This window comes from Capricornis sumatraensis, chromosome 22 (assembly GCF_032405125.1).
Source record: "Capricornis sumatraensis isolate serow.1 chromosome 22, serow.2, whole genome shotgun sequence".
Lineage (NCBI taxonomy): Eukaryota > Metazoa > Chordata > Mammalia > Artiodactyla > Bovidae > Capricornis > Capricornis sumatraensis.
In genome coordinates, this window is record NC_091090.1 from 47,950,960 (window position 1) to 48,095,138 (window position 144,179).

General features: G+C 44.1%; 1 protein-coding gene across 1 annotated transcript; it reads left to right on the forward strand.

The window, feature by feature from the left end:
- Positions 1–22,483: 22,483 nt before the first annotated feature.
- ADTRP (androgen dependent TFPI regulating protein) lies at positions 22,484–99,274 on the forward strand. The gene is made up of 6 exons (XM_068960756.1): positions 22,484–22,743; positions 36,692–36,826; positions 38,382–38,483; positions 73,524–73,639; positions 86,174–86,325; positions 98,494–99,274. The coding sequence occupies exons 1-6, from the start codon at positions 22,591–22,593 to the stop codon at positions 98,526–98,528; spliced, it is 693 nt and encodes a 230-aa protein (XP_068816857.1). The 5' UTR covers positions 22,484–22,590; the 3' UTR covers positions 98,529–99,274.
- The last annotated feature ends 44,905 nt before the right edge of the window (positions 99,275–144,179 follow it).

Genomic DNA, 144,179 nt, shown 5'->3' on the forward strand with positions numbered 1-144,179 from the left:
CTCCAACTTAAACACTACGCAGGGCATCTTGTTTCCTTGTGTTCTTAAAATACCCGCTGACAGTGAGTATCTATTATCAAACTCCTATAGGGTAAATGTCAGCAGGGTATCATAGAGATGTGCTTTCCGAAACACTGAAAGGCCTTCCTCACCTGCACATCCTCCCCAATGATGTGCTCAACTACTCCTCCTCCTCCTCTAATTTAGTGAAAACTTTCCTAAACTTTAAACCACTAAGTCACTATTGTGTTAGCTCTCCAATACAGCACTGTTGCCGCCGGAAGGCCCCTGGCAAGTACACCTGTCACTGCGGACCCTGTGCTGCTGAGTGACCATCTCTGGAAGATCTAGACCAGAAAAACCCAATGAGGCACAGAGAAGAGCAAGCCAGAGGTGTCCTGCCCCTTGCTCCTTTGGTGTTCACACCAATGCTGCTGCTGCTGCTGCTGCTGCTGCTACGTCGCTTCAGTCGTGGCTGACTCTGTGGGACCCCAGAGACGGCAGCCCACCAGGCTCCCCCATCCCTGGGATTCTCCAGGCAAGAACACTGGAGTGGGTTGCCATTTCCTTCTCCAATGCAGGAAAGTGAAAAGTGAAAGTGAAGTCACTCAGTCATGTCCAACTCTAGCGGCCCCATGGACTGCAGCCTACCAGGCTCCTCTGTCCATGGGATTTTCCAGGCAAGAGTACTGGAGTGGGGTCACACCAATGCTAGGCCACACCAAACACACCAATGCTAGGCCACACCAAACACACCTACCCAGCCAAGCTGTAGTGGGAGGGCCTCAGGCACCCAGCGTTTGAACGCTCCATGAATCATCTCTGGAGCACTGAGTGCGTACAAGTTGAGAAACGTCCCTTTCCTTCATCATTCTTCCTTTCAAAGCCTAGGGGTCCAGCTGTAATTTATTCTCTTCTTTACAATCAGAAAAGGGCTTCCCTTGTAGCTCACTGCTTGCAGTGAGTAAAGAATCTGCCTGCAGTGCAAGAGACCCGGGTTTGATCCCTTACTCAGGAACATCCCCTGGAAAAGGAAATGGCAACCCACTCCAGTGTTCTTGCCTGGAGAATTCCATGGACAGAGGAGCCTGGCGGGCTACAGTCTATGGAGTCGCAAAGAGTCAGACACGCCTGAGCGACTGACACTTTCACTAACACAATCAGAAAAAGTTTCCCCTATACCCTGAGAAAGAATAAAGCTAAGAGGAATTTAGCACCGTCTCACCTGCCTTATTTCCCGATGTCCCAGGTACTGACATGCATCATGGTGCCTAGTGTTTTATTCTTTTATTTTTCAATCAACAAGACGAGTTACCACCAACGAGCCAGGGAAAACTTTTGGTGGCAAAGTTTCCAGCTGGGAGCAGCAGAGGGGAAGAAAAGGGCACCCCCCACACACTGACTACTGGCCCCTAAGTGCCACTCGTCAAGCCTGATGCAACCCGCGCCACCCTGTCACAGCTCTTCAGCCTCTCAGCTTAAAAGGGATGAAACTGATAAGTACTTGAGAAACACTGAAAAACATCCTTAAGGTGTGTGAGAGAGTGGGGAAGAAATCTGTTGGTGGACCCCCGTGGCCCCGGAGGGAGGGGAACAGGAAAGCTGCTAAATTCACGCACACCCTCCGTATCACAGTTTACCTTGCTGGTTAGGGTGCGTCGTGGTGCTTCTCCTGTTAGGTCTTCCTATTGAACTAAACCAGCAAATCTCAGGGATTTGATTTAGAACCATCAATGCTTTTCTCTCAGGACTGACATGCTTTCAATGAGCAGCAAATCATAGAATTCTGCTTGAGAATATGACTTCTGTGAGATCAAGCAACAAGAAACCTTCCTCTCTCACATCATGAGGCTCTCCCTAAGGCCCTCTGGCAACCCTGAGCCCTCAAAACGTAAACTTAGGCAGCATTTCAAAGTAATCACAGGGCGCAATCTTATTCAGAGGGTTAGATACTCAAAATATGGTGACTGCAAGCATTCTTGCTCAATTAATCATGGCCTGCCAAATTAATTCCTATAAGCAAAGAAAGAAGTTCATTTTCTAATGACCCACATTGACTTTTCGAGGTCATGCATGTCTCTAAACAAAGAAAAGAGAAGAAAGTGGTGAAAGTGAATATTGAATTGCAAGAAGACTTTACGAGAAGCCTAAATCTGAATTGGGGTTTTATTTCTGTTTCAACAATAACTGCTGCTAAGTCGCTTCAGTCATGTCCGACTCTGTACGACCCCATAGACGGAAGCCCACCAATCTCCCCCGTCCCTGGGATTCTCCAGGCAAGAACACTGGAGTGGGTTGCCATTTCCTTCTCCAATGCATGAAAATGAAAAGTGAAAGTGAAGTCGCTCAGTCATGTCCGACTCTTAGCGACCCCATGGACTGCAGCCTACCACGCTCCGCCGTCCATGGGATTTTCCAGGCAAGAGTACTGGAGTGGGGTGCCATTGTCTTCTCCCCAACAATAACTACCATTCTCTTAATCAGTAGGCATACATAAAATTCTATCTTCAGAACCACGCCCTGTGTTCATGCTGGTACAGACAGGTCTGGATATGCTCAGGATCTGGGGATTAGGCTCATCTATTTAGGGTCTGTACGCTTACTGGGCTTAAGAGGTTCCTAGGAAGTGAATTATTCAACTGTCTCTGTCCTCCTGATTATATAACCCATCTGTGGCAGAAAGGAAAGTGTACAGTTGTGTGTCATCAGCTGTCTGTGTTCTTTTAGTGTCTCTTGGTTCTTTTAGTGTGTTCTCTTGGTGTCCCAGCGTCTGACCTAAGTCTCACTGTGAACCACAAATCAAGATATCTGATTTAAACAATTGTTTTTGGGGGGCTTCCGGGGCTGTGTGTGGCACAGTTGTTAATGAGACATGAATTTGCAAATAATTCTTCGGAAGCTTAAGACTAAAAAGGTATAATTTCTAAAGGATTTAGCATATTGAAGATGGATACATTCAAAACAAGCTTCCTTCTTGAGAAAGAAAATCAATTCTAAGTGTTGTGTCATAGAAACGTGGTGTTGCATCTGCATACATCTACACCCACAGCCACACACTCCGCCCCTCCATTTCCCCATTTCTAGCAATTCTGTGACAGAGGTCACGTTTCTGAGCTGTTGTCACCATGTTATAAAATCAAGACTGTTTTACTTCACTTTCACTTTTCACTTTCCTGCATTGGAGAAGGAAATGGCAACCCACTCCAGTGTTCTTGCCTGGAGAATGCCAGGGATGGGGGAGACTGGTGGGAGGCCGTCTCTGGGGTCGCACAGAGTCGGACACGACTAAAGCAACTTAGCAGCAGCAGCAGCAAGGGTGCCTTGGTGATCAGCCATTCCCACTGTCTCCTCCAGTATTTCTGGAGATATGAGTACAGCCCAATTACGGACTGCTTGCATGGGAGGGGCGGGGAGGGGATCTTATTCCAAAGGCTGATTCTTCCCCAGACCCACTGAAACAGAATCTCTTGGGTTGGCATCAGAGGTTAAAAAAGATCTCTAGCTAATTCTTGTGCACAATGAAGTTTAGTGACCGCTGACAGCAAGACCACAAGTCCATAAAGGAGCCAGATCCAATGCCTTGATTTCATTCTCATATGTATCTCAGCAACTGTATCTCCAGTTCACCACCATCCTCCAATGGTCCAGTGATAAGAAAAAGAAATGTACAAGAAAGGTTTAAATGTGAAGGAGCAAAATAAGAGAAATAAAACCTAAGTAATTCATGCTAAAATGTGAAACAAGATAATTTTTAACTCTTTTTAATGACACCAAGACATCTCAGACATAATTACTTTTAAAGCCATTGCGATTCAGGTAACCAGTTGACTGAAATTACAAACACATGTTAATATGGATGCCGATTTAGAGCAAATGAACTAGAGACATGAGAACAGCAAAGCAAAGCAAAGCAAAATAAGACAAAACAGAAAGTGGGGTTTTTCTTCAAAATATTTTTAAAAAATGCTTTATTAAAACATATGGATAGACAGTAAAAGTGTTAGTTGCTTAGTCGTGTCTAACTCTTGGCAACTTTATGGATTGTAGCCCACCACGCTCCTCTGTTCATTGAATTATCCAGGCAAGAGTACTGGAGCGGGTAGCCATTCCCTTCTCCAGGAGATCTTCCAGATCCACCGACTGAACCCTGGTCTCCTGCTTTGCAGGCGGGTTCTTTACTATCTGAGCCACCAGGAAGCCCTGGATAGACAGTTCAGTTCAGTTCAGTTGCTTAGTCGTGTCCGACTCCTTGCAACCCCATGAACCACAGCACACCAGGCTTCTCTGTCCATCACCAACTCCCAGAGCTTACTCAAACTCATGTCCATCAAGTCGGTGATGCCATCTAGCCATCTCATCCTCTCTCATCCCCTTCTCCTCCCACTTTCAATCTTTCCCAGCATCAGGGTCTTTTCAAATGAGTCAGTTCTTTGCATCAGGTGGCCAAAGGACTAGAGTTTCAGCTTTAACATCAGTCCTTCCAATGAATATTTAGGACTGATTTCCTTTAGGATGGACTGGTTGGATCTCCTTGCAGTCCAACGGACCCTCAAGAGTCTTCTCCAACACCACAGTTCAAAAGCATCAATTCTTCAGTGTTCAACCTTCTTTATGGTCCAATGCTCACATCCATACATGACTACTGGAAAAAACATAGCTTAGACTAGAGGGACTTTTGTTGGCAAAGTAATGTCTCTGCTTTTTAATATGCTGTCTAGGTTGGTCATAGCTTTTCTTCCAAGGAGAAAGCATCTTTTAATTTCACAACTGCAGTCACCATCCACAGTGACTTTGGAGCCCCCAAAAATAAAGTCTCTCACTGTGTCCATCATTTCCCCATCAATTTGTCATGAAGTGATGGGACTGGATGCCATGATCTTAGTTTTCTGAATGTTGAGCTTTAAGCCAACTTTTTCACTCTCCTCTTTCATTTTCATCAGGAGGCTCTTCAGTTCCTCTTCACTTTCTGCCATAAGGGTGGTGTCGTCTGCATATCTGAGGTTATTGGTATTTCTCCCAACAATCTTGCTTCCAGCTTGTGCTTCATCCAGCCCAGCATTTCATATGATGTACTCTGCATACAAGTTAAATAACCAGGGTGACAATACACAGCCTTGATGTAGTCCTTTCCCAATTTGGAACCAGTCTGTTGTTCCATGTCCTGTTCTAACTGTTTCTTCCTGACCTGCATACAGATTTCTCAGGAGGCAGGTCAGGTGGTCTGGAATTCCCATCTTTTTAAGAATTTTCCATAGTTTGTGGTGATCCACACAATCAAAGGCTTTGGCATAGTCAATAAAGCAGAAGTAGATGTTTTTCTGGAACTCTCTTGCTTTTTCAATGATCCAGCAGATGTTGGCAATGTAATTTCTGGTTCTTCTGTCTTTTCTAAATCCAGCTTGAATATCTAGAAGTTCACAGTTCATGTACTATTGAAGCCTGGCTTGGAGAATTTAAGCATTACTTTGCTAGCGTGTGAGATGAGTGCAACTGTATGGTAGTTTGAACATTCTTTGGCCTTGCCTTTCTTTGGAATTGGAATGAAAACTGACATTTTCCAGTCCTTTTCCTGCACCCACTGCAGAGTTTTCCAAATTTGCTGGCATATTGAATGCAGCACTTTCATAGCATCATCTTTTAGAATTTGAAATAGCTCAACTGGAATTCCATCACCTCCACTAGCTTTCGGAGAAGGCAATGGCAACCCACTCCAGTACTCTTGCCTGGAAAATCCCATGGACAGAGGAGCCTGGTAGGCTGCAGTCCATGGCGTCGCTAAGAGTCAGACACGACTGAGCAACTTCACTTTCACTTTTCACTGTCATGCACTGGAGAAGGAAATGCAACCCACTCTAGTGTTCTTGCCTGGAGAATCCCAGGGACACGGGACCTGGTGGGCTGCCATCTCTGGGGTCACACAGAGTCGGACACGACTGAAGTGACTTAGCAGCCACTAGCTTTGTTCATAGGGTGCTCCCTAAGGCCCACTTGACTTCGCATTCCAGGATGTCTGGCTCTAGGTGAGTGATCATCATACCATTGTGGTTATCTGGGTCATGAAGATCTTTTTTGTACAGTTCTTTTGTGTATTCTTGGATAGACAGTAGTTACCAATAAATATACATATACTGGGGACAGAGATCAAAAGTTTTCTTGATAAGAATACATACTCAAAGGTGTTGGGAGACTACTGCTTTATTTCATTCCTTCACAATCTTGGTAGTTCAGATCAATCTAATAAATTTTTGAATTACAAAATGATACTAATATATGGTCCTCTGTGACCCTTCTTAGAAGATATCTGTATTTTAACAGAGGACAATGCTTACTCCAGAGGAAGCCACTCAAGGTGAGTTTCAGGCTTGCTGGCTGGCAGGTAGATGAGACTTTGGGGTAGAGAAGACTTTCCCTTGGCTGGGAGGAGGAAATCAAGACAGGCATGGTTTTTCAGTGAATTCACCACCAATTACCTTCTTTTTTCCCACCTAAGTGGGCTTCAGACTATGCTCAACTAGGTTACTGGTGGTGCCCTCAGATAGTCTGAGGCCAAGTGTCTTATTGGTGTTTCCTATATTCATACTTTTATTGCAGTTTTACATGGGCTATTTCAGTTTGAAGAATCAACTCCATGAGCACATCAATCCCTTCATTTGAAGAAATATTTTATTTGTGTTTTGCTTGGGAAGGAAAACTCAGTTCTTAATCTTGCCTCTGCGTTTCTCTCCCTTTCACTCTACATTATAGCCAGCACGGGTCTAATTCACGCTTGCAAAAATGCCAAACATATTTTGCAAAGGGATCTGCTTAGAGTGATGGAATATCCTGGTTTGCCTAGGGTTGTCTTGTTTTAACATTGAGTGTCCTGCATTCCCAGTCTTGCTCACCCAGAACCGCACTATGATATGATAGTAGGATAGCCACTTTGTTGTGGTTTAGTCGCTCAGTCATGTCCAACTTTTGTGATCCTATGGACTATATTCAGCCAGGCTCCTCTGTCCATGGGATTTTCCAGGCAAGAATACTGGAGTGGGTTGCCATTTCCTTCTCCAGGGGAGATTTTTGACCCAGGGATCAAACCCACACCTCCTACACTGCAGGCAGATTCTTTACCACTAAGCCTTCTGGACTTCCCCACTAGCCACATGAAGCAAATTAAGTCTCACTAAGTTAAAACAGATAAAACAGCTTCTCACTTGCACTAGCTATAGTTGAAGTGTTCAATAACTACATGTGGCTTGTAGTTACCTTATTGGCCGAGGTAGACGTAAAAATCTCCAGCGTTGCAGCAAGTTCTGTTGGGTAGCGCTGAGCTAGAGGGTTTTTCCAGCAATTACCTAGAACTAACATCTTTGAAAACAGTACCCTGGTCAGGCATCACCAGTTGGTTGAGCAAACTCATGTGATGGGGCCTGCCGTCTCAGTGAACACACAGAGTGTGCTAGCTCAGCAAAGCCTCAGTGAAAACTTTTGTTTTTCAGAGTTCACATTTCCTGATGCATCAGGCTTCTGGAACCAGGCCCCCAATCTTCCCGGCTCCTGGGGATTCATAAACAGTCGTTGGCATTTAGTGAAAATGGGGACATGGCGTATGAAACGAACATGACAGCAAGAAAAGATAACCTGCCTCCTTTTAAATTGTGTCCATGAGGGATGAGGGAGCACACCAATTGCATTCTCATTTGTGGGTTTTCCCCTGATGCACAGCACAGCAAAGAGGGGAGCTGGACCTGACCGAGTTAGAGCCAAAGGAGGACGTGCAAGAGGAAGACTGTCTTAGGAACAGGTGCTTTTAAGTCAGTTGCATCCCGACCGCAAGCCATCAGCTGGCTAGAACAAGGCTGCTGCTTCTCTTACAAAGTGGCCAAGAGTCACGGAGGACACAGCACTTTGGCAACACCCCTGCTCCCCCAGGTCTAAGGAGAATTAGAGACAGAAGCAGGAACAAACAGCCCATGGGTCAGAAGTCTTTACTGCAAGATCTAATTGTGAGCACAGGGATTTATTTGTTTCAATAATAGGTTAAGCACCTACTATGGGCCCTGCTCTTGAGTCATTCACTGTCTAGGAGGGGGGATTAATATGTTCGCTAGCTTTTAAAATATAAAGTAACCAATGGTTGTTTGTGAAGACAGTGATGATGATAATGATGGCAGTGACGACTAACATTTATTGAGAGCTTTCCACGTGGTAGGCTCTACTCTGAGCGTTTTACGTGAAGAAATAAAGGAAGAACACTTTAGGAATATAGATGCCGGAAGGACCCCCAGGTGACAATGTAACACACTTTCAAAATTTCCAGGAAATTTAGCAAATAAGCAAAGCAAAACTCTCACAAGTTGCTTGAAAAAATAGTCTAGTGAATCGATTTAGACAATGGGTTTTATTTTTCAAATAACCTTCTTTATTTTGGAATGACCTTAGATTCTCAGAGTAGTTTCAAAGAAAGCACACAGAGTCCCCATATGATAATTGGTTTCTGAGTCAGAGAGAAATGCCTTCAAGTCCCAGTTCTGCTATTTATTGTTGTGCCCTTGGATGAGTTATTTAACCACTCAGACCCTCAGATGCGGCTTCCTCAATTGTGAAATGGCACAATAGAAGCTACTTTGGAGGGCTGTGGGAAGGAAAACAACGAGAGAATTTGTGTAAAGTGCTTTGTACATGCCTGGGTCTCTGATGTGCTTACTAAACAGTGCGTTATTATTTATGTGGATCAGATCTTTGTTTAACGAATTAATGAAAATAATATGTCATAATAATTTTAAATGGCCAATATTTAATAGCTCTGGTTTCAGCTGGGAAAGATTGAGAGCAGGAGAAGGGGGCGACAGAGGATGAGATGTTTGGATATCATCACCAACTCAGCAGAGTTTAAGCAAACTCCGGGAGATAGTGAAGGACAGGGAAGCCTGGTGTGCTGCAGGCCCTGGAATTGCAAAGAGTCGGGCACAACTGAGCGACTGCCCAACAATAAGCGCATAGTTTCCGCACTTCAGAGGACATGCTCTATTTCCTCATCTTGTTCCTTTTCTCAGGCAGTTGAAGAGGCCCTCAGTCTACCCTTCAACCAGATTCAGTCCACACCAGGCCAAGTGGGTCCACTATCACGTTGTCTCACATTGTGAACATGTCTCTGCCTACCCGAAGAAATGGAGGGCCAGTGGAGTGTATGCACCCACTGTCTTAGATAGCTCAGGTGGATATAACCAAAACACCGCAGACTGGGTGACTTAAGCACAGAAACTGATGCCATGTGGTTCTGGAGCCGAAAAGTCCAAGACCAAGGTGCCTGCAGACCCAGTGTCTGGTGTGAGATCACTCCGCAGCTCGTAGACCATCATCTTCTCATTGTATCTTCACAAGGCAGAGAGCAGAGACAGGAAGCAAACTCTCCCGTGTATTCTCGTAAGAGCACTAATCCCATCTTGAGGGCTCCAGCCTTATGACCTAATTACCCCTCAAAGCGTCTCCAAACACCGGCCAATTGGGAACTAGAGTTTCAACATGTGAGTTCTGAGAGGACACAAACACTCAGTCCAGGGAATCCATGCAGGATGGGAGGCTGAAATACCTTCCTCTGGTCTGTGCAGCAAAGGCTCCCTGAGAGGGCCCACACTGCGTCTCCTTGGAAGCTCTAGGCATGGGCCCAGGGGCTCCTTCTTCTGTGGGCTTGGGGAAAGTTCCATAGCTCAGCGTCCCGCTGTCCCCCTGCTGGGCTGGGGCTGGAAGCGGCAGGGCAGAGAGATGCGAGGACCTTTTGCAACTTCTTCCCTTTTCTTCCCAGTCTACGATCTCTGTGGTCCTGAAAGCTGTTCCTCTGTTTCTCAAACTCAGAGAACTCCCAGGAGCCTTGGGCCCCTGTGTGGTCCATTAGAGCCACACACGTGTGCCCCCATCTGAGTGGAGGAACCGTCACTCCTGCTCTCTGATTCCTTCAGAAGAAAATACTAACTAGATAATATTTGGGCTATAAATTCAAAATCAGTTTTCAGAGGCTTCAGAATTTGGTCAACAGTTGAACACACATGAATTTTTCCATATGTCACACTGTTAGCAGAAGACTTCTGATTATTACTTAAAATCCTCCTTGATTAAAGCAAAGACTCCAGGTCAACACTTACCATTTACTTTTCTTCTTACCTACCCTTGCCCACATGAACTCGCCCCCGTTACACACACACACAGAAAGAAAGAGATGTGATAATCCACAAACCTTGGACTTCACGTCTATTTCAGTTGCTCTTTTCAATTCCTAAGAAACCACTCAGTGGGCACTGGGGAATTCTGAGTTACAGGCTTAATGGAAAACCCCAGGTCAAGAGTAACAGCTTTTCTTCAGTTTACAAGTTAATGTTGACCTTAAGAGAATTCTAAAATATGCTTGAAAATCGTTCCCATCAAATGTTTTCTGGAAAGAGTTCAGCCTTCTTGCAACGAAGAACCTATGACAGATTCAGCACCTCAACATGCCCTTCAGCAAAGATGCACTGCGAAAGTCGGCCCTCCCACTTTCCGTTCCTGTACCTTCTAGTGGTGAGGTACCTGTTGGTTCGACGGGCATTCTGACCAGGTGCCACCTGTGAGGACAGACAGGCTGGGGGTAATTCCCATCGTAAAACCTAACACTGACTGAGTACTTACTTAGCACTTCACATGTACTGTCTCATTCAACCTGTGATGAGTTGGGCACTCTTATTACCCCATTTTACAGTTGAAGAAAATGAGATTCAGAGTTTCATTCACTTGCTTGCTGTCACATGGGTGAGAAGAAGTGAAACTAGGGTTTGAAGAAGGACGCACTGCCTTCGGAGCCCACACTCTTGGCCATTAAGTGACGAGGCTTTGCCTCACTTCACTCTGGAGTCCATGCTTCTTTGGAAGTCAACATTTAGCTGCAGACCAGCAGGTTCACCAAACAGAAAGCAATCTGAGCGCCACCCAAATCATCCAGCATCTTGCAAACCTTTCCTCAGTCATCCCCTCTCTCTCAGTATCCCCGTAATGATGTCACTGATGGGAGAAAAACGGCAGTGCTGGGACTGAGCACTGGGTTTTCCTGTGTGGCACTTTGCCCAGTGGCTTCTAGGCCCAGTGTATCCTCTTTTAGCTCCTGAGATGGTCCTCACTTTGAAAGCTACAACTAGACTCATAGGACCAGGGATGCTCACTTTAATGCCATCAGAGAGCCAAAAACTTTGTAAAAGCTGTTCTGTGTTATTACAACAGTTGGGAGTCAATAGGCCTGCCGTGAAACAATCATTGTTTCCAAGAACATAGAAAAAGTCACCTCCTCAGCACTTCAAGTAGCTCATTGGCAAAGAGGGCTCGTGGTTTGAGGTCAACCTTGAAGACAAGTGGCTAGGCTTCATCTGCTCGTATGTAAGCCTTTTCCATGTCATTTTAACATTACTCCCTCTGAATCTCGGAAGGTGGACAGGGAAGGGGGAAAAGCAGAATATCATGGGAAAAGTTTTGATATCTTTGAAGACAAGCATACAAAGGGTTGATACTGGAGTACAGGGTCAGGAAGAGACCTTACCTCTGAGCAGCTGAGACGCAGCTGCACTTCTGTCCACAGGAGCTCACAAGCTATAAAATATTCTCATCCTGAGCAGGCCAGGTTTCAAAGAAATCTACTGCTGTTGAAGGTAGGAGAGAGATGCTGAGTTTATTCTGCATTGGCATGTGATTTATTTTTGGCACCAATAAAAACTGGAATCCCTTTGAGTAGCCCCAAAATGCCATGATTCTGGAGGAGAATGATGGAAAATGTACCTCCACCAACCAGACAATGTGAAACATTCTAGATGAATAATTGATACATAATGATTCAGACAGGGTTGGCAGACAGAAAATGCCAAAGGGGCCTACAGATTTGACCTTAAACTTCAGCCATTTTGTAAACAAGTGTTCTGGGAGGTTTCACTTCATTTTCATACAGGTCAAGTGTGGCATTTCTATTCAGGAGTCAGTTGAGTAAATTATTAACCAAAACAACTCCTTTTGACCAAATGAGTCAATTCTGCAATAAACAGTTTGGCAGTTTGTATGCATTTTTGGATCTTTTTGTTTACTTTTTTGTTAAGGGGATTTAAAAAAAAAAAAAACACAGCAACCTTTTCCTTGCTTTTATGAAACACTGCCCTATGTTTCCAGGCAGAAAAGCAAAAAGAAAAACTTTCAAAAGGTCACCTGATGTCATTTCAGCAATGCAGAAATAAGAAGAAAACCAACTAACATGAAAAAAAAAAAGATGTTTTGGATAACAATCTTTGGCAGATGTCTTAAAGCAGAATATATAAACATGCCTGCCATAGACGTAATACTAAGAGGATTTCACCTTGAAACTCAATAGCTGTAATTCCTTAATAAAGACCACTTGTTTGTCAAGGGCTAGATTAATCTCTGAGCTGGGTTCTACCGGAAATCAAACTCTGGTCCATTATAGGAGTCATTATCAATATCCTCCCTGAGTATAAATTTGAGATGGAACAAGAGGCAAATGAAGTCTTTCCTCATCCCAAGCCAGTGCATGTAAACACAGACTGAGATCCTGAGGTGCTTCTCCAAAGCTTCAGGGGAAAGCATACCCCCATCTCCCCACAGGCTCATGGCCTCTTCCGTATGGAGGACATTGAATTCTTTTGGTTTCTATAGAGTAATGGTCTTCACTTTGGGGATGATTTTCTTCCCATGGACTTTTGGTAATGTCCAGAGATAATTTTGGTTGTAATATTGGGACCCCCGGTGGCACCAAATACACAAAGTAAATAAAGGTAGCATCACAAAGGCTCAGGAAATCAGATTGTCATTATAACCATGGTCTACGAATGTCAGGCCAGGACCTGTGTGCTAACCCTAAACAGAGTGACTGATTGCTCAAATAAAATGTTTAAATAGGATTCAGAGAGTCTTAAGACAATAATCAAAATTTCTAGGATACAACTGAAAACCCTGGCCATATCAAAAACCAGAAAAAGCACAGCTTGAATTCAAAGAAACAATCAACTTCTACCAACAGAGAAATGAATAGAATATTGGAATTATCTGACAAAGAGTGTAAAGCAACTTTACATTAATTTAATATGAAGCATTAAAAAATGCTTTAATGGGCAATTGAAAACTCTCTTGAAACAGATGAAAAATAGAAAATATCCACAAAGAAGTAGAAGCTATAAAAAAGAACCCAATTAAAATTATAAAATTGACAGATACAGTAATAGAAAAAAAAAAAAACCTCACTGAATGGGCTCAGTACCAAAGTATAGATAACAGAGGATACAATCAATTAACTTTTTTTTTTAAAGGAAGCTCCATTTATTTATTTATTGAAGGAATTTTTTTTTTTTATAGAATTATGCTAGTTTCTGCCAAACATCATTTCTGGACCAATTTACTCAAGTCAAAAACCAGAGAGAAAATAGACTGGAAAAACAAAACCTAATTAGAAGGGCCTTTGGGAACTATGGGACAACAACTAAAGATCCCAAATTCATACCATTGGAGATCAGAAGGAAAATAGAAAAAGAGTTAGATGAAAGAGCACTTTTTTTAATGGCTGAAAACTCAAATTTGGTAAAAGATATAAATCTACAGACTTAAGAAACTACACAATCTCCAAATATGGGAAGTCCAGAGAAATTCAAGCCACAACACATTGTAAATACACTTCAGGAAACTAAAGATAGTTTTCAAAACAACCAGAGACAAATGAAGCATTAACCATAGCGGAACATAGATTCAAATACAAGCATATTTCTTACCTAAAACAGTGGAGGCCAGAAGGAAGTTGCACAGTATTTTCAAGTGCTGAAAGAAAAGAACTGTTAACAGTGAATTCTGTATCTTAGAAAACTATTCTTTAGGAATGAAAGGGAAATAAAAACATTCTCAGATGAGGGAAAACTTAAAAAAATTTTGTTACTATCAGACTTGCCCTTAAAACGTGGCTAAAGAAACTACAGTCAACCCTCCATATCTATAAAGACCCTGGTGGCTCAGATGACAAAGAACCTACCTGCATGCAGAAGACCTGGATTCGATCTCTGGGTCGGGAAGATCCCCTGGAGAAGGAAATAGCAACCCTTTTCAGTATTCTTGCCTAGAGAATTCCATGGACAGAGAAGCCTGGCGGGCTACAGTCCATGGGGTTGCAAAGAGTCAGACAAGACTGAACGTGTCCAAATCTATGAGTTCCACATCTACAGATTCAACCAACTGCAGGTCAAAGATATTCCCCACCTCCCAAAATTCCAGAAAGTTCCAAAAAGCAAAAGGTTAATTTGCCAGACAGAAATTATTAACATAAAATTTTTATTGTATTTGTAACTATTCATAGACATACCTCATTTTATTGCACTTTGCTTCATGGTACTTCACAGATAATTGTTGTGTTTTTTGTTTTGTTTTGTTTTTTTTACAAATTGAAGGTCTGTGGTAACCCTGCATCAGGTAAGTCTATCAGCACCAATTTTCCAACAGATCTGTCACTGTGTGTCTCTATGTCACATTTTGATAACTCTCACAATATTTCAGACCTGTTCATTATTATTATATCTGTTTGGTGTTCTGTGATCAGTGAGTTTTGATGTTTCTACAATGACTCACCAAAGGCTCAGATGGTGACTAGCATTTTTTACTAATAAAGTATTTTTAAAATTAAGATATGTACATTCTTTCAGAAATAATGCTACGGCACACTAAATAAACTATAGAAGGGTGTAAATACAACTTTCATATGCCCTGGGAAACCAAAAAATTGCAAGTGACTCACTTTATGATGTTATTTGCTTTATTGTGGTGGCCTGGAACTGAACCTGTAGTATCTCCAAGATCTGCCTGTACATAGCATTTATTCTATAGTAGGGATTCTAAGTAATCTAGAGATGTAACATGCACAGGAGGATGTACCTAGGTTATAGGCAAATGCTACACCATTTTATATAAGGGACTTGAGCACGTTTGGATTTTGGATCTGCAGGAGGTCTTAAAACGAATCACCCAAGGATCTTGAGGGATGTCTATAATTCTAACTGGAAGTCGATGACAGAAGGATGAAGCTTGAAGCATCAGAAAGGATGAAAGAACAATGTAGAGAGCAGATATGTGGTGTAAACAATAGACTAACTCTTCTCATGAGTTTTAAAAATTACTTAATGAGTAGAACAAAACTTATAACACAATCTGATTTCTAAGACTAGGATATTTAAAAGTGGGGAAGGTAAAAGGACTAAAATGGAAGTAAGTGCCAGGAGGCTGTAATAAGTCACATATGTGTATTGTCATACCCAGAGCAATCATTAAGAAAACTATACAAACAGATACACTCAAAAATACTATAATTAAACCAAGGTAGAATCTTAAAAAGTGTTTAACGAACACACAGCAGGCATGAAAGGAGGAACAGTGGTTAAAAAAAAAAACAGAGGAAACAAGGAGAAAACAAGTAACTAAATGGAAAACTTAAGTCCTAATAAACTAAAAACTCCCTTAAATGTAATTGCCTAAATATATCTATTGAAAGGCAGAGACTGGCAGAGTGGGTTAAGAAAAACCTCACAACTTGTCTATGATATTTACATGAAACTTGCTTTAATGTCAACAAAATAGATAGGCTGACAGTAAAAAGATTTAAAATATGTACCATGTAAGCATTAATTTCAAAAAGAAAGAGTAATAATATTAATATCAGATAAAGTTGGCTTTGTCTGAGCAAAGAAACTTACTAGAGACAAGGTGGTACATTACAAAATGTTAAAAGGATTAATCACCAGGAAGATAAGTGATTCTGAAGTTGAATATACCAAACAATAGAGTCTTATCCCGGGGACGGGGGAGCCTGGTGGGCTGCCGTCTATGGGGTTGCACAGAGTCGGGCACGACTGAAGCGACTTAGCAGCAGCAGCAGCAGCACACACGTAAAGGAAAGACCGAGAGACTGGAAAGTAGAGATAGCCTAATTTATGATTATTGGTAGGGCATTCAATACTGCTCTTCAACAAATGGCATAACTATTAGATAAAAAATCAGCAAATCAGAGTGCAGTTTCTATATATAAATATACATGACTCAAACATGGTACTGTACAGACTGCTAAAATTAGGTAGCCAGAGCTTAACTGCTAACCTTCTTGTGGTGAATTTCCCAGGAAAATAGGCAGTCACATGAGTTTTAAAAGGTTGAAATTGGAATTGCTGATTGGTCAGTATTGAATACATTTCTTAACTTTGCTGATTAGTTCAACATGTAAAAGTCTACCTGAAATATCTGAGTTCTTTCATGAGAAAACTCACACATTTCTGATTACACAGTTTTGCAAAACATGAAATCTGACATAGCATTAAAAAAGTCATTTGTAGGAACACAGTTTCTCTTTAATAACTTCATCAGACCTCACATAATCAACTAATACACTAATTAAAGCAAGAGAAATACACTTGAAAATTTTAGAACTTGGGTACGAAACAAAGCAATTCAAGAAATAGTGAAAACTCACTGGCCCAATTGTTAAGACACGTGTGTTCTGGTCATGGCTCCCCTCATTAATAGCTGTGTGATTTGGGGCAAGTCCCTTAACCTCTCTGAGCTTTACTTTCTCATCTGACCTCAAACGGTTCTTTCCTGCTCTAAACCTTCAAGACAATGTGAGTCAATTTCATGCTTATAAACAGGAAGAGTCCTTTGGCCTTGCAACTGAAAACACACCATCAAAATTATCGAGAGAACGCTGCTCCTTTGAGTGGGTCCAAGAAGGTTAATACAGACACTGCATTCCACTGCGAAAGCAGAGCTGGATCAGAGAGTAAGGTATATCTGGATGGGGTTTCCCGATGCAACAGCCAACATGAAGGGCCAGGAAAGTCCTCATAGATTGGAAAAGGGAAGAAAAAAGGTTCTGATGCCTTTCAGAGTTGGCTTGGTATGGTGGCTGGAAACTCACACATGGTTTCACCAAATGGACTTCAGATGGGAACCTTTAATAAATGTTCTAGCTTTTGAAAAGCAGGGCAGTAACAATGACCTCCGAGAGAAACAAGTGCTGTTAGATGGGACATAAATAACCCAAAGGGTGAAACACTTCATTCTAACTCAGTTCTCAGCCACTTGTACAACAAATGGATGAGGGGCCCTTAGGGATGCAAATTCCACTGGAGGGAAGATGCTAATCTCCCTGAAACTGGCTTCAACTGGGCATGACAAAGATTTAATTATTTCCAGAAATACCTACTTTTTATTGGGGGAAAGAGCCATTAGAAGACTGTGAGGGTGATATTGGTTCAGAGGCAGCAGGGCTTCTAGATAAATACAAACAGCTCTGGGTGATGAGAGCAGTAATGATCAGGAAATTCAAGGGTAAGAGAAACTTCCCCTGCCCCAGGCAGATATTAAGAAAACCACAATACCAGAACTGATCCATGCAAACAAAGTTTATTAGCATCTAGAATTTACCTGCTACCATAAACAGTGCTGGCTTCCCAGGTGGCTCAGTGGTAAAAAAAAAAATCCACCTACCAATGCAGGAGACGCAAGTTTGATCCCTGAGTCGGGAAGATCCCCCCGGAGAAGGAAATGGCAACCCACTCCAGTATTCTTGCCTGGGAAATCCCCTGGACAGAAGAGCCTGGCGGGCTACAGTCCACGAGGTTACAGAAGAGTCAGACACGACTTGGTGACTAAAGAGCAACAAGTACAAAGTGCTGAGGACCCAGAGGTGTATCAGACACCCCGGGAGGAGCTCAGAATCTGACTGGCTCCCCAGAATTGCAGCAGAAAGAGGTAGCCCCCACTCAGCCGGGAATTTAATAATGGGACTGTTCACTAAACGGTGGACGAAGTGAAGAGAGTGTGTAAGGGCTGTGGAGGTACAGATCAACTTTGAAAGGAATGAGCCAAATCGAAATGGCTCTATATAGTTTAACAGGGTAAGTGGAATACAGATAAGTCCCACCAACTTGTCTTGAAGCTTAAAGGGACGAAGATTTACCAGTTAGTTTGCTTAGCATCATCAGCTGGAGGGGTCCCTCCCTTGCGCCAGAACGAAACCATAATCCTTCAACCTTTTCGCCATAACCTCAAGAATTCTGAGCTCCGCAGCCCTTAATTCCCTCTCACCATTGTGCTACCTGCGGCCATCACTGTGAAGGGTCTTCCACTAACCCTTCCTCTGTGATTGGCTCTATGGCATGCCTGGGAGCGGGTGTGCATCTGTGGGGGCATGGGGCTTCCCTCCAGTCTCTTTAGAGGCTAGCCCTCTTCAACTACTCCTTTAGCCCAGCACACATCCTGGTTTTAGGAAGCGAGACAATCACCATCTCTTACTTGAGGGAACTAACACCCCAGTGGAAGCCAATGTCTGACCAGCTCAAGGTCACGCAGTAGACGCACGCCCGTGTTTGAGCCCCTGACCTTTGCACTTCGTCATTCTGTGACTGGCCTAGGAATGGGTTATCGTTTCTGTCAGACAAAACTGTTCCCTGTGTTGGTGGCCATAACAACTTTCTTCAGGGAGATTACATTCATTCTTGCTTTCTCCTGCACAACCTCCAGAATCTCCCCTGCTTTAGTCAACGCATTCATCTTTAACTCCGTCTTCTGTATATTTAGAATGACAGAATAATTTGCAGGCTAATTTAGGCTCCATTAGTACGCTATGCCTGCCTCTATTACAGTACTTATCACATCGTGCTATAATTTTTTGTTTATATATCTGTCTCTGCCACTTGACTGTGAGTTCCTACAGGGATTAGCCTATGTCTTACTCATTGCAGTATTTTACCCCCTCCCCAGAAGCCAGCAGCTGAACATTTTGAATATAGTAGGTATTTAAAGAATGAAACAGCTTTACAATAAGGGTCAATAGACAAGGGGCTTCCCTTGTGGCTCAGCTGGTAAAGAATCCACCTGCAATGCGGGAGACCTGGGTTCGATCCCTGGATTGGGACGATCCCCTGGAGAAGGGAAAGGCTACCCACTTCAGTATTTTGGCCTGCAGAATTCATTAGACAAGCGCACCTGGTATGCACATATTCATTTATTCAACGGATATTTATTAAGTTCTTATTGTGTGCTTGGAGAAGGCAATGGCACCCCACTCCAGTACTCTTGCCTGGAATATCCCATGAACAGAGGAGCCTGGAAGGCTGTAGTCCTCGGGGTTGCTGAGGGTCGGACATGACTGAGCGACTTCACTTTCACTTTCATGCTTTGGAGAAGGAAATGACAACCCACTCCAGTGTTCTTGCCTGGAGAATCCCAGGGACGGGGAAGCCTAGTGGGCTGCCGTCTCTGGGGTCGCACAGAGTCGGACACGACTAAAGCGACTTAGCAGCAGCAGCAGCATTGTGTGCTTAACACTATGCTAAGCTCTAGGAATCAAAACACACCACCTGTATGTGTTTGAGAGATAATGGAACTCAAAAAAAGATAAATTCCTAATTGTTATCGACTGTGTTTCTCCAAAATTCATGAGTTGAAATCTTACCCCCAAAGCGATGGTATAGGGAGATATCACCTTATGAAGATGATTACGTCATGAGACTGGAGCACTGGTGATGGGGCTAGGGTCACTACAAACGATGCCCCAGAGAGACGCTGGCCCCTTCCCACATGTGCAGCAATGTGACTGTCTGGGAAGCAAGCTCTCACCAGACAGAATCTACCGGCACCTTGCCTTGGACTTCCCAGCCTCCAAAACTGAGATAAATAAGTTTCTGTTGTTGATAAGCCACTCAGTCCGCGGTATCTTTGTTATAGCACTAAGACACTAACCATCATGCAATTTGCAGAGATGCACAGGGTATTAAGGAAGACTGGAAGGGGCTGTTCAACATGGCCTGGTTGAGGAGAGGTTCAGCTAAGGGTTCTAAGAGACGGAAACTGCTGAGCTGTATTAGTAAATGGTTATGGGATACCAAGGCAAAGACATGTTGGAAGGAGGCCACCAGGGAGAAGAAACAGTAAGGGAAAGGGCACAGGACGTGACATAGCTGGTGTGATTGGAAACTCTGCCAATTTGGGTTGTCGGAGGAGCATTAAGTATGGGACAAGAGTGAGGCAGGAAAGAGCATCAAAGCTAGGTGAGAGGGGCCACTTCATCAAGTTATGGGACTTGGATATTATTCTATTAATGATACCGACACAGTAAAGGGACCTGAGTTGGGGAAAGAGAAAGATGTTGAAGGTTGGCATTTTAGGTTGAATCACTCCGTGACCGTGTGAAGGACACAGTTGGGGGATGAGACTAGAATTAGGAAGACCAGTTAGAAGAGAGTTACTGCAGTACTGGAAAGAGATGAAGAAGACTGCACTAGGGTAGCTGTAGGAGAAATGGAAAGAAGAGGCCTGACTGGAGCTGGACTGGGGAGATGAACTTGGCATCTTGAGAGGGAGGAAACAAGGAGGACTCTCAGGAAGGAAATGGGTCCATACGCACAGAGAAGGGAGGGAATAGTCAGATGTGGGGTAAGGTAGTGAGTTCATCTTATACATCTTGAGTTTGGGGTGCATCTAACTAATTGAGGGAATGTCCAACATGTAGCTGAAGATATGTTTGAAGCTTGATGGGGATGGGTAGAGGGTTGGGACTAGAAGTATAAAATTTTGGTCATAAGCTAGAAAGCAGTGGTAGAGATCAAGATGGTGGCAAAATCACTGTGGTCAATACATAGTGTGAGATGGACAAAGGGCTGGACCAGCTCCCTGGGAAACGCCAGGGAGATTGAGGCCTTTATCTCCTCTCCTTTCCCAATATTTCCTCAAATCCTTACCCACCTGCAGACCTGTGTTTGAGATTTTGTATAAAGAGATAAAAGTCCCTCAATCTATGATGATGCTTACTAGGAATCCACCCTGGGGGACATAGCACAGGCATCCGCATGAGCACCGGGTTTTAAGATGTATCTGATCCTTTCCTGAGAAAATTTTCTGATGGAAGAAGTAGAGGATTAAAGCGGGCTTAACAGAAACTGGAGAAATATTGCAAAAGGCGTCTGAGGGTGTACAGAGCAAGTATGGTTCCTTTGTGGTCAGGCATGATGGCTCAGAGGTTAAAGTATCCACCTGCCATGCGGGAGACTTGGGTTCGATACCTGGATTGGGAAGATTCCCCAGAGAAGGGAACGGCTACTCATTCCAGTATTCTGGCCTGGAGAATCCCCACGGACAGAGGAGCCTGGTGGGCTACCGTCCATGGGGTCGCAGACTTGGACACAACTGAGCGACTTTCACTTCACTCTGGTTAGGGTTCAGACTGCAACTCAACCTGCCTCTTAGTTTCTGTTGAATGCATTCAGCTTGGGCTTCAATTTCCTCATCTGAAAGTGAGGGTTACAACAGAATGTACTTCATAGCAGTGTTTAGAGTGTTGCACAAAGCACTTGGAACAATACCTCCCACATGGTAAGTACTATATTAGGCAATATTATTATATTCGGTGTTAACTTAGGCTGTGGACCTGTGTGTGGGATTTTATATTTCTCATTTCCCAGACTACCCTTTCCTCTGAGAATGGTTCCAACGCAGACCCTATACTGTTGGCTCAGGCTTGCTCTTCCCTCGTGCTTAGCGCCTGATGTTTGGGATCCAGTGCCTGCTATTCTTTCCCCTAGTTCCTGTGAGCTCTGATTAAATCACCGAGCACCGCCCACTCCAGACTTACTAACTGCACCAGGGGCACTTCCCTTAGGGATCTGCTCAGAACCCTTGGAGCCAGTTGCCCGGGGGAAACGAGCTGGTGATGTCACAAGGTAGACACTTCCAGACCTCTCTGAGGTCCCCTCTGTCGGGCCTGTGGCAGGGCCCAGTTCTGAAAACTTTGCCCAGCCTGAGCCTATTCTTGTCCACTCCAAGACAATGCAGAGACCCTCATTCCCTTCCAGCGGTGTCCGAACTCAGGTTTGTTGGGGTTAGGGCCACACGTCTCTTCCTGTTCTCTGGCGACAGACCTCTTGCTGTACTTTTTCCCTCCCAAGGAATAGAAATCCCTATGCAAATAGAGTGTGTGGGACAGCTCTCAGTAACTCTTGGTTTTCTAGGATCCAGATAAAAATCTGGGGGAGGGGGGAGGGGCAGCTAAAACCCTGGGGCTGATCGATAGAGGATCAAAGGTTATTTCAGATTTCAGAGGGCCTCAGAGACCTTCAGAGCAAGATTACAACACCCTTCCCATTTCTAGTTACTCCCGTCTGTGTGCTAAACGTACCCACGATCTCTTCCAGCAGGTTTGCCAACCTCATTCTCATTCTCTCAGGATATATTACGGCAACTTTCTCACGCTTTCCTTTCCCCAAAGGAAAGGGTAGAAAAGAGAATATTTGGCCGTGAGGGTATTTCACTAGACTTGACTTACCGATGAGGTTGTTGAATCATGCCCCACCCTAGCCAAATAGTGCAAAGGGCACTTCTTGCATCACTCCCTGCCCTCTTCAAAGCCTAAATACTGACATGCACAAGCAGAGCTTCCCAGCTGTGCTGGAGTTGTCAGTCTCAGAGGGGTGTGTTTTACAGCGCTCCGTCTCCAGCCTGCCCTAGGACTTCAGCTGTTACAGGCACTTTGGAAGGAAGCTGCTCACGGCTCTCTGCTTAGACCGAGCCATGACGGGGACGTCTACGTGCGTATACCACTTGTTTGTCTTGAGCTGGTATATCTTCCTCAACTTATATATCTCACCAGAAGGAGAGGATCCGCGGATATCCCTAATCTTTCAAAATGGGGGGAAATGGAAGTACCTAACATTGCTTAATCTGGTAAGTACGCATCAGGAAGCAAGTTATTTGTCTCTAATATAAGTGCCTTAAACGTTAACATCCTTTGATTTTATCCAGTCCAAAATTCCATTATCTTTCTTCTTCATAGTTTGTGAGTTTGGGCATTCTCTTTTATTTGGCAATTTGCTCTGAGAAACCCACTTTGGGAGTTATCCATAGTTACCTCTTGTGTTGACTAATTGTGAAACACTTTTAAAAGTTATTTTTAAAAGAATCTTATCTCTTTAAAAAAAATTATTAAAAATTGTTACTTTCTTAAAAAGTTTAACTGGAAGATAATTGTTTTACAGTGTTGTGTTGGGTTCTGCCATACTACAGCTGGAATCAGATATTAGTCAGTGAGTCAGTTCAGTCACTCAGTCGTGCCCAACTCTTTGTGACCCCATGGACTGCAGCACTCCAGGACTCCCTGTCCATCACCAACTTCCACAGTTTACTCAAACTCATGTCCATTGAGTCGGTGATGCCATCCAACCATTTCATCCTCTGTTGTTCCCTTCTCCTCCCACCTTCAATCTTTCCCAGTATCAGGGTCTTTTCCTATGAGTCAGCTCTTCACATCAGGTGGCCAGAATATTGGTATTTCAGCTTCAACATCGGTCCTTCCAAAGAACATTCAGGACTGATCTCCTTCAGGATGGACTGGTTGGATCTCCTTGCAATCCAAGGGACTCTCAAGAGTCTGCTCCAACACCACAGTTCAAAAGCACCAATTCTTCGGCGCTCAGCTTTCTTTATAGTCGAACTCTCACATCCATACATGACTACTGGAAAAACCATAGCTTTGACTAGACAGACCTTTGTTGGCAAAGTAATGTCTCTGCTTTTTAACATGCTGCCTAGGTTGGTCATAACTTTTCTTCCAAGGAGTAAGCGTCTTTTTATTTCATGGCTGCAGTCACCAACTGCAGTGATTTTGGAGCCCAAAAAAATAGTCTGCCACTGTTTCCACTGTTTCCCCATCTATTTGCCATGAAGTGATTGGACCAGATGCCATGTCTCTGGAATCACATATATGTATACATATATCCCTTCCCTCTTGAACCCGCCTCCCACTCGCCCCGTATCACCCCTCTAGGCCATCACAGAGCTCCGGGCTGAGCTTCCTGTGTTACACAGCAGCTTCCCACTAGCTATCCTTTCGTCAACTGGTGACGTCCATGTTTCAATGCTACTCTCGCAATTCGTCCCGCCCGCTCCTTCCCCTGCTGTGTCCACAAGTCCTTGTCCCAATTGGATGTTTATTTCTCCTCTGCTCAAGCCCCCTCATGAATATGCAGGTTCCCTTAGCTTAAACCTTCCCCAGTTTTGCTATTTGGGGAGACACTACTTGAGGAGAGATCCCCCAGTGTTCTCCTTACTTGCCGCAGGTAATAAATCCTTCCTTCTCAGGGGCAAAAAAAAGAATCTTACCTTGAAGTGCTTCTCAGATGAGCCTAAACGAGGAACTAAAGTCATGGTTTCATGGTTTCCTGATGACATTGACAACATATGCAGAAGAGATTTTGAACTTTGCTTGGGGAAGTCTGTGAGGGAAGGCAGAGTGGCGTATGTTGCGTAGGAAGTGCAATTTCCAGTGGAGGAATAATGCCATTTTACAGCACACCCAGACTAACAGATTTATCTAAGAAAAGCAAATACATTTTGCCACGTTCAGATCCCACTTCAATTTTTTTATAGGCTCAGGCTCCATCTTAAAGGACAAATCACCCAACCAAATGGCAAATGCAAATTTTCAACCATCCACAAACCAATCACATCGCTTGCTCCTTGCTTCTCTTCCTAGCCCAGCTGACCACAATGGGATGAATGAAATGATGAAGTGTAAGTGAACGGGAGAAAAATAGATTTCCAAAAAACCATTTGGGGAATATGTAACATTATTTTTAGAGTTAAAAGCTAAGAATGCTGTATCCTTTGGGGATGCTAATTTAAGTTTTGGAATTTGTAACCTAAATGTAGGGTGCAGTATAAGTATTTGATTCCAACTCTTTGGCATCCTAATCCAGGCAGACGTAATGCATGGTAAGAAAAAAAAAAAAGACTCTCTGTAATGCTAAGGAGAGGAAATTCAGAAAACTCAGTTCACAGAGGCCTGGAATTTCAGCTTCCTCCTCACTGGCTATCTGACTTTGGGACCTGAAATTTGAGATTTGAGCTCTGAGCATGCTAAGTCGATTCAGTCATGTCCAACTCTTTGCAAACCTATGGACTGTAGCCCCCAGGCTCCTCTGTCTGTGGGATTCTCCAGGCAAGAATACTGGAGTGGGTTGCCATGCCCCCATCCAGGGGATCTTCCCGACCCAGGGATCAAACCCTTGTCTACTGCATTGCAGGCAGGTTCTTGACCACTAGTGCCACCTGGGAAGCCTGAGTACAGCTCTACCATGCTTGAAAAATATCAAGGTGATTGCCTGTTTCAATCATAGAATTTTATGAAAATAAGTAAACAGAAAACAATAACAAAAAATGATTTTGTAGAATTAGAATAATACAGCAGAAGTCTCACCTTTCTGTATCTTTTTGCTTTATATTAAGGAGGGTCAATGTAAAAGGAGCAGCGTCAGCCAGGACTGATGATCTAATCAAATCTAAATTCTAGTATGGCTGTTCTATCTCACTCTCAGTTCAGTTCAGTCACTCAGTCGTGACCGACTCTTTGCAACCCCATTGTACTGCAGCACACCAGGCCTGCCTGTCCATCACCAACACCCGGAGCTTACTCAAACTCATGTCCATTGAGTCAGTGATGCCATCCAACTACCTCATCCTCTGTCATCCCCTTTTCCTCCTGCCTTCAATCTTTCCTGGCATCAGGGGCTTTTCAAATGAGTCAGCTCTTTGCATCAGGTGGGCAAAGTATTGGAGTTTCAGCTTCAACACCAGTCCTTCCAATGAACATTCAGGACTGATTTCCTTTAGGATGGACTGGTTGTATCTCCTTGCAGTCCAAGGGACTCTCAAGAGTTTTCTCCAACACCACAGTTCAAAAGCATCAATTCTTTAGTGCTCAGCTTTCACTATAAGCGTGGCTAAGAGCGGACTCATCACCTACTCCCTCAAACCAGCTTACTGACTTCTAGCTCAGTTACATGTCCCAGAGCCATCACATTTCCAAGAAAGGAGAAAGACACTCATCTGTCGAAGACACATTCAGTTCAGTTCAGTTCAGTTCAGTTCAGTCACTCAGTCATGTCCGACTCTTTGCGACCCCATGAATTGCAGCACGCCAGGCCTCCCTGTCCATCACCAACTCCCGGAGTTCACTCAGATTCACGTCCATCGAGTCAGTGATGCCATCCAGCCATCTCATCCTCTGTCGTCCCCTTCTCCTCCTGCCCCCAATCCCTCCCAGCCTCAGAGTCTTTTCCAATGAGTCAACTCTTCACATGAAGTGGCCAAAGTACTGGAGTTTCAGCTTTAGCATCATTCCTTCCAAAGAAATCCCAGGGCTGATCTCCTTCAGAATGGACTGGTTGGATCTCCTTGCATTCCAAGGGACTCTCAAGAGTCTTCTCCAACACCACAATTCAAAAGCATCAATTCTTCGGCGCTCAGCCTTCTTCACAGTCCAACTCTCACATCCATACATGACCACAGGAAAAACCATAGCCTTGACTAGACGGACCTTAGTCGGCAAAGTAATTTCTCTGCTTTTGTTGGTCATAACTTTTCCAAGGAGTAAGTGTCTTTTAATTTCATGGCTGCAGTCACCATCTGCAGTGATTTTGGGGACCAAAAAAATAAAGTCTGACACTGTTTCCACTGTTTCCCCATCTATTTCCCATGAAGTGATGGGACTGGATGCCATGATCTTCGTACATTTCCTAGTGCTAATTCCCTGAGTAACAAAAGGAAGAGTTTTCTGCATTCCTGAGCAGTATAGACTCTTTGGACATCTTCGGGCCCTTTAAAATGGGCAGAGAGGGGCTTACCTGTGGATGTTTCCTTTTTGTTAGGTGTCATCTTGAAAGAGACTTAATGAAGCATTTTCCAATTGATAAAGATGGGTTAAAAATGTTTTTAGAGGATTCATTTAAGGTCAGATTTCAAATATGTGACTTCCTGTATGAGCCACATATGAGTAATGAGCCACCAAGTCCTGTTTTCCCTCTTGCTAGGTTCTCCCCTTCTTCCCGAGTCGTATCGCCTCTCTCATTATTAGTTGGTACCTAGATGACTAGATCATCTCTTCACTGTCCTCTCACTATCAGCGCAACCATCCATCACTCAGATTTCAGATTAATCTTTCCGACAAATGGTTTTGGTTTTATTTTGTTTCAAACATCGTGAGCCTGATTGAGAAGTTTGGTCAGCTATTCAAGAAACTAGAGTGGCTCCCTCCTACCTCACAGGACCAATCGAAAGTCCTGATCGAGGAGCTCACCTGCCTACTTCACTCTCGTTCTGGCGCTCCCCTCCCCAGTAAGTCTGGTCCCTTCTCCAGGAAGCCCTGTGTCTTCTCCAGCGTTGGTCCCCAGGCTTTCCGCGGTCACTGCTCTATCCAGTCACACCGTCCTTGAACGAAAGGCCCCCCTGCTTTTCCACCATGTTGCTGTTTTCCCAGACCACCTGAAAGAAATCTCAGATCTTCCTTAAAAATCTCTGCTGAGCCACTTTGTTTTTCCCAGATTTGTTTTTCCCTTTCCCTGAGTTTTTCCAGCATCTGTGAGTCTCTGCTTATTTATGTATTGTTTGCACGTCTCCACCCACGTGTGATTCTTAACATTTCAATCAATTTGTAAATAGCTCTAGAACAAGAGTTTAATCTCTGAAGTCTTCACCAGCCCTAATGTTCTACGAGTCTACATTGTATTTGCTATAGTGATGGGCACAGATTATCCCGTAAAAAAAACTTGGTGTCTAGGAAATGGCAATCCACTCCAGTACTATTGCCTGGAAAATCCCATGGACAGAGGAGCTTGGTAGGCTACAGTCCATGGGGTTGCAAAGAGTCGGACACGACTGAGCGACTTTACGTTCACGTTCACAATCGTATATGGACTGGACTTGACCTCAGACTTTTCTGCATTCCTGAGCAGTACAGTCTCTTCGGACAGCTTCAGGCCCTTCAAACGGGCATAGAGGGGCTTACCTGTGGCTGTTTCCTTTTTGTTAGGTGTCATCTTGAAAGAGTGACTTAATGAAGCATTTTCCAATTGTTAAAGATGGGTTGAATATGTTTTAGAGGATTAATTTAAGGTCAGACTTCAAACATATGACTTCACTTGAAATACTGGGCCTTAAAATTTGTAGCTCTTGAGGTCTTAAAGGATTGTGTTTCCTAATGATTAGTGTTAGCAAATGGCTAATTAACTAATGGTTGCATTTATAAAGTCACGGAGGTCTCATAACTTACTATAACACTCTTGGATTTATTTTACGTAAATTTACTGGTCAGTACCCCATCCTGCTTCCAGGAAATTTACACCCCTCCCCTTTAAATGGGGCTTCCCAGGTGGCTTCTTAGTGGTAAAGAACTGCCTGCCAATTCAGGAGACATGAGAGGTGCGGGTTCGATCCCTGGGTCAGAAAGATCCCCTGGAGGAAGGCATGACAACTGACTTCAGTATTCTTGCCTGGAGAATCCTATGGACAGAGGATCCTGGTGGGCTACAGTCCACGGGGTCGCAAAGGGTCAGACACGACTCAAGTGACTTAGCATGCCTGCACTTCTTTAGACAGCCTTAATTTCTAGTGAGCTGAATATCCATTATGGACCCTGAGAACAAAGTCTGACTTAATACAAGTTAGCATTCTAAGAGTGTCCCATTTCTTTCTGAGGCCACATCAAGGGATTCAAAGGATTAATGCCTGGGGTGTGAGGTGATTTGTGGGAATTTCACAAAGAACTGGTCACCCTGACTGATTCCTGCCTGGTGCCTAAGGAGAGTAGAAGAAGGAGAGGAGAGATGTGAGTCTCCGAGGGAGTAAACTGACCCAGGGAAGAGGCAGCCAATTCTCTGTGGAGAGGGAAGGCAGCGTAGCCTAGCGTTATCACCATGGGCTCTAGGAGCATGGGTTCTGTGGGTGGCTCCTCAGTTCTACCACTCCTGACCCCAGGCTGGGTATTTCTTTGTCTCTTACTTCCAAATCTGTCAGACAGAAATAAAAATAGTGCTTAACCACAGACTGTGAGGGACAAGGGAAGCGTGTAGAATGGTGTTAAGCAGAAAACAGTGGAATGAGAAGGTGGGAGAGTGCTGGTGAGTTTCTAACCATCTCAGCTAGAACAGGAGTGGGGCCGAGCGGAGGGGATTTTGTGGGACATCAGTCCCCTCCCTGAGCACCATGGGTGGTGGGTCATGGATTCAGGCAAGGATCAGCCACCTGCCCCACTGCTCACCTATCTGCCTCCATGGGCTTCGTGCTCCAGCTCCCCAGCTGGCAGAGGCCCCCAGTGAAGGCACTGCTTTATCTACATAACAGATGCCCAGTGGATGCTCAAGGGGATCAGGGGTGGGGGGCACCCTAGGGGAGAGCCTGCAGGTTCAAGTAGAGGGCAGTGAATCCCACCGAATGGGAAAGCTCCCACAAGGTGGGCGTGGAGATCAGGCGGTGCTGTCGGACACCCTCCGGATGCTCATGTTGGCTAGGCTTCCAGAGCCCAGATCTTCCGCAAACGTTACGTTCCCTCTGCTCTGTCCGCTCTACTTCCATCCAGGGGCGGTCCTGGATTCCGCAGGGAATGCAAGCTGGGGAGAGGAGATAGAGGGAATTTTCAGCTACAGTTTAAATTGTCTTGCAGAATTCATACAGTTTGCTGGATTTTCCTCTTTTGAAAAATCAACTTCCTTCTGAAATGTGGTTGGAGGTGGCGCCTCATAACTGGGATCTCCAGGGGAGATTCTGGGCGAGCCCCTTCCTGTTTCCCACACCCCACTTCACCGACAGAGGCACTGATGTTTCCCTCCACTCTTCATATAAAATTGCCCAAGTCAGGCAGCTCTGACTCGAGTATCACCAAGCTCTCTGGCTCTTTGGCTTCCCTGGCGGCTCAGATGGTAAAGAATCTGCCTGCCAATTCAGGAGACCCAGGTTTGATCCCTGGGTCAGGAAGATCCCTTGGAGGAGGAAATAGCAACCCACTCCAGGATTCTTGCCTGGAGAATCCCATGGACAGAGGAGCCTGGTGGGCTACAGTCCATGGGGTCACAAAGAGTCAGACACGACTAAGCTACTTTCACTTTCGCTTTCAAGCTCTCAGGATGCCAACAGCAACTCCAATGCATAGGTCCTTGGGGATGGCAGAGCAGGGCCAGGGGAAGAGAGATGCTTGGGGACATTTCATCGTCCAAAGTCCAAGGTAGCCCACGAACAGTGAGAAGACAGGGATTCATTTATAGTATCCAGAGCCCACTTCCATACTTGGGACCAACCCCTGATTTCCATCATCAGTCTAATATATTCACTCTCACGCTCAAACAGAGTCAGAAATACACTTAACTGTCTATTCCACAAAAACACTTGAGATCACTGTTTTACCTCTCAGAGAGTGGAAAGAATGTGGGCTGATAGGAGGAGAGAGTCCCCACCGGCACCCAAATAAAAGAACTGCAATTTATTGAGCAACCACGACAGCCTTTTGGTAGGTTCACTCTGCACAGTATAAAGACCAGGGGCTGAAGGAAGGCCTAGCTTCCTGGGTGCCCCTCACTTGCTGTGTGCTCCTGAGTGAGTTACCTACCTTCTCTGTGCCTCATGCGTAGTGGCTGTGTGGTGTGGCGAACGGACTCCCACCCTTCCCAGCCTCAAGGTACTCAATCCCCAGCTCCTGGGAGGAGGGTTGACTGCTGATGCCTCATAGGCGAGCGTCTGTCTCACAGCTATCCTCAGCAGAAGGGAGCCACCAGGACCAGGGCTTAAGGCCAGTGACCGGCGGACCTAGGCTCCAGAGGCTGGGCTCCAGGACAACTCTGAAGGCAGGGTGAGCTCCAGAGCTCCTTCCTGGAGTGTGAGAGCAGCTGATGGCACGCAGCTGAGCTGCCCTTCCGGTTCTCCTGACTCCCTCCCTCTTGAGCCCTTCTCTTTGAACACTCGGCAGGTAGCTCTCAGCATCTCAGATACTGTTTCTCGAGAAACCTGACCCACAAAATGTGAGTCAATGTACAGAAAAGGTTCCTCCGCCGCCGCCTCTTTCTTCTTCTTCCTAATAAAGACATATTAACATAGAGCTTGCCCTGGTCTGTATCATGTCTAATTTCTGGCACCTAACAGACATTCTGTGAATGTTGGCTGCACAAACAAATGATTAAAACATAACTCCCACCAGTAAGAGTGACTTTCTAGAGAAGCCCATCCCACTGGTAAGACAGTTTACCCCATGGCCATGCTGCCCCTACCCGGAAGCCAGCTGTGACCAGCTGCACAACACGGGCCAAGTACTCTGACAAATATATCTTCCTTCCAATCTGTCCCTCAATGTTCTTAATTCACCACTGGATCTCCAGGAAAGCCCCAATTCAGATCCATTTGGCAAAGCCTTCCTCTACTTGCCCCAAGCCCCACCACCCTGACCACCACAGTTATATATTAATAAAACTCCTTACAACTAGTCCCCAATTGCTGCTTTATTCTGGATTAATCTCCGCTGCAAGTGTTGCATCATTCTGAAGGCGAGACCTGAGAAAGTCCCAGCCTGTCTGAGTCAGGCACGGAGAGCTGAGCTGGGCGTTGTATTACTTGACTCATTCAATCAGAGCTGTAACGTCTTGCTCAGGAAACTTGTGGAATCTCCCTCTGTGGAATTATTTTTAAATGAAGCAATTCTCATTTCCTGGGATAGGTTAATAGGGTGCTGGCTTAAAGCAAGGAAAATAAACTTGATAGCTTAGAAAGGTTAATAAGCTTCTGTGTTCTCAAGATTTTTGTGAATCTTGTGAAGACGTACAAATGTAAAAACTGAATATCCTTTAGCTCTGGTTTCTTAAATTGCACTAGTTATAAAAAAAAAATGTAAATTAAGCTCTCCCAGGTGGTAAGTTTGTCAGCTAGGAATAAAAACGGAAGACTGCGAACAAACTTAGATCAGCAGCATTTCAGAAGAAGGCACCAAAAAACCAACGGAATTAGGGACGAAAAGATAAATCAGAGGGCAGCAACTCTGAAGTAAACCCTGACTGAGGAGATACCATCAGCTCTGCTTTTCTGAGCAGCCGAAATAGTTGAGGAATGTAAACAACAGTAGTTTTGTTGTAAGAGCCATAAAAGGTGGCCAGTTGTTCTATCTTCTTTTAATGCCACTGTATTAATTTGCCGCTCTAACAGCTCACCACAGGCTAGGGGACTTGAACAGCAGAAATTTCCTCAGAGTTCTGGAGGCCAGAGGTCCACGACCAAGGAAGCGGGGTTGCTTCTGCAAGCCTCTCTCCTTGGCTTGCAGATGGCTGAGTCTCCCTGTCTTCACGTGATCTACCCTCCGTGTGGCTCTGTGTCCTTATCTCCTCTTCTTATAAGGACTCCGGTCCTAGTGGGCTAGGGTCCACCCTACCGTCCTCATTTTAACTTCATCAGCTCTTTAAAGGCCCTGCGTCCAAACACAACCCCTTTCTGAGGTACTCAGGGTTATAACTTTAACATGTGAATTTGGGTGGGGGAGTGGGTACCATTCAGTCCGTAACAGCTGCCATGTTCCCCTTGACTATTCCTCCTGTGAGTGTCTTCTCAACATTCCAGTGTATCGTCCTTAGAGAATGAGCAGACCAGTGTCCTTTTCGTGAGCTGATTCAAACCTGGCCTTGAGGCCCTGCGTGAAGCCTCCCTCTCCTAGCTCCCAGCTCAGCTGTGAGCATCCTCTAGGCCCTGTGTGCATGCTCAGCCGCTTCAGTTCGGTCTGCCTGTGTGGCCCCATGGACTGTAGCCCACCAGCTCCTCTGTCCATGGGATTCTCCTGGCAAGAATACTGGAGAGGGTAGTGATGCCCGCCTCCAGGGGATCTTCCTGACTCAGGGATCAAACCCGCATCTCTCATGCATTAGCAGGCGGGTTCTTTACCTTTGAGGGCTTCCCTGATAGTTCAGTTGATAAAGAATCCGCCTGCATTGCAGGAGACCTGGATTCGATTCCTGGGTCGGGAAGATCCCCCAGAGAAGGGAAAGGCTACCCACTCCAGGATCTGGCCTGGAGAATTCCATGGACTATTATAGTCCATGGGGTCTCAAAGAGTCAGACACGACTGAGCACCTTTCATTTTCTTTACCTTTAGGGCTACCTGGGAAACCCTCAAGCCCTCGTTCTCCCTTATTTATTTCTCTTGGCAACCCCCTATCGCCTGCCTTCTGGGCTCCTCCAAGGGCCCGGTAGAGACTCCTTGTTGATGTAGACAGTGGCGCGGCACTGCGGGTGGAGATCAGCAGAGACAAGGCTGCCTCACGTCCACATTGGGCATCTCTCCAAGGCAGCCTCCGCCTGCGAGCTGAGGGGAGAGGGGAGATGGGGTTGGCGGGTTTGTGGCGTGGACTCAAGTTGTGTAGGAGAAGGAGAAGCCCCGGAGGCTCTAAGAGCGGGTGAGAGCCCAGTTTCCACGTTCCGCGACTGGGAAAACGCAAGAGAAAGGCAGGACGCGCCCGACGTGGGATGACACGAGGAAGGTCCCGCTGCGGAAAGCGGTCACATGGACTTCACATGCTGGGCGGAGGCCGCTCTCCCCGAGGAGGGAAAGCCTGGCAGACGCTCAGCGCCTGATGAATTGCCGTGTTGACAGAACGGTGCAGGCCTCCGCACCGGGGCCCAGGCCCCCGCCGGCCCTCCCTGACTCCAGCAGCTGCCTGCGCTGTCCTCGGGGGGGAGAGCTGAAGGCCGCTGGGGAGGAAGGAAGGCAAGGCCCCGCGGCCAGCTTGCACAGGCAGAGGCCGCCCCCCGGTTCTGCAGCTCTGAAGGGGCCGAACAGCAGGAGTGAACGACAAGTACGGGGTGGTGGCAGCCTCTTCCTGGGCTTTAAAACTGTTGCCCACGGTGGTGCTAGTGATAAAGAACTTGCTTGCGAATGCAGGAGACTTAAAGAGACATGGGTTCGATCCGTGGGTGGGGAAGATCCCCTGGAGGAGGGCATGGCAACCCACTCCAGTATTCTTGCCTGGAAAATCTCATGGACAAAGGAGCCTGGTGGGCTGGGGTCCCATAGCGTTGCAAAAAGTCCAACACGACTGAAGTGACTTCCCATGCTTTGCTGCACACCCACCCTTACTGGAAGGCCCCCTTCTGGCTTGAAGCTTGCTCCTCAGGGTCAGAGAGGGGTTCTTTCATGTTCCTGCTTTTCTACCACCTGGTCATTCTTGGCTACTTTGCGGCCCCTCCTGCCCCTTAGAGGAGAGCGTTTCCTCAGCCTTGGCTGTCCGCTTCTCTCGTCCTCCCTCTGTCGTCTCTTCAGAAACCTCATTCCACCATGGAGCTTCACTTTCTGCATCTGGGCAGCCCTGCCTCCCTGGAGACTGCCAGGTCTGCGTTTGCAAAAGCAAGTTCCTCTAGACAAGTGATTCTCAACCTTGGCTGCTCTGATTGAATCACCGGAGAGAATGTTTTAACATCCTGAACCCAGGTTGCACCCCCAGACACATCACATTAGAATCTTTGGGGGCTGAGAATCAGACTTCGGCATTTTTTGAAGTCATTTTTAATTCTCCCACCTGGAGATAGTGGTCTCTGGTCTGAGCTCCCACAGTGCTTTCATCTTTGCTCTTAGACAACCGACACATGGTTTGTGTGTTTGTTGGCTGTAAAGTCGGCTTGAAAAACAAACTGGGTTTCCTGGCCTTGATATTTATCAACCATGAGAGTTCAGGCAAGTTTGTTCAGCTTCAGTTTTCTCATCTGTAGAATGGGATGCAGAGAGGAATAATACTGCTTACCTCAGGGGGTTACTACAAGAAACTGAACGCTTAGATCAGTGCCTGGCATAAAACAGGAAATCAATAAAAGTCAACTATTACCCCCCCAAAACAGCTATCATACTTTTGAGTAGTCAGTAAGATTTGTAATGATAAATTTGTGTCTAATCCCATGGTTCTAGAACCTACTAAACCTTTACAAAGATCACCTGAAGAGATTATTAGAAAACAAATTTCTGGGCCCTATCCCCAGAGTCTCTGATTCTGCAGGCTGGGGGTGGGGTGGGGAGGGGCTGAGCAACCTCATTTCTAACAGACTGTGGGCGTGTTGCAGGTCTGAGGACCCAGGTGGGAGCGTCCCTGCCCTCTTCCCCCAGCATCCTCTCCTGCTCACCCCTGCTGCCCAAGGAGTGGCAGGAGGCCAGCTCGGCTAGAGGTCTTCTGGGGTTCCAGACACCGAGGTTGTTTTCTAGCCACCGACGTGGTTGATCATTAATTAGTCCAACTGCCCAGATACCAGAACTTGCCTGACTCAGACTCAGAGCAGAGTCCAGGCTGTTCCTTCCGTACCAATCAGAGCTCTCAAGGAACAGGATGGATTCTGAGGCAATAACTCAAAACCAACTCCTAGTCTGTCCTGTCATGACACTTCTTAGAAGCTGTGGGTGTGTGGCAAACTGTGAGAATGGACAGAGTCTGCTCTGATTGTGATCTATGTCCTCGAAAATGGCCTTACTTCTTCTTTTTTTTTTTTCTTACTTCTTTTTTAAAAAAAATATTTTTAATTGAAGGATAATTGCTTGACAGTATTGGTTTTGTTTCTGTCACACATCGGGGCAGGGGCGGGGGCTGGGGTGGGGGCTTCCCTGGTGGCTCAAACGGTAAAGAATCTGCTTTCAATGCAGGAGACTCAGGTTTGATCCCTGGGTGGGGAAGATGCCCTGAAGAAAGGAATGGCAACCCACTCCAGTATTCTTGCTGGGACGGTCCCACAGGCAGAGGACCCTGGTGGGCTACAGTCCCTCGGGTCGCAAGGAGTCAGACGGCTGAGCAACTAACACTTTCACTTTCACTGCCAGCTATCAGCAGGAATTAGCCGTAGCCATTGTACATATGGCCCCTCCCTCTTGAACCTCCCTCCCACCTCCCACCTTTCCCCTCGCAGGCGAGGAACGCAGACTTACCGAGAAGGCAGTGGGGAGGAAGGAGAGGGTGAGACGAACAGAGAGAGTAACGGAAGCATATACACCGCCGTCTGTGAGACAGATAGCCAGTGGGAATTTTCAGTATGACGCAGGGCACTCAAACTGGTGCTCTGTAACAACCTGCTTCTGTTTTACCCTGAGGGTACTCAGAGATGTACCTGAGCCTTGGTGGGCTCTATCCCCGTGGACTGAAACCACTCCCTCAGACAGAGAGTCTCTGCAAAGCCTTTGGATTGCCTCTTTTTTTTTGTTTTTAGTTTATTTATTTTAATTGGAGGCTAATTACTTAACAACATTGTAGTGGTTTTGCCATACATTCGCATGAATCAGCCCCCACTTAATGAGGTGGGGAGGGGGCACTGGCTTCTTCCCCAGACAAGCAAGATGCCGTTGTGGGGGTCTCCCCCGGGGGAGCACAGAGCTCCTTCATGGTGCTCTTGACCCTGATTCTGGCTTCTCTAATGAGATTGCAACACCAGACATTTAAAGCTATTTTCTTCCTAGGAAGGAGCCAGAATACACCCACCATTGAGTCTGGTGCTGTGCCCTTGTGCTGTTTATTTGGTTTTCCCCTCCTCTGTGCAGCCAGGGCATCTATCTCGTGACATTCTCCTGTTAAGCTGACTCTATTCTGTTTCCATTTTCACTCAAGTCCATTACGCTAACTACTGTACACATTATTATCCCCTAAACAACTTTACACAATCCGTTTTAGTGAGCAAGGTCAGGGCCCAGTGAGCTGAAAGACCAGCCTTCCAGTTGGCTCCCAACCAGAACAGCCAGCAGCCCCCTGCTTCTCAAATCAATCCTGCTCCCAGAGGGATGGTGCTTCACCTCAGTGAAGAATGTATTAATTAAAGGAAATGAGAATGTGCTCATTTGTTGTAATGAATTTAGCTCTTGCAGGCCATTTTCTTCGGGGTGGCCTGCCTGGAAGATGTGCTGAAAAGAACCAAAGGGGAAAAAGACATTAAGTTCGTAACGGCCTTCAGAGACCTGCTTTTCACCACACTGGCTTTTCCAGTATCCACAGTAAGTTACAAAGATATGCAGGTGATATAAGGCACGTGTCATACGGACCAACGCTTCTCCTAGGCAGCAAGAGCCCATTACTGTAATCCCTGGCAACTGTATTTACATAAATGGCCCGAGGACTGCATTGCACTGCCCAGTGTCTTGGGGAAATAAGACAAATCACTGCCAAGATTTATCATTAGCTTTTGTATCTTTGTGAATGTTTGATACGAGATCCTTATTATTGTCTGGCAGGGAAGTCTAAAGGACCTTTCTTAACCAATATACATCTAAGATAACCTTGGTTCCATCAGGATGATGGGAATGGAGGGTGCTAAAGAGAGAGATGAGTAACTTGCCTTTCATACATCTGGTTTCACTTGAACGATAAGCATTTGTTACTTTTGCAAGTGGAAACCATTTTTTTTTTAAAGGTATGAAACCTTTCAAAGTTGACATTTTGAGAGGAGAGAGACAGTCTGTCTGAAATACCTGGGGTAGGGCCCATAGTGGGTGGGGCCTCATGCCTTTTGTTGAGTGAGTGAACATTGGGAAAAAGCAAGACATATGCAAGGGGCAGTTGTAGCTGCTACTGTCCACATTTCTACAACATCACTTATGATTTCATTCATTAGTTAGAATGAAAACAAACTGAAGCCAGGCACACCAACGGCCCAGCAGGACCTGTAATGAAAAATTACTATCTCCTTCCACCTGTCATTGTCCTGTTTCCTACAGTATTGAAACTTTAAACTTAAATCCAGCATGAAACTCTCCAAGCACTAATGAGTTCTCAGAGAGCAGAGCCAGTACTGGCATTCCAATCTTACTTTGCAGGACACCTCCTCCACCCCCAAAAATCTTCTAAAGGCCAAGTTGCTTTAACAATGGAGTTTATTCATTTTTTTTAAGAGTTAGAAATTGAGCCTTTGGAATTTAAGAAGATAGGACGATCAGAAGATTAATGGTTTTTTTTTTTTTTTTTTTTCATCTCTGCATTGATTTTGTAGCATGGAAGGCAGAGACTTTGAAAAGAGAGCCAAGGGGTACAAGAGGATGGAGATCAATCCAGAGTTCTGAGCAAGAAAGAGATCCAACTGTCAGTTAACTAGCTTGGTGGATTATCCTGGGGGCTTGTCACTTATCCTCCCCGCTACCACCCCCCAACCCTGACCCCAGTCTTCCTGCTTCCCCTGGCCACGCCTACCTAGAGTGTGGGCAAGCCACGTGTAAGGCTTAGCCACTCCATTTGGCTGCTTTCAACCCTCCTGGGGAAGCTTAGAGGAGAGAGAAGTCATTGGTTAAAATGAAATGACTTAATGATCTGCAAATCCTGTGTCTCTACATCCTCTTTGCCACAGTGACAAGTGATTCCTAACTCTCTGAAGTCCCCAGAGACTGAGCATTGTAATTCTATGATAAATAATTTTTTCCTTCATTTAATAATTCTATATAAGAATGTATCTTTAAAGCTGGTATCTATTTTTATTTTGCTATGTCTTCTTGACTATCTTAGGAAGCACTGATTGAAAAAAAAAACCTAATGGTGTTATTTTTCCATTCTATTTTGCAGTTTGTATTTCTGGCATTCTGGATTATCTTTCTCTACGATAGAGAACTCATTTACCCTAAGGTCCTAGATACCATCTTTCCAGTGTGGTTGAATCATGCAATGGTGAGTAAAAGGAAAATTTAGTGAATCCTGAAAAGCAATAGACTCTGTTCTGAGAACTCCAAGTGCCTTATTTATGTTTCCAAGCTTCTCCTCAAGCCCCAGCATCCTGTTCACTCTTCCGGCTTTACCCTGTCACTGTTTATTTAAGAGCACACTGAGAATATGAAATGAACAAAAAGTGGTGCTGTAGTCAGAGTCACTGAGAGCAGATGGGATGTCCAGGCAAAATTCTTTGCCAAGTTGCTTATGAAGTCATTGAAAAGACATGAAACCAAAAGGACAGGCAACTTCTTGGAGGTTCCAGTCCTGAAAGAGAAGCAACTTCAGCAAATATTGATAACATGCAATGAGATTCCTAGCTAGGAAGTGAATCAAGCAAGCTTTAAGATTAATCCATCCTGAATGTTAACTAGACTTACCATGGTAAACATTTGGCAGTACATACGAACATCAGATCATTATGTTGTACTCCTGAAACTAATATGTAATTCGTGTTGATTATACTTAAACACCTCCCCGAACAAACCACCCAAATGTTCAAAGCATATGTCACAGCTCAGAAGTAATTTCTTAGTTGATACCTGATCAGGAACATTTATCACAAATGTTCTGCATAATTCTGTTTCCCATTTGATTTTTTTTATTCATGCATTTATTTTTGAGGAGCTGAAGAGTAAACAGGACCTGTTCTGAGTTATTCAGGTCATGGTATCTGGATATCAGTGACAGTGGCCTGGACAAGCAGAGCTGGAGCAGGACTGCCCAGGTCTGGGATGAAGGAGGAGGTCTGAGTCATGGGCACAAAGCAATTGTTCAGAGAGCTTGCTCCACTTCTCAATATTTACAAAATGTATTTCCACATTAGTCAGGAGTTCAGAAGGAGGTCCGAGAGTCTGTGAAGCAAATGATGTTTAAAAACCTCTGGGAAATCACAAGGGAGTAGCGTGTCAAGGCAAAAGGAGAAGGGGTCAGCAGAGGAGGAGATGGTTAGATAGCATTACTGACTCAATGGACATGAATTTGAGCAAACTCCAGAAGACAGTGGAGGACAAAGGCACCTGGCATGCTGCAGTCCTTGGGGTCACAAGCAGCCAGACTTGGCTGAGCGGCTGAACAACACAGGGTATGTCAAGGCTCCTCGGGCCCACAGGCATTCTCGCACCCTCAACTTTTCCACTGTCCGAAACTTACATGATTAGCAGTTTGGAAAAGCGGCTCAGTCCACTAACTCTGCTCTACCACGTGGCCTGCCTCTTAGGAAAAAAAAACATACTTTCACTTTAAATATGTTCTCAGTGAGATACTAATTATTAACTAAGGTATACAATTCCAATCTCATTTAGAGTTCGGGACCAAAAGCTGTGTATTAAATAAATCGCACCTCTCAGAGACCCCTCCTACAACCTTCTCTGTGTCAGATCACCTCCTCACCTTCCCAGCTTCCCATGAGCATTAATCTGAAACCCTTACATAGGGAATATTCTGAATATTTTAGAATATTTTACACTATGTTACATGGGCTTCCCAGGTGACTCAGTGGTAAAGAATCAGCCTGCCAATCTGGGAGACACAGGAAATGTGGGTTCAGCCCCTGGGTCAGGAAGATCCCCTAGAGGAGAAAATGGCAACCCGTTCCAGTACCTCGACAATCCCATGGACAGAGGAGCCTGGTGGGCTACAATCCATAGGGTCGAAAAGAGTAAGACGTGACTGAGAACACACACACACACACACAGTGTTAAGCCTTTTCCTCAAATAGGAGCCCATTTAATTCACACAACTTTCTTTCAATAACAACTACAATCCTGATTTTTTTTTCCAAATTTAAAAAATACTCAGAAAATTTAAGTGATTTACCTGGAGCCACTGAACTCATAAGCGGGACAGTATTTAAATCCAAGGCTGATTCACTCTTCATTGCCTTATGTTACAGTAAGTGCAGAACTTTCGGTTCGATCTGGTTTCGTAATTCACCAGGCAATCAAAAAGGATGCCACTTTGCTTGATTAACATAGCAAAGTGAGAATTCTCACTTAAAAAAAATCCAAAACCCCCATCTGCCTGCTAATAAGCCAAAGCACTACTTAAGAAAATGAAGCTATTTGAGACAACTGACTGAGCTAGACGTTACTGAAATAAAAAGGCAGAGTATTGAAAGTGTCTTTTATCTGGAGCCAAATACATGTATCAAATAAATACCTTTTCAAGGTTTTGTTAGCCTGGCTAGTAGTTTTCCTACATCTATTCCCAGCTTCCTACCTCTTTGGGGTACCATTTTCCCACATGGAAGTAAAGTTAGGTTTCTTCCAAATAGTTGTGATGCTGATGCCCAGCACGTGTGAGCTTGCTAAACAGCCATATGGGTTTCTGGTACTTTTGGAAGCAGACAGCTTCATAATGTACATCTTATCCATCAGTTAATTAGCAAGGCAGATACTATACAACACAGAACATAAAATAGTTGCATACCTTCACAATTAGGGGTTTCTTTTGACTCTGCTCCTTGACTTTTGGCCAACCAGGTAACCCGAATCCTTTAACGTGAAAGGGCTAGGGTCAAAAAGTGGGATGAGAGTGAAAAAGAGAGCAAAAAAGGCAACCTGCCCTGGGTTAGACACAGACTCTTCTGTGATTTTGTTAATTTAATTGGAAAATCTCTCAAGAGAGCCATTTCTAGTGAAAATGTTGGTGTCAGCAAAACCAGCGTTGGGTACTCCCAGTGGGGTCATCCCCAAACTTCCAGGCTCCTTTTTATGTCTGATCCACATCCAATGTGCTCATGACTGCCTCTCATCCCTCTTCCCCCAACCTGCGACCCTTACTCTGGACATTTTCTGTCCTCAGTATTAAAGTCTCCTGGTCTGTGGCCTCAAGGAATGCTCTCTGTTAATTTTCTAAATACTAGTACAAAAGAATACAGAAATGACTGTTGCTGGGTTAATTTGTTAACACTTCCTACATTTTAACAGTGTCCTTGCATGACAACTCAAATGAGTAAATAAAAATACCCAGAAACCACCACTGTGGCAGCCAAAGTGATGATGGGTAGTCAAAGCGGACATTGGTCTCGTTGCCTCCACGTGGGGCTGGGCCTGGCCTTAAAAGGAACCGGCATTGTTCCTTTTTGTTCTTCCCACACTGTAAGAATTACTGCTGTACAAAACCGGTGCTATGCTTTCCTGAAAGGGTCTTTCATTTCACAATAGCATTTACGTTTGCTATTCCTTAGCTCTGGAATATTCTTCCTGTTGCCATTAGCGGTGCTGCCCTGGGTTTTATGAGTAATATTTGTCAAATTAAGAAATACCACTCTCCCCTTTGACACAGTGTAGTTCTAAAACCTTTGTGTTAAAAGTCTTTGGTCTCCTTCCAGCCTAACCCCTCTAGTTCATCATAGACTTGCCACTACAGTAAGACCGTTCAAAGTTGATCATCATCTTTAATTGATGTTTTTCTATCCTTGCTGTACATGCAAACCAAACAGTAACATCAGTGAAATGTCTACATCCACCATGGTCAGGCTGCCTTATTTAAAGTAGATCGATCCAACTGTTTCATTGCCAAGCATTCTCCAGTCTTCATGAAAGAAGGGAAAGAAACAACAAAGTATTCCACCAGGTTTTGCCAGGAAAACATTAATGCCTCAGGCATTATCTAAATGACTACTAAAGATAGAACCAGGAAAGACAGATTTAAACAGCAGGAGGAGGACTCAGTAGCTGAGAAAACAGTTAGATCCTAACCTGGGGTGTCTGGGGAACTTATTTCTCTGGAAATCAACCTACATCATTCAGGTTTCTCCAAATGAAAGGTGAAAATATCAGAGAACCACTCCCCTCTCCCCCACCACCAGAGGCCCTTTGCTTTTGAAAATACCACCCGATTATTGAGCATGTGTATATAAGCACCTTATAGACTACCAAGGACTGCATAAGTATCAATATCTGTTACCATGTAAGACTCTCTGTCCATGATCACAGAGCTTTAGAACTGAAAAGCCTTCATTTACATTGATGGAGATTTCAAAACTATCTGTTCTTATGAGATAGGCCTTATCTTGGCTCTTTAAATTGGAGTAAATACCAAATCCAGCTACCTAGTTATTTAACGTGTTGTCATTTATTCATCTGAAAAAATAATGAAGTAGTGACCATATGGATAACGCCATGATGGATATTTGACAAGAGTTTTGACTTCTGGCACCCTTAAATCTTGTTGAGCCTGGTCTACACGTGCAAAGCTGAGCTAATAGAGACAACAGTAGACACTAATACAGAGGTGGTATTATGCAGTGGTATGTGATAACTGTCAAGTGGAGAAGGTAGATGGGAGGGCTGCTGTGCCCTGTATGTTCCAGCCTGGCTGAGGGTCATGACTGGGCAACCTGGAAAGCCTTTGAACCCTGTCTGAGAGCTTGCTGGGGAAGCAAAATGTCAAGGAAGTGAGACTCCAATTCTTCCAGTTTCCTCCTCATTTACAGCATGCAAGACATTGTCCATCACTAAATTCAAGCTCAGTTTCAGATTTTTCTCTCCCACCCGTAAGCTTGGTGTGAAACTGTTGGGCCGCTAGGTTGAGGCAGGTGAGTCCTGATGAGTATAGAAGGTCGCCTGTGGGAATATCAGTATTAAACGGCCACCCTTTGTCCTCAACATTACAAGCCCCTCACCCATGCCTCCCTGGTTCCTCATCCCAGCCCTTCTGGACAGAGGAGACCCACAATCTAGGTATCTCTGGATAGCTCAGTGGTTTTCAGCCTTTAGGAAATAGAATCCTTTGTGAATCTGAGGAAGTCTATGAACTCTTTCCCAAGGAAAGCACAAATAACCACAAAATTTTGTGCAGAGTTGTAGAAGGCTCTTAGACCCTCAAAGCTCCATTTATGGACCTCAGATGAAAATCTCCTGATATAACTGAGCATATACTTGAAAAGTGGGCCCCCAAGTGAGTTCAAGTAAAATTAAGAATTATTCATGGGCAGACAAGAGAAATATTAGATATGATTCCTAACCTCAAGAAGCTTATGGTTTATCTATAAGCATGTTCCTACCTATCCTTTTAACCTGCTCTAAAGCAGAGCCTGTGGTCCGCAGCATCTTTGGTAGAATGTTTGCCGCAGTTAAAAAACAACCGCCTCTTCTCCAGTATTATTCCCCAGAAAGTCCAAGTCTGAAAAGAAAGAGGGTGTCCTGGCCAGGGTTCCTCTGACAGCCTCTGCCTCCCATCTACCTCTCTCTCCATAAGATATAGGGCAATAGCCAGAGCATGTTCTGCTGATAAAGCAGTGTCTCAGCCCATGTCACTCATAGGATGGTAGGTGAGATCCTTTGGAGGCTTAGTCTGAGTGCGTGGATGTGCTGTGCTGCTGTTCAGTATAGACCTTCAATGTAGAATCATCAGGATTCACTGAATTGTGGCCAAAAAGGGAGACAAGATTATTAGCTTAAGACACATAGAAGGTAAGATGGTAGGGGAGGTGCAAGGGTTGTGGAGGACACGTGTTTTGTTTGGACATGTTTGGGATGCTCATTGGTCAACAAAGTTTAGATGCCAAATAAGCAGCTGGACGTATAAGCCTGGGAGAGGGGGGCAATTTCTGGGTTGGTTACATAAACTTGATTGTCTTCATTATAAAAATTGCTTTAAAATAAATAAAATCACCTAAAAAATAAGTATGGTTAGAGAAGATACCCCAGGACTAAGCCTTAGGACTTTCCAACTTTCAGTACTTATGAGGAAAAGCAAGAGAACTCAACAGAAGAGCTGGAGGAGATGTCAATGAATTAGGAGGAAACCCAGTGCAGTTCAGTCTCCTGGAAGGCAGGTATAAAAATATCTCAGGAAAGAAGAAATATTCTGTGTCAAAAGTTGCTGAGAGGTCAAGTGAGAACGTCACTGGAAGACGATCCCTGGATTTGCAGCAGTGATCTCCGGTGACTTGCAGGAGAGAAGTTTGTTCCAGGGGGCCCAGGAGAGCTCTGGCGGTGCTGTGTGTATTACTTTCCTGCTGCTGCTGTGACAAATTCACACAAACTTAATGACTTAAAACAGTACAAATTACTGTTTTACAGTTCTAGAGGTCAGAAGTTCAAGGGGCGTCCCTCGTAGCTCCGTTGGTAAAGAATCTGCTTGCAATGCAGGAGACCTGGGTTTGATCACTGGGTGGAAAAGATCCCCTGGAGAAGGAAATGGCAACCCATTCCAGTCCTTTTGCCTGGAGAATCCCATGGACAGGGGAGCCTGGCAGGCTACAGTCCGTGGGGTTGCAAGAGCTGGATATGACTTAGCGACTAAATCACATGCTCAAAATGGGTCTTAGATGGGATAAACTCAAGGTGTCAGCAGCAGCGCTCCTCTGGAAGGTCTAGAGCAGAGTCTGTTTCCATGCCTTGCCTGTCTACAGTTGCCCACGTTCCTCGGTCCATGGTCTCCTCCTCCTTCTCATCTGTTGCACCATTAAATTCTTAAACCTTCTATGAACATTTTGTTCTCTAGACCAAGTCCACATTAGAAAAAGAGGCCGTGACCACCAACAATGGCCAGAGAAGGGTGTTGGGAAATAACCTTTCGTGTGACTCTGCAGAGGGAAGAGCGGCTCTAGCTAAGCCAGTGACTGGATGTGTTGATGCTGTAACCACGTGAAAGACCCTTTTTCAGGGCCCTGTCCTAAAGCTCCTGGGCAAGAGTGAAACTAGAATCATTCATCACACCTTGATATTGACTTGGGTGTTCTTTCAGGTTTGATCACTACAGTGTTATTTATAAGTTGTCCTCTTGCTTTAAAATACCTTATTCTTTCCATTCACCTCCTAATCTAAGGTAGATTAGGCTCTCCAACAGGACTAGAGAAACACTGTGAAGTTAAATGAATGCTTAAAGCTCAGCAGTGAAATCAGAAGCTAAGCTGGGATTAGAAGGCAGAGTGAGTTGAGTAAGGACAATAAAGCCATCTTACCCTTTAGGAAGTCTTAAGGTAAACAGAGGAGATTCTGATAATGAACTTCCAAAGGATTACCAGTCCACTTAAAGTTTTATATAACTAGAACCAAGAAATCACAGTACCTGCTTTCTTCATCACTTGAGAGTAGGAACCAGAATGGTGAAAGTATATCTTTTTTTTTTTTAATCTCAATTCAGAGAAATTCCAACGTATGCTAAAGAGTAGCTTTCTTTTAAAATTCTATTATCCAGTGATACTCTATCAAGGGGCTGCCTTTTAAATAGAAGAACACCAGTACAAAATACATCCCAATTTCAAAATCAAGGTCAAAGATTTTTAATGATCAAAAATTATACATATCTTCTAAGAAGTTACTGGGAATTTGAATAACTGAAATCATTTGGTGCCCTTGAGGGTTTGCTAGCAGTTCTCCCCTCCTGTGTGATATAATTAATCCTTACTTCCATGACAACCATGTGCAATACCACCAAGAGGATGCTAGAGAATAACCAGGATGGAGAAACTCACAATAGAAGATCCTAAACCTCCCTGAAATTCCAAGACAAATAAATAGAATCTAAGTAGGTTCAGTTCAGTTCAGTTCAGTTCAGTTGCTCAGTCGTTTTCGACTCTTTGCAACCCCATGGACTGCAGCATGCCAGGCTTCCCTGCCCATCACCAATTCCCAGAGCTTACTCAAACTCATGTCCATCGAGTTGGTGATGCCATTCAACCATCTCATCCTCTGTCAACCCCTTCTCCTCCCTCCTTCAATCTTTCCCAGCATCAGGGTCTTTTCAAACGAGTCAGTTCTTTGCATCAGGTGGCCAAAGTATTGGAGTTTCAGCTTCAGCATCAGTCCTTCCAATGAATACTCAGGAGTGATTTCCTTTAGGATGGACTGCTTGGATCTCCTTACTGTCCAAGGGACTCTCAAGAGTCTTCTCCAACACCATAGTTCAAAAACATCAATTCTTCAGCACTCAGCTTTCTTTATAGTCTGACTCTTACATCCATACATGACTACTAGCAAAACTAAAGCTTTGACTAGACAGACCTAAGTGTAGGGGAGCATTAAAGTCCCATGATCTCAGAACAGAAGTGAAAATGCCCACAAGCAGCCTGGTGGAAGGTGGGAGAGCCTTCTCTGATAGATCTGAATGGACATCCCCTTCCTAATTAGGGAGCCAGCACAGAAAAGCCCCTTCATGCTTCTAGCTGCTTCGTAACCCGGCAGCAGACACTGACAGCTGCAGAGTCCTACCCTTGAGCAGGGAGCTGCTGCCAGACTCTCAACCAGTGCCCACATCTCTTTCCCTGGTCTCCTTATCTTCTCTGCCTACAGAGCAATCACTCATGCTTGACTGGGAACTGAGCCTCTCTGAGTCCTCTAATCTTCCTCTCACCTCCAGGTCTTACTCTCATCTCCAGGAGAGGATTTCTATGAGCTTTCTTGGTGACTCAGGGGTAAAGATTTAACCTGCCAGGGCAGGAGTTGCTGATTCCATCCCTGGGTCGGGAAGGTCCGCTGGAGGAGGAAATGGCAACCCACTGCAGTATCCTCGCCTGGGAAACCCTATGAACAGAGAAGCCTGGTGGGCTACAGTACATGGGGTTGCAAAATGTCACACAGGACTTAGCAACTAAACCACAACAACAACAAGATGATTTCTTTTTTTTTTTTTTTTTTTACTTTTGGTATATTGTTGGCAGATTTTTTTTTTTATAATGCCATTCTGCTTTTATTTCCTTTATTTATTTTTTTTGTAACAATATTTTTTCCTTTATTTTAATTTACAGTACTGTATTGGTTTTGCCATACATTGACATGAATCAACCACGGGTGTACATGCATTCCCAAACATGAACCCCCCACCCACCTCCCTCCCCATAACGTCTCTCTGGGTCATCACCGTGCACCAGCCCCAAGCATGCTGTATCCTGCGTCGGACATAGACTGGCGATTCGATTCTTACATGATAGTATACATGTTACATATGCCATTCTCCCAAATCATCCCACCCTCTCCCTCTCCCTCACAGTCCAAAAGTCCGTTATACACATCTGTGTCTTTTTTGCTGTCTTGCATACAGGGTCGTCATTGCCATCTTTCTAAATTCCATATATATGTGTTAGTATACTGTATTGGTGTTTTTCTTTCTGGCTTACTTCACTCTGTATAATCGGCTCCAGTTTCATCCATCTCATTAGAACTGATTCAAATGTATTCTTTTTAACAGCTGAGTAATACTCCATTGTGTATCTGTACCACAGCTTTCTTATCCATTCATCTGTTGATGGACATCTAGGTTGTTTCCATGTCCTGGCTATTATAAACAGTGCTGCGATGAACATTGGGGTACATGTGTCTCTTTCAATTCTGGTTTCCTTGGTGTGTATGCCCAGCATAAGGTAGTTCTCTTTGCAATTTTTTAAGGAATCTCCACACTGTTCTCTATAGTGGCTGTACTAGTTTGCATTCCCGCCAACAGTGTAGGAGGGTTCCCTTTTCTCCACACCCTCTCCAGCATTTATTGCTTGCAGATTTTTGGATCGCAGCCATTCTGACTGGTGTGAAGTGGTACCTCATTGTGGTTTTGATTTGCATTTCTCTGATAATGAGTGATGTTGAGCATCTTTTCATGTGTTTGTTAGCCATCCGTATGTCTTCTTTGGAGAAATGTCTATTTAGTTCTTTGGCCCATTTTTTGATTGGGTCGTTTATTTTTCTGGAATTGAGCTGCATAAGTTGCTTGTATATTTTTGAGATTAGTTGTTTGTCAGTTGCTTCATTTGCTATTATTTTCTCCCATTCAGAAGGCTGTCTTTTCACTTTGCTTATATTTTCCTTTGTTGTGCAGAAGCTTTTAATTTTAATTAGATCCCACTTATTTATTTTTGCTTTTATTTCCAGTACTCTGGGAGGTGGATCATAGAGGATCCTGCTGTGATTTATGTCGGAGAGTGTTTTGCCTATATTCTCCTTTAGGAGTTTTATAGTTTCTGGTCTTACATTTAGATCTTTAATCCATTTTGAGTATATTTTTGTGTATGCTGTTAGAAAGTGATCTAGTTTCATTCTTTTACAAGTGGTTGACCAGTTTTCCCAGCACCACTTGTTAAAGAGATTGTCTTTACTCCATTGTATATTCTTGCCTCCTTTGTCAAAGATAAGCTGTCCATATGTGTGTGGATTTATCTCTGGGCTTTCTATTTTGTTCCATTGATCTATATTTCTGTCTTTGTGCCAGTACCATACTGTCTTGATGACTGTGGCTTTGTAGTAGAGCCTGAAGTCAGGCAAGTTGATTCCTCCAGTTCCATTCTTCTTTCTCAAGATTGCTTTGGCTATTCGAGGTTTTTTGTATTTCCATACAAATCTTGAAATTATTTGTTCTAGTTCTGTGAAAAATATGGCTGGTAGCTTGATAGGGATTGCGTTGAATTTGTAAATTGCTTTGGGTAGTATACTCATTTTCACTATATTGATTCTTCCAATCCATGAACATGGTATATTTCTCCATCTATTAGTGTCCTCTTTGATTTCTTTCATCAGTGTTTTATAGTTTTCTATGTATAGGTCTTTAGTTTCTTTAGGTAGATATATTCCTAAGTATTTTATTCTTTTTGTTGCAATGGTGAATGGAATTGTTTCCTTAATTTCTTTTACTACTTTCTCATTATTAGTGTATAGGAATGCAAGGGATTTCTGTGTGTTGATTTTATATCCTGCAACTTTACTATATTCATTGATTAGCTCTAGTAATTTTCTTATGGAGTCTTTAGGGTTTTTTATGTAGAGGATCATGTCATCTGCAAACAGTGAAAGTTTTACTTCTTCTTTTCCAATTTGGATTCCTTTTATTTCTTTTTCTGCTCTGATTGCTGTGGCCAAAACTTCCAGAACTATGTTGAATAGTAGCGGTGAAAGTGGGCACCCTTGTCTTGTTCCTGACTTTAGGGGAAATGCTTTCAATTTTTCACCATTGAGGATAATGTTTGCTGTGGGTTTGTCATATATAGCTTTTATTATGTTGAGGTATGTTCCTTCTATTCCTGCTTTCTGGAGAGTTTTTATCATAAATGGATGTTGAATTTTGTCAAAGGCCTTCTCTGCATCTATTGAGATAATCATATGGTTTTTATTTTTCAATTTGTTGATGTGGTAAATTACATTGATTGATTTGCAGATATTGAAGAATCCTTGCATCCCTGGGATAAAGCCCACTTGGTCATGGTGTATGATCTTTTTAATGTGTTGTTGGATTCTGATTGCTAGAATTTTGTTGAGGATTTTTGCATCTATGTTCATCAGTGATATTGGCCTGTAGTTTTCTTTTTTTGTAGTATCTTTGTCATGTTTTGGTATTAGGGTGATGGTGGCCTCATAGAATGAGTTTGGAAGTTTACCTTCCTCTGCAATTTTCTGGAAGAGTTTGAGGAGGATAGGTGTTAGCTCTTCTCGAAATTTTTGGTAGAATTCAGCTGCGAAGCCGTCTGGACCTGGGCTTTTGTTTGCTGGAAGATTTCTGATTACAGTTTCAATTTCTGTGCTTGTGATGAGTCTGTTAAGATTTTCTATTTCTTCCTGGTTCAGTTTTGGAAAATTGTACTTTTCTAAGAATTTGTCCATTTCTTCCACGTTGTCCATTTTATTGGCATATAACTGCTGATAGTAGTCTCTTATGATCCTTTGTATTTCTGTGTTGTCTGTTGTGATCTCTCCATTTTCATTTCTAATTTTATTGATTTGATTTTTCTCTCTTTGCTTCTTGATGAGTCTGGCTAATGGTTTGTCAATTTTATTTATCCTTTCAAAGAACCAGCTTTTGGCTTTGTTGATTTTTGCTATGGTCTCTTTTGTTTCTTTTGCATTTATTTCTGCCCTAATTTTTAAGATTTCTTTCCTTCTACTAACTCTGGGGTTCTCCAATTCTTCCTTTTCTAGTTGCTTTAGGTGTAGAGTTAGGTTATTTATTTGACTTTTTTCTTGTTTCTTGAGGTATGCCTGTAGTGCTATGAACTTTCCTCTTAGCACTGCTTTTATAGTATCCCACAGGTTTTGGGTTGTTGTGTTTTCATTTTCATTAGTTTCTATGCATATTTTGATTTCTTTTTTGATTTCTTCTGTGATTTGTTGGTTATTCAGAAGTGTGTTGTTCAACCTCCATATGTTGGAATTTTTAATAGTTTTTCTCCTGTAATTGAGATCTAATCTTAATGCATTATGGTCAGAAAAGATGCTTGGAATGATTTTGATTTTTTTGAATTTATCAAGTTTAGATTTATGGCCCAGGATGTGATCTATCCTGGAGAAGGTTCCATGAGCACTTGAGAAAAAGGTGAAATTCATTGTTTTGGGGTGAAATGTCTTATAGATATCAATTAGGTCTAACTGGTCTAATGTATCATTTAAAGTTTGCATTTCTTTGTTGATTTTCTGTTTAGTTGATCTGTCCATAGGTGTGAGTGGGGTATTAAAGTCTCCCACTATTATTGTGTTATTGTTGATTTCCCCTTTCATACTTGTTAGCATTTGTCTTACATATTGCGGTGCTCCTATATTGGGTGCATATATATTTATAATTGTTATATCTTCTTCTTGGATTGATCCTTTGATCATTATGTAGTGGCCTTCTTTGTCTCTTTTCACAGCCTTTGTTTTAAAGTCTATTTTATCGGAAATGAGTATTGCCACTCCTGCTTTCTTTTGGTCTCTATTTGCATGGTATATCTTTTTCCAGCCCTTCACTTTCAGTCTGTATGTGTCCCTTGTTTTGAGGTGGGTCTCTTGTAAGCAGCATATAGAGGGGTCTTGTTTTTGTATCCATTCGGCCAGTCTTTGTCTTTTGGTTGGGGCATTCAACCCATTTACGTTTAAGGTAATTATTGATAAGTATGATCCTGTTACCATTTACTTTATTTTTTGGGTTCAGGTTTATACACCCTTTTTGTGTTTCCTGTCTAGAGAATATCCTTTAGAATTTGTTGGAGAGCTGGTTTGGTGGTGCTGAATTCTCTCAGCTTTTGCTTGTCTGTAAAGCTTTTGATTTCTCCTTCGTATTTGAATGAGATCCTTGCTGGGTACAGTAATCTGAGCTGTAGGTTATTTTCTTTCATCACTTTAAGTATGTCTTGCCATTCCCTCCTGGCCTGAAGAGTTTCTATTGAAAGATCAGCTGTTATCCTTATGGGAATCCCCTTGTGTGTTATTTGTTGTTTTTCCCTTGCTGCTTTTAATATTTGTTCTTTGTGTTTGATCTTTGTTAATTTGATTAATATGTGTCTTGGGGTGTTTTGCCTTGGGTTTATCCTATTTGGAACTCTCCGTGTTTCTTGGACTTGGGTGATTATTTCCTTCCCCATTTTAGGGAAGTTTTCAACTATTATCTCCTCAAGGATTTTCTCATGATCTTTCTTTTTGTCTTCTTCTTCTGGGACTCCTATAATTCGAATGTTGGAGCGTTTCATATCGTCCTGGAGGTTTCTGAGATTGTCCTCATTTCTTTTAATTCGTTTTTCTTGTTTCCTCTCTGATTCATTTATTTCTACCATTCTATCTTCTATTTCACTAATCCTATCTTCTGCCTCCGTTATTCTGCTATTTGTTGCTTCCAGAGTGTTTCTGATCTCATTTATTGTGTTATTCATTATATATTGACTCTTTTTTATTTCTTCTAGGTCCTTGTTAAACCTTTCTTGCATCTTCTCAATCCTTGTCTCTAGGCTATCTATCTGTGATTCCATTTTGATTTTAAGATTTTGGATCATTTTCACTATCAATATTCGGAATTCCTTCTCAGGTAGATTCCCTACCTCTTCCTCTTTTGTTTGGTTTGGTGGGCAACCCTCCTGTTCCTTTACCTGCTGAGTATTCCTCTGTCTCTTCATCTTGATTATATTGCTGCATTTGGGGTGGCCTTTTTATATTCTGGTAATTTGTGGAGTTCTCTCTATTATGGAGCTTCCTCACTGTGGGTGGGGTTCTATCAGTGGCTTGTCTAGGTTTCCTGGTTAGGGAGGTTTGTGTTGGAGTTCTGGTGGGTGGAGCTGGGTTTCTTCTCTCTGGAGTGCAGTGGAGTGATCAGTAATGGGTTATGAGACATCAAAGGTTTTGGAGTAACTTTGAGCTGCCTGTATATTGAAGTTCAGGAGTGTGTTCCTGTGTTGCTGGAGAATTTGTGTGATATGTCTTGTTCTGGAACTTCTTGGTCCTTGGGTGGAGCTTGGTTTCACTGTAGGTATGGAGGCATTTGATGAGCTCCTATTGCTTAATGTTCCCTAAATTCAGGAGTTCTCTGATGTTTTCAGGCTTTGGACTTAAGCCTCCTGCTTCTGGTTTTCAGTTTTATTTTTACAGAAGCCTCTAGACTTCTCCATCTATATAGCATAGATGATAAAACATCTAGGTTAAAGATGAAAAGTTTCTCCACATTGAGAGACACCCAGAGAGGTTCACTGAGTTACAAGGAGAAGAGAAGAGGGAGGGGGTAGTTAGAGGTGACTGGAATGAGATGCCGTGAGATCAAAAGAGGAGAGAGCAAGCTAGCCAGTAGTCACTTCCTTATGTGCGCTCCATAGTTTGGACCGCTCAGAGGTATTTACGGAGTTATACGGGGAAGAGGAGAGGGAGGAAGTAGACAGAGGTGGCCAGGAGGATAAGAGAGAGGAATGAGAAGGAGAGAGACAAATCCTGCCAGTAACCAGTTCCTTAGGTGTTCTCCACCGTCTGGAACACACAGAGATTCACAGAGTTGGATAGAGAAGAGATGGGGGAGAAAAGAGAAAGAGGCCACCTGGTGGAGAAAAAGGAGAGTCCAAAGGAGGAGAGAGTGGTCAAGCCTGTAATCTCGCTCTCAGGTAAAATTGGGTACTGAAGTTTGGGTTTTTTAATGTACAAAATTGACAACAAAAACCAAAGAGCAAAGATTAAAAATCTAGAGAAGAGGTTGGATTTTCAAAAATACAATATTAAAGAAAAGAAGCAGAAGGAAAAAGGAAAAAAAAAAAAAAAAAGCCATAAGAATTAGTTAAAAAAAAAAAACAAAAAACACCAATAACCACCCAGAGACTATATATGGTGTTTGCCTTAAAAAAAAAAAGTCTTTTTTTTTAATATTAATAATAGGTTATAGAAATAAAAATTAGAGGAGAAATAGAAGACTTAACTATTAAAAAAAAGTCAGAAAAAGAAAAAAAAAGGAATGATTTTTAAAATAGTAAAAATATATCTGGCCCTTTTCTGATGTTGTGGGCATTGTGGGGTCACTTCCAAGGCGGTTCCCTCTGTTTAACTTCTTCTTTATGCTGGTTTTTTAGGCTCACTAGTTCAGTCGCGCTGTGGGGAGGGGGGATGCTGCAAACAAATAGCGCTGTCGTGTGCACACAGTGTCTCAGCCCTGCTGTACCTGTCCCTTCTCGCAGCGTACAAACCGCTCTGGCTCTAAGATGCTCAGCTGGGAACCGTCTGAGGCCGGCCCTAGGCTGCGTGCACTTCCCCGGTCTAAGCCACTCAGGTTCGGCGCTCAGGCAGCCCTCAGAGGCACAGATTCAGTTGGGACTGCGTTTTATGCCCTTCCCGCGTCCGAGTAGCTCAGGAGTTTGGCGAGCGCGATCGCTGCGACTTGTCGCCTTTTCTGCCTCTGCTGCTCAGTTTTCTGGGTGGACCGCTGGCGCCCCTTGTGAGGCAGATGATGACTGTCCAGCACCCCCAGAACTCTTAGCAAAGAAGCCTGCTTGCAGTTTGGTAAGTGAAGTCTCACCGGGTCTGCAATGTCCCTTTCCAGCCCTTACGGCTCTGGCTGCCTGTCCCCGGCGGGGGATGGTCTGCAGCCAGCTTTTTCCACTCCGTCCTTTGTTCTGTGCTCGGTCCTGGAGGTGTCTTATGTTTGAGCTTTTCGCATGGTAGCTATCCCACAGTCTGGTTAGCTAGCCCCAGTTAGATCGTTCTGGTTGCGCGTGGGGCGTTCCTGCCGGATTCTTACAAAGCACTGCAGCCCGCGCCTCCCGCGCGTCCCTGCCCTGCCCCCACTTGCTTGTGGCGGATGCAGGCGTCTGTGCTGCTTTTCCGTGGGGGGAGTTACTGTTGGGCTTGTAATCTCTTGGTTTTAATTATTTCTTCATTTTTCTCTTCCTGTTATGTTGCCCTCTGTGTTTCCAAGGCTCGCCACAGACTCGGCAGGGAGAGTGTTTCCTGGTGTTTGGAAACCTCTCTTCTTAAAATTCCCTTCCTGGGACGGGCTTCCCTTCCCGGGACGGAGCTCCCTCCCCACCTCCTTTGTCTCCTTTTTCGTCTTTTATATTTTTTCCTACCTGTTTTTGAAGACAATGGTCTGCTTTTCTGGTTGCCTGATGTCCTCTGACAGCCTACAGAAGTTGTTTTGTGGAGTTTGCTCAGTGTTGAAATGTTCTTTTGAGGAATTTGTGAGGTAGAAAGTGGTCTTCACGTCCTATTCCTCCACCATCTTAGGACCGCCTGGCCAACAAGATGATTTCTATAGATAATTATCTAGTCTATTTGATGGTGATTCCACTTGCCCACATATTATATACACCGATCACATGGTTTCTTAGCTCTCACATGCTTATATTCAAAGTTTTGAATTCCAAGCCCTGTCCTCTGTCCCTCCCAACCCAATGGGCACATTCATTTATATATAGGTACTTGCTTGCCAGCTGCTTCCTAAATCTCAACAGCTCTTCCAACCCACCGTAACTTACCAGCTTCAGCCCTTTTCTATCACCTTCATGTACTCACTAGATTCATTTGTTTTCTCTAAAAGTTTATATTTAGAGCAAAGCCTAAGAGGAGTGAGAACATGGAGATGAGAATGAGCTCTTTCTCTAGGGACCTAGGGAGTTCGTGAGTGTTGAGCCTCGTGAGGCAGGGGTGACTGCCAGAACCTATGAGAGTATGAGCAAAAGGTTTGCTCAAAGAGAAGATCCTGTTCTTGTGATCAGTGATTCTGCACTGAGTGCTGGATGTATGTGCACCATCTTTAAATACTGGTCTGACAGCCAGTATGGTCCAGATGCCGCTAAAGAGCATCTCCATTATTACAAAAATCTATAGGCAGGTAGCGCCCACTCCACCTAGTCACTCAAAGAATCAGCTATCTAATTATGAATGTCTAATAACAGAATAAAAACCTGACATTAGAAACAAGGCTGCTGATGAGGAGCAAGAGGGCATGGCCATTGATTGCTTGAAAATACTGTTTTTGCTATTGTTTTAGGACATGTGACTAACAGACAATAATGTTGTGATATTTCCCTTTTTACCCAATTCATGCTTGACATTCTTTTGTAGCAGTGATTGGCAGAGCTGCTAAAATACTTAACCTATCAAACAGTATTTAATAAAAGTCTTTTGTCTCCATTCAACCTAGGGAGTTTAGTTTCAGGCTTATATGTGGGAACATTTTAAATTAATATGCATACTTATTCTGACATATTTTAAAATACTTTGCGAACCTAATCATGTCAGAGTTAGTGGCATTAAAATATCACGGTGATCACAGAAATTGTAAGCTTAGCAAAAAAGGTGCTTAAGAAATATTTGTTGAATGATACTTGACAACTGGAATATTAAGCTGCATATCCAATGGGAATGACACAATATCTTTTGAGACAGTGACTTTTAGAGCATGGTATATATAGTCTAAGACAACTCCAGGTGCAGATCATCAGGAAATGTGCCATCTGGTGAACCAAACTCTATTTTCATATAAGTCCTTTCACATCTGTTACGGTTCTTCTTGGGCTAGAAAGTTAGAATGGATACATATTGGGAAGAAAGGTGTTGGACCTTGATCCCTAAACCTTAGTTGGGGATGAATGGAAGCAAAATGTCTTGGCTGTGGGTCTCAGTTGCAGAAATGGTCCATCTCAGATCAACAAGTTTTCTACAAGTTAAAGTTTGATTTAATGTAAAGATTTTACTTAGGTACCAGAAAATCTCAGTTCTAGCTCCATTTCTGGGATTGTCTTGCTGTGTGGTGTTTGGAAAAGCTAATAAACTTACATTGGGATTTAATTCCTTAAAATAGGTGTGTTTACTCTTCTTAATCCTCCCTGATGCTATTGTTGTTCAGTCGCTAGGTTGTGTCCAACTCTTTGTGACCCCATGGACTGCAGCACACCAGGCTTCCCTGTCCTTTACTATCTCCCAGAGTTTGCTCAAACTCATGTTCATTGAGTTGGTGATGCCATTCAACCATCTCATCCTCTGTCTCCCCCTTCTCCTCTTGCCCTCAATCTTTTCCAGCATCAGGGTCCTTTCCAATGTGTCAGCTCTTCAAATCAAGTGGCCAAAGTATTAAGAGTTTCAGCTTCAGCATCAGTCCTTCCAAGGAATATTCAGGGTTCATTTCCTTTAGGATTGACTGGTTTGATCTCTTTGCTGTCCAAGGGACTCTCAAGAGTCTTCTCCAGCATCACAGTTTGAAAGCATCAATTCTTTGGCAGTCAGTTTTCTTTATGGCCCTACCCTCACATCCGTACATGATTATGGGAAAAACCATAGCTTTGTTGACAAAGGGGATGCTATTAGGAGCAGATAAAATGATATGTGTGCAATATAAAATGCTATCAGGGATATGTAGCAACCTATGCCAAACTGTTGTGAACTTGGAATCATAGTCCCCCCCTCTCCATCCTCTGTGTAGCAAGAGGTAAGCTTGGAACCACACGCCAGCTCCTAGAATCCCTTTCTCCATATGGTTCCAGGTAAGAGTCAGTCAATGAGAGGCACACCCATGAGATGTAAAAGTGGAGATGTAAAATAAGGAAGCCGTTTTTATCTAATGTTCGTTGAGAACAGATGTGCAGATGTGAGGTTAGCATCCGCTCCTGGACAGGCACCCAGGAATCGCAGGCTTTTATCCTCAGTGGCTAAGTTCAAGGGAGGCAGTGCCCAGAGACTGCTGAGATTTGCTGCAGCTTCTTGGCCAACTCCCTTGATCGTTATCTCGCAGTGGAAGTCTCTGTGACTTTTACCACTTCACCCTTTCCAATAACTGCCAAAGCTTCTGGAATCTTCATGCTTGGAAACCCTCAGTGGGCTCCCCGTTCCTGCGGGATCCTGACTGATAATGAAAGTGAATTCCTGCATCTTTCCAAATCATGCCCTCAACCCTTAACAAGAGGAGAGAGTCATTCATCCAAAGGAAACAAGGTCCTGAGTGATGGCAGTTTCTGGCTACAGGGAGCAAGAGTAGCTTGAAGCAAATACACGCACACTCACACACACACGCACGCACACACGCACACACACACACACAAACTTTACAAGACACCTCAAATATCAAACAAAATATTTTAAAAATATTAGTAAACATTTGACTTACAAGAAAATAATGGAAATTCCCCAAAGCTAAAATAAAATAGAAGAGGAGCTAAGGAAGAGTGATGTGCAGGCAGTATTTGAAGAGAGAATCACTCATTATTTCTTGAAATTTATGAGAAATGAATCCTCAGATTCAAAAAGTGCAATTAAAAAAAAGACACACACAAGACACAGAGCATCCATCTCTTGTATGACATCACAGATACCTTAGACAAAAAGATCCTAGAAGTAGCCAGACTAACAAAATGCATCTTCCCAAAAGAGAACACTGCTACACTGATAGCTGATTTCTCGATATCAACAAAGAAGCCAAAAGAGGTGGAATCATAGCTTCAAAATGTCGAAGAAAAAAATAGCCAACCTGTTTCCTCACTGAAAGTATCTTCTGAAACAGGGACAAAGTAAAGACGTGTTTAGACACACCAAAACAGACCTTATCACCTGCAGACCTACAGTAACAGAAAATGCTAAAGGTTATACTGCAGGAAGATAGAAAATGGCCTCAAAAGGGAAGTGTGAGATACCAAAAGTGATGACAAGTAACATGTTCAGTTTATGGTGATTTTGAAAAGAATGAACTAAAATCTGGGTGAAAATATGGTAAGCTGAGAGAGAGCTGATTAGAAGTAAGTTATGCCCCTCCTCAATTGCTGGTGGGGAGGGCTAGAAATAATGATTTATATTAGCCATTACCACATTAAATAAGCATGTTTTAATGTCTAGAATGGGCTTACCTGGAAGTTCAGAGGGTAAAACAATCTGCCTGCAACTCAGGAGACCCAGGTTTGATTCTGAGTCCGGAAGGTCCCTTGAAGAAGGGGATGTCTACCCACTCCAGTATTCTTGCCTGGAGAATCCCAGGGACAGAGGAGCCAGGTGGGCTACAGTCCGCGGGGTCGCAAAAAGTCGGACACAGTTGAATGCCTAACACTTTCACTACACTAATGTCTAGGTTCAGTTCAGTTCAGTTCAGTTGCTCAGTCGTGTCCGACTCTTTGACCCCATGAATCACAGCACGCCAGGCCTCCCTGTCCAACACCAACTTCCGGAGTTCACTCAGACTCACGTCCATCGAGTCAGTGATGCCATCCAGCCATCTCATCCTCAGTCGTCCCCTTCTTCTCCTGCCCCCAATCCCTCCCAGCATCAGGGTCTTTTCCAATGAGTCAGCTCTTCGCATGAGGTGGCCAGAGAATCGGAGTTTCAGCTTCAACATCAGTCCTTCCAATGAACACCCAGGACTGATCTCCTTTAGAATGGACTGGTTGGATCTCCTTGCAGTCCAAGGGACTCTCAAGAGTCTTTTCCAACACCACAGTTCAAAAGCATCAAATCTTCAGGGCTCAGCTTTCTTCACAGTCCAACTTTCACATCCATACATGACCACTGGGAAAACCATAGCCTTGACTAGATGGACTAGATGGCAAAGTAATGTCTCGGCTTTTGAATATGCTATCTAGGTTGGTCATAACTTTCCTTCCAAGGAGTAAGTGTCTTTTAGCCACATAGAAATGGAGTGTATGAATTCTACATCAGAAGAAAGGGAAAAAATGAATAGGAAAAAAACTGATAAAAATTCAAATCCATAGTGAGAGGCTACTCTAAGGTGTGGAGACAAGCATGGGAACGGGACCCGGTGTAAGGTAGATTTAAAGGAAACACCTGTTCTGCAGGATTAAATTCCCATGTCCCCAGAAGCATTTCTACTGTAGTGTTCTTGAAGGCACAGATCTCTAAATTACGTAACCGACTCCTAACTGAGCTATTCCAGTTAATAATGGAGTCAGATATGCTAGGGGGAGGGGATGGGTGCGGTGGCATTATGGGAAGGTCAGAATATATTTGAAAGGGAAACACAAAGTTTCTGCAGTACTCATTTTAAAGGGGTAGACAAAAGCAAAGAAAGAATTAATGATTAAATCACCCTTTTTGTTCATCCATTTATTAGGGACAAGAGCCCCATTCCCTCAGGCTTATTCCACAGGCTGCTATTTAATAATACTAAATTGTGATTATAGATGACTTTGGTGATGTGTTCTCCTTTCTACTTCTGGCAACTGTCCCTGGAGAGGAGGTCCTGAGAGTTTCCTGGCAATTAAGAAGAGGCTCTTGATCCTAAAGTGATCTCTGGAGGTGATCAAATTGCCTGCCTTTCATACTAGGCAATGTAACAATTAAGCACAAGTTTGTTATTTTTTTTTTTAATATTCTGGTACATGCTGTGTATTTGTTCGTATATAATTCAAGTTTCAGGATTGGGTTTTAAAGTCCCAAGATTGCCTGATTTACCTTCCTGTTAATGTCAACAGGGGAGTTCTGCACACACATGTGCAGAATAATCGGGATCTACTAGTGAGTGGAGGGGAGAAATGCATGTCCTACTTGTTAACTGGGATTTCTCCCACTCAGAGAGCTAACTGGAAACCAAGCTCTCAGCTCTCCCCTGAAGCTGCCCAGTGCCCCCACATGGAGACTTTATCAACAGAGGCATGTGTGCGTGCTAAATCCCATCAGTTGTGTCCAACTCTGTGCGACCTCATGGACTGTAGCCCACCAGGCTCGTCTGTCTGTGGGATTCTCCAAGCAAGAATACTGGAGTGGGTTGCAGTGCCCTCCTCCAGGGGAATCTCCCCAACCCAGGGATGGAACCCACGTCTCTTGTGTCTCCTGCATTGGCAGGTGGCTTTTTTACCTCTGGTGCCACCTGGGAAGCCCTCTGGGGGCTATGAAAGAAAGAAAGCGAAAATGAAGTCACTTAGTCATGTCCAACTCTTTGTGACCTCATGGACTGTAGCCTACCAGGCTCCTCCGTCCATGGAATTTTCCAAGCAAGAATACTGGAGTGGGTTGCCATTTCCTTCTTCAGGGGATCTTCCCGACCCAGGAATCGAACCTGGGTCTCCCGCATTGCAGGCAGACTTACTGGGGGCTGTGGGGTTGGCTAATTAGGAGTCTCTTTCAGGGCAGATACTACTATTCCAGCCACACATACTAGAAGCAGGCGTGCCTTTCCAAACAGAGCAGCGCCCGAGAGCACTGCCTCAGACCCACACGTGTTCCCTGTACGTTCTTCACATCCCTTTCACTCTGCTCGCCAAGTGTCCCCACGCCGCCAAACCCAGGGGTCCTGCATCTGCCCCCACCTTAGTTTCGGCTCAGCAGCATTCAGCCTACTGCACTTCTCCTTCCCTGAAACTCTGCTTTTCTTTGGCTCTACTGACAGCAGACCGACTAGTTTTCCTCCTGCCTCAGTCTCTGACATGCCCGCTGCCTGCCCTAAACGATGGTGTTCTTTAAGGCCAATGCCCTGGTGTCCACCTTCACTTCTCATCTAGACCTCCAAACCGGTCTTCCTGCTTCCATCCTCAACCTTCTCCGTAGAGCAACGCAATAAACAGGAAATCGTGTCTCTCTCCTAGAGCCTGCAATGGCTTTCCATTATACTTAGAATAAAGCTCGAACTTCTCCTGGGCCCGGCTGAATGTTCTAGACTCTGATGGAGCCTGTCACCCCCGACCCTGTGTTACAGCGGTTTCAGCTCTGCTTTGTTCCTGCCTCTTTCCCACATGAGGGCCTCTGCATATGCTGTCCCCCATCCCTGGAATGTTCTCTGTCCGCTTTTCCATGCCTTGCACTTATCATATAAATCCCAGCTTAAAAACCTCTTCAGAGTGGCCTTCCTGGACTGCGTTATGGAAAAGCAAGCGCCTCCCTCCACTTTCCTTCTGATGCGTAGATTCCTGTTTGTTTCTTTAGCTCACTTATCATGACTGGAATCTATGTGGCCGTTTAGTTGTTTATGGAAAATCTTGCTGATTAAACTGTAAGGTTTGTGTACATTTACTCGCAGCACCTCGTACAGCACACGGCCTGGGGTAGACATGTCATGAATTCGGCTGCACCAAAGAATGAAGGAAGTTTTTCCCTCTTGCCCTGGTGGCTCCTCTGTGCCCTTCACTGACCCCAGAGTTCCTCCTGTGGTACAGGGTGAGGTGTGTGGGTCCAAAGGGCATTGAAGGTGGAGAAAAAGCCTTTAGCAGCCCTGCCTTCAGAGTCTGTGGCTGATATTATATGCTTGAAACTTTGAGGTGTTCTTTTGTACAGAAAGTTATAAGTGACGAAAATTCTAGAAAGATTATTGGTACCTTGAAATATCTCTGGTGCTTTTAGTTGTTTTATCTGAGATATAGGACTGATTTATGCTCAACGCGTTGTACAGTCATAGTAGTGACATATCTTTTATTAAAACAGTTGATATTTGTTCTAATTTGGACTGAACTGTGGCTCAAACACAGTTCTGGAGAAACCATTTCCAGGCTTACACTTTCCTCTGTTATCACCATTCTCAGCTGTTAGTTAGGTAACTGAGTATTCAAGTAGCCAAAGAGAGTTCAAAAAAAATCATTAAATCAAGGAGGAAGGGTGGCAAAGGCTGAACTTAAGAAGAGGGATAAAGAAATGACCGCAGTGGTAATCAGATGAAAGAAAAGTGGTCAAAGGGAAGAGGAGAAGAATCAGTTGCAAAAATAGCCTTTTTATTTATTTATTTTTTAACTCTATGAAAGTGTGTGAAAGGTCAGTTTCCCCTTCCTCTTTCTGGCTGGGCTAGCCCTGGCTCTGAGACACATTCTTGATAAGATCCAACCAAGGATTCTTGTTAATGGGCAGAAGCTAGTAAGTAATGGGGTGCATTAGTATATGTGAAAAGTAAGCCCAGTAGTGTGGAATTCCACCAAGAGAAAAAGAACAACAACTTAGGTGGCTTCATGGAACCTAATGTTTTAAGAATCCATCATAATGAAGAGCCTTATGTTGAGGGCAGAACAGAAAGTGGAAAAAAAAAAAAAAAGGAAGGCCTCATAAAGGCAAGGGAGATTTTAGCATTTCACTTCCCTTACTGAGAACAGAGTTTACCAGTGAAAATTCAGATCTGAAAGCTATACAAACTAAACAGAAACAAAACAAAAACCTTTGTGCTATTTTCCCCCTGAACTTGGAAACCAGAAAATGCAAAATAATTTCAGAGGGGCATCCTGGAGAGCTCAGCTAGCACAAACTGGTTGAGAATAAAAACTTGTGTGTTTAGAGCATCTCTCTCCAAACACATCTAGGAACTCATAAAAGCCGCATTTTACTATTCCATGGTAAGATGGAATTTTGTGACCTTTTGAGAAACTTTGTTTTGTTTTTCCTAAGAAGACCACAATAAGGAAGTCAGCCACATTTCTTGGCAATGGGCCACTATTTCAGTCCCCCAGGCTGGCATTCCTGGGAGTGGAGAGGGCTCTGAACAAGCGGACTTGTCATCAGCTTGTCCCACACGCAGGCTCCCAAATTTTACACTTACAAACATGTCTAGATTTCCGTCCACTCCTGGGGGTTTGTGGAACAGAAGGTCATGGCAGCCACAGAAGCATCTTTATGTTAACCTTCTCCCAGACGCAGGGGCTCCAAGGTCCAAGCCTAACAATACTATGAAGAGGAGGTCGAAACCCAAAGATGCAGGAAACTGCACCAGAAACATGAGAGTCAGCCTAGGAGAAAGAAGGAGCAACCGGGGACATGGTGGCAAGCTCCCCTCTGCTCACCACGTGTTCTCAGCCCTAAAGCCAGGGGCGCTATACCTTTCCTTGGCGTTGGGCCACATCTTTTTCTCAAAATACTCTCTGCCTTTACCTTACTGCCAGACTGTCTGACACTCCTTTTCAACTACCTTTGCAAGATGGACTTCTTCTGTCCATCTCTTAAATCAGGGATTTTCAACTGGGATTGCTTTTGCTCTCCAGGGAGCACATGGCGATATGTGGAGACAGTTGTGATTGTCACAACCAGGGCTGGGGGTGGGAGGCGCTCCTGGCTTCTAGTGAGTTGAATCAAGGACCGTGCCACACCTCCTACAAGGCAGAGTCAGCCCTCCATGACCAGGTATTCTCTCTTCTTCAACATCAGTGGTTCAGAGACTGAGAAACCCTGGCTTTCACAGTGTTTACTTCTAGATTCCTTATTATTATTCTCACTCTCACGCTTTCTTTGGGTTATCTCATCAATTACCACTAAAAAATCATCCTCACTCTGATGGCTCACACAGCTCTATCTCCAGCTAGCTTTCTCTTTTGAGCACCAAACTTGTGTACCTATTGTCCTACCGGGCTTCTTCCGTATGCTATCCTATAAAGATCACTTTTGTTTTCACTGTTGGGCTTTTTGATGCTCAGCAAGAAAAATAATTGTTCATAACTGAAAAAGTAGTCTGTGATTATAGTTATCTGCTTTTAATAAAACAGAATGAATATTGACTGTTATTTTGAGATAACAAAACACAGCTTAGTGACTGTCTATGAGACGTTAAGAAACAGACTGTCTTGACACTCCTTTTCCGGGATGCCTCAAAAGCTGTTTGAGAGAAACCCTTGAGTCTCTTAGGTGTGATGAATTCTTACCTAGTGTGTGAAGCAGAAGCAGGTGGTCTTTGCAGTGAATGACAACTTGTTCTCTTTGGATATGGACTTCAAGGGCTCAACCCAGTGCCACCTGCTGCTGCTTAATGCTGTCAAAGCCTCCGTGACAGAGAACCTACCCAGGTCTGTGTGCAGCCTGTAGTGTTAGAGTCAGTGTAAGTTGAAATTCATCAGTATCTTTGTGAGTTCCAAGACCATATCTTCTGGACCTTTTAATGGCCTGGAATGCTGAAATCTCTGCTGCTCAAGAGGTGGTTGATGGATATCAGATGAGGGCATTTCCCAAGCAAACTTTCCTTTTGCTTCCAGACCCCATTCTGATCCATCTCTTTCCTATACGTGGGAGACACAGTGAACTCATGTGCCCGCCTCATACAGACTAACTTATAGGCTAACCCTCAATCAACCACTTACATACATTTGGGAAAATCCTCAGTGAGCAACCACCATTCTTGCCAAACAGCGGGTGAGTCCCTTTAGGAATACCCTGATGGGTTAGCAAGGAGAGCTGGAGGCAGGAAAGAGACAGTGTGGAAACGGTCCACGGCAGGATCCATCACCTGGAGAGTTTGGGACTTTGCCCCCAGTGCCTGTGTTTACCTGGTGCTCTCCTGATTCACTGCTGTCTCCCAGGGAAGCCAGCTGCCTCCACATCGAGACCTTTAGCGACACGGGGAGGAGAGAGTCGTCGAGAGGACAGGACAGCGTCTTGAGAGACCAGGGCTCTAAAGCAAGGGCAGATTCTTGCGGTTCCCAAACTCTCTTTCTTGAAAAGAACAGTCTCCTTCCTACAACTTGGAGCAGCTTTCTAGAGAGCTGCCCATCTGTCTATGTCTTAAAAACAAGTCTCCATGTGTGCTCTGTGGAGCCAGGCACAGCAGCATGGAGGAAGCATGGATTACAGATGGACAGAGAGGAGGGGGTACAAAGAGGACAGCGGACAAAACCTGGCAAGTTTCCATCTGGGGCAGTCTCAGAACGGAGGGCCCCAGCCAGTGGGCCCCAGAAAAAAAGAGTCTGCTGACTCAACACCTCCTGACTTCCTGCAGGGCTGCAGGGAGGGTGACCCGTCTTTATTGAGTCTATAGTTTAGTTGACATCATGTGGGCACCCAGAGGTTGTTCCCAGGAATCACATTTTCTTACAGGTGCTCCTGTGACCCACAACATACCCGTTTTCAGGATTTGGAGTGCCATCTATAGCTTCCCTGGTGGCTCAGTGATAAAGAATCTGCCTGCAATGCAGTAGGTACAGGGACGCATGTTCAATCCCTGGGTGGGGCAGATCCCTTGGATGAAGGCATTGCAACCCACTCCAGTGTTCTTGCCTGGAGAATCCCACGGACAGAGGAGCCTGGCGGAATACAGTCCATAGGGTCACAAAGAGTCGAATGTGACTAAAGCAGCTCAGCATGCGTGCACACACTAGAGCCATGTCAGAGGGTAAAGGTGGCCAGTCTGAAGTGGGGTTGACTGCGGCCCCGCTAACCATGGGCACAGCCTGATCTGCAGCTGCCAAGGCCAGCTGCGTCTAGCCTGTGGCTGTTGTCCTCTCGCTCTGGAACACTGACTGTCTTCCCAGGCTATGCAGAAGAACTCTTCTTTCTCTTCTGTCCCACTCTGCTGATTCACTGATTCAAGCATTAATGCCATAGGTATTCAGTGGCCAGAGAGGTTGAGCCCTGTGTTAGATACTGGAGGTCACCTGGAGACAGCCCTCAGCCTCGAGTTGTTTCCATCTCTGGAAGGTCTGGCTAGAATTGGGCAAATGAGGTAGTGTGATGCTGTGATGCAGTTGAGCAGAGGGGTGATCCAGCCCTGCCAAGGAAGGGCGCCTGCTAGAGGTTCCGTTCTGCCCTGGAGGCCATGATCCCTACCCTGAGCCCTACAAGGGGAGAAGGTGGAGGGGGCTGAGGAAGGAGAGACATAACTGTGTGTAATGTACCACTGGTGAGAATGGGGACCGTGGGTGGAGGGCAGTGTAGTCGAGGGTAAGGGCTGGGTGAAGGTCGTAGGACAGGGGTGGCGCAGGGCAAGGAAGTCAGATGGGGCAGGCAACCGGATCATGGGGAGCTTTGCAGTCCGTATTAGGGGGTTAATTCTTCTTTGTAACACACAGGTTCCAATGAAGAAAATCAGTCAAAAAGTATGTATTGATCAGAGGGTAAAAGGGAGTCCTGAAAACAAAAAATAAAAGGAAGTGAGAGCTTTGACCTTAAATTGTTTATAATCTAATTGAGACTAGAAGGAAAATACATGAAATTAACAGTGTAAAAAATGAAAACTGAATATAATTAAGCACAGAAGAGCCTAATGTAAACCAAAAGAGCTGCAGGAAGAGCAGGGGAGAGTCTGCATCTCATGCAGAAGCAGGATGTGTCAGGGGTGTGACACGCCTGTGACTTGGGCCCCAGAGGTGGCAGAAAGGGCTGGGTGCTCAGCTCTGAGAGGCAGGATGGTTTCTGTGGTGAGGCTGCTTATTTGCAATAAAAGAATGTCAGCAGCGCCACTGACTCTGAATTCCTGCAAGCCTTTAGATCTCTGCGGCATCATACCTACACTCTAGGGTCTAAACAGAGAAAGAAACACTGGCTGTTGTCTGACTCACAGAGTGAAAGCCAACAAAGGCACTCGTGGCACAGATGTTATTTCTGGAGTCCCTCTATCGCTCTGATCCTTAGAAGCCTAGGTAATCGTACAGTGTTATCCCCTTACTGGCAGAATCCCCCTCAAAGTATGTTTTATAATTTTGCTTCCAGATTGTATCAGATTGTATCATTTTAGGGTTCTGAGGTCTCTGAAATGTTCTGCTATGGGGACACTGGGGAGACCAGTGCACTATTGCTTTGGTCAGTCCAGTCACTCAGTCGTGTCCGACTCTTTGCGACCCCATGGACTGTAGCACACCAGGCTTCCTTGTCCATCACCAACTCCCAGAGCTTGCTCAAACTCATGTCCATCGAGTCGGTGATGCCATCCAACCATCTCATCCTCTGTCGTCTCCTTCTCTCGCCTTCAATCTTTCCCAGCATCAGGGTCTTTTCAAATGAGTCAATTCTTCGCATCAGCTTCAACATCAGTCCTTCCAATCTATATTCAGGACTGATTTCCTTTAGGATTGACTGATTTGATTTCCTTGCTGTCTAAGGGACTCTCAAGAGTCTTCAACACCACAGTTCAAAGATATCAGTTCTTCAGCACTCAGCTTTCTTTATGGTCAAATTCTCACATCCATACATGACTACTGGAAAACCATAGCTTTGACTAGACAGACCTTTGCCTAGTGGCAAAGTAATGTCTCTGCTTTTTAATATGTTGTTTAGGTTTCTCATAGTTTTTCTTCCAAGGAGCAAGCGTCTTATAATTTCACGTCTGCAGTCACTGTCTGCAGTGATTTTGGAGCCCAAGAAAATAAAGTCTGTCACTGTCTCCATTGTTTCCCCACCTATTTGCCATGAAGTGATGACATGAAGATGCCATGATCTTAGTTTCCTGAATGTTGAGCTTTAAGCCAGCTTTTTCACTCTCCTCTTTCACCTTCATCAAGAGGCTCTTTAGTTTCTCTTTATAATAAAATGCAACAGAAAAAAAGTTCTTTGAGGCCTAATTACTAGTGGAAAAGCTTAATTTCCCCTAGACAAGGAACTGTATACGTTCTCTCTCTTTTCATTCTGGCTCTGGAATGGAACTGCTAAGTCTGAATCTCGACCACAGCAGTCCAGCAAACCTCTGGCAGGCGCGTTCCTGTTTCACTCTTCTCCTGGGTCTTCATGACCGTTCACATCTTCTCATGTTAATGTGTGTGCTTTTGGTTGGGAGGCATCTCAAAGGTGTGTGGGTCTGATTGAGAGGGAAGAATTGAGAAAAGAGTTAGGTCGATGAGAAGAGGGAGGAGTTCTAGAGAAGGAAACAGAATGAAACACAATAATGAGGAGCTGGGGTTGAGTGGAAGCCTGTGAAGATACTGTGGGAAATGCAAGAGACAGATGAGGTCAGAGGAGTGAACTGTGGACTAAGGCAACAGGGAGCCACAGAAGTAACACGAAACTTGCCTTAAGAGGCTTGGTCTAATTGCAATGTTGAGTATGTACCAAAATAGGAGAAAGTGAGCGAGGTGATACTGGGGAAGATAAAAGGAATAGGTGGGCATGGGAAGCATCTGAGGGGGAAAGTGAATCGAGTTTGGATTGAGAAGGAAAAGAAATGAGTCACTGATTACAGCTGGTGTCTGGGGTGTTATTATTGCTGGAAAGAGTCAGCTTGGAGGAAGGGGTTTGGGTGCTTTGGAGAGGCAGGGACAGAGAGGAGGAGAACAGGAAGAGGCAGGCATATTCCTGACTGCAGGGTCCTAAGAGCCCAGATCTTTCTTTTATCTCATTCTTAACTGGATACACTCTAAATGGGCACTTCGTCACCAGGCTGGACACCATAGAGCCAACTAGCTTCCTATTAATAGAAGAATGCTGCTTTGAAATGTTGGCTAAACTACTTATTAACCCAAAGGACAATAGCGTAGTAAGTAAAAAATCACTTAGAAAGTTCAGAAGATTCAGAAAGTTATCTTTTAACCGTAAAAGATTCAGAAAGTTATCATTTAACCACGTGCTCAAGTCACATACAAGTTCATAAATAACGGCATGCTTTTCTTCCTCAGCCCAATGGAGCATTCATTTCGCTTTCCAGGTCAGTAAGACTATTCACATCGCTCCCAACATTTTATTAGGAATATTTTTAAACATAAAGCACAGCTGAAAGAATTTTATAGAGAACACTTGTAACCTGCCTGTTAGGTCCTACTATTAACAGTTTACTGTATTTGCTTTGTCATAAATCTATGTATCTATCTATCCACCAACTCATCTTATTTTTGGTGCAATTCAGTTCAGTTTAGTCGGTCAGTCGTGTCCAACACTTTGTGACCCCATGAACCGCAGCACACCAGGCCTCCCTGTCCATCACCAACTCCCAGAGTCCACCCAAACCCATGTCCATTGTGTCAGTGATGCCATCCAACCATCTCATCCTCATTGTCCCCAATCAGAGTAAACTGCAAACATTACTACTCTTCTGCAATAAATAAAACTTTTGTTGTTTAACTTCTGTTCTCTGAATTTTTACCCAAAGACCCTGAAGATCAAAGAGAAGCATTTAGCTCTTTCTGTGGGTGGCTTATCTTCCCAGTCCCTCATACCCAAGCATTGATACTTTAATTACAGTGGTGCCTAACCTGTGCCCTTGAGTTCCTAGAAAGTAAAACAGGGAATTTTTACAAATCCAGTTATCTTTCATAAATTCTCGTACTTGAGATGGAAAAGACTCCTGGTGGAAGAGTGGAAAAAAGTCCCTCAGAAAAATAAGTAATATAACCTATGTCTACATACCTAGATTACCATCTATGCAGCAAAACAGCACCTTTAGTAACATAACAGCCACAGAGAATACCGATGGTCTCTGCTTTTGGATGCAAAATATTCCCAGAAAGACCATCACCCCTGTCCCAAACTTTGGGATTTAGAGGCAGAAACTGCAGTGAGAGAAGCCGTTGAGGAGTGAGGTCAAGATTTCTAGCTGGCAAATGGATATGATCAAAGCCAGAGACTGCCTCACTAAGACTGACAAAGCAACCATTCACTGTGTGTGTTTCACCGTCTGTAGTTTTCAAGCTTAAGGAACATGATCTGCCATTGTAATGACAAGCCCGGGTACAACGGTGTTCTATTAAGATTTGTTTTGCCTTCATTTTCATGTCTATTGTTTTATTTATGTTTATGTTTTAATTGATGTTTTGACCATGTGTTTGCCCTGAGGAGATTTTGTGAAGGCTTCCATTTTGAAACACATTTTAAAAATAATATATTTAATATACAGTAAGCCAAAATCTTCTTGCGTATGTATCCAGAAGGAAAATCTTACTGGCGCACTAAAACTTCATTTTAAATGTCTATCCATTAGTATGATAAACAAACCAAAGACGTGATCTTAGAGACTCGAGAGAAAGAACCTCAGTTTGGGGAGAGCCAATAGAAGGATCTAATTCTCAGATCCAAGTGTTGCCGAACAGAGAGGAAGGAGGGAGAAGACTGGAGCAAGTGTGAACTGGGCAGTGTTACACCAGCTCAGGGCTAGGAACAGCACACGGAGGGAAAAGCCTCCCAATGACCAGTCTGAGAAGGTGGAGGCTGGAGTATTTATATTGGTCAACTCAACCTAAGAGCTGGTGTCGTAAGGAAATGAAATCGAGGAAAGAGGCAGAGAACTGACTTTAAAATGTTATTGTCTGATTTTTATAATGTCTCAGCTCTCTGGGTTTCTTTCGCTGAAAACAATTAAGTGCTCTTGGACCCCCAAGAATCTTGGAGATAAGAGTGTGGCTATCCTAGCCTTCCAAAGGAGGGAGATTTGTTGCCTCTGTGCGCAATCTGAGTGATCAAGACTTGTGTCTTTCTCAATAGTCAGGCAAATGCATCCTGTTTTAATTTGAGCCTCAGACACAGGGAAGCTATTTAGAGCAGCTATTTGTCTACAATGAAGTTAGTAAAAATAAGTGCTCATTACTTTCCGTGTTGCCATTCATACAACCTTACAGGAATTCTCCATAGGCTGGCAAATTTTAGTACTTATCTGCAAGGCTACTTTGCAACCATGGAATCTGAAGTGCAATTATTATATGAATACTTAAATCAATCTTTCATGCTTATATTTCTGTCTCCAAGATGTTCAGATGGAAGTGAGTATCACACAAAGAATAGAAGGACAGGTGTAACTTAGTAGAAAAAGATGAAAAAAAAGAACAACACTTGCCTTTTAATCAATGCTCTTGGAATGAGGTATTTAAATAAAAATCGACCGAAGTGATGGCTCAGTTGATGAGGAAAGATAGCTTCCTCCCATCCCCTCTGTTTACGCATACTATTGTTTCAGCCCATGATGTTTTGTTTACTTTGGAAGGAAATATTTTACCCCCTCTGAGATAATTAATTTTTGTCAGCTTCCCTGTTTATAAGGGAAACTGAGAAACTGTTAATTGAAATACAGAATGAGTCACTGTTTTCAGTAATTTTTGGCAGCATTCTAATTTGTGTCAATCCCAGCCTAATTATTAGATTTTTTGGAAGCAGAAAGCATATTCGATTTTTCTCTTACTAAATTTTTCTCTTGTTTTTTCAAAAATATGTACTGCCTGACAAAGGTTATGTAATTTATGTCAACCTGAGGTGAAATACCAGTACCTCTGGAATACCGAGAGGTTTATGGCGTCACACCTGGCTCTTCACAGTAGCTCAATATTTCGAAAGCTCACAGAATACAATCTTCCTCTTTTCCACATTCCTACCCCTCCGCCCTGACCAAACAATGTGATTCTTTTAAAGACCTTTTAGCTGGTATTAAGCCACAGTATATGGCCCATCACTAATGACATCACTGAAGTGAACTTCCCAGAAGCCATCAGGGAGAACTCATTTGGAAATCCAATTGAATGTCACTTGCAAAGGGCAGGCTCCTAGAAGAGGCGACCAGTCATGCATTCCTGAGTTATTTGTTGTAAAAGCATTAATCACTGTGAACTCATTTGCTCCCCATGCAAACACACCACACTGTAGCACAGGAATTCTGTTCCAAGCGATCATTAACGTAGAGAACAGAAGCTGCTGACTGTGGGCAGGGATAATAAACTCCATCAGATCAGTGGCCAGTATAATGGGACTGTTAATGGTTCCTAATAGAAGTCGGACCTTCCTGACGGAGTGAAGGCGGAGCAGAGAGGCAGGCAGCTCTACTGGGCAGACAGCCCCATCTCCGGCCTGCTGGAGGATGAAAGGGGCATCAGTGTCAGTGACAGAGTATTGCTAGGGCTCTGAGGTGGCCATCGCTGGGAGCATGGGCAGCAGCTATGGGTTGAGGAGGGACCTGTGGAGACGCAACCACACTCCAGCCGGTCGCTGGCCGCAGGCAAGGTTGCCGTTGAACATCTGGCGCTGTGGACATCCCAGAACCTTGAACTCACCCCACTCCACACTGGGTCACCATTGACAGGGAGGATGGCAATCACAGGGACAATGGCACAGCCGGGCACGGGAGCATGTGACGCGGCTCTGTGACATTCCGAAGCCCCGGCCACTGCTGTGATTGAGGTGCTGACACGGCTGTGCCGGGGCTCAGCAGTGGGGCTTGGATAGAGCTGTCGGATGGATCTATTGATGCAAGAGGCTCCCAAGAGCTGAGGGAACTGGGGAGCAGGGATGGAAGAGGGATGCTCGCTCTAAACGTAAAAAGTGTAAAATACTAACACTGCGGGATGTTTGCCAATAAGCACAGAGTACCACAGAGGAACTGAATAAACGCATTTAATAGATGAAAGGACGTTGCCAGTAGACTCCAGTCACCTTTTCCAGATGAGTTCCCAGAAACCAGAGTGGAGTGGGACACAGCAGTCTTTATGCCAGAAAACACCACTCATCCTCGATTATGTCGTTTAGTAAAACCTAGTGTTCAAGAGTTTGAAAGATGTGAGAAAACAGATGGTTATAAAGAAGGAGGTGAAGCAGGGAAGGCGCGGGGAGAGGACAGTTTTCAGAGGAGCCTCTCCCCGCCCCCTGCCCAGCACCCGTCACTGTCAGCAGGACCGTCCCACGGAGCCAGGGGCCCCGCGGCGGGCAGAGACGGGCTGATGGCTTCTCGGCCTCTCGCCCACAGAGGCAACGAACACGCGCCGAGTGCTAGACTCCAGGCACCGGGTATAAATGCAGCGGCATTGCGGGAGCGAAACCAGCGAGAGGGAAATTCAGAGACAGTGGCGTGTAAGACTGCGCTGGCTGCGAACAGCGTGGACGAGATGAACCCGGGCGGGTGGCGGGTAGGGGGAGACACGCTCCACAGACTGTCGAGGCATGAACAGGGGTGTGAAAGGGGAGCAGGCACGCTGAGTGCAAAGAGGGACGGAAACAGCCTGGGTCGGTGACAGAGTGTTGCATGTGCGTGCATGCGTGCGTGCGTGCGTGCGTGTGTGTGTGTGTGTGTTAGGATAGCAGAGCAGCAGGCAATACGCAAGGCCAGAAGGGTGGTCGCGTGTTACAAAGAGCCTTGGTAGTCAGACAGAGGAGTCCGGATCAATGTGGCGGGCAGTAGAGACCCACTGTAAGCCCTTGGCGTCTGAGGAGCAGAGCCAAGCCAAGTTCTGGAAAGTTTCATCTGGTGTCTATGTAGGAGGGGAGACTGGAGGGAAAGAGAGAATTGGGGGGGTTGCTGCGGGCAGCTGGGGCGCCCTGACTTGACGAGCTCTCACGCTTCCTTCTGCAGCACACGTTCATCCTGCCCTTCTCGCTAGTCGAGATCATCCTTAGACCACACAGCTACCCGTTGAAAAAGAAAGGACTCACTCTGTTGACTGCTGCTGGGCTCGCCTATGTCAGCAGGTAAGACTGGCAGAGAGAAAAATCAACTTGGACTGGTCATTCCAGACTCTGAGGAATATTCCAGAAGCAGCACACTGTTCTATAAGCATGCCTTTATCTTGGGACAGCAAGGATTTTACCATCTTTTAATTTGCAAGAAAAAATGAATCTTATTGCTTGCTTTTGCTGCCCATGGAAACATCACTTGCCCGAGAATACGCAGGTATGCATGCGTGGACACACACAGCAGGTCACAAGCTCTCCCACCCCCTCCATGAAGAATTCATCAATGTAAAGCTATGCATGTGACCTTCCCTAGAAAAACATTGATCTTTGGTTCCATCTGTAATTAAAATGTCTGAATGGTTGAATGAGCTAGGGCATCTAAACATATTCCATCTGAAAAGTCATTTGACAGATTGAGCAGCCAAGGTTTGGTCCATCCCTCTTGCCTGGATCACCATGGGCTTATTTGCATCAACATCTGGCACTCGAGCACCAAGAGGGCATTTGAGCAACTGCCCAGGGGCTTGCAGAACAGCCTAGCTGGAGGCCTGGGAGATAATTCAAGGAGCTGGCCTAGATTTCATCATTCAGCCACCTGGCGACACTAATTCTCAGAAATTTTGCCCAATGTCTGTAGTCAAGGGAAAGTGCTTGGCCATGCACCCGGTAACTGGAAACCCCCCTTTCCGTTCCACAGCCTTCTCATCCACGGCCAAGCTCTGGCTCTACTGGGAGGGGCGTGCCAAGCAAAATACTTGCAGATTGGATGTAAATCACGGTGTTCCTACTCTAGCCTCGACTCACCTGAGCTTCTCACATCTGCCAATCTAGCTAACTCCCCAACCCCCACTGGGGGAAAGTTTCACCCAGGGCAGTGCACTGGTAGAGACAAAAGCCTGGAAGAGAACACAGTCCACAGGATTGGTCTCCAGCAGCACCTGCTTCCCCAGCCTTTGTCTTAGAGCCGTAAGCTTTGTGCCCAGAACTCAGGTGCTGGTTCCTCGCTAGGCTTCCCTTCCCTTTTGCAAGATATGTCCCTCCCACACTTCTGCAGCCTTCTTTCCCTGAGGACAAAGTCCCTTCAGGTTTCTCCTGTCCCTAAGAAATCACTCGCTCAATAAATCCACCCCAGCTCTCCACTGACCTATACTGTTCACTAGCCCAGGCCTCTGCCTTTTAACAAAGGACGTTTTGAGAGGATAAAGCATAAATTGGGGACCTGCTGGTAGCTGAGGTCTGGAGCACGGTGTCGAGGAGGATTCTGGGGCCCTAAAAGACTTGTGCTATCACCTAGCAATATCTGCCAATAGCATGTGACTGGAGAGTGGTGTTGGAAAAGACTCTTGAGAGTCCCTTGGACTGCAAGGAGATCCAACCAGTCCATTCTAAGGGAGATCAGTCCTGGGTGTTCATTGGAAGGACTGATGCTAAAGCTGAAACTCCAATACTTTGGCCACCTCATGCGAAGAGTTGACTCATTGGAAAAGACTCTGATGCTGGGAAGGATTGGGGGCAGAAGGAGAAGGGGACAACAGAGGATGAGATGGCTGGATGGCATCACTGACTCAATGCACATGAGTTTGGGTAAACTCCGGGAGTTGGTGATGGACAGGGAGGCCTGGCGTGCTGCGATTCATGGAGTCGCAAAGAGTCGGACACAACTGAGGGACTGAACTGAACTGAACTGGAGAGCGGTGGGACATGTACTGTGTATTTTCTAAGTCTGGCTTAACCAAAGAAATAAATCCCTAACTACCGAATATCTAGGACCTGGGGTGGGGTAAGCATATGTATAAAAGATTCATTTTTTTCTCTTGTGTGTGTTGAGAAGAAGCAGGATGGTAGCTGGTTGATTATGCACATGAATTTCCATACTGGTTTTTTTTTTTTGGTGGACTTTCAGCTGATTTTATTCTTTCTTGCCAAGGGTAACTTTGAGACTTTGTATATAAGATAGGATTTTTGGTCTATTAATTTTTTTCTGCCTAAGGACTTGGGAGTTGACCATCAATCCTCATATCTACCCTTACTCTTTCTCCTCAGAAACCCAGGAGGTCAAAGAGCACCTGAGGCCACTGGTATTTGGAGAAAACTGTGATCCCCATAAAGATGAAACACAGTGGTCAGGAGGGTTTGGCTCTTAGCTGCCCAGGCATGTACCCTGACATGCAGGGAATGTGGGTGTTGGAGAAAGGAGGTGTAACAAGAAGGCACTTATTCCTCACTGCCACGCATTGAGCAAAGGTATGAGGATGCAGAGGTGTACAAAATACCAGGCTGCCTTCAAGAACTGCCTGAGGCAGAGGAAGGAAAAGAGACGATGGTCAGACAGGGTGATGAGACTCTCAGGGACAAGCACAGGGTTCTGGGGGATGTCGAGGACTGGCTTCTCAATGGAGGCGGTGTCTAAGCTGAGACTCGAAGAATAAGTGGAAGTTAAGTCAACAGCGATGTGGAAAAGAGCGTCAGGCAGAGGGAAGGGCATGTCTGAAAGGCTGGAGGAGCTGAGGGCGTGGCTGAACTGGAAGACAGGAAGGAATTAGATCAAGAATCCACATCAGTGGGTTCAGACTTCTAAACGGAAGGGGTTTTCTCTGTGAAAGTTTTCGCAGACAGGTGAAATGACGTGGCTTGTGGAAGAAAGATGACTAGAAAGATGATTCTGGTTGAAAAGTGTGGAAATTAAAGAGGAACAAGACAGGGAAGCCGGTCTGTGGCATTTGCAGTAACTCAGGAGAGTTGATGTTGGCTTACAGGTGGCGATAGCAATCAATCTCCAAACAGAAGCAGAGAGGGTGGGTGGTGGAAGGCTCAGCGGATTAAATGACATGGCCAAGGTCACATGGCAAGGGAAAATCAAAGCTGAGACTTAAATCAAGGACTTTCAAATCCAGTTCTCTTTTCAGTGTATTCAGATGGCCAAGAATTTGTTCACTCCCTGTTTGGGGCTTCCCTGGCGGTTCAGATGGTAAAGAATTTGCCTGCAATATGGGACACCCAGGTTCGATCCCTGAGTCTGGAAGATCCCCTGGAGAAGGGAATGGCAACTCACTCCAGTATTCTTGCCTGGAGAATCCCATGGCAGAGAAGCCTGGACTAACACTGTGTAAAACATACGCTACTAATTGCTAGAGGGTGAGAACGCAAACAATCTTACCATCATCTCTAGAGTCTAAAAGCTTGCATGAAGTCATTCTTGGGTCTGTGCTCAAACTGTACGTTACCGTGAAATAATGGAGCAAATGAATGGAAGGGACGGAGCCCTATCACCAGCAGGAATGTAGGCTGGTGGACCCTGACAGGGAGTTGAAGTGATTTGGGATTTGGGTTTTCTTGTCATTAATGAGGGGCTTCCCAGGTGGCTCACTGGTAAGTAAGCTGCCTGCCAATGCAAGAGATAGGAGTTCGACCCCTGGGTCGGGAAGATCCCCTGGAGAAGGAAATAGCAACCTGCTCCAGTATTCTTGCCAGGGAAAACCCACAGACAGAGGAGCCTGGTGGGCTACAGTCCACAAGGTCATGAAAGAGTCGGACACAATTTAGTGATGAAACAACAATAACAAATCGTTAAGGAAGTACAAAATCAGCACTCTGGACAGTAGGCCTCATTTTTGCTGGAATGGACCAAAGGCACCTGTACGCCAGCTTTCTATGCTGCCCTCCTGTTTGACAGCTCCCCACTCTGGCTGTTCCCTCACCAGGCGAGCTCAGATTCATTGCTGCCAGCTGCCTCCACCCTTACATAACACTCTGGGGGGCACATGGGCCTTCTCAGCCACAGATGGCCATCAACAAGTCCCACAGACTGTGGATATCCATGGAGATATTTTAGGGTCATCTGTCAGGCGTGTCTGTTTGGATGCTCAAATAGGGAAACCGCATAGCAGGAATGAGGTAAAGAATATGATCCCGAGCCAGAGAGAGCGTGGGAAACCAACATGAGTCAAAAAAATGGCAACAACCCTGACCCAGGGAAGCATTTCTCTGCTGAAACCACATTACAATGACTTAAAAATAGTCCCCAAGACCATGGGGACGGCCTCCTATGTGGCACTTGCTTTTTTGTTATTTTTCAGATTGCAAAATTGGAGGGTTGGCCCCGAAGAGGGAAAATAAAGCTTCGCAAAGTAGTAATAACTGTAAATCTTTCATTTCCTTTGGAAAGCATTAGTCACCTATAAATATGGTGGCCCACTCACTCCTCCCTTCTCTCTCGCCCCGGAACACCTCACCTAACTCTCTCTGAGGCTGTGCTGAAGAGCAGAAAAACAGAAATGTTCCTCCTGCTGGCTTTTATTCACTCTTTTATTGAACAAATATTTCCCCTAACACAGGACTGGTCCTGCTGGGAAAAGCAAAGTTACATAAGGCCAAGCCCCAGCCTGGAGGGGGTTTGTACTTAATAAGTGGAGATGAGCCATGCATACAAATTATAAGAACACAAGATAGGAAGTGATAAAATGTCATAACAAGTACAAGGAGCCAACAGGAACACAAGGAGGAAGCGGTTACGTCTGGCTGGGCCATGTGGGAAGGACTTCATCAAAGGTGTCGTTGAATCTGGGCCCTCAAGGACTGGCTGGGTTGGAGCAGCAAAAAAAAAAAAAAAAAGAGAGAGAGAGAGAGAGAGAGAAACTGAACAACACAACCCAATTGCAAAGCCAAGAGGACACAGATCATGTGAAAGCAATGGTTTCACTTTAGCCGGACCTACTAGTGAAAGAAACTAACAGGAAATGACCCTGAAACTGCCCGCTCACCGTCTTGCAGATGGCAGGCTGGAGGGGGTTGGACACGCTATAGACTATGTGAGATGTGCCTGTTGCTGCTGTTTGTTTGCCGTGCCGTTAGCAGTGAGAATTGTAACTTGGCCAGAGAGTCATGCTTTAAGAAAACTATCTTGACAACAGTACCTATAATGGATTGAAGCAGCAAGACGTAGAAAGCAAGAATCAAGCAATGTCCAAATAAAAAGTCATCCAGAAGACTCTGAGGTCATCTAGTTCAGCCGCAATGGTTTATTCGTCATCCACGGATATTTCACAATTTCAGTGTCACCCCACGTCTGGATGCTTGGAACATCCTTCTGCAAGGGGCCTAGTCCTCCAAGACCTCCATCTCCAAGGGATCTTAATAACTCAGTGAGTGTTCACACATGGCCCTGTGTACACTGTCCTGAGCATTCCTCTCCCTCATGGACTGCAAAGTCACAGTACCCAGCCTCCGGGATCCAACACCCCCACTGGGACCTGCCTTAAGGTCAGCTTACCGCCCTGCTGCTGTCCCGGCCCACACTGCCCCTGCCCATCAGTCTCCGCTGTTGGCAGAAGTAGGATGCTGCTGCTGCTACTGCAGCAGCCCCAGCTGCCTGCAGCACACCAGCACCTTGCTCTTGATAGACCAGAAATCCGCTGGTGCAGTAGGTGTCTCTGCCAGCATGTCCGGTATTCCATGCCAGGTGCAAGTGTCACACAGATAGGCAGCTATAACCTAGCCTGGGGAGAGAGATCTGGAAAGTCACTGCTCAACTGCAGTTCTTATGGGGAAAGAAATGATTTTTTTCTTCTGTTCTGTGCTCACTCGGGTGTAATAACCCTCTAAGTTTCTGCACCCATTTACACATGCATAGTTACACACATAGACATCTTACCCAGAGAAGACGTTAGAAACTGCCAGAAGGGCGAACTGAGCTGAGTTCCAGGACCAGCCTCCTTGTTATACACGCACCAACAATCCTCTCCTACCCCCTCTGGTGCACTGTGTAAATTCCCTCCCAGAGCCCCTGTGACCCTTTCCTGAGATGTGACCTTAGGCCAAGACCATCTAGATGGCACCATTGTTTTACAGCCTACAAAGTTGGGGTCAGAATCCTAGCCTCATTTTCCACAGAAGAACTCCTTAGCCCTTATGTAAATTCATATAGGAAAATAAATATGAAGATGCCACACAGCTTCCCCTGTTATCAGGATCTGGGGTCCAGGCCAGCCTATATGCAAATTGAAGAGAAATGGAAATGGAGGGCTAGGCGTGGAAATGAGTGTCTACACTTTTCATTCTTCCTGTGCAAATCTCAACTCCTGCTCTCGCAAAATGCCTGTTACAAAAGTAAGAGATAAGAAGAGGTTGAAAAGGGATATAGCTGTACAATTAGAAATGAGGGACATACCTGAGATATATTGTTGGTGGAACAGAATGGGGTTTTATGGATTGATTGGTGTGTAGTAGGCTAATGAAAAGGAAAAATCAAGGAGAATTCTCAGGATTTTCAGCTGGTGAACTGAGAAGATGGTGATTCCATTAAAAGATATGGAAAAGTTAGAAAATAAATAGTTTTGGGGTATAATGTTAAGAAGCCTATTTAAAAGCCCATATCTAGGTCCCATTCCAGAAGATTCTGGTTTAATTGGTTCAGGATATGTCCTGGGCATCAGAATTTTTAGAATCCCCAAGGCAACTCTGAACTCAGCCTGGTGGCTCAGACGGTAAAGAATCTGCCTGCAATGCAGAAGACCCAGGTTCAATCACTGTGTCAGGAAGAGCCCCTGGAGAAGGGAATGGCTACCCACTCTAGTTTTCTTGCCTGGAGAATTCCATGGACAGAGGAGACTGGTGGACTACATTCAGTCCATGGGGTCACAAAGAGTCATGGCTGAGTGATTAACGCCCTAAAGACAACTCTAAATCTTCAGTCAAAGATGAGCCACTTGTCTAGAGGAACTTGCAATTGGAAATGCAGACCTGGAGGTCTCCAAGGAGGTGGGACTGTGGAGATGCAGGAAGTGGAGCCCCCGTGGGGGGATGAGGTTTCTTAAGAGGCGACAGAGGGAAGAGGAAAGAAGTAGGCAGCAAAGGCTGAGGAAACGCCCTCCTCTAAGGGGCCGAAGGGGCCGCAGGGGCCGCAAAGTAGCCAAGAATGACAAGATGGTAGAAAACCAGGAAGATGCAAGAACCCCATGCCCCTGAGGGAGGAGGAATCTTTGAGGCAGAAGGGAGCCTTCCAGCAAGGGTGGACAACAGTTTTAAATGCTATGAAGAGGCTGCCACCCCCAACAACTCTCATTAATGCTGGTATTTTAAACATCCATCCAGGTAAACTGTTTATCTAACACTCTAGCTTCACAGTTTCTTTTCACTCCTTAAAAAAAAAATTATTATTTATTTATTTATGCTTTTTGCTTCCCACCTAAGATTTATTTGAAAGTAAATCATGCAGGAAATTTATTTTTAGGGCACTAGTAGAACTTCACAACTTTATATTAAAAAAATATATTTAACTCTCGTAGTTATTAAAGCTAGGAAAGTGAAAGTGTTAGTAGCTCAGTCGTCTCCGACTCTTTGTGACCCCATGGACTGTAGCCTGCCAGGCTCCTCTGTCCATGGAATTCTCTAGGCAAGAATACTGGAGTGGGTTGCCATTTCATTCTCCAGAGGATATTCCCGACCCAGGGATCAAACCTGGGTCTCCTGCATAGCAGACGGATTCTTTACCGACTGAACCACCCGGGAAGCTATCATCCTTCATATTTCGTTAGGAACAGAAACCCTGGACAGATAGGTGAAGTCAGTACCTATCTGTCAGGAGTTTCGAAGTCAGTACCAGCTCCACCTCCATGCGAAGGAGTCACCAGGTAACAAGTTCTCAGGGGTATTTTCAGTGCAGGAAGTCTTCTGCTAACTTGTCGAATTTATTCGCAAAATGTGAATGCAGACTGTGCTTGCTTTCTGGCATCAGATGTAACTGTGACCCTCTCACAGGGTTATTCATGAAGTCTACGAAAACATGGAACCAGAGGATCCTATCATTCTGTTTATTCTGCTGGTCTCGAAAGATATGACATGAGAATTAAAACGTTGAGAATTATGGGCCTGCAGCCGACCAAACCCTTAGTTATCTACTAACCTCTAACCCAACAGACTTCCACTATTGATAAGATACAGAAAATACAAATTTCATGATCATCATTTGATGCTACAAGATTTAGGATGAGGAGATTATAAAAGATTAATGTTTGGCTACCACTTTATGCCCTCCTAGCCTGACTCACATAGATTCACACGGCAGACAGCTCCATATACAGTATTCATTGCCGAACTGAGGGTCAGAAGCATTGGCCTCTTCAAAGTATTAATAAAATGAGCAGCCAATTAACTGCTATTTGAAAGGCTCCTGTTTACACTTCTGCGGTGTTCCTGATGTGTCAGCGGCCAAGGCCGGCCTGTAGAAGCCGCAGTGCACAGCAGTTAAAAGGAAACACTGGTGCTCATAGCGCCACCTCAACAGTCATTTATTTAAAAATAAGGAACTTGGGAAACAGATAACACATATCAGATAAAATCCCCATCCTCATAGAGCTCCCAGAAGCCCTGAAGGAAGGCAGACGAATATGAGACCAAGGTAAATTCACGGTCGGGGGAGCGCATGGCATGGCAGCCTAATCGGATGGGGGTGGTGGGAACTGTGGGAAGAATGGGCAGGAAACTTTTTCTGGAGAAATGAGCTTTTAAGCTGAAATTCAAACGTGAGGGAGATCCAGCTAGGGACAGAGTGAGAAGTGTGTCCTAGGAACGGTGAAGGTCAGAGTTGTTCCAGAGACGATAGCAGGGTGCAGAAGCTGGAGAGCTTGGTCTGCTCAAGAAACGGAAATGGGTCCGTAACGGTCGGGCTGCAGATCTGAGGACAGGTGGGTGGACGGGCAGGTCAGGGCCAAGTAGGCTGGGGGAGGAGCGTGAGCATTTTCCTAAATCAATGTGGATCCCCTAGGAGGAGGGGGAGTGATGGGAACAGGTATTTCTCTTTTAGAGACATTATTGAGTTGCTGCAGTATGGAAAGTGGACGGAATGAAGGATCCTGGATTGAAATCATGAAATGAGTGCCCTGCAGAAATACCTAAATAGGATTCCATGGGATCAGATTGGTAGCTAGGGAGGACCTGGGGCTTCCCTCATAGCTCGGTCGGTAAAGAATCTGCCTGCAGTGCAGGAGACCTGGGTTCGATTGCTGGGCCGGCCCCGGAGAAGGAAATGGCAATCCACCGAAGTATTTTTGCGTGGAAAATCCCACGGACAGAGGAGCCTGGCGGGCTACAGCCCATGGAGTCGCAAGAGTCGGACACGACTGAGCAACTAAACCGCCACCACCACCACCAACAGGGAGGACCTAACACTGAGGGGGAGGACCAGGACCATTCAGCTGCACACAGGCTAAGTGCCTTTCCCTCCCTCCCCAATGCCTCCCATCTTCCGCCCTCTCCTTCCGTCTCTCCCTCCCTCTCTCTCTTCCCTTTTTACATATATTCTGGCAAGCCATAAAGAGGTAATAGCACCTGAGCATGGCTATCTCTGCACTCAAGCCTCTCTGCGGACCGCCCTGCATTAAATTGACTACCATCTCCCCTGACACTCTATTTGTATTTACATTACTTTCCCCGCCGTCAGTTATCACACTTAAAACTTTCTCTGCACCTTCTCTGGGAAAGCACAGACTTCATTAACTTGCCTCAGGAACTTTCCTTTACAAACCTTACTCTGGAGGAAACAAAAAGTAAATAAACAGAAACTTTCCAGGCTTCTAGGGGAATGTCCTTATTTGTAGACTATCTTATATAAATGTGCGTGGAAACTAGGAAGCCCTAAATTCAACTCTAGGAAGTAAACAAAGCAAACGAAATGATGCAACCCGTTTGGAGTTTGTTTGGAGCTCCTCACCGACCCCAAATGCCTGGCCCTAGGTACCTGAGGGTATTTGCTTTCTGTCCCTAAAATGTCCCTTTCTGTCCCTTTCTCTGTCCTGTCATGCGACACAGCCAGGCAGGAAAGAAGTGGCATGGGCGTCCTTCTAGAATGCCCCCACGGGATACACGTGTCACAGAATTCCAGCATTAGTCATAACGCTAATAACTGTTATTGTTTTCAATCCAGTCCTGTTTTGAGGACATGAAAGCAGCATCTAGACAAGTCCAGGGCAGCAGAGCGGCAGCAGCAGGGCCACAACGAGGGACACACACAGCATGAAATTTACCATTCCAAGTACACAGTTCGGGGCACTAAAGATATTCTCACTGTTGTGCACCCTTCACCACTATCCTTTTCCAGAATGCTTTTCTTCCCAAACTGAAGTTTTGTACTCCTTACACAGAAACTCCCCATTCCCTCCTCCCCTCAGCCCCATTCTGCTTGGTCTCTGTGCGTTTGATGACACTAAGCACTTCACATAAGTGGAATCATACAGTATTTATTTGCCACTTTGTGACTGGCGTATCTTACCTAGTATTCTCAAGTCCCATTCATGTTGTAGCACATGTCAGGATTTCCTTCCTTTTGAGGGTGCCATAGGGCTTCCCCGGTGGCTCAGCAGTAAAGAATCTGCCTGCAATGCAGGAGACTTAGGAGATGTGGGTTTGATCCCTAGGTCGGGAAGATCCCATAGAGGAGGGCATGGCAGCACACTCCAGTATTCTTGCCTGGAGAATCTCATGGACAGAGGAGCCTGGTGGGCTACAGTCCATAGGGCTGCAGAGTTGGGCATGACTGAAATGACTCAGCACACACACATGCAAGGGCTGCATAATATTTCATTGTGTGTGTGCACCTGTACCACACTTTATCTGTTCATCCTTAAATGGACCCTTGGGTTGCTCTCATATTTTAATTATTGTGAGTAATGCTGGTACTCATAGAACATAGGAGTACAAATATCTCTGAGTCTTTGCTTTCAATTCTTTTGAGTCTGTGCCCAGAAGTGGAATTGCTGGATCATATGGTAATTCTAGGTTTAATTTTTTGAGGAACTGCCACACTGATAGCAGTTACACCATTTTACATTCCCACCAACAACAGTGCCCAGGGCTTCCAATTTCTGCGCATTCTCTTCAACACTTGATGTGTTTTCTTTCTTTCTTTTTTGAGTATGAAGGTAGTATCTGACCGCAGTTTTAATTCACATTTCCCTAATGATTTGTGACACTGAGTATCTTTTCCTGCATTTGTTGACCACATGTATATCTTGTTTACTGAGAGATCTATTCAAGTCCTTTTTCCATTTTTCACTGGATTTTTTATTTCCTGTTGAGTTCTAGGAGTTCTTTATAAATTTGCATATTCCGGATAATAATCTTTTGTCAGATGCATGATTTGTAAATATTTTCCCCATTCTGTAAGTTGCCTTTTATATTCTGTTGGTTGTGTCCTTTGATACTAGAGGTGAACTTAGGTTCACCTCCCTCACCTCACCCTAGTCCTGGCCTTGATATTAGCCCTTCTCTCTTCCAACAAAGCATTTGACAAAGTATTTGAAACAACCAAGAATGCTTGGGTTCTAAAAGGTGAATTAAGTGCATAATTTTCATTCCTCCATCTGAACTCCTATGACAACCTGGGATATCCAAATCTCAACATCGTTTCTAAAGCATAAGCTAGGCTGTGCTAAGTTTTACAAGGGATGAATAGCCATAAAGAAATTGCTGAGGCATGCCCGCTGTGCCATCCCTCGGAGAAGAGAAGCTTTTTAACTCTTATAGAATGATTACGATATGCCAGACACTGTTGTGTGTAATTTGCATGTGTTAAATTAACACCCTTAATCTTTACAATAGCCTTATAAAGTGTATGCCCTGGGCACCCCCACTTTATACAGAGCTTATGGGGAGAGGAAAGCTTAATAAATTAGTGAAGGCAGCATGGCTGGTAGGAAGCAGAACTAGGATCCGAATCACAGAAGCCTGATTCCACATTCTGTACTCTTAACCAGCTATAAACTGTAGCTGCTATATCATCTTCCTCATATTTAAGGAGTTATTTCAGACTCTGGCATCTTCTGACGCAGATTGTTTCCAGCAAACTGCATTTTTAGGCTTCAGTTAGACATCACGGCTCCTCTGCTAGCATTTCTTTTCCTTCTCTTGGCTGACAGAAATGACTTATATTCTATCCTCACAAGAGCAAAATCTGAGCCTCCTGGAGATCCATCCATTCCTGCTTAATACTCTACCCATGGCTATTTCCCCGAGCTGAAATCGAGGCCAGCAATTAAACCCCAGGCCTATTGTATTACAGTAGTAGTGCTTGATCTCTGCCCCTCCTACCCCAACGGGCTTGGGGGAGCTAATAGAAAGCCACATGTAACTCTTGGGAACAGAAAAGCAAACCCCACTTATCTGGCTGAGAGTGAGCATATTGGGCACCATCTTAGCAAGTTCAATGTCTCAGCAGGTCACATCTCTCAGGGGAAGAAATAATCCATGTTCTCTTACATTTTGTTTAGCTAATGATGTGCACAATATTTTCCCATATTCTTTTACAATCGTTGAATTTTAATGGATTGGGTAAAACAGCCCAGCCCAGTGCATAAAACAGAAGGTCTCAGTGAAACAGTCTAGTTATCCAAGAAATACTCACTTCTGTAGCTTCAGAAAACACCTCAGCTGTTAAAAAAAAATGTCCCCTGGGGCTTCTTTTCCTCTGCCTGGATTCCAGGATCTCATTGGTCTTGAAGGGACTACGGCTTTCTCCCTGTTGCTGTCCTAACCATTGTGATTTGTCATTTTTTGCAGGACCCTATGGATCTACTCTGAGACGGGTACATGGGTATATCCTATGTTTGCCAAACTCAGCCCAGTGGGTCTAGCAGCCTTGTTCTCTCTCAGCCACATCTTTGTCATCGGCATCTACCTATTTGGAGAGAAGCTCAACCACTGGAAATGGGGTCAGTGCTTTTCTCTTTTACCTACAGAAACATTTCTTTGCTATGTGTCTTTACTCCTCCTGAAAACAGAAGGGTACCCAAGTAAAGCAGAAGGCAGTAATGTTTGATGCCTTTGTCCAAAGTAGGAAAAAGCCTGGGGGAAGTTTCCACTTTGTCAAAAGACCCCATCAAATTATCTCCCCCATTGCCCCTCCAAACAACACCTCATTTAACTTTACAGCTAAACGCCATCTTGTTTAGAGAGCTTTGGATCCAAAGAGCATGGTGTCACCATCCCCTCCATGAAAAAATGGACTCAGAACCTCCCTCTCTTGAGTGAGGACTTGAGATTCACAAGCTCTTCAATGTCAAGATTTCTTCTTCAACTGAAGTGGGTCCAGGTGACCTTCTGAGCTCCTCCCGCCCTCAGCTGTGCCTTCCCTGAAGAGTTACCACCCCTCTCCCACTAGGATGCTTCTCAGACTTCAGTAAAGTATTCACCAGGTAAAATCACACCCTGTACTTGATATCAGAATTCTCGTTGGAGGTTTTAGGCAATGTGAGTATGTCAGAGAGCTGAGCTTTCTAATTATAGGTAGGCAGAACTACGTTGCTTCTTCATAGCAAAAAAATAAGCCTAACTTAGTTGGTTTTAAAGTGAAAGATTCATTCTCCTCCGTGCTTCCCCTACTGCTCCCACCCCCAGAATATTTTCTTTTGGAAAAGTAACCATGGAAAAGTCAGGTTGTGAAATATCCATGATTTGTTACCTACCCCAGGAGAAGTGCAGGAATTCCACTCTGATTTTGTACATAAGGAAGGCAAGAGTCACACACAGTCCCCCACCACACACCCACGAGCCATTCTGTTCTATTAAAATAGAAGTGGCATCTTCCGCCCAATCTATGAACTGGTGTGAAAACATAAGCCTGTGTATGCAAAAAAATTAAAAAGAAAAACCAACAGTCTGAAGGTTCAGTACAAGAGTGTCTATTTCTGAGAGGAGACTGAGACCCTGGAGAAATAAGCATACAGCTTGGCTTTTTCACATATTTTCGACTCTTGGAGAATTTAACTGGTTAAGAAAGCCTCAAAGGCAATATTCTCCTTGAAAGTAAACACTTTAAAAGAAAAAAATGAAATACTAAAAATTACACAAAAAATCAGGATTTCAAATCACAGGAAATTATCCAGAAAAAAAAAAAAAAGTGTTGACATTTCAGATGTGCTGACTTCTGATTCTAACTAGTTTTGGCTTCCTGAAGTTCTGGGTAGGTTTTTGATGCCTTCCCAAAATCTATATTAAAAAAAAAAAAAAAAAGGAAGGAAGAAAACTAATCCATTTAAAACTTGGCAGAAAATGTGCAGAGAAAAAAGTGATTACTCAGAGCTTAGAGAACAATAACTTTTTAAATCAATTGTATTGAGTTCAATAGGATTAATTTTAAAATTGACAAGCTACAGTGACTTTTAAACATTTTATTGAATTAAAAAAAAAAACACAATTTTCACTGCATTCATATTATTGAAATTGCTGTTTTCAACACAAAGCCCTTTTAACAAGCCGAAAGCCCCAGTGAGCAAATGAGTTAGTGTCAACATGTGGTCACTCATTTGCATCACGCACATGTGAATATTCATGGTAGCGACAGACACTACCATCAGTGGCTATGTTTCTCTTCTCTCTAGATTTTTAACTCCTTAAGAATAGAATGGGTATTATATATGAATTCTATGTAGCATTGGAGTGGGATGTGTTATATTCTGAACTGATCTTAATTATAAATGGTTCAATAAGGAATTAAAAGAGAAATTAGATCACATAAAATTCCAATGGCAGTGAACACTGGCTTGCATGTTCATTCACTCTGTCATGTCCGACTGTTTGTGATCCTGTGGACTGTGGCCCACCAGGCTCCTCTGTCCATGGGATTTTCCAGGCAAGAATACAGGAGTGGGTGGCCATTTCCTACTGTAAGGAATCTTCCCGACCCAGGGATTGAAACTGCGTCTCCTGAGTCTCCTGCATTAGTAGGCAGATTCCTTACCACTGAGCCACCTGGGAAGCTAGCCATGTCCCCAGTGAACAGTTAAATCACCTACAACTAAACAGAGTTAAACATGTGAAAACATTTCTCACTTCCTATTTTGCTGAACTTCCTGATGTTCAAGCTGGTTTTAGAAAAGGCAGAGGAACCAGAGATCAAATTGCCAACATCCGCTGGATCATGGAAAAACCAAGAGTTCCAGAAAAACATCTATTTCTGCTTTATTTCCTTTGACTGTGTGGATCACAATAAACTGTGGAAAATTCTGAAAGAGATGGGAATACCAGACCACCTAACCTGCCTCTTGAGAAATCTGTATGCAGGTCAGGAAGCAGCAGTTAGAACTGGACATGGAACAACAGACTGGTTCCAAATAGGAAAAGGAGTACGTCAAGGCTGTATATTGTCACCCTGCTTATTTAACTTCTATGCAGAGTACACCATGAGAAATGCTGGGCTGGAAGAAGCACAGACTGGAATCAAGATTGCTGGGAGAAGTATCAATCACCTCAGATATGCAGATGACACCACCCTTATGGCAGAAAGTGAAGAGGAACTAAAAAGCCTCTTGCTGAAAGTGAAAGTGGAGAGTGAAAAAGTTGGCCTAAAGCTCAACATTCAGAAAATGAAGATCATGGCATCTGGTCCCATCACTTCATGGCAAATAGATGGGCAAACAATGGAAACAGTGTCAGACTTTATTTTTGGAGGCTCCAAAATCACTGCAGATGGTGACTGCAGCCATGAAATTAAAAGGTGCTTACTCCTTGGAAGAAAACTTATGACCAACCTAGATAGCATATTCAAAAGCAGAGACATTACTTTGCTGACTATGGCCCATCTAGTCAAGGCTATGGTTTTTCCTGTGGTCATGTATGGATATGAGAGTTGGACTGTGAAGAAGGCTGAGCACCGAAGAATTGATGCTTTTGAACTGTGGTGTTGGAGAAGACTCTTGAGTGTCCCTTGGACTGCAAGAAGATCCAACCAGTCCATTCTGAAGGACATCAGTCCTGGGATTTCTTTGGAAGGAATGATGCTAAAGCTGAAACTCCAGTACTTTGGCCACCTCATGTGAAGAGTTGACTCATTGGAAAAGACTCTGATGCTGGGAGGGATTGAGGGCAGGAGGAGAAGGGGACGACCAAGGAGGAGATGGCTGGATGGCATCACCGACTCGATGGACATGAGTCTGAGTGAACTCCAGGAGTTGGTGTTGGACAGGGAGGCCTGGCGTGCTGTGATTCATGGGGTCGCAAAGAGTCGGACATGACTGAGCGACTGAACTGAACTGATTCTGCTGAAAGCCCTGTAAAGAAAGTGAAAGTGAAAATCACTGGTCATGCCTGACTCTTTGCAATCCCATGGACTGTGTAGTCCATGGAATTCTCCAGGCCAGAATACTGGAATGGGTAGCCTTTCCCTTCTCCAGGGGATCTTTCCAACCCAGGGACCGAACCCACGTCTCCCGCATTGCAGGCAGATTCTTTACCGGCTGAGCCACCAGGGAAGCCCAAGAATGCTGGAGTGGGTAGCCTATCCCTCCACAGTGGATCTTCGTGACCCAGGAATGGAACTGGAGTCTCCTGCATTGCAGGCAGGTTCTTTACCAACAGAGCTATCAGGGAAGCCTGAAAGCTCTGTAAGTCTTCCTCAATTGACAGATGAAAGTCTGAGTCTTCAGAAGGCTCACAAGGGTCTCTGTTAGTCAGGCCCTGCCTTGACTCTTGCTCACCTATCTGCGTTAATGCATTCAGGTCCTCAGTGATAAGATGACCTGTATGAAGGGCAATTGCACAGTTCCGTTTGCCCAGGACTGTCCTGGTTAATGCCTGCTGTGCACATGTGAACAGAGTTTTACCCTGGCCAGGCTTGAACAACACCTCCTTCTACCTCTGAGTCCCTCTCCAAGCCCTCTGTTCTAGATGTATGGAAACATGTAGGTAGCCAGCTCCTCCGTCTGAATCGAGAGCTAACTCTGTTTCTGGCCTTTCCCACAGCCTGAGCGTCCTTGGATGAGAACAGAAATTGAGAGGAGTGCTTCGATGATGTGGTGGGAGGCAGTGGTTAGGAGAAAACTTCTGTGCCTGATTGCCTGGGCTCCTCCCTTGGGCTCAGCACTTACAGACCTGTGACCCTAGGCAAGGCACTCCATGTCCTCGCATTCTGGTTTTCTTTTATGCATCATGGAGACAATTTTAGTTCCCTCCTCATAGGATTCTGGCGGATCAGAAGTGACTTGGGAAGTGTCAACTGTCAAGAACAGGGTCTGGCACACAGGATTAGTCACTACTGCCGTAATAATTACATCATTACTATTGCCGTAATAATTTCACTCTCACCAAGGAAAAATCAGTAACCTTCTTTTCTGTGTGGATATTCCAATCATCTCCTGCAACGGCATGCATACATTATCCGTTTTCCCCAGCTGAAGGTGATTAAAAGTAGCAACCACCTGCTGCTGCTGCTGCTAAGTCGCTTCAGTCGTGTCTGACTCTGTGCACCCCATAGACGGCAGCCCACTAGGCTCCTCTGTCCCTGGGATTCTCCAGGCAAGAACGCTGGAGTGGGAGCAACCACCTAACAGAACGCAAATTGACAGAGGTAGTGTAGTTCCTTCTACATTGGAGACGGCGATGGCACCCCACTCCAGTACTCTTGCCTGGAGAATCCCATGGACGGAGGAGCCTGGTAGGCTACAGTCCATGGGGTCACGAAGAGTCGGACACGACTGAAGCGACTTAGCAGCTTAGCAGTGTAGTTCCTAAAGAACTTACAGAGTGAAATGGGAGGTCAGGCTAATTGAGGCTAAAATTAATTGGAATCTCTGCTACTGAAATCCTGAGCGACCCTCACCAGCCAGCCACCAGGTGATCAAGAAGTATCCCTTAGGACCCAGGTCACATGCAGGTGTCTCTCTGGTAGTCGTGCTCAAATGTAACTAGGGATTTACGAAATCACTAGGGGAATTTTAAGAATACTGAGTCCCAAGCCCACCCCAGACCAATTAAATCTATCTGTGGAGATGGGGACTTAGCAGGGCTATTTTTCAAAGCTTCTCAGTTATTTTAATTGATAGTCAGGGTCGAGAACCACTGTCACAGAACAGTGCCTCTCAAACTTGTATGCACCTGCAAATCTTGTTAAAATTAGGATCTTGTTAAGATGTAGACTCTCACTCAGTAGATCTGAAGAAAAGCTTGGAATTCTGTCCTTCCAGCATGTGCCCCCAGAGAGACGGACACTGCTGGTCTGAGAACAAGGCCCAGTGTGCCACAGGACGCTGGACTCCTCCCAGCTGAGATAATTGAATCCACTAGCTTCCTTGTGCAATATGGTGTTTTCCCAAGTCAGCTGCTTGGACGAGAAGGGTGTTGGTAATGATGGTCATGTCTACACACTTTCTGCCTCCTCATGTGTCATGTCAGTGGGTGAAAATGAGGAGAAGTTTTAGAAGGGCAGTAACCATGAGTGACGCCAGGAATCAAATGTAAACTTGGAAGTGTGTGACATTCTCCAGGGGTATATAAATGCAGAGAGCAAGCCCTGGGCACCAGGAGACAACCCTATCAGGCCCGTAGGAAGGTGCCGCTAGCCTTCAAAAAGACACTGTGGCTCAGAAATCTCTCAAGAGGTTCCAGAGGACCAACCTGCTTGAGTTGTTACCATCTCATTCCCAGACCTGTACTGGCTTTTCTGTGTCATGGCACAGAGGGGTGGACAAGGGCTGAGCCAGTTACTGTGGCCAGAAACCCACTGTGTAAGAGTCATTTTCTATGTTGCAGGCAGAGTGAGGTGGAACACGGATTTCCATCACTGACGAAAGCCAACGGGGGGATGCAGTCTTTGTTAGATCACTGAAAGCTTGGCTCACCATGTCTGAGCATCTCGAGATGCTCTAGATAGATTGCTTCCACTCTGAATGCTCAGAGAGAGGGGCTGTCATGGGGTCCCAACACAGGCCCCCTTCTCTGCCACTCAATATTTAACTTTGCTTTTTGTTCTTCCCCCTTCTTGATAAGACATAAAGATGCTGACGCCAGGACACAAGTCCACCAGGAAGAAAAACCCAACAACCCACAAGAGATATCAGGTGTGAAAGGGGCCAAGTGCCTCCAGGCCAAAATGGAGAGCCTCTTATATGTAGGTGTGGCTGGAGAGGCGGTCAGCTTACCTGGGGCCCATGGTCCCTGTCCTTACATTCACATGAGGGCCATGTGCCAGGCGTATCCTTTGTCAAGGCCCAAGACGACAGATTCTTTCCCCACCAGGATAGTTTATAAGCTGAAGATTGCAATCTGGCCAAGTAACCTTGTGATGGTGCCTTGGACAGAATGATATTAAAATCTTCCTTTAATATCATTTCCTATAGATCAGATTTATTTAAAGGAGATTGTATTGTTGAAAGCTGCTTAGGGGCCATCTAGTATATCCCCTCGGTTTTATCCATGAAGAGATTTGCTATAAGGTCTGTCTTGCATATTGTCCCTGATCATTTCATAAAAAAGAATCCTACCGTGAGTTGACTCCACATGTATGTATAAAGCATAACCCCACTGGGCACCATTTAGTCAAAAGGAAGAAAACAGCTCCTTTTTGCATTTCTTGTCCTAACTTCATCTCTCTAAGCTCTAAGAGAGTCCGCTCAGGATTATTACTTTTCCCTCTTCCTCAGCCTCTTTTCCCTCGAGGATTTCTCCAGCCAGCTCTCAATTCCATCTCCTCCCACTACTTTCTGCTCTGTAACTTGTACTCATCTATGTTCGAATTTCATTCTTCTAACACCTCATATCCCCCCAACAATCTGCCTTCTCACCCTTTTCCAAGCCAAGCCTCTGAAGCTCAACAAATGTTCTTCAAATTTTCAGCTCTAAGTCAGTAGCTTTTATGATTGTGGATATATAGCTGTCAATGTTTTGAAATAGTATGATTGTACTTATCCCCTGTTCCAACTGTACAAATAATAAGATATATAATTATGTATGTGTTTATAGTGATGTTGACTAAAGGCGTGGTTTCCCTTACCATGCCCGCAGAAAATGTTTGAATCTTGCATGAGACGAACATTAAATGTTTGGCCTAAAATATCTCTACTTCTTGGTACTAACGGAGGATAAAGAGAGGACTGAAATAATTCAGGGTGGGAGGAGATCCAAATGGGGTAGTAGGGGTATGCCGGGCTCACCTTCCCTCGTGAACACATCAGAACCACAACTGCACATAGAGCGACTCTCGCCGAAATCAACCTGGGGACCAGCAGAGCAGCTATTCTACAACCCAGGCTGTAAAGAAAGATCCACGCAGGGCTGAGGAGGAGGGAGGAGAAGCAATCTGCTCACGACCTCCCCTCACTGGTGGGGGACACAGGGGAGGGGGAGATATCATGGGCGAAGGGATCCTCCCTGGGGAACGAGGACTCTGAACCACATATCCAGGCACCTCAGCCCTTGGGTCCGACACGGGAAAGATGAGCCCGCTTGGCTGGCTTGAAAACCAGTGGGGCTTACTAAGCCCTGTGAGAGACAGCCTCCTCTCTTAAGGAGGTCACACACAGGTCTGCGTCCTCCCCACGACAGCACAGAGGCAACTGGTTGCAAGATGCTTGGGGTCCGCCTCGGGGTGCCCCCCAGCCCTCACCAGGCTCCGGCTCCAGCCCCTCTTGCTCTGCTGGCACTGGTCTCCTCTAAGGCAGAGGCCACCGTTGCCAGCGAGAATATGTGCACTTGAGGGCAAGGAGCCAGCCTGGCCCCTGGCCCTGCTCTGACCAGGGTGGAGGCAGCCATTACCAGCTCATGAATCCCTGCCCACACTCCGGAGGGTGAGTGTCATTGCAGCAGGACAGATCCCCTCCGGGGGGTGGTGGGGCGGGATGGGGGTGGGGGGTCAGCTCAGTGGCATGGCATCAGCCTCTAACTGAGGGCACACACGGGGGAGAGAGTAAAACCAGCACCCAAGTGCGGCCCCAAGGCCCTAGCCCCTGCCTTTGTCCCAAACCAAGATGGAGACGGCCGTCATACCTGAGAGAAACCAGCTCCCTCAGCGGTCCTTGCTCCAGCCCCGCTGCCCCCAGCCACCGGCCCCCTCCAGCAGAGCAGTGACAGTCACTGAGCACAGAAGCAGCTCTGCTTGCACCTGGTTCTGGCTCTCGCCCCTCCAAAGCCATGACCAGCAGCACACCCTGGATGAAGACATGCTCACTTCAAAGCCGGCTCTCCTGCCAGAGCTGATGGGCTCACGCAGACTCCAGGGGAATGCTCCAGTACAAGGACTTGACGTCAAGACAGAGAGGAGCATCTGTTTCACCTGACTTCATACAGATGAAGAAAGTTAAACAAAACGAGAAGACAAGAGGACTATGTTTCAAATGAAACAACAAACAAAAAGTGCTAATGAAACAGATAAATAATTTATCTGACAAAGAATCCAAAGAAATAGTAATAAGAATGCTAAACTGGAGAAAAGTATAGATGAACACAATAAGAATTTCAATGAAGAACTAGAAAATACAGGAAAGAATCAGTCAAAATTGAAAAATGCAATGACTGAAATGAAAAATACTCTAGAGCGCATGAGCAGGAGATTACACAATATAGAGCAATGCATCTGGAAGATAGAATAATGGAAATCGCCCAAGCAGAACAGCAAAAAGGAAAACAAACTTAAGAATAAATAAATGAGAATAGTCTAAGAGACCTCTGGGACATTATCAATTGTACTAACATTTGTGTCTTAGGGTTTCCCAGAAGAAGAGAGAGAAAAAAGCGTATAATGAGATGTTATGGGGAGGGAGGGGAGGAGGGTTCATGTTTGGGAACACATGTAAGAATTAAAGATTTTAAAATTTAAAAAAAAAATAAAAAAATTAAAAAAAAAAAAGAAAAAAGCGTATAAAATGTATTTGATAAAATCATGGTTTGAAAACTTCCGAAATCTGAAGAAGGAAACAGATGCGCAGGTACCGAAGCACAGAGAATTCCAAACAAGTAGAACCCAAAGGGAATTATACCAAGACATATCATGATTAAAACGGACAAGGTTAAAGACAAAAAGAGAAGTCTAAGGACAGCAAGAGAAAAACAGAGCATCACATACAAGGAAACCTGCCTAAGGCTATCAACTGATTTTTAGCAGAAGGTTTGCAGTTCAGAAGGGAGTGGCATGATATAGGTAAAGTGCTTAAAGGAGAAAATTACAACCTAGGATACTCCTCCCAGGAAGGTTATCCTTCAAAATTGAGGGAGAGATAAAAAGCTTCTCAGACAAGAAAAAATCAAGAGCTTGTCAGTACTAAACCAATCTTACTTCTCAGGTGGTTCACTGGTAAAGAATCCACCTGCCAGTGCCGGAGATACAGGAGATGCGGATTTGATCCCTTGGTAGGGAAAATCCCCTGGAGGAGGACATGGCAACCCACTCGTGTTCTTGCCTGGAAAATCCCGTGGACAGAGGAGCCTGGCAGGCTGCAGTCCATGGGGTCACAGAGTCGGACACGATGGAGTGCCTGGAGAGAGAGAAACCGATCTTACAAGAAGTGTTAAGGGGTGGTCTTTAAATAAAAATGAAAAGGCTATAAAAAAAATAAAATTATAGGGAGGGGAAAATCCTACTAGTACAGGCAAATATATAGTAAAGGCTGTGGATCGACCACTGACATAAGATAGCGTGACGCTTAAAAGATAAAAATGTAAAATAAACTATACGATAAACAGGGAAGGGACAGACATGAAGATATAAAATGTGACATCAAAACCACAAAACATGGGGGTGAGGGGGGAAAACGTAGACCCTGTAGAATGTGAATATTCATTGGAAAGACTGATGCTGAAGCTGAAGTTCCAATACTTTGGCCCACCTGATGCTGGGAAAGATTGAAGGTAGGAAGAGAAGGGCATGACAGAGGATGAGATGGCTGAATGACATCACCAACTCATGGACATGAGTTTGAGTAGGCTCCAGGAGTTGGTGATGGACAGGGAGGCCTGGGACGCTGTAGTCCATGGGGTCGCAAAGAGTCGGACATGACTGAGCAACTGAACTGGGCTGAACTTTAGGATCTGTTTGAACTTAAATGACTACCAGTTTAAAATAAATGGATATAGTTACAGATCAGCATATATGAACTCCACAATAACCACAAGTCAAAAAACTGCAATGTATATACAAAAACCAGCTATGCATTGTGAAAACATGGTCAGAGATAAATTCTGAAGACTCAGAAATCTAGAGACTGTTGAGCCCCATGAGAATTCAGGACTAAGAACCCATCCCTACCTTCTAGAACCCAACAAAAAAATATTATTCCAGTGATAGTCACAGGGTGTGAGTGCCCTCAGAGCTTCGTGTTTGGACATGGAGACTCTGATCCAGTGGAAGGAGCCACCTGCCTTCCTTCCCCTGAGGAACTTCCCACTATCGCCTCCACTCTTGCTTCTGCTGTTTCTCTCCAAGACGTCGTGTTCTGCTGTGTCTCTTGACTCGAGAAGGAATCCCCAATCCTTGGCACCCGGGGTTGAAGCAATGAGCTTTTGATTACAGTTAGACTTGAAGTGCTGAGGGTTGGCAACAACATGGATAAACAAAGTCTTAGGTTGCCTCAGAGAAATCCTAGAAGGAACAACTTTGAGAAGTTTACAATGAGCAAACTCTTCAATACAAGAGAACTAACGTGTTGCTTCAGAGAAGGCAATGGCACCCCATTCCAGTACTCTTGCCTGGAAAATCCCATGGACAGGAGCCTGGTGGGCTGCAGTCCATGGGATCGCTAAGAGTCGGACACGACTGAGCAACTTCACTTTCACTTTTCACTTTCATGCATTGAAGGAAATGGCAACCCACTCCAGTGTTCTTGCCTGGAGAATCCCATGGACGGAGGGGCATGGTGGGCTGCCGTCTATGGGGTCGCACAGAGTTGGACACGACTGAAGCAACTTAGCAGCCATGTGTTGTGTACCTGAAAACAGATTCATTAAAGGCCCTAAATGTCTCCTTCAGAAAAGAGAAGATATTGTGCTTATGTCTACAGACCTAATGTAGAGAAAACCTAACTGGGGCAAAGAGAATTCACATCAAAAATGTAAAACAAGTGGAAGCATCAATGAAAAGAACGTGAAACATGTAAAGCTAGATAAATCAGCAAGGCTTCACTTAAGTTATTGGATGTAGTATGGATTGACGAGGAACTGAAGAAAGGAGACTGTGCTTAAAGACGTTGAGAGACATGAATTCAAAGGTAGCTGTGGGGGCTGAGTGATTAGGAGCTAGCTGCCCTAGAAAATCAGTGTGATGAGGCGGCTAGAGGAGGACTTCATGTCATCAGTCTCTAACACCTCTGAGAAGGGGGGTTCCAACAAAATGCAATGATAAGCTATTTAAAGTTTACTGTTAAGGATATAACTGATGGAGGGGGCAGGGTTTCAAGAATAAAGCCTGGAACTGCAAGCTGAGACTGTTGTGGTAATCTGAGCCAGGAGTAACAGGGCTCTAGAAGGGCTGAGAAGAGGCTGAGCTGAAAAAAGACTGCATGTGGCAAGACAGGAAGGACAATGAGTTAATGAAGTTTCTGAAGTTTCAAAGTTTATGTGAAAATTTGTGATCATTAAAGATGGAGGTACCAATGGTTGGCTAAATGGAAGTCATTTTAGAAATCTAATGCTACAATTTCAGTAGAATATACCCCTCTAATAAGCTTACTAAGCACTAATCAATATGCCAGTACTTTTCTACCCATGCCAATAAACTGATTTGGTGAAAGGTCACAGAATGGCCCCTAGAATAGCCACGCTTCTGTTTCCTCTCTCATTTGATTGATGTGGTCTCTTCATCTGCAAAGTCTCAAAATTTGTCGACAGACTATGTGCAGCCTTCAAACACATGCCGAAGGCAACAGCCATCAGTGGTTCACAGGAAATGTTCAGAGCCACAGGATGCCAACCGCCCCTTTGGTCAGCTGGGCAGCTGTGAGCCACGCCCCAAGCAGGACAGCAGAAATGTCCCCTCCTGTGCTTGCAGCAGTGCCAGTGGATTTCAGAGCTCTTCAAGTACATCATCTCGCCTGTGGAAAAGTCTCCTCAACTCTCCACACGAGAATACTCATTAGGGAAGCCCTGATGACTGAGGTCTCTTTCTGTTCTCGTTTGTACAGGTGACAGAATGCAACCGGGGAAGAAGAGGAAGTGATCAGACACCGTTTTCCAAGAACTAAGAAGGAAGAAAACATGAGAAACTTTTTCCCATCTTTGTTTTATTTTTCCTGGTAGGGGAAGGTGGTGGAGCAACATAGGAAAGTAGAAGGGACAGAGAATGATATATAAATTTTAAACAAGGGTTATGAAAGTAGGGGATTAATTTGAGGACTTTTGGCTTTTTGAAACATTTGCCCCTAAAACAATTCCTGCTCTCTCAGAATTTGTGACCTCTGTCTGACCTCTGGGGAGGATGGTCTGTGGTCAACGTCTCACTGAAGGCCAAAGAAACTCATGTAAATGCGGTGTCAGAGAATGTTTAAAGAGAAAGGAACTTAGGGTCATCCACACTTCACAGAGAAGGAGCCTGAGGACCTAGACGGGAAGTTACCTCATGCAGCCAAACCTTTAGTGTTAGAACCAAGATAACAACTTTTATCTCCCAGACCTGCCAACTCCCAGTCCTGACCCGTTTCTGAATAATCCCAATTTTCCTCAAAAGAAGCACTTTCATAAGCTAGTTATTTTCATGGGTTTCTCATCTATTTTTTTTTTTCCTGTAAATGGAAATGTAGGAAGATGGATGCTGCTAGCAAATTAACTGGGGCAATGAGAAAATAAGTTATAAAAATATTGGGAAATCTATCCCTTTGTGAGCAAGCATTTGGGGCAAGTAAACACGGAACACAGGGACATCGTTAGAATCTCTTACATGGGAACACTGATTGATTCGTTAAATAAACGTACATTTTACTTGGGGAACAGTCTGGTTGGGAAAATGACATGATTATGACAGCTGAGACTGCTTTAGCATGAAGCACTTTGCTGAGTTGTTGTTCAGTCGCTCAGTCGTGTCCGAATCTTTGTGATCCCAAGCACTGAGGCACGCCAGGCTTCCCGGTTCTTCACCATCTCCAGGAGTTTGCTCAGACTCATGTCCATTGACTCGGTGATGCCATCCAACTCATCTCGTGGCTTAGTTAGGTTGTGGTTTACAAAAGCTGATTGTCAGCTGATTAACGAACATGTTCATAAACCTGCTTTAATTTTCCTAGACAATTTTTTCTTTATTTTCAGACACATTTTATAAAGAACACAAATGATTAGTGGTAGGTAATCACATTCGAGTCCATCGAAACTCCAGCAGACCCATATGGGTTGGGTGAATTGTACTTGGGCTTTCTAATCTAACATGATATAGGAGAGATACGATTAAAATGGACACCAAGGGCAGTTTGATGGATTTAGGGAAGAGAGCAGAATATTCCGATAGGGCATGGAGTCCAGGGGAAGACCAGGACAGGCACCAAGAGGCCTGCCGGATCTCCACTCCTCTTCAGTTATGCAAATACAAGCCTCAAGTCTTTTGTTCTGAAGCTGGAAACACCACCTCCTTTCCCACACCAGCTGCTTCTGGACTCCACACACGTGGTCTCAGCAGGAGCCCAGAAGCAGTTGTCCCAGGGGACATTCTCCAAAGGTGAAGCCCACAGGGGATCACCCAAATTTTCCACATCCCCCAAATGACTCGGGCTGCCTATTTCTCAGCATCATAGTAAGCTCCTGCCTGGGATGAGCCTGCAGATTTCTATTTGTGACTTCACTGTCCCTGGGACCAAATTAAACTCTGCTAGCTGCATGACTGGCCACAGTGCAGTAGCTATTCCAGCCCTAGAAATACCTCAGAACCATTCCCCACTGAGCACGGACGTAATCACACAGTGCTTCCTTGGTCCTGCTGTAGCTTAAGAAAGGAGAAACAATAGAACACCCGTCACGAACACTAATGTGTTCATTAAAAGGGAGATAGTGTCAGCCGCCTACATAAAGCTGTGTTAGACCCTTAGTGGTTAGAGAACAATACAAACCAAAGGATAATGATGAGAAAACTGGTAATATTTGTACAGGGTCATGAATTTAGAGCCACTCTCACCTCCAAGACCTCATTTATCTTGGGGGCAGTTCAGTCATTCGGCCGTGGCTGACTCTTTGCAACCGTGGACTGCAGCACGCCAGGCTTCCCTGTCCTTCACTGTCTCCCGGAGCTGGCTCAGACTCATGGGCTGGTCTATCCTGTGCTTATATTCTGGAGTTGCTGTCTCCCATGTGACACCAATTTTGAGTTTGGGGAGAAGACTTGCCTGGTTTGCCTAAACAATGCATTAGCCCCATCCTCGCTGCGAATGGGTCATTCGTTTCTCAAGCTATTTTTGGCTCCTCTGCACCTACTTGCTTGCAATACTTGTCATTACAGGAAGTCAGTTTCATACACTGTAATCCCCAAACGCGTGGTGCTGGCATGTGGAGAGTGTGGGGTGTGGGGAGGGGGGTTGAGGAAAGAGTGAGGAGGCCAGTCTCCCAGAAGGCTGCCTGGCTGAGCGCTGAGCCCACTCCAATTCTGGGTACCCCCACCCCAAGGGCACAAGTGTCAGAAACCTGAGTCCATATCCAGACTTTATTTTCCATTCTCATGTAGCTGATGTTTCCTTTCTTTTTTTTTTTTTTTAATAAGAGCATTTGAGTAGGCAGCAAAGCCAGTCAGAACTGTTTATTTATAGCAGTGGATTTTCAATGCTGTATAAATTAGAAATCATTGCTGAATGAGGCCCGCGCCCACTCACACACGCAGGGCTGCTATCTGAGAGTCCTTTCACACAGTTTGACTGTACACAGTCTAAAACGGGAGAAAATGACATGCTCCAAGTCAAATGACGGAGTCACAGCTAAACTGCAAAGCAGAAAACCAGCAATTATTTTTCTCCAGCACAATATGGGGAGTACGACAGGTGCAATTATCCAATATTATTTAACAGCACCGGTTTGTGGTGTAGGGAGAAAATAAAGGTTTCTGTGTCGTGAAGAGAAAAAAAGAAAACGGGAAAGAACTTGCCTCCAGCTCCTGTTTCTGTGGATTAAGCTGTGTTATGTAAATTGAAACTGGCCTGGATTCCAGAAAAGGAAGGAAGAAGCACCTGGCTCCCTCGGCCTGGCTCCCCGGAAGCTCCCCACTTGCGTTACCAGGGACTCTTGAGAAAGGCCCTTTCCTGGGGATCCTGAGCTGCTTTCTCAGAGGCAGTGGCTCCAGGTAAAACTGCGTGGAAGGCTGAGCTTCCTGAACTCCTGTCCCTTAGAGGGAAAGTGTCTCCAGCAATGATTCCTGCACCCTCAACTGAATTAAGATGCAGTAAAACCAAGGAAATGGCAACCCACTCCAGTACTCCTGCCTGGAGAATCCCAGGGATGGAGGAGCCTGGTGGGCTGCCGTCTATGGGGTCGCACAGAGTTGGACACGACTGAAGCGACTTAGCAGCAGCAGCAGCAAAAGCAAAGGCAGACCACAGGAATAATTTTCACTCCCTTAATCAGATCTCCAGGATTTTGTCCTTCAGCACACTTCTATTTCCACCCCCAAGCCTTTCCTTTCTTGGCCATCCTACTTGGATAAGTTGGATGGCGTCGTCGACTCAATGGACATGCGTTTGAGCAAACTCTGGGAAATGGTGAGGGACAGGGAAGCCTGGCGTGCTGCAGTCCATGGGGTCGCAAAGAGTCAGGCATGACTGACTGCGCAACAACAAGCCTGGAAAGACCTCTCTTCCAGCTGTCGTCAAAGAAGTTGTCCTTCGGGCTTCCAACTCTGTCTGAGCGTCACTTAGTTCTAAAAAGTTCTCTCTTGCTGGTCCAGGGCAGCGGGCTCTTCCTCTCAACTCCCACTGCAGGCCCCACCCAGCCTTCTACCGCTATCCTTTTCACATCTCCCTCTGGGATTCTGTTTCCATAACAATAAGGAACGCTGAAAAGAACCTAAGCATCAGAACCCGGTCAGACCTGAATTTAAATGCTGACTCCACCACTCAGTACTTATATAGAACCTGGGGAAAACAGTTTACTTTTCTGAGTCTTGGTTCCTTAAAATCACTTGATAATCCCGATCAAGTAAGATGACTTAAAGTGATGCATGCAAGTGTTTGGCATGTCCCCTCCCTATTCCACCTCACTTAACTGCAAACTCCTGGAGCCCAGGTAGTTGTCCGTATCCCCCATAATGCCTAACTCCATGCCATGAGAAAGTACTGAAAATACATGCAGACTCACTTGAGGATTACTTACAACTTCCAAATTTTACAGGCCTAATCACCAAAGAGGAACTAAAAAGCCTCTTGATGAAAGTGAAAGAGGAGAGTGAAAAAGTTGACCTAAAGCTCAACATTCAGAAAACGAAGATCATGGCATCTGGTCCCATTATTTCATGGGAAATAGATGGGGAAACAGTGGAAACAGTGTCAGACTTTATTTTGGGGGCTCCAAAATCACTGCAGCTGGTGACTGCAGCCAGGAAATTAAAAGACGCTTACTCTTTGGAAGGAAAGTTATGACCAACCTAGATAGCATATTAAAAAGTGGAGATATTACTTTGCCAACAAAGGTCCGTCTAGTCAAGGCTATAGTTTTTCCAGTGGTCATGTATGATGTGAGAGTTGGACTGTGAAGAAAGCTGAGTGCCAAAGAATTGATGCTTTTGAACTGTGGTGTTGGAGAAGGCTCTTGCAAGTCCCTTGGACTGCAAGGAGATCCAACCAGTCCATCCTAAAAGAGACCAGTCCTGGGTGTCCACTGGAAGGACTAATGCTAAAGCTAAAACTTCAATGCTTTGGCCACCTCATGCGAAGAGATGACTCATTGGAAAAGACCCTGATGCTGGGAGGGATTGGGGGCAGGAGGAGAAGGGGACAACAGAGGATGAGATGGCTGGATGGCATCACCGGCTCAATGCACATGAGTTTGGGTGAATGCCGGGAGTTGGTGATGGACAGGGAGGCCTGGCGTGCTGCGATTCATGGGGTCACAAAGAGTCAGACACGACTGAGCGACTGAAATGAACTGAACTGAATCACCAAATAGCTTCCTCCTTTTCCAGAAGCTTAGAGTCCCAGCATGAGATTCACTGTTTCATTTAAGATACTTTCTCCATCTTAAGTCCCAGAATCCTACTGACAATGGTGATCAAATTTTCACATGATATAGCAGTGGAAAGCATATGGATAGAATGGGACTTAGGATGAGTAAATTTTTATAAAGAAATAAAAAGAAAGATGAGGGAAGGCCTGAAGAATAAACATTGCATACAGGTGACTTTCCAGACTGGGCTATCAGAATGACATTGATTAACCCAAGGAGAGCCCATAGGATACTAGGATTCAAGTCAGGGAGACCTTTAAACGGTAGGGGGGAGGGCATCAAAAATAAACCATGTTTAGCTCTAAATTTATTTTCCTTTAGGTGCCTGCCCACCTCTTCCTCACAGATGATGCCTGCTGTCACTGAGGCGTGGTCTAGTTTAACTCTTACTTCATCATAACTAAGACTTCTTCAGTCACTCCATGGTATGAGTCTTCAGGGACCTTGGAAAGGGGACTCTGCCACCCCAAATATCTTGCCAATGTACAAAAAACCTCCTTCACTAGAAACTAAAACCTTTCATTTTACGTGGAAAGACATATTGAACATAAACACTTCTGAGGCCTTCCCTGGTGGCTCAGATGGTAAAGAATCTGCCTGCAATGCAGAAGACCCATGTTTGATCCCTGGGTCAAGAAGATCCCCTGGAGAAGGAAGTGGCAACCCACTCCAGTATTCTTGCCTGGAAAATTCCATGAAAAGAGGAGCCTGGCAGGCTACAGGCCATGGGGTCACAAAGAGTCAGATATAACTGAGCAACTAACACTTTCACTTCTTATGAGAGAGGTAACCTATTGACTTACACTCATCCATGCCCAATTATCAATGAAGGATATTTGATGATTTAAAAATATCTTTTAATATGGCAAGAGGCATGCTTGGAAGAATAAAAATGGGGGTATTGTAAGAAAAGGAACAGTACAGAAAGAGTCAGCTAGACTCAGAGGACAAACCTTACTAGTCCACAATGTTTTACCACCTGGCTGCCAAAAAATGACTGGCTATGTGTGCCGTGATGCTCACCCCTCCTTCTGAGAGCTAATCTATGGCTGGAGTACCCCCAGATGGAGCAGTCAGTGATCTTAGCCACTGATGGGTCAGAGAAACTCAGCATCCCTTTGAGGAAGCATGGCTGTGACCCACCACACTTGATGATTCCAATCTTGACCAACTGGCTGCACCACAAGAATTTAAACTTGCTTTATGACTGGGGAGAGAAGTCACTGCAGGGTTGTTACCATTCTGAAGAAGAGAAGAGACAGCAAAGACAAAAAGTGATCCCACTGGCTCCTGAAGCAATTATGATGCCTTCAGAAATGCATTTTACATCATGACCCAGCAGAAACACACACACACAACACACACTTTTAATATGTATGATAGACCAATTATTTTCTATCCTATTATTTTCTACTATTTGAAAGATTTTGTGATAAATTGATTTCTTAATACAATAGCAATAGGGTTGCAACCAATCAGTTGAACAACACTGTACTCCATCATATTGTGGGATTCATTTGCTCATTGAATGAGTAATTATAAAGTGCCTACTATGTGTATGAACGGAAAAGGCAATGGCACCCCACTCCAGTACTCTTGCCTGGAAAATCCCATGGACAGAGGAGGCTGGTGGGCTGCAGTCCATGGGGTTGCTGAGGGTCAGACACGACTGAGCGACTTCACTTTCACTTTTCACTTCCATGCATTGGAGAAGGAAATGGCAAGCCACTCTAGTATTTTGCCTGGAGAATCCCAGGGACTGGGGAGCCTGGTGGGCTGCCGTCTATGGGGTTGCACAGAGTTGGACACAACTGAAGTGACTTAGCTTAGCTTATGTGTATGAAAGTGGAAGTGTTAGTCACTCAGTCGTGTCCGACTCTTTGCTACTCCAAGGACTGTAGCCTGCCGGGCTCCTCTGTCCATGAGATTCTCCAGATATGATTACTGGCGTGGGGAGCCATTCCCTTCTCCAGGAGATCTTCCTGACCCAGGGACTGAACCCAGGTCGTCCACACTGCAGGCGGATTCTTTACCATCTGAGCCACCAGGGATACTTTGTGTATGACCCTGGCCAAGTGCACGCCGTGGCCTGAGGACAGGAATGTTGTGGCCATCATTGCATTAGAGCTTGGGGTGTGCAGCCTTTTATCTTGCTGCACCCCTGGGAATACAGAACCAAGCCTAGTTTTTCCAGCTCAGTCTGTTAGCAGCTGCTCTGCCAGGCTCAGCTCCTCTGAGATGCTGACAGGAAGAAGAGAAAAAACACTTCCACTGCGAGAGCTTACAAAACCTTCCGCTGAGGCTTAAGTCTGGCCTGAGCCAATATATTTGGTTACACTTTGGGGATTTGTTTTCACTCAACACTTAATTTTATTAAGATTCAAATGATGAAGTTAGATGACGCAGAGTTAGGAAAACAAATACTATACGACTTCTACCTTGCCAGGAATCTGGTACAGGATTCTGAGAACTCTCAGTCGAGGCATGTTTTATTCCATTTGAAAAGTTTTCTAACTAAATCCTAAAATGTACTCATGTTGGACATTTTATGTACATGCATTAATGCAACTTGGCCAATTTTTAAAATCATGGAGTTAAATAAAATTCTTTTTACTGTGAAATAAATTGCTTTGGCACTGCCTGCATTTTCCCCTGTAGACTTCCTGCCATCGTGAACTTCCAGTGCCCTTATATCACCAAACCAAAAGGAAGAGGCCAAGAGATCTATCTGCACCCAGTTCAGTCACAGCCGCCTTGCTCAGCAGTGTGGGTAAGCCTCACTTTAAGGGAAAGAAAAGATGGGTTGAAAAATATTCTTCCCAGTTGCAGATGAACCTCACTCGGGCCCACCTGGGGGCCATATTAGACCATCGGCATGGAATGAACATAGGGGTTACTTGTGTGACTGTATCAGCAATGATGAAGGGAGACTTTGCTGTCATTCTGGTGGGTTTAATGAAAAGGCTACGTGCTCCTTCTGTGGCTGCTCACTGGGACAGAGATTGAGATCACAACTCTAGAAGCGGATGTCCAAGGATGAAAGCCAGCAAAGTCTGAGCTCTTTGTGTGTACATGTGTTTATGTGTGCATTACAAGAGTTGTGCTTGTACACCTGAGATTCAAGGGCAGCAAGCCCCTTTCCCCCGCTTGGTGGGTGGAGGTGCCCAGGGCAGGCAGCAACTCAACATTTCCGTGTTGCCGTCCTGCCTCTCCCCTTTCCCCCTCTACATGCGTCACTCATTAGTTCATGCATCTCTCACACAGTCACCCTTGAACACCCTCCCAGTGCTAGCGGTCTCAGCCCTTAGCATAGAATATCATCAGATAAGTTGTTTATCCAGTATCTAAATAATCTTAATTAACATTTAGCTAAAACAAGAAGGGGATGACAGAGGATGAGATGGTTGGATGGCATCACCAACACAATGGACATGAGTTTGAGTAAGCTCTGAGAGTTGGTGATGGACAGGGAGGCCTGGCGTGCTGCAGTCCATGGGGTCACAAAAAGTCGAACATGACTGAATGACTAAACTAAACTGATCTCTCTAGTCCTTCCCTGTCTGAAGGGCAGACATAATTATCCCAATGTTAAGGATAAAGAAACAGGCTCAATGAGGTTGACGAATATGACCAAGAAAGAAAGTTACCCTAGAAAAATGGAGCCCAAGCCCAGTCTGGTCAGTTCGGATGGCTGCTTTTCTTTACACCATGTAACTTCTACCAAATCTTGCTTCTGTTTTCTTCATGATGTCTTTCCCTCATGATCAGTCCTTTCTGCTGACTCCTCAAGATCGTTTTATACCCTCTGATATGACATGGGAAGGTACAGGCCCCAGGAAAATCACATTATGGTGGAAAACTCTCTCTTCAGAGCCCCAGCAGCTCAAATGGCCATGAAAATGGGTTACATGGACATTGTGGGGAGCCTCATACAATGTGGGGAGGCGGGGAAGGAAATACAGCTGACCCTTGAAGGGGTTAAGAGTGGCGACCCCGCCCACAGTGGAGAATCATGTATCTTGTATAGTCAGCCTTCTGTATCCGAGGTTCCTCCGTACTCGTGATTCCACGCCCATAGATCTCACCAACAGCAGATCATACAGTACTGTAGCATTCACTACAGAAAAAAAAATCCGTGTAAAAGTGGACCTGTGCAGTTCAGATTTGTGTTTCTCAAGGTCAGCCGTAGTGCAAAGAGCTGCTGGAGCTGTATACAGAAGAGCTATTCAGTCTTGCCTGCATATTTGGAGTTATCTGAGAAGCTTATAAAAATAATTTTGCCCAGATCCCTCCTCCAGAAATTCCAAATTGTTCTAGGCTTTGGATTAGGCATTAGGAGTTTTAAAAGCACTTCTAGGTCATTCCAATGGGCAGCCAAAGTTGGAAGCACTGATATACGGGAATTCTGTTTGTATATTATTTTGAAGTGGCAGCAACTGAGGCCTGGTTGAATATAGTAAGTTTTGATTGCTTTAAACATCAGCTGGGAGAGCCCCCGCCTTCTATCCTCACAGCCTTCTGAGGCCCTGCCATCCTAGCACCCGGCAGATTGGGAGGCTTCATTGACGGTCTGCTCTGTTCAGATGCAGTATCGGAGGTGACTTGGGCAGAGTACGGGGCCAGCCTCTGAGGGCGGTTCACAGTCCTCTCCAGAGCTTTCTGGTGGGGTCTTCTCACAGCTGCCTGTAGATCTCATTGCAGTTCCCTAGCAGAGACAAAGCACGACGGCTAGAACCCAGTGGAGGCTCCTGTCGGGAACTCTGCTGGCAATCAGCCTTCGGATCTGAACTGTGGCACTGGCCCGCCTGGATCTCCAACCTGCAGGCCCGACCTGCAGATTTTGGACCTGCCAACCTCCACGAGAGCTGAGCCAACCTCCGTGAAACCTCTGTCTCTCTCTCTCCACCTACCCACCCACCCAGACACACACCCACACACCCAGACACACACCCGCACACCCAGACACACACCCACCCAGACACACACCCACCCAGACACACACCCACACACCTAGACACACCCACACCCACCCCCCCACACACCCCCACCCATTGGCTCTGCATCTCTGGAGAACCCTGGCTAACACACCCCTCTCCCTTCCCCTCCCCAGCCTCACTTCCTCCTCCTCGTCTGCACCCCTCCTTCCCAAGCCTCGCTCCACACCTGCCCCTTATTCATTCACCCCTCTCTGATGACGCCTGCAGCCCCTGTGACTCACAGGCCTATAATAAGCCCTCAGCTTCCATTTGACAAATTCTCTCTCCTCTCTTCATTCAAGAGTCTCCCCAGATCCCACATCATCCAATCAAGGAAACAACAGTCTGTCCTTCCTCGGATGAGTTCATTCAGTGGAACAGATTTCAGAAAAAAATCTAATGCATGAATGTTGCTTTGAAAATTGAATTCTGAGACTGTTCCACACACAACTGTAACAGGCCTCAATGTATCAAAGTTCTCTGCTTTAGGGGCCAGGCTGCAAGGGGCTGGTTGTGGACCACAGAGATTCATCCTTGGCACATTCTCACACGTGCTAGTGATGCTCACGAGGCCATAGCTTTGGGTGTGACTTCCCAACTGAGGTGCTAACGGCCACTGCCCTCCGTGGCTACAGATTTTACAACCAGCCTCACACTACCTCTGTCCATGTGACATTGCTTACCAGGTGCACTGGGTCAGAGGGAGTAAAGGGGTCAGACAAATCCGTAGGCATATGTTCACCTGCCTTCTTCCTGGGGGCAAAGCCCATTCTTACACAGTTCAGTTCAGTTCATGTCCGACTCTTTGCAATCCCATGGACTGCAGCACGCCAGGCCTCCCTGTCAGCCAACTCTCGGAGTTTTCTCAAACTCATGTCCATTGAGTAAAGGAGTCAGGAGTAAAGGAATAAAGGGGTCAGGACAAATCCATAAGCATATGTTCTCCTGCCTTCCTTCTAGGGGCAAAGCTCATTCTTACAAAAGTTCAACACAAATGATCAATATGTTACAATTACTCTTGAGCCTCGTCAACCCGACTTGTGCTTTACTTGCAGACCATTCCACAGTCAGAGGCCATTAGTATCTGAGATGAGAAGAATGAAGGGAAAGTGAAAGTTGCTCAGTCGTGTCTGACTCTTTGCGACCCCATGGACTATACAGTCTATGGAATTCTCCAGGCCAGAACACTGGAGTGGGTAGCCTTTCCCTTCTCCAGGGGATCTTCCCAACCCAGGGATCGAACCCAGGTCTCCCGCATTGCAGGCAGATTCTTTATCACCTGAGCCACAAGGGAAGCCCGAGATGAGAAGAATAGCCATGGCCAGACCACGGCAGTTATTGCAGAAGCTCTGCAAGGGTCATCACGGGCCCCTGCACAGGGGATGATGGAGGGCTGGGGGTCAGTATCTCTCCCTTTCCTACTGCACGTGCAGAGGGGCCTGTTGGTGCTGCTGCAGCTGCCATCACACCACACTTTCAGCGGGCATTGCAGAGGCTCATTGGAGGGGCTACTGAACACACTGCTCCACCAACGAGCTGCACTTTCAAAGGCTCCTAAATGGTCTGGGGAGAAGAATCCTTGGGTAGCCAGGGGATAAAGAACACACGAGTTAAGGGCATGGCAACCCACTCCAGTATTCTTGCCTGGAGAACCTTCTAGACGGGGTAGCCTGGTGAGCTGCAGTCCATAGGACTGCAGAGTTGGACACAAACTGAAGCGACTTAGCGTGCACACACACGCATGCAAGCTCATATTATTGAGGCTGGTCTGAAAGACGATGAACTTCACAGGTAAGCAATTCAGTGAGTCCACAACATTTACCATCTTGGGTAACTCGTTCAACCTTTCAGATCTGGGTTTCCTCCTATATAAATTGAGAGAGCAGTTCTTACTTTGTGTTAGAGTTACTTTAGGGACAGACTTTAATAATGAAACTAGAACACAGCCCAGTGTGTGGCCCCCAATAAACTTCCATTTCCTTCTCTGCTCTCTTAACTCAAAGGCTCTATTAATCCAATGAGGGGTTAATAATGGGGGCACCAGGGGTCAGAAAATTTTAAAGGGAAGGACACTAATCTATCACTTGCACAGCTTCACAAAATCAACAAAAGGGTCCCAATCGTTCCCTGACTGAAAAATACAAATAAGGGACCATTACAAGTGACCCAACAATAGAAAAGTGAGAGAAGGCAAGGAAAACTTGTAAATGCCAACCCAGCAATTCTAGTTTCAGACTCCTCTAAGTCTTGACAGAGCGCTGAAATTTTAGCGAATGTCGCCACGTCAAGCTCCATTGTAACTCTCTCTTCCTTCCACGCAACACATGGGAATACCTCCCAAGTGTCCTTGCATTATCATAGGGCATGAGAGGTAAATTCATTTTTCAACTAACAAAAGACAAAGAGGCCCTCCTGGACATTCAGAGACAGAGTGTTTAAAGCACACTGGCTAGTTTCAATTCTCTCATCTTGTAGTAAGACGACTCAGCAGGATGTCCTTGCAATGGTCATGTCCAGCTAACGGAGTGGGAAACCGTACATCCTCCTCTGGTCTGCAGACGCAGTTTTGTCTATCTCATGAATAGTTCTGGGCTTACAATTAAATGGAATGATGAGAGCCCTCTGGTGGCTAAACTCACTCTTCTGTTTTCTTAGAGAGATTAAATTCCCTTCTGTTGTGAAAGTCCTGAGTTATTCTCATTAGCAACTTGCTGCATGAACATCATTGTTTCTCCACCTGTGTCCCTTCCCCATTCAATAAAGAGATGATGAGGTATTTTATTTTCAACCTATTTGATGCTCTCACTCTGCAAATATCTGGGCAGATATTTAATCCTTATGAAAAGATAAACACATTTTAAAAAATTAATTTTCAGACATTTGTCTAACATATCTATTGAGCATCTATAGCAAGTCAGGCACTACATGATATGCTGGTCCATGAACTCAGGCCTAAAGGAGAAGAGGGCAACAGAGGATAAGATGGTTGAATAGCATCACCAACTCAATAGACATCTATGTGAGCACCTGAGATGGTGAAGGACCAGGAAGTCTAGCTTGCTGCAGTCCATGGATCACAAAGTATCAGATTGGATTGAGCCACTGAACAACAACAACAAAGTTAAGTTTGGCCAAACAACAGGGAGGGAACACAGCCCCACCCATCAACAGAAAATCCGATTAAAGATTTACTGAGCATGGCATATTTAACTTATATGCAGAGTATATCATGAGAAACGCTCGACTGGAAGAAAAACAAGCTGGAATCAAGACTGCCGGGAGAAATATCAATAACCTCAGATATGCAGATGACACCACCCTTATGGCAGAAAGTGAAGAGGAACTAAAAAGCCTCTTGATGAAAGTGAAGGTGGAGAGTGAAAAAGTTGGCTTAAAGCTCAACATTCAGAATACGAAGATCATGGCATCTGGTCCCATCACTTCATGGGACATAGATGGGGAAACAGTGGAAACAGTGTCAGACTTATTTTGGGGGGCTCCAAAATCACTGCAGATGGTGACTGCAGCCATGAAATTAAAAGATGCTTACTCCTTGGAAGAAAACTTATGAGCAACCTAGATAGTATATTCAAAAGCAGAGACATTACTTGGCCGACTAAGGTCCGTCTAGTCAAGGCTATAGTTTTTCCTGTGGTCATGTATGGATGTGAGAGTTGGACTGTGAAGAAGGCTGAGCACCAAAGAACTGATGCTTTTGAACTGTGGTGTTGGAGAAGACTCTTGAGAGTCCCTTGGACTGCGAGGACATCCAACCAGTCCATTCCGAAGGAGATCAGCCCTGGGATTTCTTTGGAAGGAATGATGCTAAAGCTGAAACTCCAGTACTTTGGCCACCTCATGTGAAGAGTTGACTCATTGGAAAAGACTCTGATGCTGGGAGGGACTGGGGGCAGGAGGAGAAGGGGACGACAGAAGATGATGGCTGGATGGCATCACTGACTCAATGGACGTGAGTCTGAGTGAACTCCGGGATTTGGTGATGGACAGGGAGGCCTGGCATGCTGCAATTCATGGGGCTGCAAAGAGTCAGACACGACTGAGCGACTGAACTGAACTGAGCATGGCCCCACCCATCAGAACAAGACCCAGTTTACCCCTCAGTCAGTCTCTCTCAACAGGAAGTTTCCATAAGCCTCTTATCCTTATCCATCAGAGGGCAGAGAGAATGAAAACCACAATCATAAAAAAGTAATCAAACTGATCGTGTGGACCACAGCCTTGTCTAACTCAATGAAACTATGAGCCATTCCATGTAGGGCCACCCAAGACTGACGGTCATGGTAAAGAGTTCTTACAAAACGTGGTCCACTGGAGAAGGGACTGGCAAACCACTTCAGTATTCTCGCCTTAAGAACCCCATGAACAGTGTGAAAAGGCAAAAAGATGGGACACTGAAAGATGAACTCCCCAGGTCGGTAGGTACCCAATATGCTTCTGGATATCAGTGGAGAAATAATTCCAAAAAGAATGAAGAGATGGAGCCAAAGCAAAAACAACACCCAGCTGTGGATGTGACTGGTGATGGAAGTAAAGTCAGATGCTGTAAAGAGCAATATTGCATAGGAACATGAAATGTTAGGTCCATGAATCAAGGTAAATTGGAAATGGTCAAACAGGAGATGGAAAGAGTGAAGATCAACATCTTAGCAATCAATGAACCAATATGGACTGGAATGGGTGAATTTAACTCAGATTACCATTATATCTACTACTGTGGGCAAAAAAACCCTTAGAAGAAATGGGTAGCCATAAATGCAGTCCTTGGATGCAATCTCAAAGACAACAGAATGATCTCTGTTCATTTCCAAGTCAAACCATTCAACATCATAGTAATCCAAGTTATGCCCCAACCAGTAATGGTGAAGAAGCTGAAGTTGAACAGTTCTATGAAGACCTACAAGACCTTCTAGAACTAACACCCAAAAAAAGATGTCCTTTTCCTTATAGGGGACTGGAATGCAAAAGTGAGGTCAAGAGATACCTGGAGTAACAGGCAAATTTGGCCTTGGAGTGCAGAATGAAGAAGGGCAAAGGCTAACAGAGTTTTGCCAAAAGAACGCACTGGTCATAGCAAACACCATCTTCCAACAACACAAGAGAAGACTCTACACACAGACATCACCAGATGATCAACACCAAAATCAGATTGATTATATTCTTTCCAGCCAAAGATGGAGAAGCTCATACAGTCAGCAAAAACAAGACCGGGGGCTGACTGTGGCTCAGATCATAAATTCCTTATTGCCAAATTCAGACTTAAATTGAAGAAAGTAGGGAAAACCACTAGACCATTCAGGTGTGACCTAAATCAAATCCCTTACAATTATACAGTGGAAGTGACAAGCAGATTCAAGGGATTAGATCTGATAGACAGAGTGCCTGAAGAACTATGGATGGAGGTTTGTGACATTGTACAGGAGGCAGTGATCAAGACCATCCCCAAGAAAAAGAAAGGCAAAATGGTTGTCTGAGGAGGCCTTACAAATAGCTGAGAAAAGAGAAGTGAAAGGCAAAGGAGAAAAGGAAAGATATACCCATCTGAATGCAGAGTTCCAAAGAATAGCAAGGAGAGATAAGAATGCCTTCCTCAGTGATCAGTGCAAAGAAATAGAGGAAAAGAATAGACTGGGAAAGACTAGAGATCTCTTCAAGAAAATTAGAGACACCAATGGAACATTTCATGCAAAGATGGGCACAATAAAAGACAGAGACTGTATGGACCAAACAGAAGCAGAAGATATTAAGAAGAGGTGGCAAGAATTCACAGAAGAGCTATACAAAAAAGATCTTCATGACCCACATAACCATGATGATGTGATCACTCACCTAGAGCCAGACATCCTGGAATGTGAAGTCAAGTGGGCCTTAGGAAGCATCACTTAGAACAAAGCTAGTGGAGGTGATGGAATTCCAGTAGAGCTATTTCAAATCCTGAAAGAGGATGCTGTGAAAGTGCTGCACTCAATATGCCAGCAAATTTGGAAAACTCAGCAGTAGCCACAGGACTGGAAAAGGTCAGTTTTCATTCCAATCCCAAAGAAAGGCAATGCCAAAGAACGTTCAAACTACTGCACAATTGCACCCAGCTCACATGCTAGCAAAATAATGCTCAAAATTCTCCAAGTCAGGCTTCAACATTATGTGAACTGTGAACTTCCAGATGTTCAAGCTGGTTTTAGAAAAGGCAGAGAAACCAGAGGTCAAATTGCCAACATCCATTGAACCATCAAAAAAGCAAGAGAGTTCCAGAAAATCATCTATTTCTGCTTTATTGACTATGCCAAAGCCTTTGACTGTGTGGATCACAACAAACTGTGGAAAATTCTTCAAGAGATGGAATTATGAGACCACGTAACCTGCCTCCTGAGAAATCTGTATGCAGATTTAGTTAGAACTGGACATGGAACAACAGACTGGTTCCAGATAGGGAAAGGAGTACATCAAGGCTGTATATTGTCACCCTGCTTATTTAACTTCTATGCAGAGTACATCATGTGAAATGCCAGCTGGATGAAGCACAAACTGGAATCAAGATTGCTGGGAGAAATATCAATAACCTCAGATATGTAAATGACACCACCCTTATGGCAGAAAGTGAAGAAGAACTAAAGAGCCTGTTGATGAAAGTGAAAGAGGAAAGTGAGAAAGTTGGCTTAAAACTCAATATTCAGAAAACTAAGATCATGGCATCATCACCATGGTCCCATCACTTCATGGCAAATAGATGGGGAAACAATGGAAACAGTGTCAGACTTTATTTTTGGGGGGCTCCAAAATCACTGCAGATGGTGACTGAAGCCATGAAATTAAAAGATGCTTACTCCTTGGAAGAAAAGTAATGACCAACCTAGATAGCATATTCAAAAGCAGAGACATTACTTTGTCAACAAAGGTCTGTCTAGTCAAGGCTATGGTTTTTCCAGGGTCATGTATGGACGTGAGAGTTGGACTGTGAAGAAAGATGAGCACCGAAGAATTGATGCTTTTGAGTTGTGATGTTGGAGGAGACTCTTGAGAGTCCCTTGGACTGCAAGGAGATCGAACCAGTCCATCCTAAAGGAGATCAGTCCTGGGTGTTCATTGGAAGGACTGATGCTGAAACTGAAGCTCCTGTCCTTTGGTGAATAACTGCCTCTTTAGAAAAGACCCTGATGCTGGGAAAGATTGAAGGCAGGAGGGAGGAGAAGGGGACAACAGAGGACGAGATGAATGGATGGCATCACCGACTTGATGGGCATGAGTTTGACTAAGCTGCAGGAGTTGGTGATGGACAGGGAGGCCTGGCACACTGCAGTCCATGGGGTTGCAAAGAGTCGGACACGACTGAGCGACTAAACTGAACTAACAGAAAATAATAGCCTTTCGTTTTTTAAATTGTGATTTTTCCATAAAACATAATCGTCTTATCAAATATACATATTTTCCTCTATGAGAGATACTCTTCGCTGCTCTTTTTCTGCTCACTTGGGTCCTGCAGCAGAAAGCTGAGCACCATCCTGGACCCTTCCTTCTTCCACTCGCCTTTCCAGTTACTCACCATGTCCTGCCAATTCTACTTCTCTTTGTTTCTGTTGACACCAGCCTAGCTCAGGGCACCATGATTTCAGATTATTCCAATATATATTTTTTTAATATTTTACTTACTTTCGAGTGATTAAATCTTGTACATATTATAAAGTTCAAAAAGTACAATGAAAATACATAAAAAATAGGTCTCTTTCATACTCTTAGTTCCCTAACTACCCAGTTTCCCTCTAAGAAAGCAAGCTACAATCCCAATCTCTTTCATGTGCTGCTAGAGATACTATATTCATGTACAAGCATATACATATTTTTTTACATAGACATATTTTTTCACAAGTAGTGACATTGTGTTCTGCACCTTGCTTTCACATCTTCCACACATTTTGGAGAAAATCTTAACTATGTGTAAAGAGGGCTGCCTCGTTCTTTTTTAAGAGATTAATAAAATTCTCCTATATGTGTACTACCATAATTTATGTAATCGGTTCCCTATGGATGGAAATTCAGATGGTTTCCAATCTTTTGCTATTATAAGTTGATGCTGCAGTAAAGATCTTCATACAGACATCATTTTGCATATGTGCCAGAATATATTTAGGAAAAATTCCTAGAAGTGGAAGTGTTGAATTTTTTTTTTAACTACTGAGTTATTGCCAAATTACTCTTCAAAGACATTTTACCAATGTCTACACTCACTGACAAGACATAAAACCCTGTTTCCCCAAATTCTCAACAATACAGTGGGTTATACAATCTTATGGATAGAAACAGTATCTCAATATAGTTTTAATTTACATTATCCTTATTTTGAGTGAGGTTGAGAGTCTTTTTATGTTTAAGATGTATTTTAGTTTGTGTAGTATGTATGTGTTTCTATGAACAGACTTTTGTATCTTTTCTCCATTTCTCTGTTTTGAGAGTTTTTTGCCTTACTGAACTGTAGGCACTTACAGCAGGCAGCTTCAAGCGTGACCCCAGATGACCCCCAACTCCTGATATTCACATCCTTGTGTAATCTTCTCTCGTGTCTTACCAGGGTTGGTCTCAGGGACCCAATACAATATGGCAGGAGTGATGGCATGTCATTTCATGATCAGCTTGTAAAAGACGTTGTCATTCTCTCTTGGTGGTCCATTCTTTCAAGCTCCTTACTCTGGCAGAAACCAGCTGCCCTCTCAGCCACCTGCTGATGGAGAAGGCCAGTGTTGTGGAACCCAGGCCTCCAGCAGGCAGCCAGTGAGGAACCGGGGTTTCCTGACAAGAGTCACATGAATGACGTTAGAGGTGGGTCCTCTAGGCCCAGCTGAGCTTTTAGATGAGGCTGTGGTCCCCACCGACAGCTTGACTGCAATCTCATCATGAGAAACACTGATCCAGACCACCCAGCCAAGCTGCTCTCAGAGTCTAGATCCTTAGGAACTGAGAGATAATAAATGTTTGTTCTAAGCTTGAAGTAATTTATTACATATCAACCAATAACAATGTAGAATTCCAAGTATTTTAGGAAATCAGTCTTTTCCTTTGAGTCTAACTCTTTGTATGAGTTTCAAATACTTCTCTCCATTTGTTGAGTGTCTACTGGCCTTCTTTGTGTTTTGTTTTTTCTTTCTTTTCATGCAGAATTTTAAAAATTCACTATGTAAACATAGTGAAATTTACCAGTTTAGGGAAATGCTTCCATACTCAGAAAACAGTGAAAAAGAGACTATTAAAAACATTCCAAATTTAATTTCCCTCTTTTTCTAAAAATAAAGGGATGGGCCATTTGCATTACCCCCCTGATAAAAATTTATAAAATAATTTTCCTAAAAGTTCGTAAAAATTTCCAGTCTCCTTAAAAGAATCAAAGGAATGATAAGATAATGAGGAATTATCAGATCAAGTTCTAAGAGAATCTAAGAACCCAGAAAGGCAAGAAAAACAACCAAAGCCTTTTGCCCTGAAGACATATAGGGGGGACTTGTGTTACTGTTGTGAAGACTTGACAAAGTAAAAGAGACAAGTCAAAGCTCAGGGTCCACCCAGGTTGAAAGACCAGTGTTAGATACCACCTCTGTTAACCTAGAATCCCAAAGGGAGAACCCACCACAGGATAAAGGTAAACCAGAAGTAAAACTACCTACTTCTCACTCCCAACTTCCAAAAAACAAAAAACCACCAAAACCAAGAATCCAAAGACAGAGATGTCTTAATAGAGCAAAGAAGGAAAACAGACACACACACACACATAATCTGTCCTCCAACAGTTCTACCCAGAGACCAGCCCCCTGAGAATTTATAGTGTGAATTCAAATCCTAGAAGTAGTTCAGAAAACTTCAAGTTATTATTTGAGTTTGAACTGGTTACAGAGAAGTGTTGCTGTTCAGTCGGTAAGTCATGTCCAACTTTGTGACCTCATGAACTGCAGCATGCCAGGCTCCTCTGTCCTCACTATTTCCCAGAATTTAGTAGTAGCACCCATAAATGTCTGGAATGGCAAAGACAAGACTGTCCGGAGAAGGGCTCCTTTACTCAACCCACAGGAATCACCAAAAACTATGTCTAATGGACAAGGAACACTGAGAAGGCAATGACAATCAAGTCACAAGAAGTTACCATGGGAAAGACACAGCAGCAAAAGAAAAGTACGAAACTGTATAAACAGACCCCCAAAGGCTTCCGATCCTGGAATAACCAGAGGCAAGTTATAAAATACTTACGTTAAAAAAAAATAAAGATAAAATCTACAGTAAGTAGAAACTTGAAAAAACGACCTAGCAGATTTGAAAAAGAACTAAGTAGGACATCTAGAAATGAAAAATACAAAAACATAAATGAAAAACTCAATTGATGAGGACTTCCCTGGTGGTCCAATGGTTGGGAATCCACCTTCCAGGGCAGGGGACATGGGTTTGATCCCTGGTCCGGGCAACGAAGATCCCACATGCCCTTGGGGCAAGTAGACTCGTTTGCTGCAACTGCTAAGCCTGGATGCCTCGCCTAGAGAGCCTGTGTGCTGCAAACTACACAGAGCCCAGGCCCCACGGAGCTTGCATGCCACAATCGGAGAGAGCCACATGCCGCAAGTAGGACCTAAGGCAGTCAAAGTGTTTGTTAAAAAATTAAAAACCAGAAAAGCACTACCACACTCCCTGGTCACACTTTGCCTCCCCCCACCCCATGCTGGGCTGCACCCCCAAAGGCAAATCGACATAAGGGGCCTCAGGGTAACAGATTCCTCGGGGACAAACATGGCCAGGCCTAGGGCAGTCGCCACACTGATCCTCTAAGCCTGTCAGCCAGCTCAGTCCGAGTCTGCTGACATGGAGGTCAGAGGGCAGGCTTCCTGTTTTTGCTCTGCTTATCCTGCAGCTGCTGCTTTACCACCAGCGCACTCCGTCCCCACCCCTACCCACCCCCTCCCACTGAGTATCACTTGGCTGCTGGCTTTCTGGTACAATCAGCATTTCTGTTCCAAGGGTTACAGGTAAACTGCTACCCAAGGCTGCTATGTTTACTCACTTTTACTGCTTTCTAAAGCAGTGTTGGTGGCTTTTTCCCTATTCAGGAACTTAAATGAAGTCCTCTGGTTGTTTTACGGGGGAAGCTATTCAGCAAAGCACCATGCAACAGTCCAACTCCTCTTCTTCCTTCCATATTCTCTGTGCTCTAAAGAGAGCTCATTGTCTCTAGCGGCCTCCAGCCCCTAGTAGGACTAGAAGTTCACCGGAGATCTCTGGCCATGAGTCAGAGGCAAAAACCTCATTTCCCCTTGCTGGTAACTAGATGCTAATGTCATGAGTGGAGAAAGTCAGGGTTATAGTCTTTTCCCTTTAAATGCAGGGGACTTTCTGCATAAAAAGTTCCCGGAGCCCCGGTGGCCATATGTAAACTAACCCAATGCTCCTGGGTTTAGACAGTCAAAAAAAAATAGATCAGTCATCAAGTTCTCTCAAACTTTTATAGCCTCAAAATCCTAACATGTTAGTCTAACAGCATAGCTGCAAGGACTCTGATTAGCTGCCCAAACTCCTACCCACTGAGGTGGCGCTGATAAATGCAGCGGTTTTTTGGTTTTTTTTTTTAAACCATGCTTTTCAATCATTTCTTTCCAAAGATGATATTTTCCATTGCAGTTATTCCTTAGTCTATACCTTTCAGTGACAGGGATACAGGAAATCTGTGAAGATATGTACAGATTTGTGGTTCATTGCAAGTGAAGATGTGATTTTGAATCAACCAGAACATATGCTCACTAGAGTCAAATCCATTCAGAAAAATGGTCAAGGAAGCATCTTCCCTGGAGACCCGCACAGTAGCAGACACTTGTGTTCTAAATGGTTCCAGGCAGCCAGAGATTGCTGTTTGATCTTTGAGTGTGACTGAAAGCATACCCTTAAACCTAAGTTTAAGCCCTACAAATTCCCAGGAAACAGTCCCTCTTTATGACTTCCTAAATGTTCTGACTCAATTTTTTTTTTTTAGCTAATAATCTCATCTTCACACAGACTTACACATTACTTCTATTATTTAAGAATAAAGGTAACTTTGTTCATTGGAATGGCAGCATGAAGATTGACACCAAGAATTATAATAGCTTGAAGAGAGACAAAGGTCAAACATATGCGCCTGAAGGAAAGTGAAACCAGGGAAATAATTAAAATGAGAGTTATGCTTATACAATTTGCCAAAGTTTACAAAGCACTTTTACATATATGATCTATAATAATCTACAATAAACTTGGAGGCAAATAACAGACATGATTCCTGACTAATCACAGTGGAAATTAGTCAGACTCTTCACCAGACTATGCCAACACTGGGATTGTGCCACCATTGCAGCCATTCTCTGGGGCTGACCTCTAAAAGCACCCGAGTCTTTGTATCCCTCCCTCCAGACTCAGAGTTCCAGGTGGGCACATCTGATCAGCCAACCTGGTGCCCCAGCTGCTAGAAAGATACGAAAGGCAGTCTCAACTTCCTTTACTCTCACCTTGTGGTGTTCAGTACTGAGTGCATCATTTCCTACTCCTGCATAATAAATTATCACAGATTTAGCAGTGTGAAATGACACAAACTGATTATCTCAGTTTCTGTGGCCTGGGGATTCTGGCATCGCCTTAGCTGGACTTTCCTTTCAGGGTCTCATAAGGGTATAATCAAGGTGGCAGCCAGCTGCATTCTTATCTGGAGAGTCAACAGAGGAAGAATCTGTTTCCAAGCCCCCTCAGGTAGCACCATTGCAGCTCTGTGTCTGGGGCCCCTGATTTCTTGCCAGCTGTCTGCTGGGAGCCATTCTCAGCTCTCAGAGGCACCGCTCAAGTTCTCGCCATGTCCACAGGTCCATCCGTCACGGGAAGTTCACAGTTAGACTGCTTGCTTCTTCAGGACCATCAGGGTATCTCAGGCTTCATATTTTCTTTCAGGGAGGCCTCAGCTCTCTTTTAAGAGTTCACTGGCTTAGGTTAAGTCCACCCAGGAAAATCTACCTTTGCATTGACAACTCTACTTAAAGCACTGTGGTGACCTGAATGGGAAAGTTCGGAAAGGGACTTCAGAAAGGTCAGAAAGGGACCTCAAGTTTGAAAGGGAGGTAGTACATGTGTATGTATGGCTGATTCATTCCACTCTATGGTTGAAACTAACACAACATCATAAAGGATCTGTGTGTGCTAAGTCACTTCAGTCGTGTCTGGCTCTTTTCAACCTTGCGGACTGTAGCCCGCCAGGCTCCTCTGTCCATGGGATTCTCTGGGCAAGAATACCAGAGTGAGTTGCCATGCCCTCCTCCAAGGGATCTTCCCCACCCAGGGACTGAACCCCAGTCTCCTCTAGTTCCTTCACTGCAGGCAAATTCTTTACAGCTGAGCTACTGGGAAAGCCAGAGCAACTACACTACAACAAAAATTAATTTAAAAATAAAAATATTTTTTAAAGGAAGATAAAAAGAAACAACTTGGGGACAGGGAGAGAGATCCTCCATACTGGTTGGCATGAGAGCTAAAGTCTACATTCTTACTGTAGCTATTAAAAAGTCTTTACTCATCACAAAGAGTGATTATTTTCTAATTGAAAAAAATAAAGCTGAAATAGAACTAAAAAAAAAAATTCACAGGAGTAAAACCTCATCATATTCACAGATGTCATCCACACTCAAGGAGAGAGGGTTACACAGGGTACGCGTATACCAGGGGTGCGAATCTCTGGGTCCATCTCTGTATTCTGTTTATCTTACTTAGCAAAAAATGACAAGAACCCTCCCACTTCACCTTATTGAAGAAGCAGGTGAGGCATAACATTTCTAATTTTACAGAAGGGAAAAATAAGACTCCGAGAAGTCAGGGGACTTGGCTATAGCCGCAGAGTTAATACACAGCAGGTGCGGGTTCGACCCCTGTGTTGGGAAGACCCCCTGGAGGAGGAAATGGCAACCCACTCTGGTGTTCTTTGCCCCCAGAATCCCATGAACCGAGTAGCCTGGTGGGCTATGGTCCAAAGTGTGGCAAAGAGTCAGACACGACTGAACAACTTGAGCATAAGCACCAAGTCCAGAAGCAGCTAAACAGGAACATGACATCCAAACTTTTGACAGTGCTTTTTTCAAAGACAAACAGAAAAAACAGTAGCAAATGTAAACATTCATGAAAATTAATGATTTGACTATTGATGCTACAAGTTCTGATGGAAATAAGAAATGAAAAGTAAAGATGGAGACTTATGACTAATGAGCCCATGCCTGCTAAGGGAGGCTGTTCTTCAGCCTCGGGAAACAATGCCAACAAAGAACATGAGCTGTCCGTTTGATGTCAGAAAGAATGACATGCATCTGTGACATAACTGCTATTTTTATAAGCAGCAATTGAGAGCAGGTTTCAAAGGTGAATATTCAAGGAGACAAAGTTCTCCAGAAAAGACCACGCAGGAGCTAGAGAGATCGCTGCCAAAGCCCTGTAGTTTCACCAGCTCTCCTCCTCTGTGTGTTTTTTGCTTCCTGTTCACCTCTTCACAGTTCAGAGACCACCCTGTGTTCCAAGGAACCCTCCTTGGGCAGGATTCTCAAAGAGAAATTGGGCTTATGTCAAGCTAACCAGGTTGTTTCCTTCATCACCATAGTGAAAGGTTACCAAAGAAGCTTTTGAAAAGCAGGATTTAGAAAGATAAAAGAGTTAACGTCTTCAAAAATTTAGTTCGATACTCTACAAATAAAATTTTGTTGTCTAGTTTAATAGGTCTTTGAATTCATGTCTGTAAATGAAAAAAAAAAACCTAAATGTATAGAAGGGAGAAGTTTTTAAAAAATATATTCGAATGTGTCTGAACACATAATAATATATTTAAGGAGATCAAACCAGCCAACCCTAAAGGAAATGAACCCTGAATATTCATTGGAAGGACTGCTGCTGAAGCTGAAGCTCTGGTACTTTGGCCACCTGATGCAAAGAACTGAATAATTGGAAAAGACCCTGATGCTGGTAAAGACTGAGGGCAGGAGGAGAAGGGGATGACAGAGGATGAGATGGTTGGATGGCATCACTGACTCGATGGACATGAGTTTGAGTAAGCTCAGGGAAGGACAGGGAAGCCTGGTGTGCTGCAGTCCATGGGGTCGCAGAAGAGTCCAACATGACTTGGCAGCTAAACGACAACAAAACAATAATTCACATGTATACCACATGCAAAGAGTAACAGTAAAGTTACTGGAAAACCTCTGTGCTAGTTTAGAGCCTGCCGCCATGCTGCTGGTGATTTAATTTATTGGATATATCCAGTTTTGGATATCACCAATCCAATATTGAATATCACCATCCTATTGGAGATATGATTTAATCTATAGAGCCCTCAATTTTCTACTGTGTAAAAATAAGTGAGAAAATGTGATTTCTAAAAGCCCTTCCACCTTAAAGTCTCAGTAATTCTTCAATTGACTAGATAGTGGGCAATAGTCAGTATTTGGGGAAGACCATCTTTAGATGAAGGATGTGACTTCACTTTGACCATGGGTGACCATGAATTTAGTTACATGTTGAATTACATTTAACTAAGAACATTATCCAGGCCTCCTCCCCCCCCCTTTTTTTTTTATTATTTCGGGATATTTGCCTACTGTAGAACAACTTATCATAGCTATATATCTAGCCATCTAGAATCCCCCTACCAAAACCCACACCATAAATATAAAGACAACATGGTGACCAGGTTTTACAGAGCAGAAGAAAGGAGTAGCTGAGTTAGCAGAGATCTGCAGAAGGAAAAAAAAAATAGAAATAATACACAGCTTTCACAAATTGACATTATCCATATGGACCACCATTAATTATAATAATCATCTCCTTTTACAAGTATACTGCTTGACCCTATGCCCATGTTTTCTTTCTTTCTGTTTTTTAGCATTTCTTTTCTCCTTTATGGTCTCCCTGAAATAAAGGCTGTTAATTAACTGCAGTGAAAGAGTAAGGTCTCTATCACGTGATCTTTTTGGCCTGTCTCAGCTCTCTACTATCTTTGAAGACTCCCAGCACTTTTACAAACAGCAGTCTGTTTCAGTAAAACCAACAAGATAGCTGATCTCTTCTCTTAACCCCTCGTGTTCAATTTTACTCGCAGAAGCAAGCACAGGAATGCTAGACCAGAGTCCAGACTCCAACATCCCAACTACTCCTCTTCTGTCTTTTGGAGGCTTTCTTCCTCTGCCTGACCCCAAAATGTAGGCACTCTGCACACCTCCATTCCATGGCCCTTTGCTCCTCTCATTCTTTATACTTTTCAGGATTACAGTCAAGCTCACTCACCACCCATTCAGTGACTGCCTCTATAGCTATGTCTCCAACAAAGACCTGAAATATCTACTAGAAAGCATGAGTAAGATGTTCCCCCAGATACTCATACTCATCTAGGCTGTCTTGGTGTGCACAGGCTGCCATAAAAAGACACCATGGAATGGGTGGTATAAGCAACAGGAATTTGTTTCTCACAGTTCTGCAGTCTGGAAAGTCTAAGATCCAAGTGCCACCTGACTGAGTTCCTGGTAAGGGCCCTCTTCCTGGCTGGTTCAGTTCAGTTCAGTTCAGTTGCTCAGTCTCATCCGACTCTTTGAGACCCCATGGACTGCAGGACGCCAGGCCTCCCTGTCCATCACCAACTGCTGGAGCTTACTCAAACTCATGTCCATCGAGTCAGTGATGCCATCCAACCATCTCATCCTCTGTCATCCCCTTCTTCTCCCACCTTCAATCTTTGCCAGCGTCAGAGTCTTGTCCAATGAGTCAGTTCTTTGCATCAGGTGGCCAAATTATTGGAGCTTCAGCGTCAGTCCTTCCAATGAGTATTCAGGGTTCATTTCCTTTAGGATTGACTGGTTTGATCTCCTTGCAGTCCAAGGGACTCTCAAGAGTCTTCTCCAATACCACAGTTCAAAAGCATCAATCCCTGCGCTCAACTTTCTTTACAGCCCAACTCTCACATCCGTACATGGTGCCATACTTCTTGCTGTGAGCTCACATGGCCTTAACTTGGTGCCTCTGTGTGTGTATGTGTGTGTGTGTATAGAGAGAGAGATTTATTTGACTCCTTTTTCTTTTAGAGCACTGATATCATCACAGCCTCTTGACCTCATGTAACCCTAATCACATCCCAGAGGCCCTAAATACCATCACATTGGGGATGATAGTGTCAACATGTGAATTTGGAGGGGACACAGACCTTCTGTGCATAACAGCAGCCAGAACCAAATGCTTCACCCTCACACTTACATAGCTGCACCTCTGAGGTCCTCATCTCTTTGAGGACAGCACCACCCAGTCAGCTGCCTAACCGGGTAACTGGAAAGCCACCTTCTAGGTTCCCCATGTGTTTTCTCATCTGTAAAACAAGAATACTAACAGTATCTATGAGATTGAGTAAATTAATACATGTAAAATGCTAATATAATGTAGGACACAAAGTAAGGTATTGGTAATATCACCTATCACATTTTTCCTTCAATTTCTTCTCTTTATTAAACCCACAAAAATGCTTTAGATCTTACCTTCTGTAATATCCTTGGACTTGCAAACTTTCCCCAGCTCTATCTCTAGCACCTTGACTTTGGGCAGTTAACTGCACACACGGTACGCTGGAGTTGCCTCCTAACTTGTTTTTCTGCGTTCTCTCAGCTATCTGTCTAATCTTTTCAGCACACAGTTACGTGAGTAATCTTTTCAAATCATAGTTATCATCATCACAGTTCTCTGATCAAAAGTCTTCAGTGGCTCCTCATGCTTTCGAAGTTCAAATTCCTTAGCGTTGCCTAAGGTTCCCTTACTGGTGTAGCCCCTGCTTAACTCTCTAGCCGCTGTTGGGAGACCGTCCACCAGGGGCATTAAGTGTCTCTCCCCTCTTTCTGAGGGTGCCAGACTGCAAGAGCCTCCCATCTCCTGACCCAGAGCAGCCACTGGAGCTGGTCACATGAGGCACCCACAGCGTGACTACTGTGCCCCTGCTCACTCCCTTGACAAGGGGAACTGGATGGTTGACTGCTTCCATGAACATTGCTGTGTCCTTGCCTTTGACTTTCTCAGCCGCTATGCAAACCCACTGAATGGGTAGCATCCATCTAGGTTATCACATCAGCTGAGTGGGACACGGAGGGGAAGGAAAACCAGTGTAAATAGGCTGGTGCCCGTGATGTTTGCTAAACCATTGACAGTAAAGTCCTTTGCCTCTGACCTAGGAGTTGTGTGTCACCTGCCAGCATCCATGAAATGGTACCCAGTTAACTTATTAGCCTGCAAATGGGGGGAAATTCCATATCCTTCACTTTTTGACAGCCCCACCTTCTTCTCTTTCTTGTTCTGTCTCTTCCCCTATGGTCCAGTTGTACTGAATTAGTTTCTGGCCCTATGATTTAAAAGATGCTTGTCTCTCTACCCCAAATCTTCTTTCCTTTGTTTTCAACCAGCTAACGGCACCACTTCCTCCAGGAAGCCTTCCAGACTTCTAGTGAAATTTTGAACCCTTTCTCTCTTCTCCCCCAGTGCCCCGTGCACGTCTCTACGGAGCTCTTGACGTATTGTGCTGTGGCTTAGTTCACTCACACAGCTTCTCTACTGGACAGAAAGCGTCTTGAGGGTAAGGGTCATGTTTTATTTGTCTTTATATGCCTTGTTGTCTTGAGACTTTGTATTCTGCAATACCTGGCATGTAAATGTTCAATAAATGGTAAATGCCTGAATGCATGACTGGACCTTAGTAGGTTGGACTCATTCTGAAAAGCGAGCTTAGAAACAAATTACTCTCTATCTCCCACTTTGTCCTCCACATATTTTTTTCCTCTTTTTAACCTTCCCATCTCCTTTTTTTTTTTTTTTTTTTTCTATTCTAAGCTACACCCTATTCTGTGTGCTTAGCGAGACGCAAATAAACTTAAGGGAGGCAGGAAAGTATTACTGCAAAGCCATGAGGTGGATTCCATGCACCAGATGGGAAAACTAACCTCATCTTATATAATCAGGGCCTAAAGAGAGACTCAGACTTCCTTCCCTCTAATTTCCCGAGAGATTGCAAAAATGGATTAAGTAGCAGGGATGAGGTAGTGCTTCTATTTTTTAATATTTTTAAATCAATCTCCCCCCAGCCCCCTCCACACACACACACACACACACATACCTTCTGATAACAGAGAATGGACCATGGTGAAAAAAAACGACACTGCCAGGCTTCAGACAAATTTGCTGCCACCACGTGGAAAACTCAGCTTTAAATGAGCCCCCTTTCCTGCAGACAGGCCCCAGGCAGCAACACCATAACCCTAGATGGCACATCCTGATGTGTGCTACGTAAACGCACGAGCTGATGAGCAATGTTCACGGCATAAATGACCAACCCTGTGGACGCGACTGTAAGAATAAACATTTTCATAGAGAAACGAATAATAGTTTCCTTCCAAGGAAAAGTCTATGTCCTCCCCTACTTGCCTTAATTACCATCCTGATTCTGACCATGCTTATAAGTGTATTCATAATAAATGGCTAGGACTTCATCCTAGCACGCTCTGTCACTAAGTCAGTTATTAAGCTACTCTCTCTATGTGAAATCCACCCTTCCCTACTTGGCCCTGTGATTCTGGCCCCGCTCTGCAAACTGCGTCTCTGCTTTGTCGTTCCTTCCATGTTTGCCTCTTCCATTAGGGCTTAATAGAGAGAAAATGGAGGAACTCGCTCCTTGTTTGTTTACCATTGTGGTCAATGTCCCCCAGGCTCACTTCTTATGATTCAAAAGAACCTAGCTCTCCCCTAAATGGCAAAGAGCCCATCCCCACCCCTGGGGCAGCATCTTCACCGTTTGCTTTCCTGTTGGCTTCTGGCTGACAGCACTCATGGCTCCGCGCTCCTCCCAGCCATGTCATCATGCTTGCCTCTTGCTTTTCTCCTCTCCCTTTTCCAGCCCTCTGTGAGATCACAGTACTGTCCATTTATAGGACAATTGCTAAAATAGCAACTGAGGTGAGACCAAAAACAAGCAGCCAAGAAATAAATATTTGTGCTTGTGTGCTTAAAAATAACCGATCTGGAATGACACAATAGGAAGAATCCAGATAAAACAATGCTTGCCCTGCTATGAAATCACAAGGGCTTTAACTGCTCGATGCATTTTTTCCCCCCCCCGATGGTAGCACAAATATTTAAAAACGAAAATAATCTCATGCATTCCTTAATCTTTCTTCTCTCCAAAACACATTAAGGAATTTAAAAAATTTCATTTAGTGTCCAACATTACTTTTTCCATTTGAAAGAGGGAGAAATTGAGGGGCTGGCAGTTTTAGCATAAATCTTGTCTTTTTCAGCTCAGCCAGAAACGTAAAGCTCCATTATATTTCTTGAAGGGATGACGCAGAATTGGTGGGGTATGTAAAAATATAAAGGAAAGAGAAAAGGAGAAGCAGTGATCACCACTGATGCCACCCCCACGACTGCTGTCCCAGTTGCTTGTCAGGTGGGTCACCACCTTTCTCTGTCCCCCCACCCCACCCCCACAACCCTCTGTGTTCTAGAAGCACATGGAACACTGGTGAACTGTCTTCTCAGTGCTGAGCAGTGGCCTGGTTGTTGTCCCCAGAGTTGTCTGAGAAATCTATCTTAGCACTCTTGTCAATTTTTCATGGGTAAAAGACTTGAATAAGGATGTCAATAACATACTGCTGCTGCTGCTGCTGCTGCTAAGTCACTTCAGTCGTGTCCAACTCTGTGAGACCCCATAGATGGCAGCCCACCAAGCTCCCCCGTCCCTGGGATTCTCCAGGCAAGAACACTGGAGTGGGTTGCCATTTCCTTCTCCAATGCATGAAAGTGAAAACGGAGAGTGAAGTCGCTCAGTCACGTCTGACTCTTAGCAACCCCATGGACTGCAGCCTACCAGGCTCCTCTGTCCATGGGATTTTCCAGGCAAGAGTACTGGAGTGGGTTGCCATTGCCTTCTCCACCCAATAGCATACTAAGCAACTATAAATGGCAATTGATGGAAACACGAGCTAAAACTTTCCATGGGTGAAGGAGAGTCCAAAAAGATCTCAGCAAGCAGATAAACAAGCTTAATTAAGACATTTAGGTTCCAACTAATATGTAAGATAAGGGAAGTTTGGCACACATGATAGAGATAAGGCAGTTTTATTGACTGAAGATTCAATATGAATCATTCATGTGTGTGTACTAAGTCATGTCAGTGGTGTCTGACTCTTTGCAATGCTATGAACTGTAGCCTGCCAGGCTCCTCTGTCCATGGGATTCTCCAGGCAAGAATACTTGGAGTGACTTGCCATTTCCTTCTCCAGGGGATCTTCCTGATCCAGGGATCGAACCCATGTCTCTTGCATTTCCTGCATTGGCAGGTGGGTTCTTTACTGTTAACCCACTGGGGAAGCCCCAAATCATTCATACAAGTGGTTATTTACATGATCACACATGATTGCATGCTAGGGACCCCTGCTATGAGTTCTCTCTGTGCTTTTGGCTGAATCCTATTACAATGCTCATCACGCAGTACTGCAATTGTCTATCTTCCCCTCTGCACTATAAACTCTCAGAGAGTGGGACACTGTCTTTTTTCTTTCTTTACTTAATCCACAAGTCTAGCATAGTATGTAACCCATTGTGGGAACTTCGTGTCAATTCTCAAAATGAAGTGGACAACAGTTTTTAACTACAACACTCAATACCACTTATACTATAACAAAATGAAGCTACTTGAAGATTGTAATACTATTTATATTGTATTTAAGGTGAAGTCATATGAGACAGTATGGTGATTAAGCATGAGTGCTCAGAAAGAGACGGCCTTGGTGCCAATTCTGTCTCTGCCACTTACTGGCTGAACAACCTTAGTCAATTTCCTTAGGCCTTTCTATAGCTTAGTTGTTTGTGTCTATAAAGTGGGGTATATAACAACCATCAGTTTCAGAGGGCTGTTGTGAGAATTAAATTGGGTAATACCCCTACAGTACCTAAGTAGACCTGGCATAAGGGGTGTGCGTGTGTGTTAGTCGCTCAGTTGTGTCCAACTCTTTGCGACCCCATGGACTGTAGCCCGCCAGCTTCCTCTGTCCATGGGATTCTCCAGACAAGAATGCTGGAGTGGGTTGCCATGCCTGCCTCCAAGGTAAGCACTCAATATACTTTAACTATATGGTTATTGTTAACCATACTAAAAAGATGATGAGTGATGAGGACAATGACTATAACTGAAGTTATAAGACAGTGATGTACTAGAATACAATATTTGCATTGTATGAAAAAGGAGTAGCATATAGAATATATACACATATAGGGAACTTCAAAATTACATTAAAAAAAATAATATCAAAGAATGAGGAAAAGTGGAATTTCCCTGGCAGTCCAGTGGTTCATTGCTTCCAACGCAGGGGGCGCGGGTTCAAGAACTAAGATCCCATATGCCATTCAGTGTGACCAAAAGGGAAAAAATGAAGAAAAGTAATAAAAAGGCAATAGGCTGAAGTAGAAACACAAATAGCCAACAAATATTTAAACCCAAACTTATCAATAATTTGGGAAATGTGAAGCAAAATCCATGAAATAACTTTTCTCACCTATTAAGTTGGCAAAAATTTCAAAGTCTGATGATATCAAATGTTGCCAAGCAGGTAGGGTGATGGGAATGCCTATACACAGGGGGTAGAAGTAGAAATTAGCCAAAAATACCTTGCAGGGCAATTTGGCAGTATATATTAAAATTGAACATATCCAAGAATTTGGTGGTCTTCACACCAGGGTTATTCAAGGAGTTCACAAACACAGAGTTTTACTGAACTGGCCTAAGGATCTGCCTGTGATCACAAAGGCCCTTTCCACATTCATCACAAATCTTACTTCAGTGTGCTTTTCCTGAGTTTAAAAACCTTTAGGTAAATAAATAAAAGAGAAGGTTCCTTTCGTGATACTTAGAGTACCATAAAGCCCTTGGTTTTCTAGTCTTTCCTATATTACACACATTTCTGGTAAGAGTGAAGTTGGGGTTAAAATGGAATATTCAGTTATACAGTAGAGATGGGTAGAAGAGATAACCTCTGCATTTTTACCTCTATTATTTTGCCTCCACTATTCCTAGACTAATGTCAAAAATTGCAACTCTATTGGCAGTGGTGGGGTAGGGGAAGTTTATGAGAACAAATCACAGGTAACATATTTTTAATACTTCTTTTTAATACTTTTTCATGTATAGGCAATTTCAGGCATAGGCCTTTCTTTTAGGCTGTCCTCTATATTTATGTACAAAAGATATCATCAGCCAGAAAAAAAAGTAGCTTTGAATAACCAGAGGAATACATGCTAGTGACTTGGATTTGTTTTAAATGCACTTGAACTGTTTTCTTGGAGCTACCAAACTGTGCAGAGTAAACTGGATAAAATCCACAAATGAAATATAATTCCTTTCTGACTTGGTGTGTGTGCGTCAATAAAGCAGCTAAATGGCATGTGATAAAAGCTTATCATTAAACATGTATTACAGTTGAAGAAAATTCTCATATAAATTTATTTATAAAGCACTTAATCCTTTTTAGTCTTCTAACAAAAAAATAATAAAATTATATGTTTGCTTGTAGATCAATGAGTTTCAGTGTAGGTTCTTTTTCTTTCCTTTAAATACTAAGAACCTATCTTAAGGTCTAAAAATTAATAGTGCTATTTATTTATGATATTTATACTTGCTTCTAATTTAATTATTCCTCATGGCAAAAATACCAACAATCAATATCTATACACAAACACTTTTGTCAAAGAACCAGCATGCTTTTTTTCACATACCTACTTCAAAATAGTTTATGATTTTTGCTAAATATAGTATGTTACATTATTATAAACTAAATAATGAGAAACAACATCTCAATTCATTATCTTGTTTATATAACTTCTTATAAAGTAAATAAATTATATTACATCTGCATTTCTTAAAATCTCTTTTTACTATATGCATTCTGAAATTTATTTCTTAGTTGTAGTAGTATTTAATATTTACTCAATATTAAATTCAAGGAATATATAATGAGATTTTTTTAATTCAGTATTAACATTTGAATTAAAAATGAAGTTAAAACATTTCTGTCAGAAAATAAATCTTATCCTGCTGATAGGTTTAACAAAAGGTACTGGTTTTATTTATACTGGGAAGACTTTTTTTTAAATAAATTAAATGAGATAAATCTGCCACTTAAATTTGATGAAAATATATTTTAAAACACGATAAGATAAATATTTTGATTAGTAACAAAATTAATGTTTTTATTTTTCAGCTATTACAGAAATTATTAATATCACACAGAGCATCCTAGTGGCCTGGAGTCTTTAATTGGTTAAGAATCCACCTGCAATGCAGGAGAGCCCAGTTTCATCCCTGGATTGGGAAGATAACCCACAGAAACAATAGCAACCCACTCCAGTATTCTTGCCTGGAGAATCCCATGGACAGAGGAGCCTGACAGGATAGAGTCCATGGGGTCTCGAGAGTCAGGCATGACTTATCAATTAAGCCACCCCCACCATCCTAAGGCTCTGCTCTGAGCTCACTTCACCTTCTAGTGCAAGTGCCCAAGTCTTTCTGCTTCTCATTCTTACTGCTATAAAAATGAGGTTGGGGCAAAAATAAAATCAATGCAGAAATCTGTATTATTCTAGCATTATGCCACTCATCAATGGATTTAAGAATTAACTAGAGAGACAAGCATTATTTCAGAGAAACATTTTCAATGATACTTCATTTTTTCTGTTTAACAAATTACAATAGAAAAAGTATTTTATAAAAAAATTATCTTCATCAATTGTATTAATAATAATAATTGCAACAACTCAATCTACAAGAAAGTTTAAATACAGCCTTATGATCCCAAGAAATAGAACATATTTTAAAACTTCAATTTCCATTCACTATTTTGTTAAGGAGAAGTATGATAGGGTGGTTCAAAAAGAGACTTTCTGGCATGAAAATATATTACATGAAGATAAAATTCTGTGGGAGAATCGGAATGGAAAGAGAAAATGGAAAGAAATAAACTTTCCACAGGAAATTATGCATGCATTTTTCATAATGGATTATGGTTATTGAGTCAAACTGTTATGGTATTTAGACTCCTTTGGATACACTTAAAAGGGTAAACATTTTATTTTCAAGTGTTAATATTTACAAAATGTCAGAAATTTTATTCTTTGGAACAATTTAAACCTATGAGCTAAATCCTTAAATGCCAATGTTAAACTGTGTGAGGGACACAAAGTTTTTCCAAATTCTTTCAGGGTTATGCAAAAAATAAACTTGAAGTCTTACAGGTTGAATTGTGTCCCTCCACCAAATTCATTCATTTGAGTCCCAACCCCAGTACTTCAGAATGTGACCTTATTTGAAGATAAGGCCTTCCCGTCTGCATGGTCAGTCATTTCAGTTATGTCTGACTCTTTGGGATCCTATGGACTGTAGCTCATCAGGTTTCTCTGTCCATAGGACTCTCCAGGCAAAAATACCGGAATGAGTTGCCATTCCCTCCTCAAGGGGATCTTTCCAACCCAGGGATCGAACCTACGTCTCCAGCATTACAGGCAGATTCTTTACTGCTGAGCCACCGGGGAAGCCCAAGGCCTTCATAGAGGCAATCGAGTTAAAATGAAGTCATCAGGATGAGCCCTGATTCAGTATGATTGGTGTCCTTATAAAAAGGGAAATTTGAACACAAGTAGACAGAAAAGATATTGTGAAGAGACAAGGGATAAGAGAGCTGTCTACAAGCCAAGGGGAAAGGCCTAGAACAGGTTTTCCCTGACTACCCTCAGAAGAAACCACCCTTGTTAACACTCTGATTTTGACTTCTAGCTGTGAAAAATACATTTCTGTTGTGTAAGCCTTCTAGCCTGTACTCGTTTCTGACAGCAGCCCCGGCAAATTGTACAAAGACCACTCTTCTGGAGAAACTCCTGTGTAGTCAAGGGGAGATAGACATTACTCACTCCTTGCATTAGAGGAGTGGATAACTAAAATGGTATCCCAGCATGCCCGGCATAGTCCTGGGGATGGGTTCCTGGAAATGAGAATGCAAAGTCTGGTCTCTCTGGCAGTATCCCTTTGGATGGATAGGGAAGCCTGGCGTTCTGCAGTCCATGGGGTTGCAAAAAAGTCAAGCATGACTGAGCCACTGAACTGAACTGATCCCTTCGGAGTCATGCTCCTGGGTATCTAAAACTGACAAGTGCTCCTCCATTCTTTTCAAATGTCCTAAAGGCAGCAGGCTTTGAACCAGTTTTGTGTCGCTTCTTTCCATGCAAATGTCTGGCAATCTTTGGGGTTCCAGTGAGCATCCTGACTCACTTCATCATGCCAAAGGACTTCTGCAGTTCTTAACTTGCAGGCTAATTTTTATCCTTCAAGTTCTTCTAAATGTGCCCCTTCCCTCACATCTATAAAATTTCTATCTTAAAATCCAGCACGGTTCTCTCCCTTGGTCTCTTTGCAACGAGGCTGGCTCTATTTTCTATCACTTTAAAGGGCAAAACTGGCAGTATCTAAAATAAATGACAGGACTTCCTGGTGGTCCAGCAGTTAAGAATCTGCCTGCCAGCTCTGGGGACATGGGTTCGCTCCCTAGTCTGGGAAGATTCCATATGCTGAGGGTCAGCTAAGGCCATATGACATGGCTACGGAAGCCTGCGCGCCCTACAGTACGTGCTCTGCAACAAGAAAAACCACCGCGACGGGAAGCGCGAGCACCGCAAGGAAGAGTAGCTCTCACTTCCCACAAAAACAGAAAGCCCGGGCTCGGCAACCAAGACCCAGTGCAGCTAGCAATAAATATAAAAATTAAATAAATGACAGAATTTGTTTAAAAGGTGGGTTGATGTCGTTAGGTAGTTAGAATAGCGAACAGGAATACAGAACCGCAGTGGCTAAAAGATAAGGAAGAAAAAAGCCCGCAAAAATAGAACCAAGGAAGGTCCAAGGACCAGAGTGAGGACCTCAGGTAGAACAAACTGCGTTCCTGGCTAACCCAGTTTACACAGGGCAGGCCCGGGCTGGGGGAGGGAGGGGGAACATATAAAAAGAGGAGCCGAAGGGCTGGGGCTCTTTCTCTCTCTCTCTCCCCCTCGCCCAAGCTGAAACTCCAGTATTTTGGCCACGTCATGCGAAGAGCTGACTCATTGGAGAAGACTGATGCTGGGAGGGATTGGGAGCAGGAGGAGAAGGGGACGACCGAGGATGAGATGGCTGGATGGCATCACTGACTCGATGGACGTGAGTCTGAGTGAACTCCGGGAGTTGGTGATGGACAGGGAGGGCTGGCGTGCTGCGATTCATGGGGTCGCAAAGAGTCGGACACGACTGAGCGACTGAACTGAACTGAACTGAACTGTACTGAACCCCCTTGCACTGGAGCACTCTTCTCTTCGCGTCTTTGGGTCAACATGCCCTCCCGCCTCGAGGATGGATTTTCCTGCTATTATCTAAATAAAATAGAGCTGTAACACGGAGCTGTAACACTGATTTGTCTAAGAGCTATAACACGGTCTGTTTGAGACCTGAGAGCTATAACACAGTCTGTCCAAGACCCGAGAGCTGTGACACGCCGAGGGCTTTAATGTCCGTCACTCCAAATCTTTGTTGTGGACGAGCCAGAACCGAGGACTATACACTCGCCTGACGATGTGAAAAATGATAGAATGGATAGACAGGCAAGTATATGATACAGTGTGTGTAGTAAATGTGATAAGAGTGAGTGTGGTAAAAGCCCAACGGTATCATCCATGTCGGAGGAATGTGTTAAAAAAAACTATTATAAAAACTTAAACCTTCAACTTTTCTGTATGTTTTCAAATTCTCAAAATATTGGAAAACAAAAAAATAAATGGCAGGCTGGCTACAGCACAGAGTAAACACAAATCACAGTACACATTTATTAATAACTCAGGCGACTGAGGTTGATATCAACTGTTATATTAATGAAGTGTCCCTGATGCAACGGGATGAAAATGATATTTACCTCTGTGATTTTCTTACCACAGAGAATCCCAGTGTCATCATGAGAAAAATATCAGACAAATCTCAATTCAGAGACCATCTGCAAAATACCTGAGCAGCAAAACTTAAAACCTTAAGTTGATCGGAAACAAGGAAAATCTGAGACACTGTGGCAGCGTAGAGGAGTCTAAGGAGGTCTGAGGACAGAATGTAACGTGGCATCGTGGATGGGACCTTGGAACAGAAGCAGACATGGGGTAAGACCTATGGAAATCTGAATGAAGCATGAATCTTAGTTAATAATAATGTATCAATACTGGCTAGTCCTTTGATCAAATGCACCATAGTAATGGGAGAGTCAACCCCAGGAGAGGCTCAGAATGGAGTAAACAGAAACTTCTATTCTATCTTCACAACCTTTCTGTATTTCTAAAACTGTTCTAAAAGTTTACTTGAAAAAAACACGTAAGAAGGACTTTCCTGGTGGCTCAGTGGTAAAGAATCCGCCTGCCAGTGCAGGAGACACAAGGTTCAATCCCTGAGCCAGGAAGATCCCACATGTCACAGAGCGATAAAGCCCACGTGCCACAACTACTGAGCCTGTGCTCTAGAGCCTGGGAACTTCAAGTAATGAGTTCACGTGTGGCAACTAATGAAGTCCAGACACCCCGAAGTCCACCCGTGCTCCCCAATGAGAGCAGCCATCACAATGTGAAGCCTGCACTCTGCAACTAGAGAGTAGCCTGCTGCAACTAGCGAAGAACCTGAGGAGCAGCAAAGACCCAGCACAGCCCCAAAGTAAGTAAATAAATAAATACCTATATTCAAAAAACATAACAAATAATTACCTAAAGTACTTAAGGTTGCTTTGCAATTATATTATAGGTGCTATTGGATATATAACTCTATAAATGCAATTGTAAGATGTTTATTTGTGATTCCCATAGAATAAATGCTTTTATTTCCAATGCTGACCATTGAGGTACAAGGCAAAAGCAAGGTCAACACAGGAGTGACTGCTGCTGCTGCTGCTGCTAAGTTGCATCAGTCGTGTCCGACTCTGTGCGACCCCAGAGACGGCAGCCCACCAGATTCCCCTGTCCCTGGGATTCTCCAGGCAAGAACACTGGAGTGGATTGCCATTTCCTTTTCCAGTGCATGAAAGTGAAAAGTGAAAGTGAAGTCGCTCAGTCGTGTCCGACTCTAGCGATCCCATGGACTGCAGCCTACCAGGCTCCTCCATCCACATGACAGGAGTGACATGCGGAGTTAAAGCATCTAGTCAGTTCAACTGGTATCATCAACTTTGTGTGTGTGTGTGTGTGTGTGTGTTTAGGATGGTGAGATAAGGAGATGATATTGAACAAACAATTAAATTAAAATGGAAGTGATGGCATTTTCCCAGATTTGAACTGGTAATATGTGTTATACAAATTCAAACACATTAATACAAAAACTATTTTATGAGAATGCCAATTGTATTCTTTAACTTATTTATAGAAGCATGTACGAGATTTCAAAGCGTATAAATGCTTCTAAGACAGCCGTCTTTATTGCATTTTAAATCTACAGAAAAAACAGCTTCAGAAGTAATGTCCTTCAGGGAGTCAGCTTTCCCGTCGCCGCCCTCCTTTGGGCCCTCTGCTGGCTGCTTCAGAGCCTGCCATCTAGACACTGTCCTGCCTCATGGGGAGTCCCCAGCTATCTGGAGACTCCAGCCACTTAACTCTTGCTTACTTTTTTTTTTAAGTCTTGCACCAAAAGGCTCAGTTCTAAATTTTTACAGGTTTTTTTTTAAAAAAACTAACAATTCACATTATACTGAAAACTGCAAAGCATTTCTACATATACAGTTTTATAAATGTTATTTATAAATTGCAAAATGTTTTTTTTTTTTTTTAAATCCATAAAACTTTGGAACTGAATGAACCTTTTGAGTTGGGAAGATTCCCTGGAGAAGGGAATGGCTACCCGCTCCAGTATTCTTGCCTGGAGAATTCCATGAACAGAGGAACCTGGCAGTCTATAGTCCATGGGGTCAAAAAGACTCAGACATGACTTAGGAACTAATGCTTTCGCTTTTACTTTTCACATAAATGACCTTGTTTGATTGTCACAGAAATCTTAAGAAATACTCCTTCATTGGCTAAGAAAACTGGGACACCAAGGGAAAGCTGCAGGGCATACCTGACTCTCACCATTGACCGTTCTTCCTCTCATCTACGCAGCATCCGATTACCCTTGCAGCCAGTGGTGAATCCTCCGTCTCATAAGGCAAGCACACATGTTCTGAGCCTCTGTTTCACAGTGTTTGCTTTTGTCTGGCTTTTTTCACCCAACATAATTATTTCGAGATTCCGTTAATCAATAATTAACTCCTTTTTATTGCTAAGTAGTATTTCACTGTATTGGCTTTCTAAGCAGCACCAGTGGCAAAGAGCCTGCCTGCCGAGGCAAGAGACATAAGAAATTCAGATTTGATCCCTGGGTCAGGAAAATACCTTGAAGGAGGGCATGGCAACTCACTCCAGTATTCTTGCCTGGAGAATCCCAAGGACAGAGGAGACTGTGGGCTACAGCCCGTAGAGTCACAAAGAGTCAAACACGACGGAAGCAACTTAGCATGCAGGCAGGCATTCCACCGTATAGACAGACGACAAATCATATATTCATCTACTGATAGGCACTGAGGTGTTTTTGTTTTGTTTTATTTAGCTTGTTAGCTTGTTTTTTTATTTGTCTGTCTGTGTCCAGTCTTGGTTGCAGCACGCGAGTCTTTGTTGTGGAGATGAGCTCTGCAGCTGTGTCCTGCAGGCTCATCAGTGGCACTGCTCGGGCGTAGTTTCTCTGCAGCATGTGGGACCTTAGTTTCCTGACTAGGGATTGAACCTGTGCCCCTGCACTGCAAGGCAGATGCTTAACCACTGGGCCACCAAGGAAGTCCCTGGTCTATTCTTTATCTGTTTTGATTCAACATAGGACACCCAGCACTTGGTACAGCATTGAGCACACACAATTCCCTCTTTTCCAAAAATGGATGAATGATGTAGGTTAGGTTCCTTGACTATGGCGACGCAGTGATAAGTTGGGAAGCAGGAACTGGGTTTCTGATTCCCGGCTCAGTTATCAGCTTCATGTGGCCACTAAATTAAAAATTTGAAAGAACTTCTGAACTGCTGTCAGCCTCCCATATCTGTTCTGGAGATGTTGGTAATGATACCCAGCCGGTAAATCTCTTAAAGGGTCAGTCCCTCCATGCTCCACAATCAGTTGTTGGTGCATTTGGCCTAAAGAACTGTTAAACTCTGAGGTTGTTTATGGGTGACTCCAGTCTTCAGGAATTTCAGTTGATCCAGCAATTGGCCTAAGAATTCATTTTTGATGATTTAGCTCTGTGCCTAGTGAATTAATGATGACTAATGATAGGGATTTCAAACTGACACTCCCAGGTATTTAGCTGTTTTAAATAGTACATTAAATAATGTAACACTTAAAGTTCATGTGCCTTAAAAATGTTTTACAAAAACCCAGGAGGTGAACTATAAGTGTTGGATTAGTTGCACTAAGAACTGATTTTATAGCTCAGGGGTGGGGCCAGAAGCAGTTCTTTTTCCTCTAAATGAACGTGCCCTTCACTAAGAACACAGGCTTATAATGACTGAATAGCTGACTACACATTCCAGCTCCCAAGCTTCCAAGATCCAGGGCCTAAAAGGGAGAAGCCTGCAGAACTGAAATCAACCACAAGTAAACTGAGATCAGCTCAAATCAAGAGGTCTCAAAAGTATCAAGGTCATGAAAGACAAAAAGACACCGATGAACTGTCTTACCCTGAAGCCAGATGACAACTAAATGCAATTGTTGATGCTGTCTTAGATGCTAGATCCTAGAAAAAACATTAATGTGACAACTGGTAAAGTCTGAAGGCCTGTCAACTAATTAAAGGCATGTGTATACTGTTTTAACTGGTTTTGGTCACTGTACTATGGTTAACATTTGCGGAAGCTAGAAGAAGAGCATAGGAAAACTTTGGGGACCATTTTTACACCTTGGTTACAAGACTAAAATTATTTCATGGTTCAGTGTGTAAAACATCCCTAAAATGAATGAATAAGCCAGTAAGATGAACACATTCAAAGAAAGAGACACAATTTCTATGCAAAGAATGTTATAAATATTTAAAATTTCAGGCAGGTTTCAAAGCACAAAAAACAAGATGAAGGGAAAAACAGAACTGATCCTCTTGAGCCTACAGCGCCTCAATAAAACTCAGTTTTATTCATGTAATAGAAGAAACACAGAGCCACTGCCACTGGTCTCAGCAGACACAATAGAAGAAGCACAGAGCAGACACCCGACCTGTTGCCCCGGGCAGCCCTACAGACAGCGGCCTACAAGCCCTAATTCTCATAGGGCCTGTTGGGTACAGGCTCCTTTTTCTCTCTTTAGAGTCGTCTTACACGTTCTAGCTCCCTTGCCTTTCCACGAAAATTTTAGAATAATATTGTCTCTAACTACAAAATAATCTTGCTGTCATTTTGATAAGAACTATATTAAATCTGTATATCAACTTTGGGAGAACTGACTTCTTAACTGCATTGAATCTTTCAGTTCATTAACTTGGAATCTCTCTCCATTTGTTTAGGTTTCCTTTGATTTCTTTCATCACTGTCTGGCGGTTTTGAGCATATGAATCCTGCATATGTCTTGCTAGATTTACATCAAAATATTTTAATTTTTTTAACAATTGTAAACAGTATTGTATTTTTAATTTCAAGTTCCACATGTTAATTGCTAGTGTATAGAAATACAACAGATTTTTTTATGTTGACCTTGTATCTATACTGAAGTCACTAAACAGTTGTAGGAGTTATTTTGCAATATTGGGTTGACCAAAAAGTTCATTCAGATTTTCCTGGAAATTCAGATGATCTTAAATGGAAAAATCTCAATGAATTTTTTGACCAACCCAATACATTCCTTGTGATTTTTTTGTGAAACAACATGTAATCTGAAAACAGGAACACTTTTATTTCCTCCTTTCCGATGCAGACACCATTTAGTTCCTTTTCTTCCTTACTGCACTGGCTAGAACTTCCAGTTCTATGTTGAATAGTTGTGAGAGTGGGTATCCTGGCTTGTTCCCCATCCTAAAAGGAAAGTATCCATTTTTCATCATTACAACTGGTGCAGCTATAGGATTTTTTATGAACATTCTTCTACTAGATTGTAGTTTTGCTCTATCCCTATTTTGCTGATTGTTTTATGATAAATGGCTTTTGGATTTTGTCAAGTATTCATCCTCAATTGAATGATATGATCACGTGACTTTTCCCCTTTAACCTGTTAACATGGTAGATTATGCTGACAGAATTTCACCTTGAACCAGGTTTTCATCACAGAACAAACCCGTGTTGGTCATGGTACACAATTCTTTTGTTCTCAGTTCAGTTCAGTCACTCAGTGGTGTCTGACTCTTTGCGACCCCATGAACCGCAGCATGCCAGGCCTCCCTGTCCAACACCAACTCCCAGAATTTACCCAAACCCGTGTCCATCGAGTCGGTGATGCCATCCAACCATCTCATCCTCTATCATCCCCTTCTCCTCCTGCCCTCAATCTTTCCCAGCATCAGGGTCTTTTCTAATGAGTCAACTCTTCACATGAGATAGCCAAAGTATTAGAGTTTCAGCTTCAACATCAGTCCTTCCAATGAACACCCAGGACTGATCTCCTTTAGGATGGACTGATCGGATCTCCTTGCAGTCCAAGAGACTCTCAAGAGTCGTCTCCAACACCACAGTTCAAAAGCATCAATTCTTCGGTGCTCAGCTTTCTTCACAGTCCAACTCTCACATCCATACATGACCACTGGAAAAACCATAGCCTTGACCAGATGGACCCTTGTTGACAACGTAATGTCTCTGCTTTTTAATATGCTGTCTAGGTTGGTCACAACTTTCCTTCCAAGAAGTAAGGTCATTTGATTTCATGGCTGCAGTCACCATCTGCAGTGATTTTGGAGCCCAGAAAAATAAAGTCAGCCACTGTTCCCACTGCTTCCCCATCTATTTCCCATGAAGTGATGGGACCAGATGCAGTGATCTTCGTTTTCTGAATGTTGAGCTTTAAGCCAACTTTTTCACTCTCCTCTTTCACTTTCATCAAGAGGCCCTTTAGTTCTTCTTCACTTTCTGCCATAAGGGTGGTGTCATCTGTATATCTGAGGTTATTGATATTTTTCCCAGAAATCTTGATTACAGCTTGTGCTTCCTCCAGCCTAGCATTTCCCATGATGTACTCTGCATATAAGGCAAATAAGCAGGGTGACAATATACAGCTTTGACGTACTCCTTTTCCTATTTGGAACCAGTCTGTTGTTCCTTGTCCAGTTCTAACTGTTGCTTCCTAACCTGCATATAGGTTTCTCAAGAGTCTGGTCAGGTGGTCTGGTATTCCCATCTCTTTCAGAATTTTCCACAGTTTATTGTGATCCACACAGTCAAAGGCTTTGGCACAGTCAGTAAAGCAGAAATAGATGTTTTTCTGGAACTCTCTCGCTTTTCCGATGATCCAGCAAATGTTGGCAATTTGATCTCTGGTTCCTCTGCCTTTTCTAAAACCAGCTTGAACATCTGGAAGTTCACGGTTCACGTATTGCTGAAGCCTGGCTTGGAGAATTTTGAGCATTACTTTACTAGCGTGTGAGATGAGTGCAATTGTGCGGTAGTTTGAGCATTCTTTGGCATTGCCTTTCTTTTCTTCTAGTTCTGTGAAAAATGCCATTGGTAGTTTGATAGAGATTGCATTGAATCCGTATCTTGCCTTGGATAGTATAGTCGTTTTGAAAATATTGTTTCTTCCAGTCCACAAACACGGTATATTTTTCCATCTGCTTATGTCTTCTTTGATTTCTTTCATCGGCATCTTATGGTTTTCAGAGTACAAGTTTATTCCTAGATATTTTATTCTTTTTGATGCAATAGTAAGTGGAATTGCTTCTAGAATTTCTCTTTCTGATTTTTCATTGTTAGTGTACAGAAATGCAACAGATTTCTGTGTACTAATTTTGTTACCTAAAACTTCACCAAATTCATTGATGAGCTTTAGTAGTTTTCCGGTACTCTCTTTAGGATTGTCTGTGTATAGTATCATGTCATCTGCAAACAGCAATAGTTTAACTTCTTGTCCAATTTCGATTCCTTTTACTTGCTGTAAAAGGATTGCTATAGCTAGGACTTCCAAAACTATGTCGAATTAAAGTGACAAGAGTGAACGTCTTTGTCTTGTTCCTGATCTTAAAGGGAATGCTTTCAGCTTTTCACCACTGAGTATGATGTTAGCTGTAGGTTTGCTCTATATGGTCTTTATTTTGTTGAGGTACGTACCCTTTAGGCACACTTTCTAGAGAGTTTTTATCATAAATGGGTGCTGAAGTACATAAATGGGTACTTCTATTGAGATGATCATATGGTTTTTATTCCTCAGTTTGTTGATGCGGTATATCACATTGATTGATTTGCTGATGCTGGAAAATTCTTGCATCCCTGGAATGAATCCCACCTAATCATGGTGTGTGATCTTTTTAATGTATTGCTGGATACAGGTTGCTTATTTTGTTGAGGATTTTTGCATCTATGCTCATCAGTGATCCTGGCCTGTAATTTTCTTTTATTTTTTTGAGGTATCTTTGTCTGGTTTTGAT

Coding starts and splice junctions, on each gene's coding strand:
- ADTRP (XM_068960756.1), top strand. CDS start 22,591: ATGACGGGGACGTCTACGTGCGTATACCACTTGTTTGTCTTGAGCTGG. Junction 22,744..36,691: donor ACCTAACATTGCTTAATCTG/GTAAGTACGCAT, acceptor TAATGAATTTAG/CTCTTGCAGGCCATTTTCTT. Junction 36,827..38,381: donor TGGCTTTTCCAGTATCCACA/GTAAGTTACAAA, acceptor TCTATTTTGCAG/TTTGTATTTCTGGCATTCTG.